At 39.2% G+C, this 140,532-nt stretch overlaps 12 protein-coding genes, 1 long non-coding RNA gene and 1 pseudogene across 19 annotated transcripts; 4 read left to right on the top strand and 10 right to left on the bottom strand.

Moving 5' to 3' along the window:
- Positions 1 to 11,211: 11,211 nt before the first annotated feature.
- LOC149110216 (uncharacterized) lies at positions 11,212 to 16,281 on the top strand. The gene is made up of 2 exons (XR_016208204.1): positions 11,212 to 11,465; positions 14,327 to 16,281. It is a non-coding gene; the product is annotated as an uncharacterized LOC149110216 (long non-coding RNA).
- An 8,024-nt stretch (positions 16,282 to 24,305) lies between these two features.
- On the bottom strand, positions 24,306 to 32,074 carry LOC149110215 (putative skeletal organic matrix protein 5). 3 transcript variants are annotated; one of them, XM_089292941.1, is made up of 6 exons: positions 31,817 to 32,074; positions 29,709 to 29,968; positions 27,508 to 27,622; positions 26,723 to 26,762; positions 25,213 to 25,339; positions 24,306 to 25,024 (listed from the first exon to the last, which is right to left on the bottom strand). In XM_089292941.1, exons 1-6 carry the CDS (start codon positions 31,887 to 31,889, stop codon positions 24,506 to 24,508), a joined length of 1,134 nt encoding a protein of 377 aa, XP_089149067.1. In that variant the 5' UTR covers positions 31,890 to 32,074; the 3' UTR covers positions 24,306 to 24,505. The 3 variants fall into 3 exon arrangements, with proteins under 3 accessions (XP_089149067.1, XP_089149068.1, XP_089149069.1); XM_089292942.1 differs by having other exon boundaries at positions 26,723 to 26,753; positions 31,817 to 32,069; XM_089292943.1 differs by lacking the exons at positions 26,723 to 26,762; positions 27,508 to 27,622; positions 31,817 to 32,074 and having other exon boundaries at positions 29,709 to 29,823.
- Positions 32,075 to 37,621: 5,547 nt separating this feature from the next.
- LOC110057744 (putative skeletal organic matrix protein 5) lies at positions 37,622 to 44,448 on the bottom strand. 2 transcript variants are annotated; one of them, XM_089292972.1, is made up of 7 exons: positions 43,973 to 44,448; positions 40,775 to 41,034; positions 40,322 to 40,436; positions 39,552 to 39,591; positions 39,339 to 39,341; positions 38,773 to 38,899; positions 37,622 to 38,328 (listed from the first exon to the last, which is right to left on the bottom strand). In XM_089292972.1, exons 1-7 carry the CDS (start codon positions 44,043 to 44,045, stop codon positions 37,810 to 37,812), a joined length of 1,137 nt encoding a protein of 378 aa, XP_089149098.1. In that variant the 5' UTR covers positions 44,046 to 44,448; the 3' UTR covers positions 37,622 to 37,809. The 2 variants fall into 2 exon arrangements, with proteins under 2 accessions (XP_089149098.1, XP_089149099.1); XM_089292973.1 differs by lacking the exons at positions 39,339 to 39,341; positions 43,973 to 44,448 and adding an exon at positions 40,199 to 40,222 and having other exon boundaries at positions 39,552 to 39,582; positions 40,775 to 41,047.
- A 6,080-nt stretch (positions 44,449 to 50,528) lies between these two features.
- Positions 50,529 to 60,027, bottom strand: LOC110057684 (small ribosomal subunit protein uS5m-like). The gene is made up of 11 exons (XM_089292944.1): positions 59,910 to 60,027; positions 58,181 to 58,264; positions 57,673 to 57,774; positions 56,615 to 56,800; positions 56,264 to 56,298; positions 54,999 to 55,086; positions 54,664 to 54,710; positions 54,418 to 54,475; positions 52,816 to 52,878; positions 52,235 to 52,371; positions 50,529 to 51,643 (listed from the first exon to the last, which is right to left on the bottom strand). Exons 1-11 carry the CDS (start codon positions 60,001 to 60,003, stop codon positions 51,428 to 51,430), a joined length of 1,110 nt encoding a protein of 369 aa, XP_089149070.1. The 5' UTR covers positions 60,004 to 60,027; the 3' UTR covers positions 50,529 to 51,427.
- A 10-nt stretch (positions 60,028 to 60,037) lies between these two features.
- Positions 60,038 to 63,058, top strand: LOC110057644 (cytochrome c oxidase assembly protein COX16 homolog, mitochondrial-like). Its single transcript, XM_020764235.2, has 4 exons — positions 60,038 to 60,098; positions 60,712 to 60,792; positions 61,185 to 61,256; positions 61,759 to 63,058. Exons 1-4 carry the CDS (start codon positions 60,060 to 60,062, stop codon positions 61,849 to 61,851), a joined length of 285 nt encoding a protein of 94 aa, XP_020619894.1. The 5' UTR covers positions 60,038 to 60,059; the 3' UTR covers positions 61,852 to 63,058.
- Positions 63,059 to 63,188: 130 nt separating this feature from the next.
- LOC110057683 (cation channel sperm-associated protein 1-like) lies at positions 63,189 to 74,994 on the top strand. Its single transcript, XM_089292974.1, has 11 exons — positions 63,189 to 63,439; positions 64,054 to 64,167; positions 65,074 to 65,227; positions 66,039 to 66,130; positions 66,267 to 66,416; positions 67,259 to 67,322; positions 69,208 to 69,316; positions 72,230 to 72,290; positions 73,312 to 73,393; positions 73,760 to 73,874; positions 74,742 to 74,994. Exons 1-11 carry the CDS (start codon positions 63,262 to 63,264, stop codon positions 74,769 to 74,771), a joined length of 1,149 nt encoding a protein of 382 aa, XP_089149100.1. The 5' UTR covers positions 63,189 to 63,261; the 3' UTR covers positions 74,772 to 74,994.
- Positions 74,995 to 75,234: 240 nt separating this feature from the next.
- Positions 75,235 to 78,452, bottom strand: LOC149110214 (uncharacterized; annotated as a pseudogene). Its single transcript, XR_016208205.1, has 8 exons — positions 77,955 to 78,452; positions 77,814 to 77,859; positions 77,439 to 77,595; positions 76,868 to 76,918; positions 76,677 to 76,735; positions 76,144 to 76,235; positions 75,988 to 76,024; positions 75,235 to 75,524 (listed from the first exon to the last, which is right to left on the bottom strand). The product of XR_016208205.1 is annotated as an uncharacterized LOC149110214 (transcript).
- A 3,704-nt stretch (positions 78,453 to 82,156) lies between these two features.
- LOC149110213 (extracellular calcium-sensing receptor-like) lies at positions 82,157 to 86,697 on the bottom strand. Its single transcript, XM_089292926.1, has one exon. It carries the CDS (start codon positions 86,539 to 86,541, stop codon positions 83,887 to 83,889), a length of 2,655 nt encoding a protein of 884 aa, XP_089149052.1. The 5' UTR covers positions 86,542 to 86,697; the 3' UTR covers positions 82,157 to 83,886.
- An 8,667-nt stretch (positions 86,698 to 95,364) lies between these two features.
- LOC149110212 (uncharacterized) lies at positions 95,365 to 99,537 on the bottom strand. 2 transcript variants are annotated; one of them, XM_089292963.1, is made up of 8 exons: positions 99,483 to 99,537; positions 97,942 to 99,374; positions 97,565 to 97,723; positions 97,005 to 97,055; positions 96,814 to 96,872; positions 96,282 to 96,373; positions 96,126 to 96,162; positions 95,365 to 95,662 (listed from the first exon to the last, which is right to left on the bottom strand). In XM_089292963.1, exons 3-8 carry the CDS (start codon positions 97,665 to 97,667, stop codon positions 95,489 to 95,491), a joined length of 516 nt encoding a protein of 171 aa, XP_089149089.1. In that variant the 5' UTR covers positions 97,668 to 97,723; positions 97,942 to 99,374; positions 99,483 to 99,537; the 3' UTR covers positions 95,365 to 95,488. The 2 variants fall into 2 exon arrangements, with proteins under 2 accessions (XP_089149089.1, XP_089149090.1); XM_089292964.1 differs by lacking the exon at positions 99,483 to 99,537 and having other exon boundaries at positions 97,942 to 99,399.
- A 3,647-nt stretch (positions 99,538 to 103,184) lies between these two features.
- On the bottom strand, positions 103,185 to 107,578 carry LOC110057719 (extracellular calcium-sensing receptor-like). 2 transcript variants are annotated; one of them, XM_020764304.2, is made up of 2 exons: positions 106,339 to 107,578; positions 105,969 to 106,141 (listed from the first exon to the last, which is right to left on the bottom strand). In XM_020764304.2, the coding sequence occupies exons 1-2, from the start codon at positions 107,316 to 107,318 to the stop codon at positions 106,090 to 106,092; spliced, it is 1,032 nt and encodes a 343-aa protein (XP_020619963.2). In that variant the 5' UTR covers positions 107,319 to 107,578; the 3' UTR covers positions 105,969 to 106,089. The 2 variants fall into 2 exon arrangements, with proteins under 2 accessions (XP_089149058.1, XP_020619963.2); XM_089292932.1 differs by having other exon boundaries at positions 103,185 to 107,576.
- On the bottom strand, positions 104,664 to 105,536 carry LOC149110211 (extracellular calcium-sensing receptor-like). The gene has a single exon (XM_089291596.1). The coding sequence runs from the start codon at positions 105,534 to 105,536 to the stop codon at positions 104,664 to 104,666; it is 873 nt and encodes a 290-aa protein (XP_089147722.1).
- A 4,409-nt stretch (positions 107,579 to 111,987) lies between the features above and the next one.
- On the bottom strand, positions 111,988 to 135,692 carry LOC110057682 (CCAAT/enhancer-binding protein zeta-like). Its single transcript, XM_089292925.1, has 34 exons — positions 135,456 to 135,692; positions 135,254 to 135,343; positions 134,983 to 135,050; positions 134,042 to 134,291; positions 133,340 to 133,448; positions 132,845 to 132,945; positions 132,382 to 132,469; positions 131,922 to 131,989; positions 131,229 to 131,360; positions 130,355 to 130,400; positions 130,138 to 130,181; positions 129,404 to 129,488; positions 128,665 to 128,749; positions 127,920 to 128,016; positions 127,569 to 127,653; positions 126,564 to 126,643; positions 125,891 to 125,925; positions 125,715 to 125,793; positions 124,664 to 124,726; positions 123,801 to 123,881; positions 123,343 to 123,390; positions 118,296 to 118,592; positions 117,552 to 117,604; positions 117,066 to 117,112; positions 116,899 to 116,958; positions 116,477 to 116,543; positions 115,589 to 115,680; positions 115,448 to 115,493; positions 115,106 to 115,260; positions 114,525 to 114,575; positions 114,339 to 114,397; positions 113,384 to 113,475; positions 113,245 to 113,281; positions 111,988 to 112,782 (listed from the first exon to the last, which is right to left on the bottom strand). The coding sequence occupies exons 1-34, from the start codon at positions 135,549 to 135,551 to the stop codon at positions 112,543 to 112,545; spliced, it is 3,126 nt and encodes a 1,041-aa protein (XP_089149051.1). The 5' UTR covers positions 135,552 to 135,692; the 3' UTR covers positions 111,988 to 112,542.
- On the bottom strand, positions 119,167 to 122,761 carry LOC149110210 (extracellular calcium-sensing receptor-like). The gene has a single exon (XM_089292927.1). It carries the CDS (start codon positions 122,524 to 122,526, stop codon positions 119,872 to 119,874), a length of 2,655 nt encoding a protein of 884 aa, XP_089149053.1. The 5' UTR covers positions 122,527 to 122,761; the 3' UTR covers positions 119,167 to 119,871.
- On the top strand, positions 135,656 to 137,981 carry LOC110057739 (inositol-pentakisphosphate 2-kinase-like). Its single transcript, XM_020764325.2, has one exon. The coding sequence runs from the start codon at positions 135,656 to 135,658 to the stop codon at positions 137,363 to 137,365; it is 1,710 nt and encodes a 569-aa protein (XP_020619984.2). The 3' UTR covers positions 137,366 to 137,981.
- The last annotated feature ends 2,551 nt before the right edge of the window (positions 137,982 to 140,532 follow it).

Here is a 140,532-nt window from a genome sequence, read left to right as displayed (position 1 = left end):
TACAACACAATACAAAATCCACAACAGGGATACAAAAAGGCTCAAAGCTAACAGTTTTGACTCAAAATAGACCCCAAATGTTGATATAAATATATGTCACTCAATTCCAATTGTTTTGTTTGGTTTGGTTTGGCTTGGTTTGGTTTGGTTTTGTTTTGTTTTGTTTTGTGTTTCTGAAAAGTGTGTTCTGTTTGGTCGCTTTTTCCTTCTCGTTATTAAACATGAGGCCAGGGCGGAGATGCCCCCCAAAAAATATGTAAGCCGTCGCTTATCTGCATTATTTTCTTTTACAATTAGGTAATTGTTTATTTTAAAACTGGCGCAGGGTTTCTATTCTGTTATTTAAGTTGCACAGATTTTAAAAGGGTTAAAGATGGCATTCGTAGTTTAAATTTTCAGAATGTTTATTGTAAATATGGTTGATAATTTCATAGTAAGTTATTAACCTAGACTTATTCGATAGCATATATAAAGTACTTTTATTTTATTGCTTCTTCGTTCGGAGATATTAGCACTCCTATGTTACACTGAAATTCGAATGGAAATAAAGTTGTGTATAAAGCTATGTATATATTTATATATGTATGTTTGTGGTTTTCTTTCTTCGAGTATCCAGAAACGTTATTTCTTTGTTTAGTGTTAGAACTCTCAGCCGTCAGTAAATGTGATAATCGGGTGCTATCTGTGGACTTCGTCAATGAATACGTTAATCTCATCTTTGTTTATGTTCCATAGTGAGAACAAATCATCGATAAATAAGGGTAATTGAACTCAGTGGAGTGCAATTTGGTCTGAAATCATACGCGTGATTTCAAAATCGAACGAGCGCGCAGCGCGAGTTTGATTTGAAATCACAAGTATGATTTCAGACCAAAAATTGCACGACACGAAGTTCAATTGCCACTTTATTAGATCCATTTTGAAATCGCACAATTTATCGCCTTAAATTTTAGATTTTTGATATATTGTTCCACTAGCCGGTTTGTTAACCCTTTGAATACCAACTACGCATATATGCGTAATTAATGGTCGTGCTCTTTGTACCACTTGTGACGTCATCAATTTAAATGTCATCAGATATTCTTGATAAGCTGATAGTAGTGCTAGGCTAGCCCTTTCCGCACAATGGTCAGGTTTAGATGTCGACGACATTCCGACGTCGCAAATCGAAAAACAAGGTTATCAGTTTTGGTGCAAAAACGCTGGTAAAATGGTCCACAACGCCTATGATTGATCAAGGTCCATTTCTAGGCTTCGCCCGTAATTAACATCCAACTTTTCACTGCAGCCAGAAAGAACATACAATGTAAAAGGTAGCCAGTGTAAATGGGCATAGAAAAACAGAAAGGAAAGGGCCAACAAACGAAATTGAGAACGGTTAATGGCAAAAAAAAAAAAAAAGTCCAAATTTTGGCTTATGCGCACGCCCGTAATTGAAGTTTTGCTCAATTTTGTACCTAATCCTCGAAAAAGCTCTCCTTTTAGCAAAAAAAAGCTTTTTTAGCACAACTTAGGCTTATTTAGCGTCATGGCAAAAGTTTGGTATTCAAAGGGTTAAAAAAAAAAAAAAAAAAAAGCGGAACCGGAAACGCCTTAACGTCTCATTTAGTATGCAAAATGATGTCATGTGACGAAAACTCATTCGAGCATGACAAAAAAACAAGCAGTTCTGATCAGAAGTCAGAACGAAAATAGTCTACTTCAGGTATAAAAGTTCAGTCCTCGTCGCCTGAATCAATTATGGAAGGCCTGCCTTTCTTCTGTGGTTGAGGCTGAGACTTTTCATTGTCTTTGGGGAAGGAATTTGAAGGTGCATATCCTGTGTAATTCTGCGATCGATTTCTTTTGAGTTGTGAAACTCCCTCGAGTGCACGATGCCCAGTGGATTGCAAGAATAACCAGTGATTTCAAAATGGATTTAATAAATATTTTTAACACCAAGGATTTCTTACTGCTCTGGTTAAGTATTTCTTTCTCCCTTGCAATGATATTGGCAAAACAGTCCTGATAGAATCTTGTATAGTTCCCATTGTACATTTTGGTGATACCATAGATAGGTAAAATACGGAAATTAAGAGACATTTACGAATAGACTTGGAATAATGTAACGCGTTGAAATGATCACGAGTGGAACATCGACCGTTTTATTTTACCGTAAGCAGTGACATGAGTCAAGAAATTAACACAATAAACACTTTTGTATATTAGTATTCATTGAAAATTTCAAATATTGAAACATTAATTTCTTTTCCTGAGTGCAGGTTATTGAGTGGCCGAAGATACTCGAAAACCTATATCATGCGTAAATCAATTAAACCCAAAGATATTTATTGGCAAATTTTCCATGAAAGCGTAAAAAGAATATATTTTTTTCCAGTTTGCTCCATTTTTCTCGCCTCCAGCGAAATATTTACAGATGCCACTTAAAAACTTAAAAGCAATCTGCAATTTTGTTTATGTTGTATGTACAGTAGTGAAATTAATGGTTTGTTGCTGGATGTTACTGTTTCCAAAAAAATTGAGAAAAATTAACAATGCGGGAGTGTTAACACAATACCTTTTTTTTCTTTTTCAATTTTAGACACCACACGACGCGTAGCTATTGACAATAACTTACTCTAATAACGTGCTAGCAGCTTCGTGCCCCACTGTTCTTCGCCCCCCCCCCCCCCCCCAAAATAATTAAACTTCTTACCACAACATGCTGCAATTTGATTCACTTTTTAGCCGCACAGTTGGCAAAAGTGTAAATAATAACTATAACAACCTTGAACGATAAAAAAGAAAGGACGAAACTTCTGCTAAATTCACGCTAAAATAAAATATCGTAATTTTTTTTTTCCTCTGAATAACGGATAACGGCGCTCAGCGATAGAGAACTAGTGATTTCAACCCAAGACAACTCGGCCTCTATGAGGTCATATTCAAGTTTATATTTAACACAAAACGATTGGAAATTAGCATATATATGAAAAAAAGACACAGCAGGGCAGTGTTGAAAGCCGTGCAAAGCAATAAGATATGAAAACACTTAGCATTACGAAAGAAAAAAGTGACAATATTACCACTTTCATTTCGCAACGCTTAGTGCTTAAATATTTTATCACTTTTTCTCGCTTCCAACACTCCTATACGTTGGAAAGTTGTTCTTTTTTATCGCTAGCCTCGGTCCTTATTGTTTTCTCTTTTCTCTCTCTCTCTCTCTCTCTCTCTCTCTCTCTCTCTCTCTCTCTTCTTGATAGAAAAAACGAAAAACAAAGGTATAAACACATTGATTTATATACTGACCTTAATTGCGACTTTTCACCTTTGTTTGTGTTATCATATTACAAATGACTTTTCAAAGTTCGCCGTTTTCGTGGTTCCCTAAATTTCGTACCTTTAATTAACGATATGGTCAACAAATAATATGCAGTAGGAGAATATTTTTTGGCCTGAGATATTTCGATTAATGCGGTTAAGGATTTTGCCTGTTGATTTGGAATAACTGAAAAATACAAAACTGACTTAAGGCTAACTTAGGGTCGTTTCCTTTTTTCTTTCTTTCTTTTTTTTTTTTTTTTTTTCTTTTTTTTTTTACCAAGTAAATCCAAAAGCTGTTACTACTGCCTACTAACAACCTTTTGTCTTTTTGGGGTTTTGTAATGATCGAGTGACGATAGAAAATGTGACGTAACCAAAAGGACTTTACTCCACTTTCGATTCTCTGAACTGCAGTTATCAATTATTCTTAGAATAAAGATAAACTTAGAGAGAGAATTCTGATATTATTCTTAATTCTTTATTTCTCATAACGTTCTTTAAAGATACAATGTCTAATTGAAAACGATGTATTCTAACATCTGCTTTAGCCACACATCCACTGTACTTTAAATTAGGCCCATTCATCAGTCGAAGCTAGTTTTCAAAGGTTCTAATCTGTTTAAGCGATTGATAAAATTATACCCCGTCACAAAGACTGCCTTTGAAATTTAATCTGAACGCAGGAATATAAAGAAACTTCGTTTCAAGTTACGTCAATTATAACATCATCCAGAATTTATTGCAAAATAGGACAAAGTTTAGTTTTCTTGTGAATCGAGGTGATTCGGAGATTTCTTTGGATAATAAGGCTACAAATGAAACCACCCTTCAGGAACGATGCTGTCTTTTAAGAAATAGTTAGAAAACAGACAATAAAGAACAAGAACGTTCGTAAGTAATGACCATCAATGATAATAACGTTTTTGCAAAGATTGTTTGTCAAAGTGATGAGAAATAGGTGTTGAAAAATAATAATAAACCAAGGGAAACTGACCTCCGGAAGAGCCGCTGAAATCGGTTACGAGGAAACGCATCAAGAACAACATCCAAGAGATGACAAAGGAATGCATAGCCGATATAGATCTCGTGAAGGTGGAGTTGGCTACTGACCAATTCCCTGCAATAGATTTGGTTGCGAACTGACAACAATGATGTTGTTTCTTTGGCCTTGTGTTATTTTTGGCGCCAACTTGTACCAATAGGCTTTCGGTTAGCGCAGTCCATCAATCACTCACTCATTAAGAGTTTGTTTATTGTTAGGAAACAACTGTTCAGAATGACTCTTTTGAACAAGCCAATCATTTTTGCGTTTTCAAATTAATGCAAAACCAACTTCCTGTTCCTAACCAAACTTGACAAATTGCATACGTATGTAGTTCATTTAACTATTTATCATTATAAGTAACAAATCACACTCAGTTTGAAGTGGAAGCAGCAGTATCGTGACTTCAGCCCCACTCCCCACTCCCCCAACTTCGACAGGAGGTCAGCACACCTGCCCTTGCATCTTTTCTCTTTCAACTTTAACTGAGCATTTCTCGCATGAATGACACTGACATTTGTTCGACTTGATATTGGTCCATATCTTGCATTCTCTAACTGGGTCAGGTGCTATTCGTTCAATCACCGGTTCCATAAAGATTGCAGTTAAAAATGATTAAAGGTTTCGATCGAAAAGCATACTGAGAACAGCGTGCGAAAGAGTTATTTGAAGGCAAGTGAACACCCTCCTTAAAGAAAAGAATGGAAGTAATGGCAATTTGCATGGGAAACCATGCACCTGCAGAAATAAAACCTGTGCTTGAAGACACCTAGCATTTGACATTTCACTTAAAAACCGTTTAGCCAAAAACAACGACAAACACATTGGACTGGAATTACACCTCGTTATCTTCCACATGATTTATAATTATATAAGATCGTTTTTGGAAGTCCACACAAAGGCCAATAGTAAACATCTACAAAAGAGCTTGGTAAATGTAATGCTTTCACGAGCATGAAGGCCGAGGAGAAATTATATTTGCCTCAGTCTCTCATAAGTAACTCATCTTTCCCTGATCATGAAAAATACAGTATTTCATAACCGACATAGCTTACAAGTAGTGAGTGTTAAATGGTCTCACATGAAGCCTGAGCACACAGATGATGGAGACGCGCTTTGGATCCGGCAACTGAACGCCTTCCCGGCCCTGGATAGGGTGCCAGAAACGTTTCCGCCCTCGTGGGAGCAACAAAACGGCCGCCTGAGCGAAAAATACGCGGAACATCTACTAATGAGCCGGATTACTCCCTTGTTTGACTGCTTCACCGGCGACGTAGTCATTAATTCGAGATATAGGTATGGATGTGAAGTTCACTCGATCCTTCGATTCCTGTTAGACAGTAGCAATTTGCCAATCTGCTGGCAGGGTTCGCAGTCGAGTGGGAAGCGCGATACAATTTATTTATCAAGTGTTTTGCTTCAGTGGTAAAGTTAGTAAACGTTTGTACAGAAACACTGTGTAATTGGAAAAGCAGGCTCAAGTGAGTTCTGCGCTCGAGTTGCTGGCTGGTACGGTTCCATCTGTTCCGGTTGCAAATAAGTCGTTGCTGAGCTTATTCAAGTGATGAAAGATACACGATTTACTCAACAAATGAATTTTTTTGCATTGAAATGTTTCACGTTCGCGGATCTGTCTAGACGTTCAACCGTAGTGTCATTTAACGGACTCAATGGAGCTGAAGTAATGTTCAGCTCCAACGACCACGTTTGGACACAAGCTAATAAATGGACTGGCATTGTTTCTGAAGAGGGGGGATCTTCATGCTTTACACACCGTAATAGGTAAGTTAATATTGCAAAATAAAATATACATTGATGGGAACTAGTGTTCTACTGTCCTTCGAGATTATTCTTCGGGTTTAACAACGGTTCAAACTAATCTAATTACCCAGCATTGCCATGGTTAGGGCAACAAACCAGTAAAAAGAAATTATTTGTTGACACTGGGGATATAAATCTTCGGTTCATATTTTGATGAGTCATTTTCTCGTTCTTCTGTTTTTATTATACTTAGTTTAGATGTTTAGCAAATGGTTTTTAAAAATAAGAAATGGTATTAAAACCAGGGGACGGTCAGTCTTTAAATCATGTGCACAATTACCAGACTTCATTTTATACGGACTTCTTATCTATTTTTCATCTTAACGTTTCTAAGGGTGAAATAACTGCCACAGCGAGTTCGTGAAGTAAACGTGTTCACCGTTAGCCCTTCATCATACTCGCATCGAAAGACCCTCAACTACCTTAGAAATTACTTTTTTTATATAAAAGAACTCTGTGGGAGACTTTTGGTACCACGTTAAAGGACTTTGCAGTCTGACTTCAAAAATGAGCTTTTCAAGGTCACATGTCACAATACGTAATGAATAACTACCCCCTAAGTGTTGAAACGTGGTGTTCATTATAAACACGATAACTTACTAACGAATGGTTCGAGAAGCACCTTATCCCGTCACATGAGCGAGAAAAAGCATCGGATAATCTGGATACTAAATCTAGCGACTGCGCGACATTCTTACCTAGACCTTGTCTTCTCAGCCGTTTTGCAAATAACGGAAACATGGCTGTTTATTTGAAAGGAACAAGAGAATTGGGTAGATTATTTTGAAGGACAACGTTTCGCCGTTCTCATGACGCTAGTTTTCATTCTAGAATGTTTATCTAAATCTTTTGTTATCAGTATTTTGAAGGAATAGGGGATATTTTAATATTCAGCGAAACTCTGCAAAATAAGTTTTAGGGAACCATCGAACTTATCAATGGTTAACAGGAGAGAAAATGGAGCCATAATATTTTAAAGGATCAACAGCATTTTTTTATTTATTTATTTATTTATTTTTATTTTTATTTTTATTTTTTTGTATATATGTATACTTTAATTGTGATTCACACTACTTACAACAACGGTACAGCTACTAATTACAGAAGCGACAACTATTTACAACAGTAACACAACTTACTAACACTACTTACACTACTTAACAATACGATGCAATTACAGAACTAGTACTTACTCTACAAAACAATACATTTAACTTTTTTAAAGTTACGATATTAATACTTACACTACTTGTAATATTTAACAAATAAAGAAGCCTCGACTGTGCTCTGTTCTGTTGTATAGCACGCAGGAAGCGGTAGAGCACGAAAGAAGTGTAGGGGAAAACACGAGACGTAGTCGAGTGTTTTTCCTTACTTCTTGAGTGCTCTACCGCTTCCTAAGTGCTTTACAACAAAACAGAGCACGGTCGATGCTTCTTTATTTGTTTTATGATAAAGAATCAGATAATTTCCCCACGCATTCGGCTGAATTTTCAAACCAAACTTTATTTTCCAAACGAGCAATAGTGGCGTCAGCCATGCACTGTTCTCTGATAAAGCACGCTAAAATAAGCCAATCACAATCCTTGTTAGAATTGTTCAAATAATTTGATTGGCTAACGAAGCGACAGCTGTCAATCACAAACTGGACTTCAGCTAGCTTTCAGTTTCGAGTAGTTTGAGCGGCTTTCGAGAGAACAACGATGCCTTCAAAGTTCGCTTTTAAGTTAATTTTTAAATACGGATCTAAAGGCAGGTAACGGTTTATAGTCCAGAGGAATCCGGCCATATTGTGGCCCATGAAAACGAGCACTTTTCCAGTGGAATTTACGGAACGAAAATGCGAAATGCCGAGTTGAATTTGAAAGGAGCTACAGTTATTTACGGCTTGTAGCCGCATGCAGCAAGATTGCCCGAACTAGCGTAAAAGTTATACTTAACGGCTCCCACTGGTTCTACTCCGAGCACAGAAGAGAATATCAGAGCAAGTTTTGCACTGACCACTCGTCGGTTTACTTCGGTTTACTTCGCCGAGATGACCGGAGAACGAGCGTTACTACACTGCATGTAAGTGTTGTTTGAGCAACTGAGCATTTTTAATTGTAAATTTACAAAAATAAAGCTTCTCATCATAAACAGAAACAGTTCAATGGTTGTTTTTGTCGCTGTTTTACTTCTTAGTATAATTTCTGCCTTCGTAACAAATATAATGTCTTTATCGAAGCACTGTTTAGGTTGAGAATTTGTTTATTTCGCTGCAGCTGTACATGTTTTGTCGGCGGGAATCTAGCAAAACTTGTTATTTTAGTACAGTTTTAACACTACTGTTGCTAACAATGGTCTCTGTGAGCCATATTTACTGCAGAAAAATAGCTCGCTTCCACTGCGTTTGTCTGAGTCACAGGGAATGTTTAATTTGGGTCAAATTTGTCAAAATTCCGAAGTAAAAATTTGGCAGCCAACATGCCGTCATCAACCCGTGCTCTGTTCTCTAATAAAGCACGCTGTTTCAACCAATCAGAGCGCGCGTTACATGGAAACTTTATTATAAAATAATATGGAAAACACTTGCGTCTTATTTAGTTTCCCTGACTTGTGAAGGTGAACACCAATTAAACATCAAACCGTGCTGTCGATGAGTATTTGCTTGTTTGTGTTTTCGTTTGTTGTTATTTTTTCTCTTGGTGTGTAAAATCCCAAAAAGAGATCGACTAGCCTAGAAAGCTACACACTGTTTACTACTCCTGTTTAGTGTGAAACCACAATTATATAAATTATTCACGCTGTTTGGGCTGTTTGTCTCATTAACCCGTGAATACGGCAAATAAATCGTGAATTATTGATTTGCCTCGCAGTACAAATTAAAAATTAACAATTTATTTGCTTGTTCTCAGCCAATCACAATAAAGTGATATTGTCATCGCTGGAAAAGTTGAAAATTTACATGGACATGTCAATTTTAATTTACAGTATGTAAATATTGATTTACATTCTTTGTAAATTACAATTTACATGTTAGGGTTTTGTAAAATAAATTTACAGGAAATTTACAGCTTTTAGTACAGCATGTAAATGTTCTGTAAATAGTGATTTACATTGTCTTTGTCGACAATGATCATTTGAAGAACATGTAAAAACCTGTAAAATATTTTACGCACTTTTACAGTATCTGCCTTTGTAAAAAACATGTAAATTGCTTTGCTAAACCATGTAAGAAACGTGTAAATAATTCAAGCGAATGTTGTAAAAAGTCTGGAAATGTTATGTTTGTAACCCTGTAAAAACCATGTAAATGAAAAAAGGGGGCCTGTAAGAAACATGTAAAAACCATGTCAATGAAAAAAGGGGACCTGTAAGAAACATTTAAAAACCATGTAAATGAAAAAAGGGGGCCTGTAAGAAACATGTAAAAACCATGTCAATGAAAAAAGGGGGCCTGTAAGAAACATGTAAAACCCATGTAAATGAAAAAAAGGGGGCCTGTAAGAAACATGTAAAAACAATGTAAATGAAAGAAAGGGAGCCTGTAAGAAACATGTAAAAACCATGTAAATGGAAAACCTAGAAGTTGCACGGGTGCAGTGGGGGGCTGTAAATAGCCTGTTACAAACATGTAAATTAAAAAGGGGGACCTTGCAAAGGCTGTGAAAACAATTTAAATGAGATAATGGGGGCTTTTCGAAAAACTGTTAAGACCACGTTAATGTAAAATGGAGACTCTTAGAAAAAAAGATCTAAATTTAAGAGAAGGCCTGACTAAACCCTGCAAAAACCATGTAACGGAAAAGTGGGCTTATTTAATATAACTCTGGTGTAACGGTTCAACCAACGAAGACTGTTGAAATGATGTAAATTCCAAGTTACCGACAGGTTCGCTATCCTCTTGTAAACGGTTGGTTGGATTTTGCAAGGAAATAAATGAAAAGTTACCCCGGCCAGGTTAAACTTGGGGGGACGGGGGGGAGAGAGAGGAAGGGTTGTCTCGGGTAACCGAGAACATATAAATGGGACCTTTTAAAGGCCTGTAAGGTTAAAATGTAACACCGCCCTAAAGCTCCGTAAACCTTCGTGAAGCCTCCATTAAGGTGCCTTTTACGTTGAAGCATTTGAACTTCTCTAAAATCCAAGTGTGTGCTATAGTGTGCTTTAAATTGAATTTGGGTTAGAAGGTATGCACCAAACTAAATCGCTGCATTGATCGACACTGCACTAAGCTGTCTTCTTGTGAACTTTCCGCGCATCCACAACGACAAAATAAAACTAGAATTGTTACTGCACATGCAGGCGTCCCAAGCTTACGTCTCTAGAAAAGAGAAAAATTAATTCTCGGACACGTACGTATTTATTCATGAAGGACCATGAAAGCGTCACGTGTTGTATGAGTTCAAGACGGAAAGAGCCCCGGTGACCGAGTTTGAACTGACGCGAGTTAGGTTAGGCAGGGAACCATAAGGGACACGACCGGCCCAACGACCGTTTTCTCTCGAATGCTTTGAAACGCTGTTTTAGGCTATCTCGCGTACTTTCAAAGCTCTGTAGGTTAATTTTAGGTTGCGCAAAAAAAAATTATCTGTTCGGTTATTCTAGAGGAACTTGTGTATCTCGTACTTGTGTATCTCTCGTAAAGTGAAGAATGATCAATTAATTGACCTCGCTCCCAATGTGTGGCTTCATAGCTCAGTTGGTAGAGCATCACACCGGTATCGCGGAGGTCACGGGTTCGAATCCCGTTGAAGCCCTGATTTTTTTCAGGCTTCTTCTTTCCAGTTGCTTAAATTGGAAAATTAACTGCGATGATCATTCTTCACTTTCATCTATAACCGCAGTTCATATATGAAATATTTCATATAAACTTTACATTATTAGGGCTTTTTTGTCCATTTCCCGAAAATGTTAGGACTTATCGCCTTTCCGAAAATGATAGCTGACTTTTTTTCGGTACCCAGAATGACATTTTGTTTTTTTGTTTGTTTGTTTGTTTGTTTGTTTTTTGGTGATTTCTACCGTTTTGTGCTTTCATTGCCATCACTGTTACCCCAGTCCCTTTATAAGAGCATACCAGCCTTGTGAGTACCCGATCACCAACAAACAGGAATCAGCGGTCTTCATGTTAGGTACCAGGTCCTCTTGGTTCTCCCGCCATGTTTGGCAGTTCGTTGGAACTTGCATCGAACTCGAGCTCTGTTTTAGCGGGCCAAAATCCACCCTACCTTCGCTTCGTCATCGTGCACGGTTTCAAGGCAAAATTTTCCGTTACCCAGAAGCTGAAGATAGCAATTACAGGCAACAACAACAACAGGTAAGCAAGTTCTGCATGAATTGAACGAGTAGAGTAAAGTAACGTCAAGATACGTATACAATTCATTTTGCCTTTGGTTGTGAATGTGTCATTATCAAGGAGAAGTTACTTTGCTTGTGGAATCGACTTTGTTGAGGTTTACCTGCTGTGCATAAAGGGCTTTATTATCTGTTATTATCTGTTCCCGATAACCGAGTAAGAGCATGCGACATTTGTTATTGGCTTATATGCACCTTATGATTCCTTCTGATGCATGCTCTTGTAAGGTTATGTTGCCCTCTGATGTGAATGCTAGTAAGCTAAAATGTAATGTGCCATCTTCAGCAGAGAAATTTCTCTTATGCTATTGTAAGTATTCTGAAGTTACTCAAGTGTCTACAGTTGTACCTACATGCAAGTTACAATATGCTACACAACTGTACATGGACATTGCACCCACTGGTGCTGATAGTAAGTTAAATGTTGTGAAATTTTCTTTCACCAAGAAAAACACTACGATACTTTATAAAGAGGTATACATGTACCTCAAACTGTCATGAAAACTACACAGGACTTGAAAAAAAAAGGAAGAGTAACTTGCCCAGGCAGGAAAATCTACTTGTCTTGGACGACACAGTATAGTCAATCGATTATTTCATAACAATCAATAGGAATTAGTCAATGATATCAGAAATCAGTAAAAGGATTCGTCATGAGTAATCAATTGTGATCAAATTTTCAATAAACATTATCAATTTTGCTGATACTAGCGTATCTTCTAAGCAACATTTAATAAGAAAGAAATGAACAAAAGATATAAAGTGAAATATGAGATCATGAATACAATTGCATAAAAACATAACATTGTATCTTGTAAACAGAATATTTTGCTGGCATACATGTATCAGGGACTATGTTTTGGGGATCTTTGGTAGTGCCTTTGAAATCTACATAAAAAAGTTACAATCAAACATTGTGTTGAGGGACACAATTTTTCTACAGTTTATGTGAACTAACAAAGAGAGGCCAACTTTCAATTGATTCTCTAATGACTGATAAATTTGGTAAAATCAAATTGATAACTTGAAACTTCTCTAGCATGTGAGTATGAATTTCTTTCAATTGATTGATAGCACTGATAACACTTACATTAATTTCAATTTATTGATTTATATCAATTTATGGATCAATTTCAATCGATTGCCTTATCCTGGGATGACCAGACAGCATTTTAGAGACCTGTTACAGCTGTACATTTTACTTGTACGAAATTGGGCTCTTACCAAATACATGCAGGTTTCATGTGTCATGCATCTGTTCATTCATCTGTAGCAGGGCAGGAAAAAAAATTGTAAGTCACTGCCCAGTGGGCCAGTCAATTTCAGTTTTCACTTGCCCCCATTTAAATATTAGTTGCCAGTGTGGTGGCCAGTAAGGAAATCAGAGGACAAATGCGAATGAGGTACGCTCGGATTCCTAACTAATTCTTGCTTTCAACCTAATAATTAACGAATCTTTAGGTCTTAAGTTTTGAAATGGAGTGACTGGAAATTATCGTTTATCAAGCTGGCATTTTTAGTCAGACTCACAAGACTACTGAGGCTACATTGTAATTTCACTTGCCCACCGGGCCACTGAACTTCTATTTTCGTTTGCCCAAGAGCAAAATTTACTTGGCTGAGGAAATCAGACCTGGTTTTTTCCTGCCCTGAGTAGATCACAGATAACACCAAAATGTGGTAAAAACAAAAAATATTCACATAAGACATTACCAGAGTGTGTCACAGAATCTGTGAATTTTTCAAGCGTGTGTCACTGATGTTCTTACCACATTTTGATGTCTTCTGTGATCTATTACTGAACAGATGCGTGACAACATAGAATCTATCTGCTTTGTAATGCATAACAAAGAAACAAAAACAAACATTTATGACATCAGCTGTACCTTTGCCCACCAATAGAGCATAAGTGCGTGTAAGAAACAATCAAATTGTGCCTGCAAATAACTTGACTTATTATTTAAACATTGTTTGATAGGAGTTTGATTTATTGTGCATGAATATTACAATGTAGAAGATAGTGAACATTGAATATTTACTGCCACACATTTTGAGTTTAGTTCTTCTACATCCTCTGATATTCAGTGCCTTCCAATCAGAGATGCAAAGTTTTTGTCACACAATAGCTACAGATGTAGATGTAAGATCTGTTTGATTGATGAATATTCAGGGCTCAAAATAATGGCCGGTCAACGGGCAATGTCTGGCCAGAATGGTGACTTGACTGGCCAAAAACTTCACTCGCTGGTCATGTTGACCAGTCATGTCATGTTGAGGCGGTCACGTTGTTCATTCTTGAATAAACAATCAAATCTCCAACTGTAAATCTGAGAGTTTTTAATCTTTTTTTTATTGTGACCTCTAATGAAAACATACACCAATGCATACATGTATCTGTTCGAACGACTAGAGACCATTCGCTTGCTGTTTGTCATGCGTTCAAGATCGATAGGAATGCCATTCAAGTGACTGGGGTTAAATCCGTTCGGAAAAATATTAAGCCAATTTTTAAACGGTCTAGCAGTGACTGGAACAAACAGACTATATTTGTGGGTTTAATTTGGCTCACATTACATGTACTTGATTTTTGCATAAATATCCTGACCGGTCAGAAACGAGACGTGACCGAGCTAAAATTACTTTGGCCAGTCAACATGACCGGCTACAGTCCGATTTCAAAGGTCACAGTATAAATTGGAATGATAAGAAACAAAATAATAACTCCAATGTAAAATTCACTGATTGATATCATACACAGAATTTGCTGATTCATAGTCAGACATACCTTATCTTATTTAACGAAATGTTTTATGTTACTTGTAGGATGAAGTAAAATTGAGAGCGGTCAATACATGCATACTCCTTGGCATTGATGCTTGATCAGGAAAAAATCAGCCACTGAGAAGTCTACAGTACTTATGACTCTATAAGGGGTCCAAGGCCCATTTCTTGAAGGCCCTGGAAACTTTTCGGGCCCAGAAAGCCATCTTTAATTGAGCTGTGTCTAAAAACTAAGAGTTGTATATGCCTGAAACTTCTTGTGTGAAGGAAACCTCTGTTCATATTGAGAATAAGTGATTAAAACAGCTCTGTAAGCGTAAGATTTCAGATTTTGGTAAGGCTTTCTGGGTGCGAAAACTTTTTGGGACCTTCGAGAAATGGGCCCCTGGTGCATTACAGTCTAACATGGTGACCTTCAACACTTTGATATGCTCTGGCAGCTTTCTGGCATAAATTCAACCACTTTAAACATTATTTTTTAATGCTTTGAAGTATCATTTACACTGTACCTGTGCTAGTGAATTAGCATCAAATTTAAATATCTTAGATTGTTAGGTTGATACTTATTGTTCAATACAGCAGCTATAAGATTTCATCATAAAAAGCAAAGGCTATGTTTACAAACATGTAGTACCAGAACAATAATTTATTAACTTATGATATGTTATGGGAACTATGGTGCTAGATACGCCTTTCAATTTCAACAGGCCCCTATGAATTTTTTTTACAGTACAGTTTTTTTTTTATCACAAAAAGAAAAGTAAAATTTTGAATATTGTTTACAGTGAATGTTTTGTCAGGGGTCCAAAATGTTTGTACTGTTTGGATTCCGTACAGTTTTCGAAAAAGAAGGAAACTGTGACTTTGTAAACATAGCCTAAAAGATGTCAGAAGCCTTGTTTTATGTTATGCAATGTAGTATTCCTTTGGCATGAATGTTTTTATGATGAATTTAAAATGTCAATCTCTATCTTGTGGTAAAGGTTTTTTCTCCCTAGTTTCTGTTATTTCAAAAGAACAATTCACTCTATGAAAAAAGTTGATCAATACTTCACACTTATGTTGCAGTAATTTTCATAATAAGGTAAAGGTAAAGTCTGCATACGAGCCACGTGGCCCAACAGGCTGGAGCTTATCCCGCTACCTGTAGCAGGAAGTGACTAGGACTATTTCTACTCCCCCTTGATGAGATGCCAGCCATTGCAGGGTTACCCCACCATTAAATTCACTGCTACCCACTTATATACCTGGGTTGAGAGGCACTGAGAGTAAAGTGTGTTGCCCAACAACACAACAGAATGTACCCGCCTAGAGCTTGAACCCGGATCGCTCGATTAGGAGTTGAGCGCACTGCATGTAACTACAAGGCCATCGTGCCTCCCCCATTTTTCATTATTAAGGCTAATTTAATCCTACATTAATTACTTAGTAAGAAAAAACAGTTTATTCATTCATTTTATGACAAAGGTATTATCATTATGTTACATTTGACTTTGTGGATTTAGTATATATTTAAGACAGGTATCCATTCGCAAACAATTTTAATTTAGTAATACACCTAAATTGCAAAATTTTTACTAGTTGTAGCTGACAACAGTATACATGTAGTTCTTAATCATTTTATTATTTAGGAATTAAATAGAGCTGAATATGACATGGTTTTGCACAATCTTGAAAAGGTCTTGAATTTTAGTAGTCTTCTTGAAAAGTGCTTGAATTTGGTTAAAGGAGCTCAGTCATGATATTTTAAAATATTTTGGCCATGCACAAAATTACATTTAAGTTGTCTTGTTATGGATAGATAGAAAAGAAAACATGTTTTATTTGTTGCAATGTATACATTGTACACCTTATTCATGGCATATAAAAACTATTTGAATTTTACTGAGTTTGTTCTGATTGCAATAAATTTCTGATTCTGTATAAATTTGCATATTTTCTACTATTATAATTAAGGTCAACAGATTTGATTACAATAAAACAGTACATTCCATGCATTTTTCTTCAAGTTATTATTTACAAGTCATTTATCGTACAGGGTTTCTGCCTCCTTTTTCGATTTCCATGTTATTTACAGGCTCCCTTTTTCGATTTCCAGGTTATTTACAGGCTCCCTTTTTCAATTTACAGGTTATTTGCAGGCTCCCTTTTTCAATTTACAGGTTATTTACAGGCTGCCTTTTTCGATTTCCATGTTATTTACAGGCTCCCTTTTTCCATTTACATGCTATTTACAGGCTCCGTTTTTCGATTTCCATGTTATTTACAGGCTCCCCTTTTCCATTTACATGTTATTTACAGGCTCCCTTTTTCGATTTACATGTTATTTACAGGCTCCCTTCTTCGATTTCCATGTTATTTACAGGCTCCCTTTTTCGATTTCCATGTTATTTACAGGCTCCCCATTTCCATTTACATGTTATTTACAGGCTCCCTTTTTTGATTTACATGTTATTTACAGGCTCCCTTTTTCGATTTACATGTTATTTACAGGCTCCCTTCTTCGATTTACATGTTATTTACAGGCTCCCTTTTTCGATTTACATGTTATTTACAGGCTCCCTTTTTTGATTTACGTGTTATTTGCAGGATCCCTTTTTCGATTTACATGTTCTTTATGGGCTCCTTTTTTGATTTCCATGTTATTTACAGACTCCCTTTTTCGATTTACACGTTATTTACAGGCTCCCTTTTTCGATTTACATGTTATTTACAGGCTCCCTTCTTCGATTTACATGTTATTTACAGGCTCCTGTTTTCATTTTCCATGTTATTTACTGCCTCCCTTTTTTTATTTACACGTTGTTTACAGCCTCCCCTTTTTTATTTACATGTTATTTACAGTATTATGGCACCCTCCCTGTATTAAATTTACATGTTATTTACGGGTTTCCAGGTTGAATCACAAGAAATTTACAGGCTATTTACAGTATTTGCAGGAACAGTTTACATGTTATTTACATGATCTTAGCCCTTTGCTTTGAAACATTTACAGTGTTTTCTTCATCATTTACATGTTTCGCTTAAAATATTTACATGTTATTTACATGAAACCTCCAAAACATGTAAAAGGGGAAAATCATGTAAATTATTCTTTACAGTCTTTTTTTGATTATTTACATGTTAATTACATGTTATTTACATACTCTGTAAATTTTCAACTTTTCCAGTGCATGTTACATGACTTTAAGAATCGGCGTGGAAATATTTATTAAGGAGGTCTCTTTCTTCGAAAAAAAAAATGTTATGGAGCAAACTAAGCAATAAAAGGAAGTCCCAACCCAGCCTTCATAATTAAGTAAACTAATATAGTTGGATCAAAGTTGAACTCTTGCTGTAAAATTAAGAAAACAGCACGAGAATACAAAGTACGCCTTATTATTGGAAAATAAGTCATTAAGGAAGAAAAATTATCAACAGAAAAAAAAATAGACAGAACTCACCTTTAGAACAGATTGCTTCTTGTATGAGGCCACAAGAAACCAATAAAATGGCGCACATCAGAAAATATAGCATAGTGAAAGGAAACGAAGGCTGAACAAGTTCAATTTCAATAAGAAGCTCAGCTCTTTTAACGACCGACCTCGCTTTGTTTCCGAACAAACTGAAGCTCTTGAAGGCATTATTTGCCTCTTAATATTACCGTGTTTATTTCAGCCAATCACAGAAGTTGTTTTTTTGTTGTTGTTGCTGTTGTTGTTTTTTTTTTCGAAGATAGCGGCCCTCATTAGTCTATGAATGGAACATTGAATGAGCTGGTTTGTTTTTAAGTTAATTGCTTTACTTTCATTCCTTTTTGTCATTGACAGAAAGAGTAATGTTTTCTTCGCAAAAGGGAAAACGAAATTCCCTCCTTTACTGATAATTTATTACAATTCTTGGCAGCAAATAACAATTCCAGGAATTTTTCACCTCTGGTAAGCAAAACATCCTGCCGGCGTCTTATTTCCTTATTTCGAGAAATAATTATTAAAATAAACGACAGAGAACAACGGCTCAAATTCCTCCAACTAAAACTTCGCTTACGGCAACAAACCAGTAAGGAGAGTTTGAGTGTTGATATTAGGAAGTGGATATTGTCGATGTTCTTAAACTGAGTTGTGATAACATCTTTCGTGTTCCTACTTACATAACATCTCATTGAAGTCCATTAGCAACTATCAATTATTTATTGGGATATTAATGTCTTATGTATAGTCATACATCTTGGTTTGGCGACCTATCAAGGGTTTGCTACCTTGTTAGGCGGTATTGCCAGTGCCGTAATCCTTTTCGGCCAAACTGAGAAAATTGTTTATAAGAGAAAATGTAATTGAAATCAGGAAACGGTTCTCCAAAAAGTAACCAGAGTTATAAGATTCGTTTCATATAAACTATTTCTCTAATTTTCGTGTTAATAATTAATCCCGAAAGCGAGTCCGTGACGTTGACGTTTCGAGCCCCTTGTCAAATCGGTATGAGACTACGGGCAGTTTCTCTTTTGCACGAACATCCGTTGGAAGAACGTAAAGAAGAATGCAACAAAATAACAGAAATGAGCAGTCGCGAGCGTGCCAGATTGTCGACGCGAAGCCAGGAAAGGCAAAGTAGCGTGTCTTCCGACGCTTTCGCTACTAGTGGCTGGCGGCATCGTCGCTCACTGTTTACCGCTCTAACGTTACGTTCACTTTTTCGATCGCACGCTGACTTGTTTTGCGTTTTTCCTCAAGAATTTTCGAGGAAAAGAGAAACTTCTCGTAGTCTGGACCTGTATCGAAAGACATTAACTTTAAGTTGCTAAAATTTTCAGTTCACTTGCGCATTTTTAAAGTGCCTATGAAGTAATTGCTGCTTATTTCAAAGGCTTTTCAAAGTAAAGAAGAATGGCGTTTTCCTTTATGGAATATCTTTTTTCGTTTTAGATATATTTACGTTTTTGTATTATGCAAATGAGGAAAGTGATGACGTCATAGGTGGTTCCACTAAAACATAATTCACGACTTGCCTTACTTGTATACGTCATAGAGTATACTACAAGACTCTACAGGACCTTAAGTTGGAAGACACAGAAAAATGTATATTTAAATTTGTCTCAGAGCAACGGATGCCATAAGTATTTTAGTAATAAGGATTTTATTTCCGTGGACGAAGGTCGTGATGCTGATATTGATCCGAAGAAACTTTGTTAACACAACATGCAGTTTTAACCGTGTAAGACGCAAGTGTAATATGGCTTTTTTTGACCCTCTTTAGCGAGCATGATGGCCTATTCTTTTTATTGTATTTTTTCAAACAGTGCTTGATAGGTAACATTAAGGGAAAGTTTCGAAAAAATTGCTCAGCAACTTTTATTTTTGAGGAATCACCTTAAGGAAAGAAAAATTATCAACAGAAAAAATAGACAGAACTCACCTTTAGAACAGATTGCCTCTTGTATGAGACCAGACGAAACCAATAAAATGGCGCACATCAGAACATTAAGCATAGTGAAAGGAAACGAGGGCTGAACAAGTTAATTCAAGTCCAACTGAGAAGCTCGGCTTTTTTAATGACCGACTTCGCTTTGTGTCCAAACAAACTGAAAGCTTTCAAATCAATATTTGGCTTTTTTAGTACCCGACGGTTCTGTATTTTAGCCAATCAGGGAGTTAGTGACGGAAGACATGCATCCGCCTCCATTAGTCAAGATCATGCATAGTTTGGAAAGCAGTGAGCGAGAGAAACTTTCCGGAGTCATCCATTAAATGTTCTACTTTTGCTATCCTTTGAGGAACCATTCTTGACCTGACAGCCCGACCTTTAACCTTTCTTGGAATCATTTCTTCATTAAAACTTGTTGAAATATATATACCCCATAACATCAGAACCTCTATTAAACATGAAAGTTTCTTGTCAAAACTTTTAAAAAGCTAAAACCTAGTAGACTAGTTTATAAGAAACTTGTATCAGGAAAAAGTGAACCACCCAACCAAAGTCAACAAAAGTAGCAGGAAGACGTCACTCTCACGACAAAACAAGAGCTCAACTGGAAAGAGGTTTACCAAATGGCTTTTCAATGTACAAAGAGCACAAAACTTATAACTTTCAATTTTAAATTTCTTCATAGAAGAATATCAACAAACAACTCCTTGAAAAAAATTGGTCTCGTCGATAGCGAGAAATGCACTTTCTGCGAAAGAGCTCGAGAAACAGAGAAACTTGCACATTTATTTTGGGCTTGCCCAAAAACTCAATATATTTGGACCAATTTTAAAGTATGGCTACAGTCTTGCTAAGTCAAAGAGACACCCTTAGAGCCTGATACAGCACTGGGTCTAAGGCCGGATAACTCTAAACATAAACTCCAAATTAACTTCTGCTGCTTAAATGCTAAATATTACATTTGGCTATGTAGACAGAAAAATGTTCTCCAAAACTAAATGATTTCTTACTGTATTTAAAACATATCTATGAAATGGAAAAAAAAGTGGGAGCCTCTGTTGCCTTTTTTGTAATCTCTTGACAGCTTGACCCTAGTACCCTGAAAACGAAAATAAAAATGAAAGGAAAAGAAACAAGGCGCATATATACCATGCATATTTTCTGTAATTCGCAATTCGGAATTTACATCACTGACAGGAGGAAACTGGTATGATCTTGCTGTGCTAGAATTGTAAGTAGCGCAAGTAATCCAATTATGTTGTATTGTAAGTAGTGTAAGTATTAGTATTGTTAGTAGCATGAGTATGCGTATTGTATAGGGTAAGTGTTAGTATCGTAAGAGGCGTAAGTAATGTCTTTTGTGAGTAGTGTAAGTAACTACATTAATATTGTATTGTAAGCAGTGTAAGTAGCAATTAATTAAAATAAAAAAAAAATAGTCGAGAACTGGAACATCGAATGAGCTTGCTTGCTTTTAATTTAATCGCTTTACCAGCATCCCCTTTTGTTATTGACAGTAGAAAGAATTCTGTTTTCTTCGGAAAGAATTTCCTCCTTTTTTGATAAAATATTAAAATTCTTAGCAGCAGATATTTAAAGAATTTTTCACCTTTAATAAGCAAAACATCCTGCTGACGTCCTATTTTCTTTATCTCGGTAAATAATTATGAAATATGCTAAAGAGAACAACGATTCAAATTCCTCGAACTAAACCTATGCTTAAGACAACAAACCAGTAAGGAGAGTTTGAGTGTTGATATTAAGGATGCAGATTTCCGGGTAAATTTTAATGAGTCGTGATGTCTCTCATGATCTCATTTAAGTCCATTAGCAACTATCAACTATTTACTGGGGCATTAATGTCTTATGTATTGTCCTACATCTTATTTTGGCGAAATATCCTAGGTTCGCTTTCTTGTTAAGCGGTATTGCCAGTGCAGGTAAAGATATGTTATCCTCGTAATCCTATTCCGCCAAAGTGAAAAAAAAAATGGCTTAAAAATTGTAATTGAAATCAGGAGATGGTTCTCCAAATAATAAGTGGAATTAAAATCCATCAAACATTTTCACTCGCACGCGTTTGGTCTTAACGCGTCACGTGATTGAATATTCCCCAGCTAAAACTGGGGAATATCCGAGTGATATTCCCAAATGTTCAAAACCGACTTCAAGGATTCAAGTCTCATACATAAAAACTAATGTCACGATGGCAGAATGGTTTGCTTTCGTACTAAGAGAAGAAGGATAAACTTGCTGGTCGATAAAGGGGAACCAAAAAACACCAAAAAAATCCATTTCATACGCTGTTGATGTTTTTGACGGTAATTTGTAACTTCAAATACACAAGCTCGTTGCGAGATTGTCGCTTTGTTTGAACCAAGTTTCACTCTGTTCAACCGTCTTAAAATTAAAAATGTGACAAAATAAAACATGCGAAAAGACGAAAAGTTGTTAGCCACTACCATTCTAGGGTATTATAATTTTTTTTTGAGCCCGACGAAAGTAGAAAGCAACTAAGAAGCTATTAAACAAGTTTGCAAAATAAGAGCTCGTAAATATTTTGCGTAGATTGTACGTCAACGCTTGCTCCCACGACTGCAAATATTGCAGTCTAATATTATTCGATGAGAGCAATTCGGGCTGGCCTGGATAGGCATTTAGATAAAGAAAATCTAAACTTCAATATTATGTTTTGAGAGAGAGTTTTCTCTGCAAATGATACTCTCGATGCTCACCTGGTCGAGCTCGCTCGAAGGCAAAATTTCGTCCACAAAACACAAACTAGCTTTAATACCTCGAGACGTCGAACTTCTCTACGAAAATAAGCAGCTTGGCCTGGTAAAAAACCAGAAAGCTCACTACAAGCTTACTACTTCGTCACTCGCTCCACTTAATGTCAGGTTAGCAAAGAAAGCACTCTGATGAAAAGAAAGCGCCTCGACGCCCGCGCTACTCGTAGCTGGGGGCGTCGCCGCTCACGCGTCACGATCACACTCACGCTCGTACGCTCACTTGTTTTGCCTTTTTCCCCAAGAATTTTCGAGAAAAAGAGAGACTGCTCGTGGTCTAGACCTGCATTGAAAGACATCAACTTTAAGTTGGTAAATAACTTAGCTGCTTGGCTTGTGGAGGTGGAAGAGGAAGATCGAAGACAACGGGAATGAGGAGGTGGAGGAGTTTTTAATTCATCGGTAACTAAGGAATTGACTGAGCTCGGTGACAACGGCGGCGACGACGAGTAGGACGAGCGGGAAGAGGAGGAGGTGAAGGAGGAGTTAATTCTTGTCGGTAACTAAAAAATCGACTGAATTCGGTGGCAAACTTTGTTTCCCAGCTATGTTCATATATGCAAAAGAAACTGGATGTAGGTTATTCTTAGAACAGAAGGGGTTAGCTAGTATAATTCTCATCAATTCGTATCACCTCAAATCAAACAATTTGTTTTGATTTCTCAGTTTGTTTTTATCTCAAATCTGATGCACGTTTGCTTGGCTGCCCGACTAGTTGGTCATAAGGCTGTTTGACATGTCGCTATTCGTTGGCTAATCACTGAATCCATAAATTCATAAAAAAGCAAACAAACTCCCATTGGGCTAAATACGCTGTATATCGTACAATAGTGCAAGATCTTGAAAAACAAAGTAAAAGACTGCATTTTACAACCCATTCTAAGGTGTCCCTAGAAACGAATAACATCTAAAATGCCATCCGGAAAAAATGGCGTACTAAGAGTCTGAAAGCGTTACTGATTTGGCGACAGTTGAAAGAGCTGATAGTTGATGAAATTTGCTTAGGAAACCGTGCACCTGCAGAAATAAAACCGCTTGTGGACACCTAGCATTTGACATTTTACTTCAAAGCCATTAAGCCCAAAACAACAAATTAAAGACACAGGATATGTTGTCAGAGAAACTAGTCCACCCATTTAATTCAGTACGACCCGCTAAAATTTAAAGCTGTTTTTGCTGCTAAAATGTTTCGTGATTTATCGCCAAGCGTTAATTCTTAACTTTTATAGCTAGTAAAAGTTTAAAACGTTCTTTTACTTCTAAAATTGAGCATTAAAACCAGCTAACGACTTAAAAACGATGTCACTGAGTTGACTCGTTTTTCTTTCGGACGTGCGTCAGAAATTTCAAGCCGCTCCGCGTGGAAAGAAATCGTTCCCTAACCCGGCAGACTCTCAAGTAGCGATATAAAAAATATCTTACTAACCTCGTCTTCTCATTTTTAACCTTCAATTTATGGCCTGCGCCCTTCGTGCATAAGCCATAAGTCGATAGGGAAAAGACTCGATCCGTAACTTATAGTACGGCCCTCGAACTCGGTTAGTAAGAGGTAGTTATTTCCAGGGAAAAGGAGTTATTGTTAGGTTATTTTGAGGGAGGGGGGGAAAGTTGTATAACGTTAGCAGGGAACTTTGCTCGAAATAAATGATTGAATTTAACAATGGTGAACAAGAACATCGCATCTAAGTAACCTCGCCCTCTAAAAGATACTTGCGCTTCATTAAGTTTCCCTGATTTGTGAGGATGAACACCAGTTGCTTAAATCTCGAGGTTTGAAGTCATCTAATGTGTCATGCGTGAATAGAAAATGTTCAAATATCAGTAGAAAAAAGTCAATTCCCAGCAAGCGTTTATTTGTTATATACCTAAAAGCTGTTTCTTACAAAAGAAAATATATATATATCTAACATAACCTACTTTTATGCCACTAAGATCAAACTAACGAAATCATTTTAGTTTCTAGTTTGCACTTTACTGTTTTTCTATCAGCAGATCTTCTACAGGTTTCTAAAGTTTCTCTATCACTTTCCTCTCATTGCACCAGGATGTAACCCATGGCTTTGATGTGTTTGTCTCCATTATCTGCCACGTACCTTGCCTCGTTTCCACACGTGTTGGAGTCATTAGGAAATCCTCCTGTTCCAAACCCGATTCTGGAATCACATAACTTGCAGTCGTTTGCATTATTTCCAAGGATGCCGATTCTTGCTTTTGAATAGAAAGAATCAGTACACACAACATTGAACCCTTCACTGTTACAGTTGAGCTGCAAGGAGGCCTGTGAACCAAGCAACTTCTTCCACGTGTCACGACCCAGTGAGGTGGCGCGGTATTGACCGTCAGCGATCATGGAGTACAGAGAGTTGGCCTGCTTGTTGATGACAATGAAGTTAATCTGTTGGCCGATCTTCATACCAAGACAGATCTTGGAGAAAGATGTGTTCCAGTAGGTTGGTAATTTGGTCTCTTGTGAGTCAAACCCAGTCTCCCCTCCAGGAAGGTTGTATTCATTCTTATCGCTCCAGTACGTTGAGGTATAGTGAAAAGTGATCTGAGGAGGAGTAAAAAGGAAAACATCTTACCAAAACCTGTTTATATTAAATTGAGTTTACCAAAGATAACTTAAATCGTTTTTAAATGTAATGCACGGCTTAAAAGGTATTGGTATGAAGCAACTGAATATTCTGAACTGAGTTTTAAAAACTTTGGCTTACTAGTAGCTAGTAACTTGTAATATACCTTGTTGCCGTCAATCTTCATGACCGGCGTCCATCCTCCATCTCCACATCCAAAATCTCCCAAGTGACAGAGAACAGAAATTGGTTTTGAGTCAACATGGAGCGTAACCAACTGACTCACCCTTGACCTGTTGAATGTGAAGTTATCTATCATTAAGAGATTAACCCTTTGAGTACCAACTACGCATATATGCGTAATTAATGGTCGTGCTCTTTGTACCACTTGTGACGTCATCAATTTAAATGTCATCAGATATTCTTGATAAGCAGATAGTAGTGCTAGGCTAGCCCTTTCCGCACAATGGTCAGGTTTAAATATCGACGACATTCCTACGTCGCAAATCGAAAAACAACGTTATCAGTTTTGGTGCAAAACCGGTGGTAAAATGGTCCACTACGCCTATGATTGATCAAGGTCCATTTCTAGGCTTCGCCCGTAATTAACATCCAACTTTTCACTGAAGCCAGAAAGACCATACAATGCAAAAGGTAGCCAGTATAAAAGGGCCGAGAAAAACAGAAAGGATAGGGCCAACAAACAAAATTGAGAACGGTTAATGGCAAAAAAAAAAGTCCAAATTTTGGCTTATGCGCATGCCCTGAATTGAATTACGTCCATGAAATCACTGGTACATGCCCGGAATTGAGATTTTGCTTAATTTTGTACCTAATCCTCGAAAAATCTCTCCTTTTAGTAAAAGAAAGCTTTTTTTTAGCAAAACTTAGGCTTATTTAGCGTCGTGGCAGCTAAAAAAACCTAACTAAACGGTTAAAAACGGTATTTTTTGGCGAAAGTTTGGTATTCAAAGGGTTAATAAAAGTTTTAATAATCGTCACACTAAGTGATGTTAACAAACTTTAGATCATTACACAAGTAGGAGTTTCAAACCCAGTGTTTATTATGCTCTCGACTATCACTTTTCACAGCGATGTAGCGCAGACAGTCTCCTTTTCAACTCGTTGGAAACAAGGAGAACTGAAAACTCTAGGAACGCAACTGCATCGAAATTAAACAACTGCTCTCGTACTCCGTCTCGCATCTTGTACTGGTTAGAACTGCAATCTATAAATAACTGCTGTTATTACGAGGACGAAGCAAAACAGTCAACAATTGGCTATTTAAGAAATTAGCGTGAACAAGCTGGAAACCTAAAAGAGGTAAAAAAGAGCCAAAACACAATGCCTCTTGAAAAAACTTAAGAATTAAAGGCTTCCTTTCAATGGCTCATAAACATACGCATGCGTGAATGTTGATAGAAGGTCTTGCCAAAGGCGCTGCTCCGGTCTGCAGTACCTACATATGTTTAATAATAGACTAGTGTATATCAGCTTTCATGGCCCATTAATTAGGCCATAAAGATTTTCTAGGTAAAAACCCATTAAACGAAGTTTTAGCAAAAGAATACTGAACTAAAAAAAAAAAAAAGCAAAATCTCTTTTTAAGAAAAGGTTCTGCTTGCAGGGTGGCACTCAACGCGTTTTCAATATTTTCCGAGACTTTAATGACTTACTTGTATACGTCATAGAGTATCCTACAAGACTCTACAACACCTAAATCCGGAAGACACAGACAAATGTATATATCAATTTGTCTCAGAGCAACAGATGCCATAAGAATTTTAACCATTACTTCAGTAGAGTAGTGTCTGGGTGATGATGTTCATGGTGTTATTGATCCAAAGAAACTTTCATATAAACATAACCAGTAGTTTTAAGGCCGATACACACGAGGGGTTTTGTTCTAGGAGCATGCTTCAGGATCAATTTGCGCGACTTGTACACACTGGGGAGCATAGTGTGGGACTTTACTCTATATTTTGTTCAATTTGCCCACCGGATCTTGCCCCTAAATATCTAAACGGTTTAAAGTTGTGGAGCATTTTGCAGGGTGGAAATTTTGCTCCCGAGAATGAATTACGTCCATGAAATCACTGGTAACACGAAGGAGCTCTGGGCTTGGCCGGAACGCGCCCCTGGAGCAAAACCCGGGAGCAAAGCCCCTCGTGTCTATCAGCGTTTAGTCGTATTAAGCAAGTGTAATATGGCTTTTTGACACTAAAAAAAAAATACAGATATCACAAAAATCTAAGATTTTAGTGGCAGTTAAAAAGGGAACAATATTTGTTTTTCGAGCCTGTAAACTACTGCTAGCCTGAGAAGCGGTCGTAAAAACCGATAGAGAGGGGGGGGGGGGGGAGTGGGGAGAGCAAGTAGGGACAGTGGGAGAGTTTCTTGCCTCCCACATCTCCCCTACCCGTTTCATGTTTACCCTTGGCTGACTACTGCCTGTGTTTACCTATTTCGCAGTTTTCTCCAGTACTGTTAGCTGGACACACGCAGTGGTATTTCTTGTTTGTAAATCCACTCAGGCAAGTTCCATTATTAAAGCAAGGATTACTAGAACACGCGTTCTGATGAGATCAAAATACACTCAACTTTAGCTTTAGAGTATTATTAAAGCTTGAGGCTTAAAGGGTTTGAAAGTACAAACTTTGCAAGATGTCCTTTGTTTGAAATTTCGCTTCGAATTCTTTGAAGATCTTATCAGACAACGAACCGACGGTTTTTGCTCCTGAAATCACCCGCATGATAGGGAAATTTTAAATTATACAAGTTGGGAAAAGAAACAAGAAGCGATGAAGCGAGCTAGCCATAGGATCGTTCATCTTTTGCCTCACCTTCGTGTATTGCCGTAGCACATTAGGTAAAAGAAAGAGACCGCTGGCAGACTAAAGATGTTATTATCCTTTCTTTACACATGAAGAATAATCAGGAGCCATAATCGGGGACGGAGACCGTAAGCGCGCGCCATTTCTAGTATTGGGGTTGTCCCCATGATATGGGACAATAATTCTATTTTTAGAACAAATTGCGCCATCGCCTGCGGCACACCCGCCTACATGCTGCGAGGATTTTTGCGGATGTCGCGCGGGGGAAATGGCGTCCGAAATTCCCGCCCACAACTCAACGCGTTTACGTCTGTTGGAATTTTGCTTAACTATCTTCGTTGTAAGCTGCTCCAGTTTGAGTGAAGTAAGACAGTGTCGAATTTAGGTATGTTCCACTTTAAGCTTAGATATATATCGCTGACCAAGTTGTGTTCCGACGGACGCTTCTTTTACATGAGCTGTACATTACTCCACTCTAAGTTTCACATATGTTGAAGATTAACAGCTTTTCAAAAACACAGCAGAAAACTAGTTGGGTATATTTGGATATAGCAGCGTTTCAGGACTTCAAAGTTTTCCTCCTCTTGCCACAGGCTTGCGAGGATTTCGCCAGAGTCTATCTCGACCGAAAAGTAAACCAAAAAAAATAATTGCAAGTTTGAGTTTCGCCTGAATTGTAAGCAACGCTTGATGTTTTATCAAGGCCCAATAAGCGACAATAAAGTTTATGTCGGTTGATGCTGCTCAGTTTTGTTTGTGTAAAAATCCAATAAATTGTCTGTTGTCGATGAATAAGAGCGCCCGCCGATGCGTGTTTTGTACAGTCAGTAAAACATGACAAATTGGACTTCCCCACTTTTGAAAACGTACATCGAACTCATATAATATCTCTAGTTTTTAAATATGTTTAAGGTTGATAAATGTTTGAGAACATATTAAAAGCTTAGCTGAAAATATGTGAATGCAGCAGAAATAATCAGCAAAATTACGATGACGCTTTCTTTAATCAACTCGAATAATGATTTTGATTTTTTTGGTTGAGTTATCAAAACTCCTTGTTTGTTTTCTTTTTGCCATGTAAAATTTCACTATGTTAAAGAAACACACTTGATATTAGTAGCCTTTTGGCGCTGGTGAAAATTGCTGCAGCAACTCAGCACAAAAGACCTCGAAATAAATCTTTGTCAAGGTTTGTTGACAATTGAAAACACCGACTCGGACTTGAAAGAGCACGCGCTGCACTATGCAAATGAGCTACTGAATGTACGCGTCAGACTTTCCTTTCAAACACTTTTGCAAACTCACCAAAGAAACAGAAACCATAAGAAACTATCTAAAACAGGGTTGGATTATGATTAAGCATTTTTTGGGAAACTCACAAATCAACTCGATACCAGAGTAAAGAATTTTGTTACATAACTTTTCTTCACAGAACAAACGCAAAAACTTACGCGTACAACTAGCGTGAGCAGATATTATTCATTCACCGCGCGAAAAAAAAGTCACCTTTTCCATTAGCTTAGAGCATAAAACTACTTATAAGAGTCCTGGTTCTTATTCCCTTCCTTATTCCCTGCCATCGCTGTGAAAAATCTGCACGAGAATCTCGCAGCTCTCACCATTTGATCACTCAACATGACAACATCCACGCGAGAGCCCTCGACACGTGCGTGGATCCGCGCGGATATATGACGTCAGGATGGCGCCATTTGTTCTAAAAATAGAAAAATTGTCGCATATCATAGGTGCGCGCGGATCCCAAGATTTACGGTCTCCGTCCTCGATTATGGCTCCTGGTATAATTTAAAGCTGAATTTTAATCTCTCACCTCAGTGCCGGTGTAGGTAAAGCCTGGTCGGGCTTCCAGATGGTCAGGGTGTAAAGAGTGATCCGAATTACTCAGCTCGCAAATCACTTTGCCGTTTATCACTGGACTGATGTTGATTGACACGCAGCGACTCTCCATAACACATTGACTTCTGCAGGGATTACGTACACCCATTGGTAGAGTAAGGCTTTTAATCACGTGACCAAGAAGAGCGCGGTCATCTACCTCCGAGGTAAATTTAACGTGTCGCTTGCACGTGCCTGCGAGTAGATCAAACAATTCTTACAAAAGAACATCAAAAATTTACGGAGAGCCTTTATCAATGACAGAGCGTCTCAAATTTAGGCTTAAGCATTTGTATGATTTTCTGTTTTGTTTCTTTCTTTTTGTTTTTTTGTTTTGTTTATTTGTTTGTTTGTTTTTTTCATCTACAGCTTTGTTTTAGCTACGGTAAAAGAGTTTGTCGGGTCAGTTTTGAAGTAATTCTCCAACGACAAATAAGTTCCTTTCTATCTGCGCCATTAATACTTATTTGTATGACATTAATGCACTATCCTCAAAAAGAATAAAGTAAAAACAGTTAAATGTTAAGGCACATTCCACATATAGGACCAGCAGGAATTATTTCTGTCTGCAATGACTTGGGCATGTACTAAAACCTCATTTAGCTAAATTTCATCTGGTAGGAGTTCAATTTCATCAAAATGCCCAAAATGTATTTGTATTCCATCCCGTTAACAGTCTTAACTTTTTTTCACTTGCAACTTACTACAATACTAAAATTGGACATTTGCCGGTTTAGCGTGAAACCACAATCCTATAAATCATTCAAGCTATTTGGGCTGTTTGCTGTTTGCGCCATTAATGCGTGAATGCGGCAAACAAATCGTGAATTATTGATTTGATTGTGGTTTCACTCTAAACCGGAACCTAGCTGCCTTTATTTAAACTGGCCGCAAGATGTTTCCTATTTTGTCGCTAAAAAAATTCTCTTAACGCCATGGGATAGAAATAAAGTTTGATGAAATTGACTTCCAACAAGGACCCTAACCTACAAGCTGTACGTTTTATTTAGATGAGACATTTTTAATTTGCTTCAAAGTGCAAATTAAAAATTAACGACAAATTTGCCTGCTCTCAGCCAGTCACAGTAAAATTATTTTCTCATGTTTTAGTGCTTTGAGAATCGACGAGGAAACATCAATAAAGGGAACTCTCTTTTTAAAAAAGAAAGTGTTACAAAGCAAACGAGCCAATGCAATTGCAACAGACAGACGTTCTTAACCAGCCCTCATAATTAAGTAAACTTAGTTAGATCAAAGTTGGACTCTTGCGGCACAATTAAGAAAACAGCATGAAAAATACAAAGTGTGCGTTGTTATTGGAAAATAAATCATAAAGGTGATTCCTCAGTATTGCATGGCGCATCCTTAATTACTGCGCACGATTTTTGCGTCATTAGCGCGCGCAGATAAGCGCGTGCACGTACACAACATCAAAGTTTTCCCTCAAACTAAGCTCGACAGCGAAAAAAATGTTCGTTTACGCTTAAACGAGCATGGCGACCTATATTTTTTATTGCATAATTTTGCTGTACAAATTATTCTCTTTATTTTAAAAAATTAAGAAAAAAATTGTTAGGAAGGAACAAAAGATATAGCTAAAAGAGTGCACAAAACCGTTACTCGAGGATGCGAATTATGACCTCGAAAACAACGATTCGAGCAACGTTTTGACTCAATGTCGTTTAGAATTGTGTCATTTTGCCATAAATTATATATTACATTGTTACATTCGCCCGAGACTTTCTACCTAGCAAGATTTTTTTCAAGTATTGCTTTAATACCCTTTGCTTCCAACTACCGCAAATTGTAACGTGAACTGATGAAATAACGCGCGTGGTTAGGCATAAATGGTGTAAGATTGGCCCATCATATCTATTTAGCGAGCATTTTGACCTATTCTCTTTATTGTAGTTTTCCAAACAGTGCTTGGTAGGTAACATTTAGGGAAAGTTTAAAAAAAAAAATTGTTCAACAACTTTTATTCCTGAAGAATCACCTTGGTGAAAGAAAACTTATCCACAGAAAAAAATAGACAGAACTCACCTTCAGAACAGGTTGCCTCTTGTATGAGACCAGACGAAACCAATAAAATGGCGCACATCAGAACATTAAGCATAGTGAAAGGAAACGAGGGCTGAACAAGTTAATTCAATTCCAACTGAGAAGGTCGGCTTTTTTAACGACCGACTTCGCTTTGTGCCCAAACAAACTGAAAGCTTTGAAATCGATATTTGGCTTTTTGGTACCCGACAGTTCTGTATTTCCGTGTTTATTTTAGCCAATCAGAGCGGTAGTGAAGACATGCAGCCGCCTCCATTAGTCAAGAACTGGAACATTGAATGAGCTTGTTTGTTTTTAATTTAATCGCTTTAACAGCATTCCCTTTTGTTACTGACAGTAGAAAGAATTATGCTTGCTTCGGAAAAGGGATAACCAAATATCCTCCTTTTTTGATAATTTATCAAAATTCTTAGCATCAGATAATTAAAGGAATTTTTCACCTTTAATAAGCAAAACATCCTGCTGGCGTCTTATTACCTCATTTCGAGAAATAACTGTCAAATAAACTAAAGAGAACAACGATTCTAATTCTTCCAACTAAAACTACGCTTAAGACAACAAACCAGTAAGGAGAGTTTGAGTGTTGGCATTCTGGATGCAGATTGTCGGTTAAAATTTTAATGAGTCGTGATGTCTCCCATGTTCTCATTGAAGTCCATTAGCAACTATCAATTATTTATTGAGGCATTAATGTCTCATGTGTAGTCTTACATCTTATTTTGGCGAAATATGCTAGGTTCGCTTTCTTGTTGAGCCGTATTGCTAGTGCAGGTACAGATATGTTATCCTCATAATCCTATTCGGCCAAACTCAAAAAAAAAAAAACGGTTTAAAATTTGTAATTGAAATCAGGAGATGGTTCTCCATATAATAAGTAGAATTAAAATCCATCAAACATTTCCGCTCGCACGCGATTGGTCTAAACGCGTCACGTGACTTGATATTCCTTAGCTAAAAGTAGAGAACATCCGAGTGATATTCCCCAATTTTCAAAACCGACTTCAAGGATTCAAGTCTCACACATAAAAACTAATGTCACGATGGCAGAATGGTTTGCTTTCGTACTAAGAGAAGAAGGATAAACTTGCTGGTCGATAAAGCGGTACCAGAAAACACCAAAAACTCCACTTCATACGCTGTTAACGTTTTTGACGGTAATTTGTAACTTGTGACAATGTTCAAATACACAAGCTCGTTGCGAGATTATCGCTTTGTTTGAGACAAGTTTCATTTTGTTCAACAGTCTTTAAATTAAAAATGTGACAAAAAAAAAAAAAAAACATCCTAAAAGAGGAAAAGTTGTTACCCACTCTCATTCTCGAGTATTTATAATATTCTTTGAGCCCGGCGAAAGGAGAAAGCAATTAACAAGGTATTAAACAAGTTTACAAAAGAAGAGCTCGTAAATATTTTGCGTAGATTGTATGTCAACGCTTGCTCCCACGACGGCAAATATTACAGTCGTAATATAATTCAATGAGAACAATTCGAGCTGGCCTGGATAGGTATTTAAATAAAGAAAACCTAAACTTCAGTATTCTGTTTTGACAGACAGTTTAATCTGCAAATGATACTCTCAATGCTCACCTGGTCGAGCTCGCTCGAAGGCAAAATTTCGTCCACAAAACAAGAACCAGCGTTAATGCCTGTAGACATCGAACTTCTCTACGAAAATAAGCAGTTTGGCCTGGAAACACCAGAAAGCTCACTACAAGCTTACTACTTCGTCGCTGGCTGCACTTAATGTCAGGTTAGCAAAGAAATTAAAGCGCTCTTATGAAAACTTGTTCCCACGCCCGCGCTACTCGTGGCCGGGGACATCGCCGCTCGCTCGTCACGCTCACACTCACGCTCGCACGCGTGCTTGTTTTGCGTTTTTCCCCACAAATTTTCGAGGAAAAGAGAGACTGCTCGTAGTCTCGACCTGCATCGAAAGACATCAACTTTAAGTTGGTAAATAACTTAGCTGTTTAGTTTGTAAAGGTGGGAGAGGAAGAAGAAGAAGAAGAAGAAGAAGAAGAGGAGGAGGAGGAGGTAGAGGAGGAGGAGAAGTTTTAATTCACATCGGTAACTAAGGAATCGACTGAACTCGGTGGCAAACTTTGTTACCCAGCCATGTCCACATGTACAAAAGAAACTAGATTATGGTTATTCTTAGGACAGAAGGGGTTGACTACGTAGCTAGTGTAACTATCATAAATCTGTATAACCTCAAATCAAACAATTTGTTTTTATTTATCAATTTGTTTTTACCTCAAAGCTGATGCACGTTTGGTTGGCTGCCCGACTAGCTGGTCATAGGGCTGTCTGACATGTCGCTATTCGTAAATTAATTGTATAGGGCATCGAAATCCAATATTGCCAACAGACCTATTTTTTATTAATTTTTGCAAACTGTCCAAATTTAAAATAAATTGGATAGTTTTTGCTCGAACGTTTAGTTTAGCTTTGAACAAACTGTCCAATTTATGAAAAATCTGGATACTTTCCATCAACCAATGAAATTTCAAGATAAATAAAAGAACCGAGTATTGGTCAATCAGGTTGCAGCTATTATCACTGCCATCAAACGTCACCGAGCGATTGTAGCTCGCTAAGTTTTCTTATGTTTTGATAATGGCGGAATTTCCCGACTTTTCTCTCCACCTTTTTGACGTCTAAACTTTCAAATGGAGTCTTCAGCTAGGTTTCCAGAGATAGATGCTACTGATTTAATCGAGCTGAGGGAGAATAATCAGAACAAGAACAATCAAAGAACCAAAAAACCTGTGTTAAAGTGTTTGACCTGTGACGTGCTGAGCAAAGCGAAGTGAGAAATACTGTACTTTAGACCATTAAATATTTGCCTTGTTCATCTGTTTTTGTATCCTGTATAATTAATAGGTAATAGGACTAAATGCTTGTCCAATTTGGAAATAACTGGATTCAAAAATTTCCTCGGACTGCCAAATTGGACTCGGCCTACGGCCTGGTCCAACTTTGGCTGTCCTCAGAATTTTTTTCCATCCAATTATTTCCAAATTGGACAACATGTAGTCCTATTACATATACTAATCAATGCATCTACAAAAAGAGCAAGTAAATACCCATTGGGCTAAATACGCTGTATATTAAACAATTAGATTATGAGCTCGAGATTTCTATCGCTGCGCCCACCTCAACTATCAGCATAGAAATCGACAGCCAAAAATCTAATTGTTTTAGTATAAATCTACTAGTCGTTCAAAACTTTATCTAAATCCTCTTCACAGACACTTTGAAAACGCCAAGAAGCGGCCGTCATTTTGTTAACAAAGGCACATTGTTACGCTACTCACTATCTATCACAGAATAGGTAGTGATTAGCATAGCCAATCAGAGAACGGCATTCGTGATAGAACGCTGGTAGATTTGTACTAATGTATAATAGTGCAAAAACTTGAAAAACAAAACTAAAAGGCTGCATTTTACAACTGATCTTAAGGTGTCCCTAAAATGGAATAGGACATATATTTTCATGACTCATAGACAGACTGGAATTGATGCGTCTTTTCATCTTCAGAAATGATTAGTTCTGCCTCGCCGTCCACACGAAGGCTAAAGTTTACCAGTAGTAGTAGAAATGAACCGAAGAATCCTTACCTGGAGTGGATTCTTCGGTTCCTTTGACGCACGATGATCCGAGAGATCTTGGATTAATCTGTTTAGAAAAGAAACGCAAACTCCGTTTTCTGATTTAAGAATCCAATCTTGGATTTTCTTAAAGAAATGCACCCTTAGGATTTAATTTCGGATAGCTAACAAAGCTTATTTCTTGAGAAAATAAAGATTTGACCAGCGACCTTGCAAGTTAGCACGTTCCGAAATGTTTTTGAAATTTTGTGTTTGTATTTGTTTACATTGCTCGAATTTACATCTTGTTTTCAGAAATGAAAAAGGTGAATTAACCATTCGGACCACAAAACTCGGCCTTTTGGCGAGTTAAACAATACGGAAAGCTTGTTTTCTGACAACCAATTATGGCCACAAAGAATTTTCTGAGCTACAAAATCGGAAAATTTATTTTCTGATCACAAAAATCATCATGGTCATTTGCCGAACTACACGGAAGATTTCTTTTTTCTAAGCCACAACTCATGGCCATTTGTCGTCGCCGAGCTACAATTAAAACACTCTTTCCCGATAACGCAGGCTTCAGTGACTTGTTGTCGAAGGCTAGCGGGTCAAAATACATACAGCTTTGCAAAAATCACACACAGTTCAAATCTATAAGACGAATAAGTGACTGCGTGCATGCGCTCATGATGTAGTTTGCCACTACTGTGCGGGGGGCGGGGGACAAATCGAACAAATCCGTCGGAAAAATTCGCGATGCAAACTGGATTAGGATTGCGTTACACTACGTGAGCGCAATAATCTCCACTTTGAAAAGTGTTTTCATTGGTAGATATATTGCAATTGTTCAGCGCGCATGAAGGCGAAAGGAAGGGAAATAATAGCATCAGACATTTTTGTCAAACAAAACCAAATCAGCGCCCATGCGTGAGCGAGTTTAAGGAAACACAGGCATCTTCTGAACTAACGTTACGATACTGAATCAGCAACAGCATCAGTTTTCTGAGAGAAAGATGCTTGGAAAACTTTGCAAATTTGACGCGCACAACTTGCCTGTACGAGTTAAACACAACAAACGTACTTATTCACCATTGCTGACAGCTAGAAGTTGAACGGCGTCTTTTCTCTTCCAACAATCATTGTTTTCCTCTCTCTTTTCCTTAACTCGTCTTAGTGTAGCAACCAATTGAATGTTAACTGAACTAACTTAAAATTCTACCTGACGACTCAGCTGAAGACCAGGGAGATACGCGTTAAATCTGGATGGGGTCCTAGAGGCTTTTCATGCAAGGTTTCTGGTTTGCGTGAGGTCTTTATATTGTGACCCAACGCCGCGTGAACAAGTGCAAAACATCTGGTTCACGGGATAATAAGACTCAGATCACTGCAACGCATCGTTACCAACTCCTGCTGCTCTCAGGGGTCTAGCAAACAAGGAAATACGGTTGTTTATTATGTCTCTCAGTCAGTACGCACGCTGTGACTGGCCAGTTTAGCGGGCCTTATTCTACTGTACGGCCCGCTAAAATTTAATGTTGTTTTCGTTGCCAAAATGCTGCGTGATTTATCGCCAAGTGTTCTTAACTTTTATAGCGAGAAACCGTTTAAAACTTTTTCTTTTACTTCTAAAATTGAGCATTAAAACCTGCTAACGACGTCAGAGTCACTTAACAACGATTTCAAATTGATTCGTTTTGCTTTGGAAGTGCGTCAGAAATTTGAAGCCGTTCGCGTGAAGAGAAGTCGTTCCCGAACCCGGCAGACTCACAAGTATAGATACAATAAAAATCTTACTGACCGTGTCCTCTCGGTCCGTATTGTAAGTTACGGATCCTCATTTTTTAGCTTCGATTTATGGACGTCACCCCTCGCACTTGAGCCATAAATCGATGAGGAAAAGACTCGGTTACTAAGAATTATTTATTTCCAGGGAACAAGGATTGTTGTTAAATTTTTTTGAGGGTGTGGGGAAAGTATAATATTAACAAGGAACTTAATTCCAGAAAATGATTGAATTTATCAATGGCTAACATCAGCATCGCATCTAAGTAGCCTCGCTCTCTGGAAGATACTTGCGCCCCATTAAGTTTCCCTGATTTGTGAGGATGAACACCAGTTGCTTGAAGGTCGAAGGTTGGGCTCATCTTAAGTGTAATGCGTGCATGAAACATACTCAGATATCAGTTAAACAAGTCAATTTAAAGCACACGTTTATTTGTTATATAAAGAAAGCTGAAAGCTGTTTCTTACAAAAGAAAAAAAAATCTAACAGGCCCTACTTATGAAAGTAACAAAATCATTTTAGTTTCTTGTTTGCACTTTTCTTTGTTAATATCAGCACATCTTCTACGGGTTTTTAAAGTTTCTGTGTCACTTTCCTCTCACTGCACTAGGATGTAACCCATTGCTTTGATGTGTTTGTGTCCATTATCTGGTGAGTAGGTTGCCTCGTTTCCACACGTGTTATTGTCATCATGTTTTCCTCCTGTTCCAAACCCGATTCTGGAATCACATAACTTGCAGTCGTTTACATTATTTCCAAGGATCCCGATTTTTGCTTTTGAATGACGACTATCAGTACACACAACATTGAACCCTTCCTTGTTACACTTTCGCTGTAAGGATGCCTTTGAACCAATCAACTTCTTCCAAGTGTTACGACCCAGTGAGGTGGCGCGGTATTGCCCATCAGCGATCAGTGAGTATAGAGAGTTGGCCTGCTTGTTGATGACAATGAAGTTAATCTGTTGGTCGATCTTCATACCAAGACAGATCTTGGAGAAAGATGTGTTCCAATAGGTTGGTAACTTGGTTTCTTGTGAGTCAAACCCAGTCTCCCCTCCAGGAAGGTTGTATTCATTCTCATCCCTCCAGTACAGCGAGTCATAGTGAAAAGTGTTCTGAGGAGGAGTGAAAAGGAAAGCAACATACCAAAACCTGTTTCTATTATATTGAGTTTACCAGAGATAACTTAAATCACTCTTTTAATGTAATGCATGGCTTAAAAGATATTGGTATTGTTAAGAAGACAGTTCCGAAGTGGCGTGACGCGCGAATAGCACGCGCGCGCACGAAAACATTTTGAATGTAAGTTACGCGTACCTTAGTTGCGCTTACGAATTTAAGTTGCGTGGACGTTTATCGGCAGAGTTTTAGACAGTTTCTAGTGAGCAGTTGTTGTGCCTTTTAGAGAGTTTTGTGCCGTTTAGAGTTAAACGTTTTACCGATTTTGAAGTGTTTTGGTCGAGTACCGTTTCCGTTTATCGATCACGAACATTTTCGAAGCAACTGAATATTCTGAACTGAGTTTTAAAAACTTTGACTTACAGTAGCTTGTAATATACCTTGTTGCCGTCAATCTTCATGACCGGCGTCCATCCTCCATCTCCACATCCAAAATCTCCCATGTGACAGAGAACAGAAATTGGTTTTGAGTCAACATGGAGCCTAACCAGCTGACTCACCCTTGACCTGTTGAATATGAAGTTATCTATCGATACTAATCCTCACCCAGTGTTTATTATGCTCTCGACTATCACTTTTCTCAGCGATGTAGCGCAGATAGTCTCCTTTTCAACTCGTTGGAAACAAGGAGAACTGAAAACTCTAGGAACGCAACTGCATTGAAATTAAACAATTGTTCTCGTACTCCATCTTGTACTAGTTAGAACTACAATCTAATAATAACTACTGTTATTACGAGGACGAAGCAAAACAGTCAACAATTGGCTATTTAAGAAATTAGCGTGAACAAGCTGGAAACCTGAAAGAGGTAAAAAAAGGAGCCAAAACACAATGTCTCTTGAAAAAACTTAAGAATTAAAGGCTTCCTTTCAATGGCTCATAAACATACGCATGCGTAGATGTTGATAGAAGGTCTTGCCAAAGGCGCTGCTCCGGTTTGCAGTACCTACTTATGTTTAATAATAGACTAGTGTATATCAGCTTTGGCCCATTAACTAGGCCATAACGATTTTCAAAGTAAAAACCCATTAAACGAGGTTTTAGCAAAAGAATACTGAACTTTAAAAAAAAAAAGCGAAATCTCTTTTTAAGAAAAGGCTGTGCTTGCAGGGTGGCACTCAACGCGTCTTCAATATTTTCGGAGTCTTTAATGACTTACTTGTATACGTCATAGAGCATCCTACAAGACTCTACAAGACCTAAATCCGGAAGACACAGACAAATGTATATATCAATTTGTCTCAGATCAGGGCAACAAATGCCATAAGAATTTTAGCCATTATTTCAGTAGATTAGTGTCGCGGTGATGATGTTCATGGTGTTATTGATCCAAAGCAACTTTCATATAAACATAACCAGTAGTTTTAAGGCCGATACACGAGACGGGTTTTGTTCTAGGAGCATGCTTCAGGATCATTGTGCGCGACTTGTACGTACTGGGGAGCATAATGTGGGAGTTTACTCTATATTTGTTCAATTTGTCTCGGGATCTTGCCCCTAAATACTTAACCGGTTTAACGTTGTGGAGCATTTTGCAGGGTGGAAATTTTGCTCCCCAGAATGAATTATGTCCATGAAATCACTGGTACACACGGGGGAGCTCTGCACTTGGCCGGAGCGTGCCCCTGGAGCAAAACCCGGGAACCCCTCGTGTCTATCGGCCTTTAGCCGCACTACGCAAGTGTAATATGGCTTTTTGACACTAAAAAAAATACAGATGTCACAAAAATCTAAGATTTTAGTGGGAACAGAATTTTTTTTTCGAGCCTGTAAACTACTGCTAGCCTGAGAAGCGGTCGTAAAAACTGGATAGAGAGAGGGAGGGGAGAGCTGTGGAGAGGAAGAGGAGACAGTGGGAGAGTTTCTTGCCTCCCACATCTCACCTACCCGTTTCATGTTTACCCTTTGTTAACTACTGCCTGTGTTTACCTTTGTCGCAGTTTTCACCAGTTAGGTATGCCGGACACACGCAGTGATATTTCTTCTCTGTAAATCCACTCAAGCATGTTCCATTATTAAAGCAAGGATTACTAGAACACGCGTTCTGATGAGAAAAAAATAAATTCAACTGTAGCTTTGGAGTATTATTAAAGCTTGAGGCTTTAAAGGGTTTGAAAGTACAAACTTTGCAAGATGTCCTTTGTTTGAAATTTTGCTTCGAATACTTTGAAGATCTTATCAGACAACAAGCCGACGGTTTTTGCTCCTGAAATCACCCGCATGATAGGGAAATTTTAAATTATACAAGTTGGCAAAAGAAACAAGAAGCGATGAAGCGAGTTAGCCATAGGATCATCCATCTTTTGCTTCACCAGGCTAAGGGTCTTATTATCCTTTCTTTCCACATGAAGAATAATTTATAGCTGAATATTAATCTCTCACCTCAGTACCGGTGTAGGTAAAGCCTGGTCGGGCTTTCAGGTCGTCAGGGTGTAAAAGGTGATCTGAATCACTCAGCTCGCAAATCACTTTGTCGTTTATCACTGGACCGATGTTGATTGACACGCAGCGACTCTCCATAACACATTGACTTCTGCAGGGATTACGTACATCCGGTGGTAGAGTAAGGTTTTTAATCACGTGACCAAGAAGAGCGCGGCCATCTACCTCCGAGGTAAATTCAACGTGTCGCTTGCACGTACCTGTGAGTAGATCAAACAATTGTTACAAAAGAACATCAAAAATTTACCGAATACCTACTAACAGTCTTCCATTGTTCTCATATTTGACATGTTTAATATATTCTATTTTTTATTTATTTATTTATTTATTTGTTTATTTGTTTATATATTTTTACCTACAGCTTCGTTTTAGCTCAGGTGAAAAGTTATATTAGGCGATGTTTTGTCGTGGCTAGCTTTGGAGTAATTCTCCAACGATAAATAAGTTTCTTTCTATCTGTGCCATCAACGGCTATTTTGCGAACATTAATGCATTATCCTCAAAAAAGAACACAGCAACATCACTTGCGCATTGTTAAACGATAAGAATAGTTTGGTAAATTTCATATTTGGGACCAGGAGGAATTTCTTTTTGCAATGAGTATGGCATGTATTAAAACCTCATTCAGTTAAATTTCAGCTGGTAGGAAGTCAATTTTAGCAAACTGTCCCAACTCTATTTTTATTCTATCGCGCTAGTGGTCTAGCATACTTAAAACAAACAGATTCCTGTTTAGCGTGAAACCACAATCATATAAGTCATTCACGCTGTTTGGGCTGTTTGTCTCATTAACCCGTGAATACGGCAAACAAATCGGGAATTATTGATTTGCCTCGCAGTACAAATTAAAAATTAACAATTTATTTGCTTGTTCTCAGCCAATCACAATAAAGTGATATTGTCATGTTCCATGACTTTAAAAATTGGCGCGGAAATATTTATTAAGGAGGTGTCTTTCTTCAAAAAAAAAGACGTTATGGAGCAAACTAAGCAACAAAAGGAAGTCCCTACCCAGCCTTCATAATTAAACAAACTAATATAGTTGGATCAAAGTTGAACTCTGGCGGTGAAACAGCACGAAAACGCAAAGTTCGCCTTGCTATTGGAAAATGAGTCAATAGGAAAGAAAAATTATCAGCAGAAAAAAATGTAGACAGAACTCACCTTTAGAGCAGATTGTTTTTTGTATGAGGCCACAAGAAACCAATAAAAGGGCGCACATCAGAGAATAGAGCACAGCTAGGGAAAGGAAACGAGAGCTGAACCAGTTCAATTCCAATAAGAAGCTGAGCTTTTTTAACGACCGACTTCGCTTTGTTTCCGAACAAACTGAAGATAGCGCCCCCGATTAGTGAAGGAATGGAACACTGAATGAGCTGGTTTGTTTTTAAGTTAATGCTTTTCTATCATTCCTTTTTACATTGACAGTAAAAGGAGTAATGTTTTCTTCGCAAAAGGGATAACGAATTTCTCTCCTTTTTCCCTCATAATTTACTAAAATTCTAAGCAGCAAATAGCAATTCAAGGAATTTTTCACCTCTGGTAAGCGAAACATCCTGCTGGCGTCTTATTTCCTTATTTCGAGAAATAATTATTAAAATAAACTACAGAGAACAACGGCTCAAATTCCTCTGACTAAAACTTCGCTTACGGCAACAAACCAGTAAGGAGAGTTTGTGTGTTGATATAGCGATGTCTTAATGTTCGTAAAGTGAGTGGTGATAACGTGTTCTTGTTTATATAACATCTTATTGAAGTCCATTAGCAACTATCAGTTATTTATTGGAATAGTTGTGTCTTATTTATAGTCCTACATCTTGGTTTGACGACCTATCCAGGTTTTGCTGCCTTGTTAGGCGGTATTGCCAGTGCAGGAATAGATGTCGTTAAAAGGCATATGTTATTTGTGGCAGTACCTGGAAAATAGCGATACTTACAAAACTGAGCCGGGGATATTAGACCCACATTAACAAAGGTTACTAAAACTTATCTTCGTAATCCTTTTCGGCCAAACTGAGAAAATTGCTTATAAGAGAAAACGTAATTGAAATCAGGAAACGGTTTTCCACAAAGTAACCAGAGTTATCAGATTCGTTTCATATTAACTATTTCTCTACTTTTCGTGTTAATAATTAATCCCGATAGCGAGTCCGTGACGTTGACGTTTCGAGCCCCTTGTCAAATCGGTATTAGACTACGGGCAGTTTCTCTTTTGCACGAACACTCGTTGGAAGAACGTAAAGAAGAACGCAACATCACAGAAATGAGCAGTCGCGAGCGTGCGAGATTGTCGACGCGAAGCCAGGAAAGGCAAAGTAGCGTGTCTTCCGACGCTTTCGCTACTAGTGGCTAGCGGCATCGCCGCTCACTGTTTGCCCTTCTAACGTCACGCTTACTTGTTTTGCGTTTTTTCCTCAAGAATTTTCGAGGAAAAGAGAAACTGCTCGTACTCTGGACCTGTATCGAAAGACCTCAACTTTAAGCTGGTAAATTTTTAGGTTCACTTCTGCATTGTTAAACGGTAAAAAGGATTTAGTAAATTTCCCATTTGGGACCAGCAGTAATTTCCTTTTGCGATGAGTATGGCATGTAATAAAACCTTATTCAGCTAAATTTCAGCTGGTTGGAAGTCAATTTTAGCAAAATGTCCAAACTATTTGTATTCTATCGCGCTAGAGGTCTTAACATACTTAAGACAAACAGGTTGCTGTTTAGCGTGAAACCACAATCATATAAATCATTCACGATACTTGGGCCGTTTCTCTCATAAATGCATTAATGGGTGAATGCGGCAAATGAATCGTGAATTATTGATTTTCTTCACAGTACAAATTAAATAATTAACAATTTATTTGCCTGTTCTCACCCAATCACAATGAAGTGATATTCTCATGTTTCGGCGTGGAATATTAATTTAGGAAGTCTCTTTCTTCGAAAAAATGCTAGAGAGCAAACGAAGCAACAAAAGGACGTCCCTAACCAGCCTTCGTAATTAAGTAAACTAATATAGTTGGATCAAAGTTGAACTCTGGCTGTAAAATTAAGAAAATAGCATGAAGGTACAAAGTACGCCTTGTTATTGGAAAATGAGTCATTAAGAAAGAAAAGTTACCAAAGACAAAAATCGACAGATCCCACCTTTAGAACAGGTTGCTTCCTGTATGAGGACACAAGAAACCAATAAAATGGCGCACATCAGAAAATAGAGCATAGTGAAAGGAAACGAGGGCTGAACCAGTTAATTCAATTCCAATAAGAAGCTCATGCAGCATTTTTTTAACAACCGACCTTCGCTTTGTTTCCGAACAAACTGAAAGCTTAGAAGGCGATCTTTGTTTCTTTTAGTATTTCCGTGTATATTTCAGCCAATCACAGAAATTTTTTGTTTTTGAAGATAGCGGCCCCCAAGAGCCATGGAATGGAACATTGAATAAGCATGTCTGTTTTTAAGTTAATTGCTTTACTAGCATTCCTTTTTGTCATTGACAGTAAAAAGACTAATGTTTTCTTCGCGAAAGGAATAACGAAATTGCTTCCTTTTCTGATAATTTATTACAATTCTTAGCAGCAAGCAACAATTCAAGAAATATTCCCCTTTATAAGCACAATATCCTGCTAGCGTCTTATTTCTTTATTTCGAGATATAATTATTAAAATAAACTGCAGAGAACAACGGTTCAAATTCCTCCAACTAAAACTGCGCTTAAGGCAACAAACCAGTAAGGAGAGTTTGTGTGTTGATATTGGGATGTGGATATTATTAATGTTCTTGAAATGTGTGGTGATAACTTCCTCCGTTTTCCTGTTTACATAATATCTCACTGAAGTCCATTACCAACTATCAATTATTTATTTGGGTATTAATGTCTTAGGCCTGTTTCAAACGTCATGCTACTGCCGTGTCGAATTCAAATGAATTTGACCCGGCAGTGGCACGCCAATAGCACGGCAGTGGTTTCAAACGTCGAATTTAATTCAAAGTAAAGAAAACGTCAAAACAAACCTTCCATCCAGCGGTACAACCCCTCCAAAATGGCGGACAGAGAAGATCGCGATCGGAAGAAATTTGCTTTACTGAAGACGATTTTTAACGCCAGACGGCAACGGCAGCTGATGCAGCAGTCCATTTTAAATCATTGTATCGAAAGGTGAAGGTTAATTCTTAAAGTATGCGCTTTTACTCTCTTTCTGCTTTCCTTCCACGAAAGCAAGAAAGATGTCGTACGGTCCTATCGACGTTTGGGAAGAAATGAGGGATGGTGGAATAACGTTTGGAATACTTACAGTGAGCGAAGATTCCAAAAGACCTTTCGTATCTCAAAGGATACATTTCAGTTTATCCTAAGCCGTATAAGACATGATTTGGAACGTGATGTAGTTACGGAAGATCCCATTTCTCCTGATATGAGGCTGGGCATGTCTTTATCGTCTTGGACGCGGTGATTACTATTATACGATAGCAGAATTGGCAGGGGTGGGTGTGTCTACGGTTTCAACTATTACCCAGGACGTGTGCGAGGCCATCATAAACAATCTTTGGAATGAAAGTGTTGCCTGCTACTTCCCAAAGAATGAGCAAGTGTTTAAAGAAAAAAATGCTTGATATGGAGGAAATGTGGCAGTTCCCTTGCTGTTGGTCGGCTGTGGACGGTTGCCACATCCCTACTAAATGTCCCCTGGAGGACTTGAGTCATCCAAAGAATATCGCAACTTCAAGAATTTTTATTCGGTTGTATTAATGGGTATGGTGGATGCCAAATATAAATTTATCTGGGCAAGTTGTGGCTATCCTGGGAATTCACATGATTCACTAATCATGTAGTCCACTTCTTTATGGGACAAAAGAACTAAGGGCTCCTGCTAAGGGGAAAATCATCCCTGAAATTGCAAAAAGCATCGATGGAGTAAATGTTCCTCCTCTGTGATAGGTGACTCGGCTTTTCCTTTTCAAACCTGGTTAATGAAGCCATATACTAATGCAGTTCCCACTCAGAAACAGAGCCACTTTAACTATCGCCTGAGGCGGGCTCAAAAAAGGGTTAAGACATTGGAATTAACAAGTTAAAATGTTGCTTTGTTATAGTTGTCAAACAAACACGTTCCAGAAAAGGTAGAAGCCCTTAATCTGTTTAAATTTCAATCATGATCAATTAAATTGGTTAAACTGTTTTAAAATATTGTCAACTTTGCATTTCATGCAGTGGCGGATCCACACTTTGAGATAGCGGGTGGGGGGGGGGGGGGGGGAGGGGAGTCATCCAGAGTCCGATATAAGGGGGGCGGGCAGTCTAAAAAAAAGCATTTCTCGGCTCTTTAGGCTCAGTTAGTTCTAAAAGAAAGGGGGAGCCCTTCCCTGGATCTGCCACTGTCATGTATGTTGTTCACTCGATCTACAATTTGAACAATTCAAAGTTTTATATTAACATTTGCTAAAATCCACTTTAAATGATGTAAACGTTTGAGACCACACTCATGTTTAAAGAGAAAGGATGGATATAGCATAACACAACAAAGTTTTTCCATAGGCACTTTGCATAACTTGATAACCCATAATTTGTTTGCATATCAGGTAACATGATCAGGTCAAGCAAAGGGCCCATTGAACTACAACATCTAAAAGAATCTGGGGCACAAGCAAGCTAAGAATATTACTTGAACTTTGTAATGTATGGCATGTGTTTTAATAAACAGTTTAAAGCTTACGGTAGCTTGGACCTTCACTGGTAGCAAAGTGGAGTTGCTGTGCTTCTTGATAAAATGCTTCACAAGCCTGGGGTCTACCAAGGCCCTGTTGGAAGGAGGCTGGTGTATATCCACAGAACATGTGCTGAGTACTTGTAGTCTCACTACGGTCGAAGCTGTTGTTTCCACCATGACTCCACATGGCTGGGGGTGCATTGGCAGGTGTAAAGCTATCACGATTTTGCTGGCTGCTTGAACTGGACATAAACATTTGCATGAGTCTTAATTCATGTTCATGTGCTCTTTCGTTCTCTTCCTTGAGAAACGTGAGTAAGTCCTTTGTTGTATCGTTATCAAACACTTTCTGGAGCATTTGCACGACCGAGGACAAACTTTCTTCCTTTTTCTTGTCTTTTCTCGGAGCCTTCTTAAAAGGTACAAAAAACGTCTTCTCTTTGTCATCAGTATCTTCAGCTTCGTTGCTTGAATGAACTGTTTGCCGATCTTCATAGCAAGACAGATCTTGGAGAAAGGTGTGTTTCAATAGGTTGGTAACTTGGTCTCTTGTGCATCAAACAAAGTCTTGCCTCCTGGAAAGTTAAAGTCGATTTTTTTTACTCCAGAAGTTTTAATCGTAACGAAAGGTTGACTATTGAGAACAAAATAAAAACAGTGTGAAAAACATATCAGGTCATACACATAAGCCACATAGAGGAGGTTGCACCAACTTCCACGACAGCTGCAACAAGGGCAACTGTTGACCACTGTTTAAAAACGCGAAATTATTGCGTTGAAAAGCTCATTACATGATTAACACAACTTTTGGTTTGATTTTACTGTATGTGCTGTAGGTATATATATTTTATAATACCTTATATATCTTAATTGACCGCTCCCCCAATGGGGTTTTTCAGGACCAATGGAAACAAACGATGAAACAAATAATGCAATTGAACCTTTAATGGTTACAAATCCAAGTTGGTTATTTAAAAACGTGGCTCATTGAGGAGTTGAACGGGGACGGGGAACGGGGACTGGGAACGGGGACTACCGAAAACAACACCAGCTAGTGGTCAAGACCACTAGCTGGTGTTGTGGTGTGTTAGGGACTCAAGACAAAAAAAAATAACAAAACAAAATTAAGAGTAGGCCTCATCTTTGTTATGCCTCGGCTCCATCCACAAAACATTTATGGTAGTTTTTCTCTGAGAGAAGAGCTAGCTTATCCTCTCTGACACTTCAAAGTCCTGAAATGTCAAATGTCCCTTAATTCTAGTTTACGTCTCGTTCGCTCTTTTCGTGGGACACATCCGGACTAAAATTTTGTGTTTTGTTCCGTTTTCAAGTGGTCGGCTTTTGATTATTTTAATTTCCTTATCGTGTCTACCGTATACTTTACTTCAAACGTTACGACTCACTTGTTATTCACGTAAATCTCTTTACACGATGAAAAGGAATCTGTCCGAGACAAAATGCAATAAAATTAAGCACAAACCGGAAAAAAAAATTTAATAACTGAAAAGCACACCACAATCAGCTTTATCGGGACGATTTCCACCAGATGTAGCATTGACTAAGTGTATGAGTTGCTGGAAGTTTTTCTCCAAAGTTGTTTCATCAAGAGATTTGATGGCTTTCTCGATGATGCGTGAATCTTGATTCACGTTAACGATAACTGGGCTGTCGCTCTTTTTCGTGGGAGTCAGCTACTCACAACCAATCATGTTTCTCCACATTTTTTGTTTATTTCACGCTTGTTTAGTCGCGCTAACGTTACACGATCGGACTTTATTTCTAAATTTCTTCCTGTTAAAATTTGTCATCTTTTTTTCCTAGCCATATATAGTGAGTAGTGTTGTTCTGAAATGCGGCGAGTGTTCTAAAAGAAAGCCTTAAGTTTACATCAATTTCGCCTAATAAAATATTGGGGCACTAGTCTGTTCGAGGGAGCAGCAAAACTCTAAACAACTTTCCTGAAAACACAAACGGCCCACTGGAAAAAAAAAAAAAAAACTCTTCACACATTGAGTTACAATAAACATGCAGTCAATCTCACCCATTTACTTAATTATTGACTGCGTATTTCAAGATTCCATGAGACAAAATGGTAATTTTAACTGTTCAGTCAAGCGCAAATGTGTAGAATTGATTTATGTCAGACTTGAAAAAGTTCCAAATTTCAATAAGCAGTTTCCCTGTAAAGATAACATCGAACTACAATTCCTGTTTACATGTACCTTGAAAAGAGCTTTGCGTGTGTATTTCTCCTACAACGCTTTAACGCTTTAACGCTTTCTTTTCTTCTTGGCCGAAGACTACCCTTCGCTTTTACGTTTCTCAGAGTTCTTCTTCGAGTCTGAACATTAAAATGCACACATAAAACGAGTCAGGCGTGAGGCAATATTATACATTTAACATACATAGCTCCTCGTTAGAGCGGTTTTCAATTGTGTGTCTTACAACCAAAACCAAACCAGTAACTTACCAGTTAAACTACTCAGCTAATCTCAAACCGTGGTGAAAACAAAACAAAACCAAAGTAATTGCCTGATTACTTTCACCACTGCATTAAAAACCGATTTTAACTAACTAACCAATTTTAACTGAGTGATTATAAGTATAAGTAATATGTAAAAGATAATCACGATCAGTAACACCAGTAATGACGTCATCAGGCCATGCGCATGGTCATGTGACTAAATCTGAAAAATGTTAAGGCTCTCAATTATATCACTATGTCGGGATTTTTTTCATTGATTTAATATTTCAATTTTAATCTTTATTACACTATGCATAGATTTAATTTTACTTCTTTCATGAAAGGTCAGATTTTGAGAGAATTTCTAAATCTTGAAAATTTCGTAATTAACTGGAAAAAGGATGATTTCACAAAAGAAATCCATAGCTATGTTCCGAACGTTGGCTTAAATAATTTTAAGAAACCGAAAGTGCCCCCAAAATCTATCGAAAGTTGCCCTATCAGCACGTGCGCAGTTTACACTACCATACGAAGTACACGAAAGCCACACGGAGTTAGATTTTCTTTTTCTCTTGTTTTTCTGTTTTTCTTCTGTATTGTTATTGCTTGTCCTTTTTTACTCTGCGTTTTGTGAAATACAAAGAAAAAACATCTAAAATGTAAGCGAATTTGTAACTTATTGACTTCCATATATTTTCTGCGCTCAGGATGACGTAACCGAAAGTGAATTTTTCACCTCCTTAGCGACGCGCGCGAGCGAGCGCATGAACACTGTGCACGCAAATTCACACGCCCCTTCACGCACAATCTCGTTCCCAGAGCCTTCGTGCTCTGGCAACGAGATTGCGTCATGCATCGAGCGCGCACTAAGGAATAAAATGAACAATGAAAGGGCAGACGACCATTGCCATAGTTTAGCCTGGATTTAACGATCTTGGACGTTCGATGAACCCTATTTTTCTTTTGATGGATCATTTTCTCCACCGATTTTCTACGTTTAGCGAAAAAATGAAGAAAATCTATCGATTAGAAGTTTGAATTTTTGGCAAAATGCACCATCGAATTCCGTTCTTTTTAGCCCTTCGTTTCTGTGCGGCGGTTTCAATTCCCTCTTGAAGGATCAAGTTCTGTGAAAACGTTGGCAACATTTGGAGTTTTTTACGCAACAGATCCACTTCTACAAAATATGACTAAGATCGTTTGTCTCCGTTGGCCCACCTTCGATATTTTAAACTATAAACCTTTGTAGACGATGCTGAATTACATGTGCCAATTTTTCAAAATCAGGGTGGTTTTCCACACGCTTTGTTTCTGAAACGAAGTCGGTGACCCCCAACATTTTTATCATTTCTGACACAAGTAACTCATTATCTGACTGCAGCAAAAATCTAAAAGAATCTATCGAGTGGAAAATTTTCGCGCGAACGTCCTTAAGATATCGATAACTGGTGCTCGATCGTTAACACTCTGAGTCCAGCAAGCGATCGCACTGCAGTGCATGGAGACATTTTCATCGGTCGAGTAAACAAGAAGTTTGGTTAAAATGAGATACTTTTATTAGTTGAAAATTTCAAGTTCACTTTATTTTCAATTTTGTTCTGCAATAGGCCCTTTGCACGATTCGGTCACATGGTACAAAATCACACATGCTGGTGAGCAAGTTGCACAGAGGGACTTCCAAAACAATGCAACTCGTACCACTGCGGAACTTGCTCACAGGCATGTGTGATTTTGTACCATGTGACCGAATCGTGCAAAGGGCCTATTTGTCTATTTCTATGTTATTTTTTCATGTGTTATTTCTTCAAGTGTTCATGGGACCCCCGGGGAAGGACTCCCATGTGAAAACGTCGGGGATGTTCGTCGTCTCGCTTAGGGGTATAAGCAAGAATTCTGGTCTCACTTAGGGTGTTCATGACGAAACACCACTATTTTTAGCCGTCAAAGTATCTTTTAGGGTGCACTCAAAGAAATAATAGTCTTATTTCTCTTATTTCCGTTTTTAAGGCTCGATTTCCGCCGGTCTCTAGAGTCTAGTCTACTAGCGCGGGCTCTTTTCCTGAACAGAGGATGGTAATCGAGCCTTTTCCGTTTTCAGTGGTATCCTTTATGGGTCAAATTAAGCTGGAGCCACGTCCAGAATGTTCTCCTTTAGGGGCTTAATTCAAATTTTCCGACGAGCATCTCCGACCTTTTCATATTGCAGTCCCCCCCCCCCCCTCCCCCAATGGGATAGGACCTATAGCAGCGAGACAAATCATCCATAAAAATTACCTCTTGCGGACGTACACTACACAATGGTTATTTCATGGACATTTGATTTCTTACATCCCATGTGTAACGTTTGAATATCTGAGTTCGCATAAAACACGGGCGAAAATATTTTAAGACCAGTTAGGAAATGCCACAGCTGTCGATTCACGCGATTTGGACTAGAACAAATCTTGTACTTTCTTGGGTCGATGTAGTCCCCTGTAAGGGTCGAAGACTTCATTCAAGTCATACTCCACTTTGTCTGATCTCTTTTTTAAGATCTTGTTCTGGGCTCCTTCACGAGGGGAGGCCACAATAACAGGTCTCATTCCACACTCGGCTCTGAACTCCACCACGTTGAGGCCCGTGCGATCAGCTAGCTGCTGGTGCGTTTCCTGCGAGTATAAATAAGACAGATAAATGAAAATTCGAAAAAAAAATGGGAATATGATAATCCACGGAGTGAACATTCGTCCACTGTTCCCAGATCGAATGATATTTTAAAAGACGTGCACGTGTTGCTTTTCTAAAGGGAGGACAACAGAAGAACCCGGAGAAAACAAACCTTGCAGCAAGAGCGAGAACCAACGACAAACAAACGCAATCTTCACATGCACCAGCGGGTCCAAGAATAGAACCTGGCCATTTCCGCGACAATAGCGCGAGACGACGCGCTCTCACCACTACACCATCCTTGCTAATAAATTTACAGTTAAGCCGCTGATTTCTTTAACTCATTAGCGCAGAAAGTCTCCAAATAAACGAAGCCCACCGCCGTAATGTCCTCTGTCCTAGCAGTTATAGTTTCAGAGTCACAACGATTTCTCGCATACCAAGTGACCTTGTGATTATATAGTAAAATAATATTTAAGTAACTAGGACAAGAAAACGCGCAATTCGTGATTATAAAATTAATCATTATCATAATAATGTAATTCATACAAGGGATTAAAGAGCCATGAAAAAAAAAAAAAACTGCGTTTTACCTGGCTGAGCAATCCCTGAAAAGTCGCTCGAACGAGGCTAAGAGGAGTCGTGGGTCCCTGAACCTTACAGCGCATGTCTTTGATCCCAAGAAGCATCGCAATCTCTTTTATAGCTCGGTGACAGCGAAGTCCATAACCTAGTTATCACATGGACGGAAAAGATCAAACACAAGAAGGGTTTCTTACGAATTTTTCTTGCTTTACTTACCCTCGTTGAATGACTCTCTCACTGACTAGAAAACAGCCAGATTACAATTCGTTAAAATGGAAAAACCAAGAAAAAAGTTATTTTGAATGAGAAAGAATATGAATATGAAAGAAAATTAGCCTGAGACAAGTTTCCAGTGGTTGGAATAACTACAACAACAATAAATATTCCGTCTCCGATAAATGACATATCAATAACCCAGTGGTTTTTAGTGGTCAGGTTGCCAAGCAACATAACGCTACATTATGACGTCCTGTTGTCGTGAATGTATACAATTTAGAGGTTTGTTCATGAACATACCTTAAAAGATCAGTTATAATACCAAAAAAAAAAAAATGTGTACGTTCTAAAAGTAGGGTAAATAAATTTATACCTGGAGGTTTTCTGTAAAAGTTGATTTTCGTCTTGTGGTATGTTGTTTCTAGATCGTGGTAAACTGAAAAAAAGGTAAAGGGTAAGGTAAAGTCTGCATCAGACCGGCGCTTATCTCGGGTTGAAGCAACTAGGTAGGAGTATTTCTACTGCCCCTCTACAGGCATACTAGTCCATCGCAGGATTACCCCCCCCCCCCCCCCCAGCATTAAATCCGCCGGGTGTATAAATCCATTTATACACCTGGGTGAAGAGAGGCACTGTGAGAGTAAAGTGTCTTGCCCAAGAACACAACACAATGTCCCCGGCCAAGGCTCGAGCCCAGACCGCTCGATCCGAAGTCGACCACACTAACCATAAGGCCATCGCGCCTCCACACCATTGAGGTTGTTTTGGCGAGTTGCCGCGCAGTGTTAGTTCTCCATTGCCGTTGCAAAGCGGAAATATTTTATTCTGATTACCAAAATCTACAGTGACCCTCCAATGCTCCAATGTATGTTCCCGATTGGTTACCGCACGGTTTTAAATTTTCGCGCACAACTAACAACCAATCAGGACTATTTGGCACATCGGACAATTACGTGTTTTAGCGGCAGACACTTAACTGGTTATTTAGGTCCCCTGAGAGATTGCCAAAACCTAATACACACCCGTTGCATTCAAATCTCGCTGTTCTCGAGAGTCTACTCTACACGTCGGCTGCAGCAATATTCTTTCCCCCCAATCCCCTCTGCCTTCAGCGATGCTGACAAATCTCTTCTCTCCAGCTCATTTTATGCCTTTTGCAAATTTTTTTCACCGGCCATAACTTATCCTCCATTAGTCATGGAGGGCCCTTTTATTCGATTGCGAATCAGTACTATTCGTTGTGTGAAATCTGTGGAAGCGTAAATGAGATTTACATGTATCGGAAACGCTGAAGAGATAAGTGATTGTGTAGTTTGCTCCTGAATGTTTTTCGCTGAAGATGAGAGAGACAGGAGAGGAGAGGAGAGGAGAGGAGAGTCCTCCCGCTCTTGCTTTTTTATATATATGTGTCAAACCCTTTTCACTGACAAAAAATGAAGGAAAATAATTTTTGGTCCCGAAGTCGAGTGGACCGCTTTTAGCGGGACTGCCACTTAACTGGTTATTTAGGTCCCCTGAGAGATTGCCAAAACCTTATACACACCTGTTGCATTCAAATCTCGCTGTTCTCGAGAGTCTACTCTACACGTCGGCTGCAGCAATATTCCTTCCCCCCAATCCCCTCTGCCTTCAGCGATGCTGACAAATCTCTTCTCTCCAGCTCATTTTATGCCTTTTGCAAATTTTTTTCACCGGCCATAACTTATCCTCCATTAGTCATGGAGGGCCCTTTTATTCGATTGCGAATCATTACTATTCGTTGTGTGAAATCTGTGGAAGCGTAAATGATATTTACATGTATCGGAAACGTTGAAGAGATAAGTGATTGTCTAGTTTACTCCTGAATGTTTTTTGCTGAAGATATGGGAGAGAGGAGAGGAGAGTCCTCCCGCTATTGCTGTAAACTTTCGCCCAAAAAATATCTCATCATCCCGATTAGCTGCTCCTGGGTCTGCGAGGATGGATAACAACTTACTTGTGTGGTTATCACAGCGTTCAATGAAGTAAAGATACCTCACAGCTCTGTTTCTTGCCTAATGTTAACACAAACAAAATAAAGAAAAGATTCGAGTTAATATCTAGGCAATAACCTTCCTTTGACATCGAAAAGGGCAATGATTATCCGCAGACATTACGTGTACATGAACACCAGACACAAGATCTTTACATTCAGGCCTGTATAATATAAACGCAGAAGTAAAATGACTTGTGACATTCATACCTCTCGTATAGCACTTATCGGTGTTTGCCCTCTACCGACACCAAAACCTGCAAAGAACACGAAAGTGGCACGGACTTTTAGTATTCTACATGCAAACTGGTGGTAAATTGCAATCATGATGCCTGAATTACATGAAATAAATACGAAACACACAAAGAATGCAGACTTTTGCAACTGAAAGAATGTGTCGCATTATACATGTAGTTTTCAAAGTTTGAGTTCTTGACAACAGAAAAGCAGTAACGTAACTTTCTTCTTTTAAACACAGGGGCCCCACACGAGACGGAGTGTCACGTGACCCTTAAGTGCTACTTCCGGTAAGCCTAACTTGTTACCTGCAACCCCATTGTAGTTGCCGGCGACAACCATGGCACGCTGAGTTTTCTTTCTTCCTCCAGCAGTCATATTACTGACTCGCCTCATCTGTAAAAAAAAAAACACACACACGCAGCAATTAAAAACATCAGTTTAAAAAAACTACAACATATAACTACTGTGCAATTACAACAGTGTGGTTTTCAATTGAATGTCATAAAATCAAACCCAAACTACAGTGGAACCTCTACTAACGGCCACCTCTCTACAGTCAAGCCACTTTCCTCTCTCCCCAAGCTGGCCATTGAGGGGAGCTTCGACTGTAATTACTTACCAATCAAACTACTCACAGACAGCCAATTTCAAATCATAGTAAAACCAAAACCAAAACCAAAACCAAAATCCAAAGTACTTTCCTGATTTCTTTCAACACTCAATTGAAAAGTGCTGTAATGGCTGGGGTTGAATTGTTTTGGACTTTGTTTCAGTTCTTAAGGAGAGGAGGGTGAGGAGAAGACAGCGGATGATCAGGTAACTTCTTATAAGGAAAATTTTGACTGAAATGAGGAAACAATAATTGTCTGTATCTGAAAACCTATGGCATAAGGAATGCTTTATTGTAATGACTTGTCATCTAAACTTTCTTTTAAACATCCTAACATTAGGAGAAGGGAGGGTACTGTCATTACAAAAATAGGAAAGTACATGTAAGAAACATGATTGTAATTTTTGTTACTGATACTGAAATGAATGGGTATTTAAAAATAGTTGAAAACATGGGTGACGGTAGAGACTAGGTAATCATAGCAAGTCTCACAGAATGTGTAGCTGTACAATGTTCTATGGTGCATTTCAGTTAACAAATTAAAAAAAGAAATGTTTTCTATAGTTCCTTTGGAAATTACCTAAACCCTTTTTTCATGTAAATTATCATATATCTACAGGTGAATGTTCCTGACTATAGCAAAAAGGTATGATTGGGTATATTTACCGTAACAAAATTTGGCCATGAATTTGGCAATATTAAGTTAGTAAAGGAAAACACGTCTGAAGACAAGCCTTCTGATTGGTTAATAGCATTTAGAAAAACACCACTTTTACTTTGCCTCTCCTTTCCCTTCTAATCTAAGCACCCTTCTGGACCCCACTGGCAGATTTTATCCCCCTGTACAGTACATCCTAGGATTACCATGCATGCATGTTCAACTTAAAAAAATATATTTTTTTCTCTTCATAATAACAATGCAAGTTACAGCACATCAAAAGCAAGATGTTCAATTCTTACCTCAACTACAATGGACATGAAGTTTGTTAGCTCCTCTGGAAAAACAAAATTAATTGAACAAAGCTTTTAACATTGTTTTCAAATTGAAATTTTACTGTATCAAAACAATTCCAATGGCTTTGTGATGCCTATTCAAGCAGGAATTTCATAATTTGGACTACAGGTAGGTTTAGGCAAACAGCAGGGTCCAAAAAGTAGCCAGTTGCCTGCAAACCTCTACTGCAAAACCCTGCAATCTGCTTCATAATATCAGCCAGCTGCACTGCTGGGTTATTCATCTGATAAAGTCACCTGGCTTCTGTACTTTAAAACTTTGTAACAACCCTGAATGTACAAAATTCCTTCACTAACCCCCATCAGCGGTAACAGGATGTCCAACCTTTCTTCCTGGCCAAGTCTTTCCAGTCCACCCTCTCTCAAAAGTTCTCTTAAGCCTAACACGTTTTTCAGGTTCTTCATCTTCGGCAGCATCCCTTTTTCCCCGACTCTCTATCTTCACAGGGGCATTGAATCCTTGCCACTTAAGGCCAGCTTTGTCTGAGATTTGAACAAAAGTTTTCTAATTGCCATGTATTCCTCGTTGATAGTACAACGGCCAAAAAGGTCACCAATATGAAAATAATCATGTTTTATGTGCAGTCAACCACATGTTCTCTCGACAGAACTCTGCAATGCTGGAACATAATGTGCCAATTAATATTGATTGAATGTTTGCTTGATGCAACTTGGAACATTTAATTCAAATCTGCTATTTAAGCAAGTTGCCAAGTACATTGTAAAAGTGCAATTAAATCAGTGTCAAAGAGGGTAACAAGAATAGACCATATTCATATTCTCCATATTGGACTGACACTAGCTTGCAATGGAGGATCATGCGGCAGAATATCATAAGATTAAAAAGAGAGAAATGTCATTTGCATTAGAAAAGACTCCTTGCATTAGCCAGTCCAATACCGCGAATATGAATGTGGCCAATTGCCTAGTGGCTAACTGTTTATCAACAGACTATGAGAAATAACAGAAGTGTAGAGACAAGCCAAAATCAAATCACTAGCAAGACAAGATACATCATTCTGCTATGCTTCAAAATTAAAATAAAATGGCACAACCTGACAGCATGAATTTGACCTTTTTGAAATAGACAAATTTTAAGTTTCATTTTAACCAAATCTGTTGCTTATTTATTGATTGTCCCAGACTGTTGTTTAATTCCATGAATTGTATCAAATATACCTATACACATACTACAAGTATCCCAAAAGAGCTACGTGTAAGTCATTAGCTTTTAGGTTTTCTTCAGTGAGGAAATAATTATTTGTTGTGTTAAATCCATCAAAGTATAAAGAAGATTCCCTTTGAATGGGGAAAAGAATTGAGAACAGGAAGCACTGCAGTCTTCTAGGACTTACCATACTTGAGAAGTTCAGGATCAACTCCTTTAACAATGACTTTCTTCTTTCCTCTCCCAGCTCCTCTACCACCAGTAACAGCAGCCCACAGTTTGTCATACTCTAAATTAAACAGCATTGAAAATGACTGGATGGAAGAAGAAGGATGTTGAATGTACATAGGGTACATGAAAAGAACACATTGCCAGGGTGCAAAGAAATCAGTTTTGAGCTGCAACTATAAATATATATCCCGAGGTAGATATGAACTATCCCAAGCATCATTCTCATTAGTCCTCCCCCCCCCCCCCCCCCCCCCTCTTAATTTCATCTCTTACAATGCTTCAATCTGTAATTTGAATTTTCTCAAAAACTCCCCACTTGCCCATTGGGCAAGTGAAGGACAGAAACCACTAGCCTAATGCTTATGGCAAAATCCCACAAAGCCCAGGGCTATCAGACAGGACTTTTTTTGGACACTGACTGTTTTGTATATATAATGGTGTACTAAAGAAATGCTGTTGCTCACCTTTGTCCTTTCCTTTATTTGAAGCAGCATAATTCCGATCTTGAACAATCTGAGCTGAAATTAATCCTTTCATAATCCATGAGTCTGTTAGAAACCAAAAATATAAAGCTATTCTTGAGCTCATACACCTTGAGATAGTAAGCAATGTATTTACTGTGGTTGTTTATTTATTATTGTACATTGAACTCACTATCTCTTTTCTGATTGGCTGAAAGCATACATGTACAGTGAATTTTTGAAATCAGTACCTGTGACGTCATCTAGCTGCAGATTATACAATAATCATGTTGAGGACACTCAAGGTCATGGGAAATCATGTCATGTATGACCACGGTGCAATTGATTTCTAAGGGTATTCATGTCAAGTTCATGCACTTTGTGTTGCTTGCCATCAGTGAAGAAGCAAAAACATGACTTCCATTTTTTTTTTCATACAATGTATAACACAATTATTAGATTCAGTTTTTGTGATATCCAGAATAATCAAAGTCTGGGTAAGGGTTATCAACCTCAGCCTTTGGCTTCAGCTGATAACCCCTACCTCGACCTTGACTATTCTGGATATCACAAAAACCTCATCCAATAATTGTTTAGAATCATGCTTATATGTACACAAGTTTTTTTTACCCGTGAAAAATTAACTAAATAAAAAGACAAAATAAATTAATAAGGTAAATAAATATATCAATAAAGTACGAGAGACATGCTGAAAAAAAAAGAGAGAAAATTAAAAAAGACAAACTGGTGGTCACTTAATTACAAGTTGAACTTGACACACAAGAATACACATTAATTATTTCTTATTTACTACTCGGATTCCCCAAGTATCTGTTACAAACAGCTACATTTTGCTCATGTTTATAGTGTTCTAGTTTCTGTAATTGGTAGGTACACCTCAGTATTTTACTGGGTGAGATAAATAGCTCCATGCCCAGCCCCCAACCTGGAGGGCAAGAGTTTTTCTATTAGTGTTGTCCTTCCATTAGTCCCAGGTTACAGCTGAGTCAGACCTAGGGCTATATGATATTGAGGATATGAAAAGCTCTGATACTTCTGTGATGCCCATCAACAACATCGCAAAAACCTGTGAGCCATAAACCCGTCTAGATTGAAAATTTGTGCTCAAATTGCATCAGAGAGGTGACGGAGTGAAGTTTACATCTACATTCATAGCTAAATTTGGATCATGTGTAAAGGCATCCGTGGTCGAGTGTCGATCAATCAACCCTTGATCAAAACTAAATTGATACTCACTCAACACTCGGTTGACACTCATTCGACACTTGATCGACATGTCAGTCAACAGTCACTCAAGAGTATGCATGATCTCTTTATTTTGGCATTTTTTAAGCCCAAAGTCTATAAAGCATTGTTATAAATGGCACTACGGTTAGTTACATATTAATAGCGTTCCAGTAGCCTACATTCATGTAGTGCTCAGGTTAGCCTAGATATCGTGTCTCCACAGCAGTTAATAGCTCTCAATAATTTTAAGGGTCAACTTCTCGGAGAAATTAGCTATATAGCTACTCTTGTAAATCCGAGGTGAAATAAAGGTGATATATGTATGTATGTATGTATGTATGTATGTCAGGGTTACCACTTACAGACACCCATCCCACACTAATTGTAGTCCTCTCATCCGTAGTGCCATAATGGCACATCGCTATATCGTGTTTCAATCACGCCCTAGATTTATTACAGAATCATTTCTTTCGCTAACTCTTACCTTTTTTCAAACGTGCAACATTCCCCAAATAACTATTTTTCCCCATAAATAGAGTTTTCGCTAAGCACACATATCTGCGCAGAACGGCCGCCATTTTAATTATGAGGGGCGGTCATCCAGCTACAGAGACTGGCTGCTAAGCCTCCAAAGATGGCGGCACAGTTTCTAAAATTTGGCGTGCCCATGATCGTAAGCTGGTGATTTGTTCATAATAATATTTTGGTACTAAAGTGGTTTTAGCTGGCTAAAATCCAGAATACTTTCCCACTAAGGTTCAGTAAAATGAAGATTTGTTGACTTCGAACTGGAGATCGCATAATAGCAGCTTTCGTGAATTTCCACAATGTTCGCACAACATTGCACGCGATGTTTTGTTATGTTTTATGTTTTGTTCTGCAGCGGAAACTATACAGGTGTAACGTTTTCAGTGCAGTGCAGTGTTCAGGGAAGGTATTGCGAAAAAATCTAAGCGGGGGGTGGGGGGGGGGGGCGGGGAGGGGGAGCGAAATCCGTGAAATACGACTAATTCTGCAAAATGTTATGTTTTTGCTTGTTTTTTGTTTTGTTTCGGTTCATGGACCACCGAAAGTAGCTTCTGTTGTTAACTCTTCAGTCTCAAGCAGCTTCCTTGAACTTTGCCATGGAGATTTTCTTTCTTGCTTTGTTGATTGATTGATTGATTGATTGATTGATTGATTTACCTTTTTATTTTACGCTATTATTTTATAATATTTTTCATGAGATCAATTTATTGACCTTTCTGCATAATTAACTGTCATTGTGTTGTCTGCATTCTTTTTAGACATTAATCGTTGGTGGTTCGTTTGCATTGAAAGAATTCACTGAAATTAAGATCAAGCGTCGAGATGAGAAGACTTTCATGGTAGGTCTCATCAAGGACATGATTGAGTTATTTATTAATTTTAATAAGTGTGGTAACCTGATAGACAATGAAAAGAAATATTCTTATTGGTTGGACCTGAGTTGTCCAATTTTTTTTATATATTAACTGCCAAGATCAACCAACATATCTCTGATATGGACCTTGAGCTTGGCTCAATAAAATATGTGATTCTGATCAAATTATAAAGTCAGGTGAGGTGGATAGTTACCAGTAACTGTAAAATAAACAAGCTCACCAGAAAAATCTCTTAGCTTTGAGCTATCTGACAGTGCTCTCTTTGCACACTGCTAAACTTGTCCCTTTCTTGGCCTTTGCAATTTTCTTTCTCTCTGTTATAATAAACTAAGTTTGTGATTTATCATTTCTTTCAGTTGAACAAAGAAGAAGCACTTAAGGCATTACCTCACAAGGCAAAAGAAGTCTCACTGGAGGAGGCATACAAGGTAGTCAAGTGATACAACTATTAGGATTCACTTCATTCATGCAAAGAGTTTTCTGATCTTTTTTTTTTTCTTTTTTTTTCTTTTTTTTTTTTTTGTACATTTTACTTATCCAGCAAGGGTTGCTATTAAATGTAGATGACGTTCACACTAACTGTTTCTGCGCATCCTTACTGTGCACACAGTGGTAACTCTAAAAAAGTATTGATCCAAGATGTGGGTGCCTGTAATGGGAAGCTCAGTATAAAAAAGAATAACAATATTTGTTCTTAATAATATTCTTTTTTCAATTTCTTGATTGTCTGATTTATATATTTGTTTATTTATTTATTCATTTATTTATATATCTATCTATCTATCTATTTATTTATTTATTTATTTATTTATTTATTTATTCATTTGTTTATGTATTTATTTAAAAGGTTTGATTGTAATAGAGAATGTTGCAACTGTCAGGTTGCCGAGTTTTGTCTCATGTCTGGTTTTCTCTGATAATTCATTTCAGGATTTAACCAAAAATCTTGACATTGATAACTGGGAAAACAAACGAGGACCTCGCCCATGGGAGGAGCCACAGATTTCATCCAAACAGAAATAAATTAGCCTAACCAGCCAATGGACAGGAAATCAGCATGTGGCCTTCATACCACATACAAAATCAAATTGTGCTGCACTGCAATAAAGACAAAACTGTTGAAAACTTGCAGCAATATTGTAAGCCTGGCTCTGGTGGTTTAAATGTAAAGACAAGATGGACAGAGCAACAGCTACAACATAATGGATAGTGATAGTGGTGCAGAGCTTATCATCATGACATGTTGATTTGTGGACTTCTATAAGTACAGTGCTGTTTTATGATCACCTTTTAAAGTTAATATGGAATTGAAGCCACCATTTTTTTGTAATTTGACACTTGAGGAAGGCTTGAGAAAAACTCCAGCTCAAAAATTAAAAATTTATGAACATAATTTCAGAAGGCTATGTTGGTGCCAAGTTTTGTCGACGGACATATTCTTAGTGCTTGCTAGAAAAAATCCACACCCAAGGTATTGCAAAAAAAGATAGACGATTTTCAGTATCAAACATTTTGAAAAGTTTTACAGTGGAACCCAGCCTTACAGTTACCTTGTTAATACGGTCACCACGTTATATGCGGCCAGTCCTTTCTGTCCCAACCCGAACAGCCCAGGACCCCCCCCCCCCCCCCCCCCTCCTTATTTTGGGTAAAACAAAGAAGAAGTCACAGAGGGAAGAAAAGCCAGCAAGGCAAGCAAAACAACCTTCCCAACTCCCCCTTAGCTCAAGGTCTGGATCTGCCACTGGTATGTACTGATTGAAGTTGTTTTTATATCTGCATTTCGAATGCTTATTAAAGAACAGTTGTTTATAGAACTCCAGGAGAAGTCTGCCAAGATGACACTTAAAATAGGCCAGTCATGAAATTTTACCCTACCCTGTTAATACAGCCACCCTTAATACAGTAAAATTTCCATGACCCATTGATGACCATAGTATTATAGGAACTCAGTATCCAGTCAGGTATCATTACATCACTTAGTAAAATGATTTTCAGTCACTTCTGCAAATCGCAGACCAGAACGAAGTATAAGGCAAAAGCCCAGTCCACACTCATTTTAAGGAATTAATTTGGGAAAAATTTAGGTAACTAGTGGAGTTGGAGGGCTGAGCTACCCGGCCACTCCTTTCATCTGAGATGTACATATAACATACTGGTAATTGTTTTTGTCAAATAAAATGAGCCGGATGCCAGCTATTGGAAAAATAAAACTCATTATTATTATTAATCGTTTTTTAATATTGTTTTCGCACATTACAGAAAATATAGTACTACATTTAATTTTTAAAGGAAAGCTCTTTTCGGTCAAAATTACACATTCCCCTAATTCCTTTCGAGCCTATCATTTTCAAAATGGCCGCTCACGTAACTCAGCCCGACTCTGATGCTGCTTTTTACTCGCTGTAAGTTCTACAGAAAAAAAGACCGATAATGAAAAAAACTCATCATCAGCATATTCCAAAGACCCTAGAGAACGCTGGCGAGTTTCGAATGTTCATCTATGAGCTGACAGAGTCCAAAATTTTCAGTGTGAGCATTTTGTTTGTGATTCTTCTGAACACGGTGATTTTGGTGATTCAAACTGATGAAGGATTTTCCGTCAAAGCAGGTAATTGCGCCCTCGTTTATTTCAATATGTTTTTTTTTTTTGTCTTTTTTTGCCGTACTTGCATGAGGAAAAGCTGTAGTTACGTGTAAGACTAAGGAGCTGTAAAAGGGAATTTTTCAACTTCACCACCACTGTCCGCCATATTGCTTTAAGAGATTGTTGTAAGGAGTTTTCTATAGTTCCTCTCAATTGGCAAAACTCTTTTATTAGGTTGCTGGAGTTTCTTAAGAGAGTATAGTATAGTGTTAAAAGTCGCTAGGAAGTTAAATCTTGCTAAAAAAAAATTTACTAGATTGGATTCAATCTTCATGCTTTAAGCTTATTTTTCGCGTGACAAAATACGGTCTCTTGAGCGGCATGTGCTGAGATAATTTTACGGTTACACTGGACAGAAGCCTTGAACTTTTATTTCAGTATGAATTACTCGTTCTAAGAGGTTTTATTCTCGCGGATCAGACCCGAAAAGAAAACCAGGACGTGCGCCAGGTTATGTATTTTCACGTATTTTCATATCTAGGAGGGAAACGGAGATGGGGCCGGGCCGGGACACTGGGGAGGAAGGCTTGTTCGTTTCGGCAGGTTCGTGAAAAATCACGTTAGTTTCTGCATTGCAGGATGGTACCTATCAGCTCTTGACAGCGTCTTTCTTGCCATCTACTTCGTGGAAATAGTTCTGAAACTTTATGCTCTTCGCTCGTTCTTCTTCAAGACGGGATGGAACATCATGGGTGAGGAAGTTGTTCTATTAAACTACTCCGGTTATTGGAGGTCCTGTCATAGTCTTCTCTTTAAAAAAAAACATTTCGTTTGCTTATGTGTGCAGCGGAAGGAGGTTAGCTGTCTTACAACGAGTAACTCTGGGCTAAAGGACTGGGTTTCAGAGTATTGGCCAAGGGTTTTATGCTGTACGGCTGAGCATGGGCCTATGAACGTGCCAATGCCTATGCCCTCACCCCTCAGAGGGCCTATGCCCTCTTCATACACCTGTAGGTACCTGCAAATTGTTTTTTACCACTAGAGAAAAGCCTTTGACATATTATATACCAAAATGTTTCGATATGTGATACACAAAACATTTATGAAGCTTATATGCTTCTTTTTATTTTAGTTAAAAGAAAAATGATTGCAAGACAAAGCAATGCTGAATCAACGATCTGTTAATTCGATTCAAGGAAGGGTACCCCGGGCATATATTATATCAGAATTATCTTGTTATGGAGCAAAATTTATTTTTTGCTTAGCTTCTGTGCAATTGAAAATTATTTTTGTGTCCTTGTCCCGTATTAAATCATTAGGAAACTTTAGCAATTGCGACGCCTTGTAAAAATGGATATATATTTTACCTTATAACTGTGTAAACCTGTTCAGGGTGCCTATCAGTCTAAAAACTTTCTCAGGTTAAATATGCAATCACAGCATTAAATTCCAAAGTAAGATGCGAAAAATTAGCCATTGCGGTTCACGTTCAGTTCTTGGTCATTTTATGTCGTTGTTTTGCAGAAGGCAGCTAAGAAATTTACTAGGATTCAAAAGGCACTTGCACAGCCATTGACCTACTCATTTAACCTTTTGTCTGGTGACGTTCTCGTTGCCGTTGCGGTTTGCTAAAGCTCCTTATTATCGCTCATTCCCAGACTTGTTCATCGTTCTTTTCACCATGGTGGACTTTTTGCTACCGCTGATCGTGCAGAATGTTGGCTCCTTTGATGTGGCTGCCATCTTCAGGTTACTGCGCATGTTCAGAGCTATCAGGGCGCTAAGAGCATTGCGGGTATTGAGGACTATAAGGTAAGGGAGGGGTGGGTAGTGCTCTAATCAGGTGAGGGAGGGATGGGTGCCTTTGTCCCGGAGCTAAATCACTGCTTCCCAGTGGTTAGTACTTCAAGCTCGGTAGTAGAGAGGGAACGCTTTGGAAGATTACATACACGAGCTTGTCTAAAACCAAATCTAAATCTATATGAATAAGCCTTAGCTAAACCATGAGTTTCCTTGGGCATCACATTACTATGGTTCTATATGGTTTCATCTATAGTCTTGTTAGAAACATTTCTGGTCTGTACCGTCGCCGCTTTTTATCAGTCCTGTTGACTCCCCTTACGCCTTACTCACGTGAATCAGTTGAAATTCCATTGCACCCGCTCAATCGAAAAAACAAAGAAAACGCATAGTACATTACTTCGGAAGATGATTGCAAAAATTCAATTCATATTCAGATTTTTATTGTTTTGCACTATTTACAAAAATTATAACTTAAACAGTATTTACAGAAATTACATTAATTAAAAAGAGAAAAGAAATATAACAGTAAATAGCCAAAATGAAATGAACTCAGTGATCAATGTAGCATAGGCTTTCGTGTTGGTCACTGACACGTACAAACAATTGACACGACATATCAATTAAATTAATATCAAAAAAAGTACTAAAGGAAAAAAAAAGGATGGCAGAACGTAGATAAGCTATATGCAGAATATAAGCAGGCTATACAGAAGAGTAGGATTGATTGTTTAAAAGGTATAGTTTATGTTGGTTGTAAAAGGACGCGTAAGCAATTGAAGTGTAGGCAATTGAAGCACTGATTGTTTTTAATTTTTCTTAGGTTTCTAAAGAACCTTCAAGTCATCATGACAACGATCCTAAAATCCTTCAGAGCGCTGAGCACAATTGTCATGTTACAGGGACTGTTCCTTTGTATCTTTTGATGTTTAGAGATGTTATAAATTAAAAAGCAAGAGTGCTTTACTGAACCGTTTCGTTTTGCGACAGTACGCTAATTCTGTACTACATTGCAACGAAGTTAGACATTCCTTAACTGTACGTTCTGCAGATATGTTTGCTGTGATAGGTCGCGGGTTGTTTTATGAAGTAGCTCCTACCAGGTTTGGTACCTTGGGAAAGGCATTCTTCACTCTCTTCCAGCTTATCACATTGGATGACTGGTTCTACATGTACAGTGATGTTGTGGCTAAAAGTCCAGGTTGGAACCCTGCTATACTTTATCGTGCAGACTGAATTTCGAAGCCAGTGCCAATTTAAACGTTTCAAACTTTTCAAAGCGTTCTGGAAACGAACTTCTCAAACTCATTAATAATGATTGTTGTTGTTGTTTTAGTTGAAATATTTTATCAAGTTTAGGCAAAGGAAATCACGACCGTGAAGGTGTTTGGATATCTGATCTTAATTAAGGGAAACAGCGAGTTTTGTTTCCCCGAGATCCTCAATGTTACCCGCGCAACCAGTCATTGAGTGTTTTAATTTGTTATAACTCCCATTTCAAAAGTAGAAAATAAAACTGCGAAAAATAGTTTGCTTGGCGCCAACTGGCAAACAAATTTGCCGCAGTTTCAAGGAGCACGACCTGATCACGTGCGAGTCGAAAGTCCTAGTTGTTGTTTCCCTAGGGTAAGTGAGTTTTGACCAACGGCACGTGACACGTTCTCCTCCAATCAGAAAACGTATTTGAATTGGGAGACATAACAAAGTTTATTAATCGAAAATTAAAATCATCGATCAAATTCATTTGATGGCTACTTGGAGTTAACTGCCATAACATTTTTTGGAAAGCTGTCACCTGCAAAGTTAGCCCTATAAAAGTTCACCTACAACCATGATAACTACAACCGAAAAAACTATATCCCAATTTTATAACAGTTTTAATTGCGCTCTGAGTGCAGATATTATTTGTATATATATATATATATATATATATATATATATATATATATATATATATACTTTCATTACGATAACTATGTTAGTTGCGAGGTTTAAGTCTAAACTGTAATGGATTTTTGTTTTCTTCTTCTTTACAATTTTTAGGCTACAGTTACATTATCTTGTATCTCATCGTCTATATTGTGTTGGAAAACTTTATCTTCATGAAGTAAGAAGTTAAAAGATATCTTGATTACTAGAAACTAATTTTGCCTTGGTTAAGGAAGCCATCATGATAGCCATAACTTAAACGTGAAAGCCAAATACTGTTACAAATAAACTCGGAAACTAATGGAAACGCACGATCTAAAATTCTTCCGCAAAGTCCTATATGAGGGTCCAACATAGATTTGGTGGGATTCGGGATGACGAAATTTTAAAAGAGGGATGCGTGATGAAAATTCTTCCACGGGAGCGGGATTTGCTCATTTTGGCGGGTGGGATGCGGGATAGTTGGAAAATTGATGGCGGCATCATTCGTAATCATTATTAACAAGAGAGGATGAGCGGAAGAGTTAATTATATATTAATCTCCCATAGAGCCACTTTGAAATTATTTTAAGATATTTTATTTAGTTTCCCGCAGATAACGTTACTACGCGCATTGCGAAGATCGTTTCATGGAGGGTAAAAAAGCGCTGGTGTCAAGCCGCTTAGATTGTCCACGTCATAAGGTTTTACACATTATGGACAAATGTTTCACTCAGTGATTATGCTAAAGCTTGATGCTCAAAAAACCTCACTTAAGGTATCACTATTATGCTCCATTACGCATACATAAAATACCCAATGTCAGCCACACCTTTGTCCTTGGCCACATGCGAGAGCTTGGCTATTATATTTTATTCGGAGCCTGTCAAAACGAAGGAAATCACTGTGAAACTACGAAAGATAATTAAACATACTTTCAGGAGCACAAGTTACAGTAAAGCAATAAGATTTCGCTTCACTATGCAATGTCAATAATTTCGATGGCATCGAAAATGGCGGAAGCTGACTATGAGCGACGCCGCAATGTGATGTTCTATTGCTCTAGGTTGGTTATTGTGAAATGAGTTTTCTAGTTAGGAAAAAACCTCATTCTAGTGCAACAGAAGAATGTTGACTCAGCACAACCTTTTGGCACGCGCTGTATCTATTGCGTAGTCAAGGGACTATAAGTGCCCAGATTTCGCTTGGCGCGCCAATTCCCTCAACCGTCAGCCAGTTTTTGTCATCATTATTTCCGCATAATGCTTGATTTCTTTGCCTCACTATGATGCTCAAAACACTTCCAGCATAATATGCAAAACCCTACCACGTGAGCAAAAATTCGCATCACAGAAATGGCTGATTCCTGGGATTCCTGATCTAAATATAACTTAAGAGGGATTACCTTGGAACTGAAGCCTAAATGGGGGATTAAGAAGAAATTCACCAGAAGTTCGGACAAAAACTTTGTTGCGAGATTATTTACATCGTATTGCAAACGTCTGTGCGACTGTTTTAAATATCTTCTCAAAAAAATCATTTGTGACAACAACAAATGGCGAAAAAAAATTTTGAACTTCGTATGAAACGCTTGAAAGTACTGGTGAAATGACACTGACGATGCAATTTTACCTGTGTTTGCACAATTTCTCTGAACTTTGAAATTTATATTCTCCAGAATATACGAATAATTTCCCATACGAAATTGTTTTCGGTGTTATTTCAGGCAATTATTTATATCTTTAGCTTTAAGAAAATGTGAAAAGGATTGTAAAATACCTAAAAAATTATTCTGGTATCAGGATTTTGTCCACTAAAAACGTAACTGAAATTGTTCGATTTCCTATCGGATTTAGTCTTAACTCCCTCATTCTTTATCCGCCCTCTTTCCTTTCTTGAAAAGTGCATGTATCCCTCTATCCTGTGTAACTATTGGAACTGTTGTGTATAGATTTGAATGTGGGCATCATCAAGAGACTTAAACATATCGTTATATTATTCATTTAACATGAACGTTGCTAAAAGGAAAGTACCTGCCTGCAGATTATACATGTCCATGTTTTTTTGTTTTTTTTTTTGGTCAGTTTATTCGTGGCTGTTCTGGTGGACAACTTTCAGCGAACGATTACAGCAGTTGAAGTTAAGCCTCACAAGAAAAACAGCGGACTGCAGTTTAAGAGCGTCTTTGAAGAGGTTAGATAGGATAATAATCGCCAGAAGCCTTCAAAAATGCCTCTTTACTTGCGATTCCCTCAATTTGAATTAATCTACTCACTCGTGTTAGATCTTGGCATTGTCCATTTACACAGCGACTATTCTCTGGGACAATACCCCACTCACCTTTAAAGATCTCAATGCCTTCAACGTCTCTAAACAACTGAAATTTTATTTACTGCCTGGACAACATTCTAAAAAAATGTATTCATTTTCTCCAATCTATTATAACAAGTGCACATCTCGTCTCTTAAGAATTCTGTATTCTCTTCAATATAACAATAACTGGGGCACTTTCCATTCGACCAAAAATTCCGAAATTTTCGAAACAGGGACAAATGGTACGGAAATTTCCAGGGAAAAGTCCCAGAAAATCCGGAAATTGTTGAATTTCCGAAAAGCGAACCATTCAACCGAAAATTCAGGAAATTCCGGGGTGAAAATCAAAAGGAACGGAAATTTCCAGGAAAAAGTTGTCGAAAATTTGGGTATATCTCAAGAGCTTGTCCTCTTTTTCGGAACTTATGTAAATTCGCAATTTTCTGTTCAGCGCTAGTTCTTTTGGCCGCGATCACCACGATCATCCCAGACAAAGATGACGGTGACGTGTATTCAAAAATGGATCAATATTTTACTTGCCACTTGTCGGTCGATAAATACTAACTTAGATTCGTCAAGAAAGCATTTAATTCCAGCAAAAATAAAGCCCCCGTATGTACTTGTTTGTTTTGGATCGGTTAGCTAAGAAATGTACAAAAACTTATAATTCGTGCAGAGCCCTTGTACGACTCGTTAAACCCTTTGTTTTGCGACGTTTTCGCTGCGTTGTGATTTGTATAAGGTCCCTGCCGTCACGGGCTATGAAACGTCACTGTGTCGACGTATCAGTGCTCTGTATGCTTCTATATTTGCTATTTAAACCTCGAAGTCTTTGAAAAATTTGAAGCGAACGAAAGTATGAGGGCGCTTTCCACTCTGGTGCAGCCACCGGAGAAGTCTGTTCCATTCGCCCTTGAAAATTTCCAAAAATTCATACCGGAATTTTTGGTCGAATGGAAAGTGCCCCGGATATTGTTGAATTTCTGAAAAGCGAACCATTCAACCGAAAATTCCGGATTTTCCGGGATGAAAATCAAATGGAACGGAAATTTCCAGGAAAATAAGTTCCAAAATTTGGGCATACCACAGGAGGTTGTCCGCTTTGTCGGAAATTATGCAAATTCGCAATTTTCTATTCAGTGCTAGTTCTTTTGACCGCGATCAGAGCGAGTTGGACATTTCACGCAAGGATGACGACATCGCGTATAAGAAAATAGAAATACTTTAGAATCTTTCCACTTATATGTCGATAAATACTAGCTACAGCTAAATTCGTGAAGGAAGTGTTTTACAAAAATAATGCCCCCGTGGTGTACTTGTTTGTTCTGCATAGGTTGGCTAGGAAATGTACAAAGATTTACAACGCATGCAGAACCATTGTACAAATCGTTAAACCTAATCTAATCTAATCTAATCTATCAACTTTATTGGTCACAAAATTACAATATAATTAAAAGAAGAAAAGGACCAATAGGAATTGCGCGAACGGGAAAATAAAGTTACCCATGCGAGGCGCAACCCTAAAAGCTAGTAAGAATGGTGATAGAAAATCTTAACCCTTTGTTTTGCGACGTTTTCGCTGCTGTTGTGGTTTGTATAAGGTCCCTGCTGTTGTTGGTATATAAGAAGTAACGATGTCGACATATCAGTGTTTTGTTTGCTTCTATACTTGCGATTTAAACCTCGAAGTCATTGAAAAATTCCAAGCGAACAAAACTGTGCGGCTTGTCGTTTTCCACATTGGAAAAGTCTGTGCCATTCGCCCATGGAAATTTCCGGAAATTCACACCGGAAGTTTTTGGTCGAATGAAAAGCGCCCTTGCACACTGACTAGAAAACATTCAAGGTGGCCAAACGCGAGAGGTCATATTGTAGGGACATGTTCCAGCGACAAAAAAAAAAATTGTGTAGTGCACACTGAGGCGACATGTAGTAGGGACGTTTAGCGGGGATATGTAGCAGGGACAACATCACAGCGTTTGCACACGCATGAAAGTGTTGCGGGCACATGTCCCTGGGGTATGTTGCGGCGACATGCATGTCAACTCGTGTAAACTGATACTTTTTTTACTTTTGCAACACCATTTTGGGGGATATTTGTCCATGCTACATGTCGCACAAAGTTCAGCTTGTTGACCTTCATGGGACACGTCGTGGGGACAAAACGTTGCAAGGATGCCATGAAACTTGTGTGTACGGTTATGCAACATGTCCCTGATACAGAATCAAAAGTTGAGCCAATCGGAGAAAACGACCAGAATTCTTTGTGCTCGTGCACACGGAAAAACAAGATGGCAGCCAACAGTAGCGGTGCTCGTGCTGCTGCTTTTGACTAGTATGATTCTTTTTGCTTTTTCGTGTATCTCAATACCGAACTCCTTAAGCTGTTCCACCTCGATTTGATCGCCGCTAGGTTTCTTGGTGGTTGTGCCTTCTCAAATCGTGCTAACAAAGGCGTCATTGCCTTTTTAGTTTTCTGTCTGTTAGCATTGTCTTTTAGTTGCTTGTCCCATAGAATTGGATTATCCTTGAAATGAGCAATCAGCATACGTGTCAGCTATTATTCCAAGAAATATGACCGCTGTCTTCAGGATTTTTCGCTGGAGAATCATTCTCAACCGATTCTACTTCGATGGCCGCCATTTTACTTCAAAAATGCAGTGTCTCAAAGGATGCTGGGCATTACCAAAACCATGCACCATGCGGTCAGTCAGTTCACACGAGGGGACATGTCGGAGCAACACAAGGGTCTTTCTTACACAACACATTTTCTTTTGTTTTACATTTGATCAGGTGCAGTTGGACAATCCTAGAAGTGTGTACTCACTTCCAGAAGATTCTGACGGATTTGACGGTAAATCAGTTTTCTTGTTTGCTTATTTCTAGCGAACACTGCTATTTTAGGAAAGTTATTCCACTGGGACCATCATGCACACGGTCAGAACTCCCCTTTTTGTCAGATTTCTGATTCCATTCCTCCGGCAGATCGCTGTAGATCAGAAAACGAACTTATTCAAGTGCATTTTGTAGACTACTTTCTTACACACTTGACATATTCAACTTAACCTTAATTCCTTCCATCACTTTTATATTCAATATGTTATAAATATTCTTGCAAACGGGCTTCAAAATCAAAGTGATGAGGAGTCTATATAAAAAAAAAAGCAAAAATGCTTGAGGTAACAGGCTCCCTTCAGCAGTCATTCCTTAACAGCGGCGGATCCAGATCTTGAGCTAAGGGAAGGGAGGGGGTGGGGGGGGGGGGGGTTCATCTGTCATCTAAACACCCCGAATTTTGTCAAAAATACTCGGCTGCGCGTCGTATTTTCAACTCTCCTCTCAATGTTTGGATATCCCAACGAAACACGGTCTCTCATGTTTGATATATTAAATAATTGTAGAAGCAATAAAGAATAAAAAAACGGGCTCATTGGAGAGTTATGTGCCACTACTGTCATTGCTCTGCTTTGATAGAGTTTTTTGCTTTACACATTTTTAAAAAAATGTATATATATAATTATTTTTTAGCCCAATATACGATGTGCATGATGGTGTGAATTGACTACAACTACCAAAATACTAGTAATACTTCACTTTTTCTGTTTCTTATGTTCATCGTTATTAAAACCCCACTGGGGCTTCAAAATTTCAGTAATAAAGAAAAAACGAGTTGTAGTCAAATGACGCTATCGTGCAAATCTGCTATTAACCAAACATCTCTTGTCCATTCTTGCCCAACTTCATCCCCTCGCGTACAAGCGAACAACAAAAGTTCAAGTAAAGGAAAAGTCATTGTAAACAACTATCAAGATTATTTTACATGTACACTCAAGTTTCATTTGCTTGTTTGTGTTTGTTCATTCTCCTTTCTATAGTGGATGAAGACGAAGAAGATACAGAAATCAGGATTGTCAAAAGAGTAGAAGACTACTACCCTGAAAACAAATTCACTGCCAGGTACAATAATGAAAGAGTGTTGGTGTTTATTTGAATATGAAGTGCTTCAAATCATAGTACAGTGCACAACAGTTAATAGAGGGGAATGGTTCTGAAACCCAACAAAGTTCTTTGTTGTATGTTTTTGTTATCTTTTTTGGCTTTGATCGCGCACAAAACAGTGACAAAACCTCAATAGTTGTTTACTTCTGAGGAATTAACCAACAGAAACGTTTTGGTTACGTAATTCATGCATGGTGTATGAGTGCAAAACAAAAGATTGCACGGTTGTGGTCCCTTGGCATCTTTGTTTGCTGGGTTTCAAAACCATTCCACTCTATTAACTATGAGTCTACTAAATGCGTCTGACTGGCCCTGCCCTTGCAGAGAACGATTGCTGATCAACGAATACTTCACGCTGCTCGTCTCTCTAGAGTACAACATGCAGGAGATGTACAGAGGACAGAAACTGGCCAACGATCTTGTGGACATTACAGTCACGGTAACAAATGACACTCTGCTCTACTTAATTAAGGAAAAAAAATAGAGAGGAAGCATTTTCTATGTTTTTATCAAGTATTATAGTTCACCACTAAATTTTCTCCGATTCTTATTGGTTTAAACTGATCACGTGACGCGATAGTGTTCATCCGTGGAGAGACACTATCAGGCCATAGTGCCCGTCCGAGGAAAATACCCGGATGGATAATACTCGCCCGTGAAAATATTTCTGTCAACAAGCGGGCTTATAGAAAATAAAAAATTAAATTTATAATAAGAGGGTTTTTGTTTGTTTTCTTTTTCACATTTTAGGTTTGGCTTTCACGGCTTTCATCTGAAAAAGTTGAAAATAATTCAATACGATTTTTGAACTCGCGCACGGAAGAAAATTTAGGGGTGAACAATAAAGACAATAGAGTGCTTATGTCTCGGAACTATCAGTCTGATAGTTGCCACTTGGAAATTTGATGTTCTTAAAACTAACATATTTGCCCTCGAAGCTTCGCTTCTCGGGCAAATATTTGTTTTAAGAACATCAAATTTCCGCGGGCCAACTATCAGCCGATAGTTCCTAGATAGAAACACTCTATTGTCTAAATAGAAACACGAGTGGAGTATAAAGAAAGAGAATGCGCAAGACGAGCTTCTGGCGGCTGTTCCTTCAGCATTTCTATAAGTTTTCTTGCGAGTTTTCTATGAATTTTCAACCAAGTGTTCTATCGAGGTTTATTCCGAGTTTTCTACCGAGATTCCTGAACTTTTTTACGAGCGGTAATCGGCTACAAGCCGGCCAGTACGAGCTCATATACAGTACGAGTGTAAAATGCACAGTCATGCAAAAGACTGGGATAATTTTTGTGTCCGACAGATACCGGATGTGCCAGAGGAGCTGATCTGATACACCGAGAATCAAGAAGTACCACAAGACCTTCAAACGTTTGGCCAAACAGCAGTCTAACACTTGATTTCACAGAAGAAATTAACCAGTTTTGGTTATTTGCTGATGTTCCAATTAGTTGGAGTTAAATCTTTGCCATTTGCTAGTTGTATTTGCAAGGCCGTTTTTCACATTGTGTTTCTGACGCCAACAAGGTTATTAAATAACATCAAACATCAGGCAATGATGCTGTGATATTTTATTTATTTACAGCGAGCAAAAAAAAAAAATCATTTTCCTTGCATTTGGTTAAATCTCCTTTCACTCAGTTATTGTGAAAGTAGGTTTACCTCCAATCTCGAACTCACTGCTATCTGAAACAATTTTTCATTTCCCTTGAGAGTTCAACATAGATACTCTATCAAACATCATTCTTAGGTTGAAATATTCCATTTATAACTGTCGGTTTCCACCGTGAAATGACTCATTTCTGATATTTAATAAATTATCCTTCAAGTGTCATTTTAACATCGCCTATCTTTGTCTTTTTACACCTCTCCCTTGCGATTTGGATTTGTTTCTCGGGTTAAACTTGGTTTTCATACCAGGTGCTTTCTTTCCACCTCTCCCCCGACCCCAGTCTCCTCTCTGTTTATTCCAGCTTCTTCCCGCCTTTTTCTCTTCCCATTTTAGTTGCTTGTCGCTGGCGCCCTCTCTCTTGACGTCATAGCTTTCACCACGTGACGCCTTGGAATTTTCCAGCAGATGAGCGAACTGGTAATTTCAAAACAAGCAAGATTAAAAGAAAGCAATTAAAAAGACAACTAAATCTATCAAGTTTTTGTTTGTCTAGGTGTTCATCCATCAATGGTTTTTTGTATTTGCTCCTACATTTTGCTTTTCAATCAGAGCAAGACACGCTGTGAATGCAGCGCGGAAAGGTAGGAAGATGCGTTACCAGGACGTCGGCACATTGGTCACTGAGACCAAGTCGTAGTGTTACTTCACTACGAGAAACGATTGTTACCGAAGCAAGAATTCTTTTAATTGAAAGCAGCATTTGTTCCCGAAACACAAACTTTTCTTTCGCATGTGGATTAGGGTATTTGAAAGTAAGAAACGGTATTTTTTGTTTAGTCATGGCTGCATAAAACTTAGGAAATTTGATTGTCACGACACGCAATGGGGAAGCCAGCATACATAAGGTAAAAAGTATAATGTAATAAAAATATTGTACTTATTCAGCCGATGCAAACATCGATGACACATCACTTCTGAAGAAAACCAAGAAGAGAAACAAAAACATGTTACAGAAATAAACGATTTGAATCACAGAATCGCAAAACAAACAAACAAACAAACAAACAAACAAACGAGATGAAATATGTTTTACTCTTCCACTTGTCCTTTTTTGGATTTCTTTTTCGTTCTCTGGCTTTCTTCGTCGTCCGAAAATTCATCAGAGCTCACGTTTTCGAGCAAAGCCTGGAAAATACAGCAATAAAAGCAAGAATTGGACTAAAAATAATAGTCCAAGAGCGCTGTTAATAAGCTGCTTTTGTGACGCGTCACGTCACACACATCTCTAGAGTCGCCTCACTCGTGACAAGTCTGATGAGACTACAAACAAGGCTTTGAATAGCTCGCTTAGCAAGCGTTTCGTACGATTTCTCGCATGCTGGCTGTGCGAAAATTTGGGACGTGATCAACTAATCGACGGAGATGCGGATTCGATCGCTCCTTTACCCCTGACTTCGTCGATTTTTTTCTCTCGCTACAACTTTCAGATCGAACGATTGCTACACTAGTTCCGCCCTTCTGAAACGAACTTAAAAACTGCAATCGGTGAACAGTAGCATCAACACTTTATTTCCACAAATAACAAAGGCAAAGATCGCAGCAGCCCGCGGGATGTTACACGCATACCTTTTCGTAATCTTTTTCTGTCGGTTTTCTTTTTTTGCCTTGTGAAGTGACTGGTTCCTCTGAAAACGAAACAACGATGGTGCGATATATTTACAGTGGAAAATCATTAATCTTGCTTCGACAATAAATCAGTAATAATCACAAGTAAATAATAAGTAAAATTTGATACTTGCTAAAAGAAAATTACAAACCCGTTTCTTCTTCGTCGTTGGATGAAAGATCCATGGCTTCGTAATCAAACTCTGGCAAGAGTAGTAATACAAAAAAGTAAATACAAAGATACAAAGTAAGGACTAAGAACTAGGCACGAGGGAAGGAATCAAGGCCTAAAAAGTATGGTATTTGACTTTTATAGATAGCACCCATTCAAGAAAACACGAGCTCGACTTGCCTAATTCTCGCCGTCAGTATATTCTTACAGAGCCGATCATATTGCCATTCTGCACATAGTTTAATGCCCCATTCAAACTAACTAAACTGGTTTAACTAAATCAGGTTTAGGTTTTTCCAATTTATCGATTAGTCATTACGCTTTGCAGTAATTTTGAGAAGACAAATTTCAAACTACCTTGCTAACATATTTTAATCACACAGGTTTTCCCTTGTGGGGTGTGCACAGTATGAACAACTACTTTTTAACCTTGTTTAGTTAAACCACTTTTAAACATGTTTAACATGTTGGTGTGAACGGGATACAAGTAATGCTAACTAAAATTTGATTTATAACTTAGTGTTTATAACCGGCGTACAATCACTTCGTACCCTCTTCCGACCAATTTTGCCCTTTTTCCGCCATGTCTTCGTCTTCGCTGCCAGTCTCGTCTTCGCTCTGTTCTTCGTCATCGCCTTCATCCTCTTCATCACTATAGCTGTGTGTTTGTTTTTACTTGTACCACGCTCTTTAGAGCTCTTTAACTCACTGGGAAGCAAACAGAAAAATGTATCACCGATGACTCTACTTTTCCTACTACCCAGTTCCAGCTAAGAATCGACCGAGCCAGAGTTTTTGGCGGGAGATTTGTAAGCATTGTGACGTAACAGCTGACATAATTAGCTTTGATTGGACAATAAGAATGGGAAGCCATTTGAATTCTTGCCTAGGGTTCCCTCTAAACAACAGATATCAGAATTTTCTACCTAGCGAAGTTGAACCCCACGCTGGATCGCTCTTCTTGAATGTTGTCTGTCACAAGAGCAGATCAACTGAAGTCAAAACACAGAAGCCTTGTAAAGACAATGGCATAATCCTGGAGTCTAGTGACAAAAACAAAATCGTACCAAAATTCGAAGCCATTTCTGACGTTTCATCGACAGAATCGTTAGTTTTCTTCTTCCGTTTATTTTCTTTTTCTGCTTTCTGTTTGAAATACCTGAGAGTTATATTGATAGTAAGTATAGAGAACGAGAAATGGGGAACCTTGACTGGGTACCAAGGTCCGTATTATAGGTAAAAAAACACCTTTCTTCGCGCTCTCAACTTTTCCCGGATATTAGTTCAAAGGGTCCCCCGTCTTCTTCTCTCGAAGGAGAAAGAACGAGGAATCCCCTGAGTAATAATGTCTCCCAAGTAGAGGAAAGACCTGATGGAGCAAAGTGGCTCGTAGGTTATGAACTTGACAGGAAAATATGTCTTTTATGATAAAATAGCCTGGGTAGCCCCACCCCTGCTTCGTCAAATTTTTGCTCTCGCTCCAATTTACGCGCGGCCAGAATGCGGAAAAGCTCTTCGTACGGGAACGCTTGCTATGCAGGCAAATAATGAAAAAAAACAACAACAACAACAACAATAACAAAACAATTGGTAGAGAAAGAATTTAACATGAAGATACAGCAAAGGAATATCCATGAGCTGTAAGCTGATTAAGTTAGCTTTTCAGTTTCATCCGTTCACCCAGGAACGATCAAAATCTACTTTCTCCTTACAGTTTCAACGTAATATATCAAGCAGACAAGTGGCGAGAGTTGAGCAAGACATCAAATAGAGGATACTCTCTTGTTGTACTAACAAATGTTTCTACGGATTATTACTTCTTTTCTATTAATACTATTGAAAGAACAGTTCATTTTCTCGAATATCTTCTTCCTTCTTCAACAGGAATGCTTTAGTATTCACTGCAAAATGAATGAACAAAATCAACTAATTTCATGGCATAAAAGCCATAATTTTTAGCGTACTTCATGAGATGATTGAGCCGGCAGTTTTAATAGGACTTGTTGCTAAATAACAAAAGGATACGTCATGATGACAAAATATTCTGACAATTCGAGCCTCATTGCTTTTTAACTCAGTTTCAAGATCAGGCTAGGTGTAAAGACTTCATACGAAAATAAGCCTTACTCACATGTTTAAACTCACGTTCTTATGGAAGACATAATTTGGAAACAGTGTCAACACCGAATTTGATAATGATATCTTAAATTGAAAAAATTTAGACGGTCAACGATCAGATAGAAAATGAGTACTTTCCCACCTTTTTTCGATCTTACCAGGCTCCTCGGCCAGCCTACTTGAAGACATTTTCGGCTGCGTAAGTGAACCTCCATGATCTAAGGAAACAGAAACAAGTTATGCGAGTAAAAACAAGATAATCTGAAAAATCTGGTTTGACATTGTACTAACAACCAAAAGTTTAGTAGCTATGTAGCGGCAGTCACCTCGCTCCAAGTTCCTCTTCGAATTTTTATACACAAATCTGTCCAGAAACCTGCAAAGACGCATTTAATATTCACACGTCAGAAACTCGGTACTGATAAACAATCCGAACAAAGAATGAAACAGTGTCTTGTGTGTATCTTATCCAACGGTTTCAGAGCGTTTCCTCTCACGTAGCCCAGCAGCCGTGCAAGTTTGTTTGTTTTGGAACAACTCTCAGGCCCTGTCCACACTACGCCGGAGGAATTTGAAAACGGAGCATTATTTCTACGGTTGGGCCTACCGTCCACACTAATCCGTCACGAAAGTGGAGCTTTAAGAAAACGCTCTTCAGACCGGAGGAATTTGAAAACGCCGGCTTGCGTTTTAGTGTGGGCAGAAAACATTTTGAAAACGGATGACGTCACGATAATCATGGGACTTCCCCGACTGAGTTTTCCTCAAGCACAAATCCAAAATGACCGCTTTTCATTGTTGGTTTTTAAATTCCCCCGGCGTAGTGTGGACGGAAAACATTTTACGCGTTTTCAGAGTGAAGCCTCCGTTTTCAAATTCCTCCGGCGTGGTGGGGACGGGAAACATTTGATGCGTTTTGAGAGTGAAACCTCCGTTTTCAAATTCCTCCGGCGTGGTGGGGACGGAAAACATTTGACGCGTTTTCAGAGTGAAGCCTTCGTTTTCAAATTCCTCCGGCGTACTATGGACGGAAAACATTTAATGCGTTTTCAGAGTGAAGTCTCCGTTTTCAAATTCCTCCGGCGTGGTGGGGACGGAAAACATTTGATGCGTTTTGAGAGTGAAACCTCCGTTTTCAAATTCCTCCGGCGTAGTGTGGACAAGGCCTAAAATGATTTCCGCCGTTTCATTGTTTTGGGACAAATGCAACTCTTAAACATTCTTTACAAAAGAAAACCTGATATAAACGTCTTCCAACTTGTTATGTACTCTGTCTGGACGAAGTTGGACATAGAAGATTGCAAAAAAAATTGTTATGATATATGATTTTCCCTTCCAATAACAATTACAAGTTAAATAACAATTCAATAACTACTCCAGTCTATATTTTAAGAAATGACTTGTTTCATAATGGTTCTGCTTTACATCAGGAATCTCGTTTAGAATTAAAAGGAATTTTATTGCGCAAAAACATATACTTCCTAAGGGTGAAATCTTGTAAAGGGTCTCCTTTGTACTCAATGTCCTCACCCTAGTAAAATAGAGGAACAAAACGCAAAAAAAGGGGAGAATTTGGAAATCATTGCATTGCGACATAACCCGCCACAGACATGACAAGAAGACACTGATGGCTTAAAGACTGAAGAGCAAGCAACTACAGTTCACTGATGAATACAAATCTTCTAAAGCACAATTGTCCTACTCCCAATGTATGGGTCTCATAGCTCAGTTGGTTAAGATCACAGCAACGTTAAACGCAGAGGCCACGGGTTCAAACCTGCTGACGCTTGAAATCTTTTTGGGAAGCTTAATTTGCAATTGCGTAAATTGCGATTTCAACTGCGATGATCACCCCTTCATTTCACAAATCTTCTCCACGTTATACTAAAATATGCAAAAGATCGAAACACGGTAAAGTCCCTTAATAAGAGCCACGTAGGGTAAAGTCTCCATACGAGCCAAGTAGCCATAAGGCCAGAGCTTATCCTAATTTATGTAGCATGAAGCGACTAGGAGTATTTCTACTCTTCCCTGGATGGGATGCTAGTCCATCACAAGGTTACCCCCAGCGTTAAGTTCGTCGGTACCCATTTATACACCTGGGTGTAGACAGGCACTGTGAAAGTAACGTGTCTCGTCCAAGAACACAACGTAGTGTCCTCGGCCTGGGCTCGAACCCGGACCGCTCGATCCGGAGACGAGCGCACTAACCATGAGGCCACCGTGCCTCTCCATAACGATGCTCCCAACCAGCTGGCTCGGTCTTTGGGTGTCTCAACACGGTGTGCCTGAGATTCATCGCCATGGGTTGAGAGGTCCTGTGGTGTCGTGTAATTGTTGTTTTCCTCGTCCGAGGGTATGTCAACGAAATGCTCTTCGTCGTCGTCTTCGTAGATTGCAAAGAAAATTTCAAGTTCAGTCTCATAAGCTGCCGACACTTGCAAATGACGAGAAGAGAATCCAATACATGACGCATAGCGGACTATTTTCGATAAAATTCAAAGTGTTTGCAAATTGACATGAAACAATGTTCTTAGCGTTGGAAATTTATTAACCAAAAACTACAAGTAAGGACTTTACGGAGACATAAAATTAGAGTAATCCATACCAATTAATTAAAATCTGATCTTTAAACCACCGTTACAGCGAGGAATTCTTTTCTTTCATTTATTGTAGATCATCGGTTATTTGCCGGTTGGGAGGTCCGTATAGTGAAAACTGTGCCGAGGGCAGCATTTTCAAGCCCGAGGTCACAGTTCTTCACAATACGGAACAACCCGATAGCAGGTAAATAAATTGTTTTGTTTTTCTCCTTCCCTTAAACCACTTTTGTAATTGTTGACCTTTTCCACACACACATCGAGCGCGTTAATGTGACCGAGGGTAGAGAGAGGAAATCCGGACTGCGCTAACAAGCAATCAGATAACAGGATTCGTTACCGTGCCCTCTTGGAAAAAAAAAAACTGATATCTCTTTCGTTTGTGCCATTGTTCGGTGATTTATTTCACGTGTACATTTTATTACAAGATTTTCCTGGTGTGTTCTGCAAAGTTCGATTTCCTAGAGACAATTCTTGGAAGTTCAGTAACGTAAAATGGCACAGTAACGTAAAATCAAAAGATTACATACAGACAGACAGACAGACAGACAGACAGACAGACATAAACTTTATTTAAGCTCGAATTTCAGAGTAGCTTGACAAGCTAATATTTCCGAGGAACAAAATATTTGATAACGAAAAATTAAAATAGAAATTGCTATTTACATATTTACAATTGACTTATGTTAACTAATTATAAAATTGTCATTTACATGTTTTATGAATTGGTTTTACTGATGTGCTTTTTGAAGTCTGAGAAGTTACATAACCTTATAAAATTGGGTAGAGAACTCCATTTTTTTGTTGCCAGATAAGTAAAGGAGTGGAGAACAAAAGTTGTAGTTTTAGGTTTGGGCATTTCCAGTATATAGTTTCCACGCATGTTGTATGAAGTAGAACGGAACGAGAACATGTTTCTCATATAGGCCGGATAGCTAGTGATATAAATGGTAATGCAATTACAACTGACTAAATACAATAGGGCACTAAAACTCAAAAATCAAATTGCTAGTTTGCCAAAGTCATCCCGGCAAAAGGTTATTGTAAATTCACAACAACAACAACAACAACAACAACGAAAAAAAAAACCCAGAAAGTTAACGCTTTAAATTACATATCCACGAACACTGAATGATCTCACTCAAAAACAATATATTTGGTTAAAAAAAAAAAACTATCAAAAAGTCGGTAAGCTGTTAATGTCGTCACACACGTGGTGACTATTCCCTGCAACAAGTCGAGGGGACAAGTCCCATCGGGTGAACTAGCCATTTTTGCCGCAAAGTCTAGTCGCAGGGACTAAAATGTGGTCTCTGCGACTGGCCCCACGAATTCAAACCAGTTTGAAATTTTGGGACAAGTCCCCGCGGCTTGTTCCTCAAAACGCTTCGCGTGAACTGTTCGTGAGACAAGTCCCTGCGACCAGTCCCTTCGTGGAAAGTCTTCAGGGGACTACAGTGAAACCTGTATTAAGCAGACACCTTTGGGAACATTACTAGTGTCCGTTTAATACAGGGTGTCCGCTCAAAACAGGTTCTAATATGTTGTGCAAAAATAGTTAATTATTAACTCTTTTGTAACACAGTGTAAGATCAAAGACTGGCATATTACAATGTCCAGTCGATCAATGCATCAATCTGAAATAATCTACTTAGCTTTAATTGACATCACTGAACAATGTTAAAGAAGTCTCAGCTAAACCTTTAGAGGTAAAAAGCCCTTGAAGTGTCCGCTTAGTGCAGGTTTTATGCAAAAGAATGGCTTAATATTGGTTTCCGCCTCTGCTTAACGAAGGTGTTCGCTGAATGCAGGTTTACTTTACAGTAAATGTAGGGAGAAAATTTTGGTATTCAAGCTGGTGTCCGCTTGATATGGGGTCCGCTTAATTCAGGTCTCACTGTGGTTGCAGGGATTAGTCCCCTCGTGTGTGCCGACCTTTACGGCTTCTACTACAATTCGTTTTTTACCTCGTTTTTTACCGAACAGTCTGAGCTGAAGCATTCTTTAAGATTGAAACTGAGAAAAATAATTTAACCATATCTACCAATAGAGATTTGATCTGAAATATGATTTTATCCAACCGTCGAAGAAGCACCCGAAGGATTGACGATTACAATTGTCCAATCAAAAATGGCAAGGAACCCCGAACTTATCACGACAGCTTGCCGACTTGTATCGTTACTAAGCAACCCCCTTGCTGGAACCAAGGGTTCAAACAACTACGACTAAGACAGGTTCTTTTAGGTTGAAGTTCTGGATAATGTTCTCTTTATTTTTCTTTCTACAGTTCTTTTGGCTCAGTTTCATTTCTCTCACTGCTTGCACTCGCTGTGGGTATATTTCCGCTCAGGTTTGTCAACCCAGCGTTCTGACAGACGTAAGCTGTTATCTGCGACCCTATCACCTCTTTGGAGTTTCTCTCTGGGTGGAACAGAATGTTGAATACTTTAGGCGCAAACATACACCCAAGCAAGCCAAACGAGTCCACTAGAGTAGTGGTACAGGCGATAACCGAGACGTACCAGCCCTCCTGCACTGAGAACTCCACTGAATAATAACATAATGCTGACAACAGAATGATGTACAGAGAGAACGCGATGAACCGCGCCTCGTTGAAGTTATCTGGCAGTTTCCGGACTTTGAAGGCGTAAAACGACGAAAGCAGCGAAAGCAGCAGAACGTATGAGCAAACCATAAAATACAGTGCTTTTCCGACTGAAGATCCATAGGGTGTACAGGTGTAAAAGATGTACTGAGTTGGTTGGATTTTTTCATTTCGAAAGGGTGGGTCTGAAGCGAACCAGGCGATCAGTAACACAACATCCACGCTGTTGACGAGAGCAACTAAGGCCACTTGATACTTGGCTTTTGAAATGTAACTTTGCGAGGCCATTCTGGAGACGTCGAATTGAAACAAGACGAATATACGCACGGATTTTAACCACAGAATTGACACGAACGTAGAGTAAATGATATACCGGGAAAACTGTGCAACGCGACAAATAAAATCAGTCGGTTCTGCCAAGCTCAACAGTGCTAGAGTGAAACTGAGGAAGATCGTGAGCAGAAGGACGAAACTCAGCTGCCTGTTTGAAGCTTTCACAATGGCCGTCTCGCGGTACTTCAGAAATACCAGTAACGCGGCAGTGGTCAGGCAATATCCTACAACTGTCACACAAGACAGCAACACACCAGCCGTGTCCTCTAAACGTAAGTTCTTCACCGGTAGGCTGACACATGTCGTTTTGGCATCGTTCGATTTCTGTTTAGGAGGACACGCAGTGCAGTTGGTAGATCCAGGTTCCTTGCTGACTGTGTCCCCCGGGCACTTCACGCATTTCCAACAACAAGGCGCAATTACTTCCTGCCGAGTTCCGGGGAGACAAACCTCGCTACAAACTGAAGCCGGAACTTCTGTATAAACACTGCCGTTTGCCCACTTGATCGCGGAATCGTTTAATCGCAACCTTTGCTGTTCCTTGCTGTTCAAAGATCCCACTATAAACTTGTTTTTCTCGCCCGCTCCGTGCACTTGGATGTTCACTATCTCGAACGACGATTCTTTTGGATCTCCGTGATCGTCAAATTCCACAACACCAGTGAGACCTCTAAAGCTGACATTTTTCAAGTATGGCAAAAGGTCGACCCCTCCAGTCTTAAGTAGTTTTGCCAGTGGGCACTCTCCCCCTTGAAGTTTTTCTTCTGAGTCACGGCACCTGATGCTCCTGTCCAAAGCGTAGGCGGCTGCATAGACGGCGTCTATGAGGTAGACAAGATAAGGATCAATCAGTTCCTTAGCCATGCTGCGTGACAACGGAACATCGAAACATTTCGGGTCTGTTTCATAGACACTTTGAACGGAGCAATTCCTAAATTGTTTCCAGTACTCAGCCCACCACGGATTCTTACCGAAACGTGTTTTATTCGGGGTTAGAGAAGTTAAGTGTTTTTCAAACCTTTCGTTCCTGCGATTGTGCGGTTGAACACCGAGGGCACCATCAAGAAGACTAAAGTAGGGGCCAAGTAGGTCGCTTCCCTCTGTGCTCGTTGCGTCGCCCAGAATCCAAGTTCGCTGCGATAACTTTTGTCTGAGAGCTTCTGCAAAGAACTGTTTAGCATATCCGCCGAAGACCCACACGACGACCACTTTGACATTGCTCTGCTGTTTAATCCGAGAGACAATCTGTGTTATGCTCTGGGCCGCCCGAAGCCGTGGAATAAACTCGGAGAAAGCGATGCAGAAGGTTTTCCGCCTGTAGGATTCATTCTGTATCGCCGACACACCAAACCGTCCGTAGGAGTCATCCAGAGCTACGGTGCCAACATAGGTCCACTTGAAGTGCTCGAACAGATCCGCTTGCACCCGGGCTTGTTGTCCATCAGGAGGTACCGTTCTGAGAAAGTATCGAAATTGGGCTGAGCTTAGCTCATCGCTCGTAGCAGAGAAACTTATAATGGGAATCTTCGCCACGCTTAGAAGGCTTCCAATCTGGACGGCGCTGGCTGAGTCGTAAGGTCCAATGATCAGTTTAACGGGGCTGGAATTCTTGCTCGAGCAACAGCAGGAAGTTGTTTCGTTATCGACGCGGAAATTGTTGCTTGAGCACGAATGATGCAAATCTGTGTCTCGCACAAACTCGTAAGTCTCTTTGACGGCGATAGAGATGGTTTCGCAGTAGTCGCGGATATCAAAGCCGAGTGTAATGTTAGGAAGGAGGGACGCATCGTTGTTGATTTGCTCGATCACGAAGATCATAGCTTCCGTGTAACCCAGACCGACGGCAAAAAAATCTCCGCATCTATCGTGAGCGTCCTTGTGGTGCAACACATTCAGTCCACCGAGAATGATGTCTCCTGACTGAAAAGCCTTCTTGAATCCTCCAAGGGAACTGACTTGTTGAATACAAAGACACCAAACAACAAGTCTTGCAAACATCGTGAGGCGAGAAACGACCGGTCGCGGATCAAGCAATTTGAAACTTTATACGGATGGCTGGGTATTTGTACCTCGTCTCGTGTCACCACAGGCGGCCCAGACGTTGAATACGATTAATACGTGACATTATGCTGTTGGCGATTGCGTTACAATTTTAGCCGTCTATAAGACAATGTACGAGAATGCTTCGAAAATTACTCTAAATGCTACGTGTAGAAAATAATTTGAATAAAATGGCTTACCTTATGTTTGCATTGCGTTATTTTGATGTCTCTAGGCTCCTGGAGGTGGTTTTGATTTAGGCGAGTTTTACTTTCTGGCGGTTTGCTTCTCTTTAGGGGGAATTAAACCGCATAAGTGCGGATTAGAATTAGAAATTCATGTAGAAATTCTATTAGAAATTCATCTTGAAAACCTTCGCATCACTTTTTTAGCGAGCCACTTATACTAATCTTTTAAACTGAACGCGAGATCACACTACTTTTAATCATTCCAGTTTCCCTAGTTTAGATTGTCAATTCTTCTTACTGACAGCCATCACTTCAGTTCTGAGAATTTGGAGCGACGTCACGACAATATCACTTTCAAATAACTGATGATTATCTTTATTCTCGTCACCTGTGTACTTGATAATGTGATGGTATTTTAATGAGAAAATGTAGTTTGATCGCTACTGCAAGCGAAAGGTTAAACACAAGACTGAGCGCAATTTCCTATTAATGCCAATGACTATATATGCGACGCAAAAGAGATCGATTTAAAAAAACGAACACAAACGCCTGGGTGTACGGGCGTTAGCATATCGCTTAAAGCACACTTTTTTGAGGTTGGAAAAAAGAAAATCACACGGGAACAAATAAGTGACCTTCACTTTTGTTAGAAATGTAAAAAGATACAAATAAGACGAACAAAAAACTTTGCTGGCCAGCTTTTGTTCAAGGGTAGAAGAAACCCGCTAAACGAGTGCAAAATTGAAAATCTTCCAGGTCTGATTAAAGCGGTCCTGCGAAAGGAAATTATTAAAACAGAGCTAGTCTGATTGCTTTTACTTACCTCCGGCTGCTGTGTCAGACTCTTGATTCCTGGTTTAACCTTTGTCTGTTATTAACACTGATCAAAAAATAAATAATAAAAAAACACTTAAGATAAGAGGAAAAAAAAACAAGATCAGCAAATTAAAAGAGCAGTAGAGCTAGAGGAGCACATGAACTTGTAACAGGAAGCTACAAATTCTGGGGAAACTTTTTCAGTTTGTACAGGTAGTCTAGTTAAGAAGACTTTACATGTACTTCCCCCGCCCAAAATAAAATTCCCTCCCCACTCCTCTTACCCCACCGGGAAACTTACGCCTTCTGAGAAAATTTAAAATATGCCATCCACGAAAACTAAACAGAGACGCTAAACGGGATAAGAAAATGCCTGGACATTCTCTAAGTTGAAACTCAGATCATTTCGCTGATATATTACCTCGGAGATCATAAATAGTGTACCACAGATGAACGCAGGTTGTTGAAAACTGCAACCTTGTAAGATGCGTTTAACAAACGCCTAAAAACAACAAACATATGCACTTGTAAACAAAGAAATAAAAGAAGCCAAAAATGACTAAGAGAAAAACGTTTTAAATTGTATTGAAAATTAGTATAAATCTACTAGCGTTCTTTCACGAATGCCGCTCTCCTATTCGCCTCGCTACTCACTATCTATTCTGTTGTACATAATGAGTAGCGTGGCAGTGTGTGCTTGTCAACAAAATGACGGCTGCTTCTTTGCGTTTTCGAAGTGTCTAATAAGAGAATTTAGATAAAGTTTTGAACGTCTAGTAGATTTATACTAAAACAATTAGATTATTCGGTCTGGATTTTTATGAGTGATAGTTGACTCGAGCTGCGCCCTCGTCAACTATCACGCGATAGAAATCTCGAGCTCATAATCTAATTGTTAAGTAGAGAGTACTTTCTGAAAGGAATTCTTAGTCGCAATAATGCAAGCAAGGGGTTTTAAAGTTCACCTAAATAGCAATCCATTTTTGTCTGTCTTGGAATCGTTCATCATTTTCACTTCTTCAAAATCACACCATTAGTGTCGAGTTTCCTACCGCCTGACGAAGCAAACTACCTGTACAGTTAAAATGTAGAGACAAACTACTAAAGATACAACAGGATTATTGCTCACGATGAAGAGAAGGGTCACTTTTTAAAGACTTGTATAAAATGTTCAGGAAAACAGCCTCGCGGTTTTCTTTCGCGTCACGCACGACGGACGAAGTGAAAGAGGGACTACTCGTAGTCAAGCCACTTGGTGTTGTCCGCTTCCATTAGGGACTTTAAGCAGCGAGAACGCGGACGGCGACGGGGACGTCGAAACCTGTGAGAAGGCTGGGGAGAGAACGCCGTTGTGGCGGGAATTCACAAACATTAAGCAGCACCGTCGGAAACCGCGGTTTCCGCACTGAAAGCTTATTGACATTATCGATATTCGTCCTCTGTTTATCAGGATGAACTAGGATCACTTTATTGAAAGAAGTTCGCAATCAACTCTTGATAATCCACGATGAAGGTATGTTAAACGATCACGAACTTCTACTCTTGTACGATTTAAACCGGTCGAATGATCTCGACCAACCTTATGATTCCTTTCCTGATTTTAACTTCGATGGTTTGAAGACGACGAGTGCCGGTCTGAATTTCGCTTCCACAAACGCAACTTGCCCCTTCTCGCTGAGTTGTACAATGAAGTAAACGAACTTGTTATCAGCAGATGTTTAATCAGACTGGTGCGACAAAACAGTGTGCTTACTGATAAAGATCTAAGTAAACCACTGATCTTACGACTGAAAATGGAAACAGCTACGCAAGTTTTAATGGTGTCTACCCTTTTAAATGTGTTAGAATTTCACCATCATGAGCCATTTGACATTTGAGTACTTCTCGAAAGGAAAAATTTCGATTGAAATTCATGTAAGTTGTCTATATTTACATTAGCTTTCAAAAAGATATTTCACGGTACTCACATGTTCGCCGACTGGCTTGAGTTCGCTCCAGATTTCCCGACGTTTCTTTAAAATGAAATATCTCACATAACAAGAGAAAACAAGCATTAAAGTTCCTCGAAATTAGTAACACGGGTTATTTAGCGTTGACACAGCAGAGGAAACGAAAGCGAAAACTCACGTTTTCAGACAACGCGAAATGAGCTTCACTCACGTCGGGCCCGAACGCAGAACGTCAACTTGTTTCCCGCCAGTCATGCGCAGTGGACCTTTTGGCTTTTCCCTGATCTTATGGCGTTCCCGTGGCCGTCCGCGTTGTCTTTGCTTAAAGTCCCTATTATTTGCCACGAAACTCTTTTGTCAACTTGCTGAGAGACACGCTGTTTGACGACTCAAGTGTATGAGACAACAGTCAAAAATAGTCTAGAGTCGAGAAATAAAATGAAAACAAAAAAGTTCGCAAACGGCAGCAGGTACAGGAAATGTTACACAAGTTGAAACACCCCTGGATCAGAAAAAAAAAACTTATTCAAGTGCATTTTGGAGTCTACTTTCTTACACATGCATTGATATTCAACTTCAACTTTATTACTTCCATCACTTTTATATTCAAGATATAATAAATATTCTTACAAACAGGCTTTAAAATCAAAGTGATGACGAGTCTATAAACAAACAGAAATGCCTGAAGTAAGCGACCCCCTTCAGCGGTCATGACTTAACTTTAAGTTAAATGCTTGCCTCACAGAACGATAATGATAGATACTTCTCAAACTCATTAATAATTCATTATTTAAAACAAAAAAGAACACAACCGTAAAGGAGGCTCAGATACCCGGTCTTAATTAATATAGATTTTGACCGCGATTTTACTTCTCCGTTTACTCCTTAGTTTTTGCTGTTTCGATTAAGAAGATATATCAAACACTCGAGACAGACGGTGTTTCATCGGATATCCAAACACCTCGAATTTCGTCTAAAATACTCCGCTGCGCGTCGTATTTTCAACTCTCTTCTCAGTGTTTGGATATCCCGATGAAATACTGTCTCTCGTGTTTGATATAATACATAATTGTAAAAGCAATATAGAATGAAAAAAAGGCCTATTGGAGAGTTATTTCCCGCTACTGTCATTGCCCTGCTTTGATATAATTTTTTTCTTCTTACATTTTAAAAAAATGAATATATATAGTTTATTTTTTAACCCAACATAAGATTTGCATGATGGTGTGATTTGATGATAACTACCAGAACACTAGTAATACTTCACTTTCTCTGTTTCTAATGTTCATCGTTATTAAAACCGCGCTGGGGCTTCAAAATTTAAATAATAAAGAAAAAACGAATTAGTTAAATGGCCTTGCTCTCCATGAGTTCTCGTAGCTCAGTGGATAGAGCGCCCGCGCGGTGTTCGGGAGGTCATGGGTTCGATTCCTATCGGGCACTCAGACCTTTTCTTGGTCCCACGCTCGTGTCCTGTTGATCAGCTCACTTTTCACAAAAAACGAGTAGTAGTCAAATGACGCTATCGTGCAAATCTGCTATTAACCAAACATCTCTTGTCCATTCTTGCCCATCTTCATCCCCTCGCGTACAAGCGAACAACAATAGTTCAAGTAAAGGAAAAGTCATTGTAGACAGCTATCAAGATTATTTCACCCGTACACTAATTCATTGTTTTTTTTTGTGCTTGTTCATTCTCCTTTCTATAGTGGATGAAGCCGAAAAAGATACAGAAATCAGGATTGTCAAAAGAGTAAAGGACTACTACCCTGAAAAAAAAATTCACTGCCAGGTACAATAATGAAAGAGTTTTGGTGTTTATTAAATACGAAGTGCTTCAAATCATAGCACAGTGCACCATAGTTAATAGAGGGGAATGATTATTAAAACCAACAAGTTCTTTGTTATATGTTTTTGTTCTCTTTTTTGGCCTTGACCGTGCACAAAACAGTGACAAAAACACAATAGTTGTTTACCTCTGACTGAGAATTAACTAACAGCAACGTTTTGGTTGCGTAATTCATGCATGGTGTAAGAGTGGAAAACAAAAGATTGTGCACGGTCGTGGACCTTCCAACATAAATCTTGGCGTCTTTGTTTGCTCCTTTGATATTTGCCGGGTTTCATAACCATTCCCCTCTATTACTATGAGTGCACTAAATGCCTCTGACTGGCCTTCCAGAGAACGATTGATGATCAACGAATACTTCACGCTGCTCGCCTCTCTAGAGTACAACATGCAGGAGATGTACAGAGGACAGAAACTGGCCAACGATCTTGTGGACATTACAGTCACGGTAACAAATGACACTCTGCTCTACTTAATTAAGGGAAAAAACTAGAGAGGAAGCATTTTCTGTGTTTTTTATCAAGTAATGGAAACACGAGTGGAGTATAAAGAAGGAAAATGCGCAAGACGAGCTTCTGGCGGCTGTTCCTTCAGCATTTCTATAAGTTTTCTTGCGAGTTTTCTATGAATTTTCAACCAAGTGTTCTATCGAGGTTTATTCCGAGTTTTCTACCGAGATTCCTGAACTTTTTTTCCGAGCGGTAATCAGCTACAAGCCAGCCAGTACGAGCTCATATATAGTACAAGAGTAGAATGCACAGTCATACAAAAGACTGGGATATTTTTTGTGTCCGATAGATACCAGATGTGCCAGAGGAGCTGATATGATACACCGAGAATCAAGAAGTACCACAAGACCTTCAAATGTTTGGCCAAACAGCAGTCTAGCACTTGATTTCACAGAAGAGATTAACCAGTTTTGGTTATTTGCTGATGTTCCAATTAGTTGGAGTCAAATCTTTGCCATTTGCTAGTTGTATTTGCAAGGCCGTTTTTCACATTGAGTTTCTGACGCCAAAAAGGTTATTAAATAACATCAAACATCAGAGTTCAACATAGATATTCTAGCTATCAAACATCATTCTTAGGGACCGTTCATTTTTTATGAGGGAGGGGGGGCTGGTGGGATTTGGGAAGCACCATTTAAAAATCGCATGACCCCCCCTCAGCTTACCAATTTTTTCATATGCCCCCCCCCCTTATAGCGGTAGTTTTTTGGGATGACCCCCCCCAAAAAAAAATTGAACAAACAATATTTAGATTTCAACTTTTTTAATATTTCTCTATTATCCCCCTACTTCACGTTATTGTGCTCACTATGAAGACAAAATTAGAATCCCTATACTACAGAGAGCTGTTGTTTAAAAAACAAATCAAAAGAAAGAGAAGTCAATTTCGGATCTCCTAGTTATGGCTCGTCCTGAGCGTGTGGCATTTGGCCTCTCATTGGCATCTTCCTCATCTGAATTGATGAATGCAAGAATGACGTCACTTGAGTCATCTTCTCCCCCAGAGTCAATGGCATCACTGTCATGCTCATCATTGTCACTTCCATCTGTTTCACTGCTGTCAGCACTTGCCTTGTTGTCATTTTGTGTCAATGTCCTGGCATTTCTCAGTGTTGGTTGGCCAGCTCTGAGAGGACTCTTCTGCTGCAAGCATGAATTTCTTACAATTGCCTTTACTTTCTCACTCTTGCTGCGTTTCAAATGCTGCTTCAGCCCGTGGTGGTTCAAGTGCTTGTTTTGTTCTGGAACACGGAGCTTTTTAAGCTTGGTTAGATCTTCGCACAACTCAGTCCAAGGATAATCCTCCTGTGATTTATCTTTTGCGTCCCTACTTAACTTTGCCTTTTCTCCTGCTCTCTTTTTCCTTTTTAATTCCAGCACTTCAAGATGCTGAAGATAATCCACCACAAACTTTGATTTGACAATAAACTTATCTGCAAACAGAGCAACACTCTCTGGGTCGGATAAAACCAGCCTGCCACTTCCATGCCCATTCTTCGCTTGGACCCTTAGCTGCCAGTCATCTGGATCACGCCCTTCTTTTGGGGTCTTCTGGTAGGAGAGGTAGTGGTATTCCGATAGGCAGGAATGGTCAGGAACTGGTTTAGGGTATCTTTCTATGGGTGGTCCAGTCCATTCACAACAAAGAGAACAAATTTCTCCTTCCTTTTCTTGACAGGACAACTTTAGAAACTCCCTGTAGTTCTCCCCCTCCTCATAAGTGCTCATTCATAAACTTCTCAATCTTACGGAAGTAACAGTGGCCTGGAACAGAGTCTCTCCTTGCTCCTGCATTATGATACTGAACCAAGTACAAAGTGTTGTGAGAAAACTGGAAATCTGTTGATGTGTTGTGTGAAACACATTGTTACATTTAATTTACAGATGTCTTTATTTGGAAGGTTTTTCCCTCTACTCTAGTGACAGGCATGTATAAATGTTGCCCTGTGCAGGTAGAACAAAAAGCTATGAGTGTTCTCAAATCTTGCAAATAGTGGATTACTTTTATAAATTTTAGCATACTTGTTATGGTTTAAATTTATCTATGGTTTAAAATTCTTAATTTTCAATGTCTCAAGTTCATTGTCATAATTCAGAACAAAGAGAAATGAAAATCCAATTGGTTTGAAAATTTTAGCCAAAACTAAATTTAAACCATAACATACCCATGAAGGGCTTTTCCAATCGGGAAAAGAGTGCATTACTACATGAGCACAATGAAAGAGGCTCATTGCAAAATGCACAATAATGGCGAAAGCGACGAGTCGTTTAAGAAAAGGTTTACAGCTGAACGATCCAGGCAGTTTGACATCTTACAAGCAAAAGAAGCAATCTTTCTAAGTGCGGATGGCTGTTCAGAAAGGGCGAGTGAGTTTTCCATGCCAGGGTACCAGTTGAAGTCCAGTGATGGACGAAAACTGAACTTCTCCATCAAAGAGCACAGAGCAATGGTGGAAAAATTGAATGTCATATTGAAAGATGCAAAGGAAGACGATTCCACACTCTTTCAGTCCAATTGGCTTGCTCTGAAGCAGGGCGAAGAATTTGCCCACAGTTTTAATGTAAAACAGATCAAACGTATAGAAGCTAAGTTGACGAAGGTCACGCAGGACATGGAAGCACTAAAAAATTAGAAGAGCAATTATAACAGCATATTCAAGGGCATACTCAAACAGCACATCAACAAAAGGAGAAGGAAAAAAGAAAACCGCACAAAGTCAAATGAAAGAAAGAGGAAGCGGACTGAAAACAACGTCCAACGAGTTTATGGAATCTGTGTTGGAAACCTGCTAGGAAATGATTTTCCAAAATGCCTTGTGTACCCTCCTAGAACGGCCGTCCCGGAAGAGTGTATTAAAGTTGTGGATGTTGCCACGTCGTTATTTAGAAGAGATGGGCCATACATCGCACAGCTCTTGGAAGGGAATTATTTCACCAATGCTGCAAGAAGCAGAATCACCACAAACCTTGAGCAGGAAGTCAGAGATTATGTTTACACCTTCATGTACCCTGAAGAGTACACTCTGACGGAAAGCATTGCTGCTTCTTGCAGCATTGGTGAAAGAGACTCCCATAGCAGCACAAGAGGCAACGAAGAACTCGACGACAGCGAAGATGAAGATGAGTGCCAGTGAAAGTTGCATTCGAAAATAAGTGTTAAATACTTCTTTTCAGTAGCTACAAATGCTTTTTGTGGCCAAACGTTTTTTTAAAGCAGAAGGAGAGTTTGTAATAAATTTGTATTCTATAGCAATTTTTTTGATATTCAAACATTATCCCATTTTAAAGTTTTACTAAAATATTTCACATGACCCCCCCTTTTCCCCTTATTTTTTGGGGATGGCCCCTCCTCGAAAGCCATTTTTTTTCGCATGGCCCCCCCCCCAAATCCCACCAGCCCCCCCTACCTTATAAAAAATGAACGGTCCCTTAGGTTGTAATATTCCATTTATAACTGTCGGTTTCCACCGTGAAAGGACTCATTTCCGATATTTAATAAATTATACTTCAAGTGTCATTTTAACATCGCCTATCTTTATCCTTTCACACCTCTCCCTCGCGATTTGGATTTGTTTCTCGGGTTAGACTTGGTTTTTATACCAGGTCCTTTCTTTCCACCTCTCCCCGACCCCAGTCTCCTCTCTGTTTTCTCCAGTTTCTTCCTGCCTTTTTCTCTTCCCATTTTAGTTGGTTGTCGCTGGCGCCCTCTCTCTTGACGTCAGAGCTTCCACCACGTGACGCCTTGGAATTTTCCAGCAGATGAGCGAACTGGTAATTTCGAAACAAGCAAGATTAAAAGAAAGCAATTAAAAAGACAACTAAATCTATCAAGTTTTTGTTTTTCTAGGTGTTCATCCTTCAATGGTTTTTTGTATTTGCTCCTACATTTTGCTTTTCAAGCAGAGCAAGACACGCTGTGATTGCGACGCGGAAAGGTAGGAAGATGCGTTACCAGGACGCCGGCACATTGGTCACTGAGATCAAGTCATAGTGTTACTTCACTACGAGAAACGATTGTTACCGAAGCAAGAATTCTTTTAATTGAAAGCAGCATTTGTTCCCGAAACACAAACTTTTCTTTCGCATGTGGATTAGGGTATTTGAAAGTAAGAAACGGTATTTTTTGTTTAGTCATGGCTGCATAAAACTTAGGAAATTTGATTGTCACGACACGCAATGGGGAAGCCAGCATACATAAGGTAAAAAGTATAATGTAAGAAAAATATTGTACCTCTTCAGCCGATGCAAACATCGATGACACATCACTTCTGAAGAAAACCAAGAAGAGAAACAAAGATATGTTACAGAAATAAACGATTTGAATCACAAAATGGCAAAACAAACAAACAAACAAACAAACAAACAAACGAGATGAAATATATTTTACTCTTCCACTTGTCCTTTTTTGGATTTCTTTTTCGTTCTCTGGCTTTCTTCGTCGTCGGAAAATTCATCAGAGCTCAAGTTTTCGAGCAAAGCCTGGAAAATACAGCAATAGAAGCAAGAATTGGACTAAAAATAATAGTCCAAGAGCGCTGTTAACAAGCTGCTCTTGTGACGCGTCACGTCACACACATCTCTAGAGTCGCCTCACTCCTGACAAGTCTGACAAGACTGCAAGCAAGGCTTTGAATAGCTCGCGTAGCAAGCGTTCCCGTACGATTTCTCGCAAGCTGGCTGCGTGAATATTTGGGACGAGATCAACTAATCGACGGAGAGGCGGATTCGGTCGCCCCATTACCCCTGACTCCGTCGATATTTTGCTCTCGCTCCAACTTTCAGATCGAACACTTGCTTCACTGGTTTCGGCCTTCAAACGAACTTAACAACTGCAATCGGTGAACAGTAGCATCAACAGTTTATTTCCACAAATAACAAAGGCAAAGATCGCAGCAGCCCGCGGGATGTTACACGCATACCTTTTCGTAATCTTTTTCTGTCGGTTTTCTTTTTTTGCCTTGTGAAGTGACTGGTTCCTCTGAAAACGAGACAACGATGGTGGGATATATTTACAGTGGAAAATCATTAATCTTGCTTCGACAATAAATCAGTAATAATCACAAGTAAATAATAAGTAAAATTTGATACTTGCTAAAAGAAAATTACAAACCCGTTTCTTCTTCCTCGTTGGATGAAAGATCCATGGCTTCGTAATCAAACTCTGGCAAGAGTAGTAATACAAAAAAGTAAATACAAAGATACAAAGTAAAGACTAAGAACTAGGCACGAGGGAAGGAATCAAGGCCTAAAAAGTATGGTATTTGACTTTTATAGATAGCACCCATTCAAGAAAACACGAGCTCGACTTGCCTAATTCTCGCCGTCAATATGTTCTTACAGAGCCGATCATATTGCCATTCTGCCCATAGTCTAATGCCCCATTCAAACTAACTAAACTGGTTTAACTAAATCAGGTTTAGGTTTTTCCAATTTATTGATTAGTCATTATGCTTTGCAGTCATTTTGAGAAGACAAATTTCAAACTACCTTGCTAACATTTTAATCACACAAGTTTTCCCTTGTGGGGTATGCACAACTACTTTTTAACCTTGTTTAGTTAAACCACTTTTAAACATGTTTAACATGTCGGTGTGAACGGGATACAAGTAATACTAACTAAAATTTGATTTATAACTTAGTGTTTATAACCGGCACACAATCACTTCGTACCCTCTTCCGACCAATTTTGCCCTTTTTCCGCCATGTCTTCGTCTTCGCTGTCAGTCTCGTCCGCGCTCTGTTTTTCGATCGTCATCGCCTTCATCCTCTTCATCACTAGCTGTGTGTTTGTTTTTACTTGTACCACGCTCTTTAGAGCTCTTTAACCCACTGGGAAGCAAACAGAAAAATGTATCACCGACGACTCTACTTTTCCTACTACCCAGTCCCAGCTAAGAATCGACCGAGCCAGAGTTTTTGGCGGGAGATTTGTAAGCTTTGTGACGTAACAGCTGACGTAATTAGTTTTGATTGGACAATAAGAATGGGAAACCATTTGAATTCTTGCCTAGGGTTCCCTCTAAACAACAGATATCAGAATTTCCTACCTAGCGAAGTTGAACCCCACGCTGGATCGCTCTTCTTGGATGTTGTCTGTCACAAGAGCAGATCAACTGAAGTCAAAACACAGAAGTCTTGTAAAGACAATGGCATAATCCTGGAGTCTAGTGACAAAAACAAAATCGTACCAAAATTCGAAGCCATTTCTGACGTTTCATCGACAGAATCGTTAATTTTCTTCTTCCGTTTATTTTCTTTTTCTGCTTTCTGTTTGAAATACCTGAGAGTTAAATTGATAATAAGTATGAAGAACGAGAAACGAGGAACCTTGACTGGGTACCAAGGTCCGTATTATAGGCAAAAAACACCTTTCTTGCCGCTCTCAACTTTTCCCGGATATTAGTTCCCAGGGTTCCCCGTCTTCCTCTCTCGTAGGAGAAAGAACGAGGACTCGCCTGAGTAATAATGTCTCCCAAGTAGAGGAACGACCTGATGGAGCAAAGTGGCTCGTAGGTTATGAACTTGACAGGAAAATATAAGTCTTTTATGATGAAATAGCCCGGGTAGCCCCACCCCTGCTTGGTCGAATTTTTGCTCTCGCTCCAATTTACGCGCGGCCAGAATGCGGAAAAGCTCTTCGTACGGGAACGCTTGCTATGCAGGCAAATAATGAAAAAAAACAACAACAACAACAACAAGAATAACAATAACAAAACAAAAAGAACTCACAATTGGTAGAGAAAGAATTTAACATGAAGATACAGCAAAGGAATATCCATGAGCTGTAAGCTGATTAAGTTAGCTTTTCAGTTTCATCCGTTCACCCAAGAACGATCAAAGTCTACTTTCTCCTTACAGTTCCAACGTAATATATCAAGCAGACAAGTGGCGAGAGTTGAGCAAGACATTAAATAGAGGATACTTTCTTGTTGTACTAACAAATGTCTCTACGGATTATTAGTTCTTTTCTATTAATACTACTGAAAGAACAGTTCATTTTCTCGAATGTCTTCTTCCTTCTTCAACAGCAATGCTTTAGTATTCACTGCAAAGTGAATGAACAAAGTCAACTAATTTCATGGCATAAAAGCCATAATTTTTAGCGTACTTCATGAGATGATTGAGACAGCAGTTTTAATAGGACTTGTTGCTAAGTAACAAAAGGATACGTCATGATGACGTAATATTCTGACAATTCGAGCCTCATTGCTTTTTAACTCAGTTTCAAGATGAGGCTAGGCGTAAAGACTTCATACGAAAATAAGCCTTACTCACATGTTTAAACTCATGTTCTTATGAAAGACATAATTTGGAAACAGTGTCAACACCGAATTTGATAATGATATCTTAAATTGAAAAAATTTAGACGGTCAACGATCAGATAGAAAATGAGTACTTTCCCGCCTTTTTTCGATCTCACCAGGCTCCTCGGCCAGCCTCCTTGATGACGTTTTCGGCTGCGTAAGTGAACCTCCATGATCTAAGGAAGCAGAAACAAGTTATGCGAGTAAAAACAAGATAATCTGAAAAATCTGGTTTGACATTGTACTAACAACCAAAAGTTTAGTAGCTATGTAGCGGCAGTCACCTCGCTCCAAGTTCCTCTTCGAATTTTTATACACAAATCTGTCCAGAAACCTGCAAAGACGCATTTAATATTCACACGTCAGAAACTCGGTACTGATAAACAATCCGAACAAAGAATGAAACAGTGTCTTGTGTGTATCTTATCCAACGGTTTCAGAGCGTTTCCTCTCACGTAGCCCAGCAGCCGTGCACGTTTTTTTGTTTTGGAACAACTCTCAGGCTCCGTCCACACTACGCCGGAGGAATTTGAAAACGGAGCATTATTTCTACGGTTGGGCCTACCGTCCACACTAATCCGTCACGAAAACGGAGCTTTTCAAAACGCTGTTCAAACCGGAGGAATTTGAAAACGGAGCATTATTTCTACGGTTAGGCCTACCGTCCACACTAATCCGTCACGAAAACGGAGCTTTTCAAAACGCTGTTCAAACCGGAGGAATTTGAAAACGGAGCTTTATTTCTACGGTTAGGCCTACCGTCCACACTAATCCGTCACGAAAACGGAGCTTTTCAAAACGCTGTTCAAACCGGAGGAATTTGAAAACGGAGCATTATTTCTACGGTTAGGCCTACCGTCCACACTAATCCGTCACGAAAAAGGAGCTTTTCAAAACGCTGTTCAAACCGGAGGAATTTGAAAACGGAGCTTTATTTCTACGGTTAGGCCTACCGTCCACACTAATCCGTCACGAAAACGGAGCTTTTCAAAACGCTGTTCAAACCGGAGGAATTTGAAAACGGAGCATTATTTCTACGGTTAGGCCTACCGTCCACACTAATCCGTCACGAAAAAGGAGCTTTTCAAAACGCTGTTCAAACCGGAGGAATTTGAAAACGGAGCTTTATTTCTACGGTTAGGCCTACCGTCCACACTAATCCGTCGCGAAAACAGAGCTTTTCAAAACGCTGTTCAAACCGGAGGAATTTGAAAACGGAGCTTTATTTCTACGGTTAGGCCTACCGTCCACACTAATCCGTCACGAAAGTGGAGCTTTAAGAAAACGCTCTTCAGACCGGAGGAATTTGAAAACGCCGGCTTGCGTTTCAGTGTGGGCAGAAAACATTTTGAAAACGAAGCTTTTCGAAAACGACGACGTCACGATAATCATGGGATTTCCCCGACTGAGTTTTCCTCAAACACAAATCCAAAATGACTGCTTGTCATTGTTAGTTTTTAAATTCCCCCGGCGTAGGGTCGACGGAAAACATTTGACGCGTTTTCAGAGTGAAACCCTCGTTTTCAAATTCCCCCAGCGTAGTGTGGACGGAAAACATTTGATGCGTTTTCAGAGTAAAACCTTCGTTTTCAAATTCCCCCAGCGTAGTGTGCACGGAAAACATTTGACGCGTTTTCAAACTGAAACCTTCGCTTTCAAATTCCCCCGGCGTAGTGTGGACGAGGCCTAAAATGGTTGCCGCCGTTGCATTGTTTTGGGACAACTCTTAAACATTCTTTACAAAAGAAAACCTGATATAAACGTCTTCCAACATATTATGTGCTCTGTCTTGACGAAGTTGGACATAGAAGATTGCAAAAAAACATTGTTATGATATATGACTTTCCCTTTCAATAACAATTACAAGTTAAATAACAATTCAATAACTACTCCAGTCTATATTTTAAGAAATGACTTGTTGCATAATTGTTCTGCTTTACATCAGGAATCTCGTTTAGAATTAAAGGAATTTTATTGCGCAAAAACGTATACTTAATAAGGGTGAAATCTTGCAAAGGGTCTCCTTTGTACTCAATGTCCTCGCCCTAGTAAAATAGACGAACAAAAGAGAAAAAAAAAGAGAATTTGGAAATCATTGCTTTGCGACATAACCCGCCACAGACATGACAAGAAGACACTGATGGTTTAAAGACTGAAGAGCAAGCAACTACAGTTCACTGGTGAATACAAATCTTCTAAAGCACAATTGTCCTGCTCCCAATGTATGGGTCTCATAGCTCAGTTGGTTAAGATCACAGCAACGTTAAACGCAGAGGCCACGGGTTCAAACCTGCTGACGCTTGAAATCTTTTTGGGAGGCTTAATTTGCAATTGCGTAAATTGCGATTTCAACTGCGATGATCACCCCTTCATTTCACAAATCGTCTCCACGTTATACTAGAATATGCAAAAGATCGAAACACGGTAAAGTCCCCTAATAGGAGCCACGTAGGGTAAAGTCTGCATACGAGCCAAGTAGCCATAAGGCCAGAGCTTATTCTAATTTATGTAGCATGAAGCGACTAGGAGTATTTCTACTCTTCCCTGGATGGGATGCTAGTCCATCGCAAGGTTACTCCCAGCGTTAAGTTCGCCGGTACCCATTTATACACCTGGCTGTAGACAGGCACTGTGAAAGTAACGTGTCTTATCCAAGAACACAACGTAGTGTCCCCGGCCTGGGCTCGAACCCGGACCGTTCGATTCGGAGACGAGCGCACTAACCATGAGGCCACCGTGCCTCTCCATAATGATGCTTCCAACCAGCTGACTCAATTTAAAGAAGTTACGACTCGGTACCACAATGCACGCGCCGTCCTTACCTATCTATTTATTAGGAAATTACTATCAAATCGAAGTAAGACAGCGTAGAGTAACAGGTTTTTCTTTTCTTTTTTTTTTTTTTTTTTTAACGACAGAAGACACCAATAAGGTAAAAATGCACCAGAAAAGAATAACACTGTGGGTTAGGATAGGTAAGGACTAGGATGGACTCGGACGGACTCGGACGGACTGGGACAGATTACGGGCGAAGGAGAAATAGTGCATGAAGACATGAAGTTAGCTCCATCATGCTTGGTGTAACAGAATTTAGCCAAACCAAAGCTTACCTTCATAAGAGTACGAGTAAAAAGACACACAGACTGATGATAATGCCTTGAGAGTCTGTTCAGCTCCCACAGACACGAGTTCTCCGCTACGCTAAACAAAGGATTTCTCTGATGGGGCAGGGGCTTGTATGTTTGGTTTCTTTGAGCACCACAGAGGTTGGTCCCAGTCGCTGGGTCTTTGGGTGTGTCAACACGGTGTGCCTGATATTCATCACCAAGGATTGTGGCGTCGTGTAATTGTTGTTTTCCTCGTCCGAGGGTATGTCAACGAAATGTTCTTCGTCGTCGTGTTCCTAGATTCCAAAGAAAATTTCAAGTTCAGTCTCATAAGCTGCCGACATTTGCAAATGACGAGAAGAGAATCCAATACATGACGCACAGCGGACTATTTTCGATAAAATTCAAAGTGTTTGCAAATTGACTTGAAACAATACTTTTAGCGTTGGGAATTTATTAATCAAAAACTACAAGTAAGGACTTTACGGAGACATAAAATCGGAGTAATCCATACCAATTAATTAAAATCTGATATTTAAACCACCTCTACAGCGAGATATTCTTTTCTTTCATTTATTCTAGATCATCGGTTATTTGCTGGTTGGGAGGTCCGTGTAGTGAAAAACAGTGCTGAGGGCAGCATTTTCAAGCCCGAGGTTACAGTTCTGCACAGTACGGAACAGCCCGATAGCAGGTAAATAACTTGTTTTGTTTTTCTCCTTCCCTCAAACCACTTTTATAATTGTTGACCTTTTCCACACACACATCGAGCGCGTTAAGGTGACCGAGGGTGGGGAGAGGAAATCCAGACCGCGCTAACAAGCAATCAGATAACAGGATTCGTTACCGTGCCCTCTTGGAAAAAAAAACCGATATCTCTTTCGTTTGTGCCATTGTTCGGTGATTTATTTCACATGTACATTTTATTACAAGATTTTCCTGGTGTGCTCTGCAAAGTTCGATTTACCAGAGACAATTCTTGGACGTTCAGTAACGTACAATGGCACAGTAACGTAAAATCAAAAGATTGATATAAATGGCAATGCAGTTACAACTGAATAATTACAGTAGGGCACAAAATCTCAAAAATCAAATTGCCAGTTTGCCAAAGTCATCCCGGCAAAAGGTTATTGTAAATTTACAACAACAACAACAACAACGAGAAAAAAAAACAGAAAGTTAACGCTTAAAATTACATATCCACGAACACTGAATGATTTCCCTCAAAAACAATATATTTCGTTAAAAAAACTATCAAAAAGTCGGTAAGCTGTTAATGTCGGCACACACGTGGTGACTATTCCCTGCAACAAGTCGCGGGGACAAGTCCCATCGGGTGAACTAGCCATTTTTGCCGCAAAGTCTAGTCGCAGGGACTAAAATTTGGTCTCTGCGACTGGCCCCACGAATTGAAACCAGTTTGAAATTTTGGGACAAGTCCCCGCGACTTGTTCCTCAAAACGCTTCGCGTGAACTGTTCGTGAGACAAGTCCCTGCGACCAGTCCCTTCGTGGAAAGTCTTCAGGGGACTACAGTAAAACCTGTATCAAGCGGACAACTTTGCGACCATCACTAGTGTCCGCTTAATACAGGGTGTCCGCTCAAAACACGTTCTAATATGTTGTGCAATAATAGTTAATTATTAACTCTTTTGTAACACAGTGTCAAAGACTAGCATAGTACAATGTCCAATCGATCAATGCATCAATCTGAAATAATCTACTTAGCTTTAATTGACATAACTGAAAAATGCTAAAGAAGTCTCAGCTAAACCTTAAGAGGTAAAAAGACCTTGAAGTGTCCGCTTACTGCTGGATTTCTGCAACAAAATGGCTTATTATTGGTGTCCGCGTTTGCTTAACGAAGGTGTTCGCTGAATGCAGGTTTACTTTACAGTAAATGTAAGGGGAAAATTTTTGGACTCAAGCTGGTGTCCGCTTGATATGGGGTCCGCTTAATACAGGTCTCACTGTGGTTGCAGGGATTAGTCCCCTCGTGTGTGCCGACCTTTACGGCTTCTACTACAATTCGTTTTTTACCTCGTTTTTTACCGAACAGTCTGAGCTGAAGAATTCTTTAAGATTGAAACTGAGAAAAATAATTTAACCATATCTACCAATAGAGATTTGATCTGAAATATGATTTTATCCAACCGTCGAAGAAGCACCCGAAGGATTGATGATTACAATTGTCCAATCAAAAATAGCAAGGAACTCCGAACTTGTCACGACAGCTTGCCGACATGTATCGTTACTAAGCAACCAACTTGCCGGAACCAACGGCTCAAACAACTACATCGTAAGTAGGACAGGTTCTTTTAGGTTGAAGTTCTGGATAATGTTCTCTTTATTTTTCTTTCTACAGTTCTTTTAGCTCAGTTTCATTTCTCTCACTGCTTGCACTCACTGTGGGTGTATTTCCGCTCAGGTTTGTCAACCCAGTGTTCTGCCAGACATAAGCTGTTATCTGCGACCTTATCACCTCTTTGGAGTTTCTCTCTGGGTGGAACAGAATGTTGAATACTTTAGGCGCAAACATACACCCGAGCAAGCCAAACGAGTCCACTAGAGTAGTGGTACAGGCGATAACCGAGACGTACCAGCCTTCCTGCACTGAGAACTCCACTGAATAATAACATAATGCTGACAACAGAATGATGTACAGAGAGAACGCGATGAACCGCGCCTCGTCGAAGTTATCTGGCAGTTTCCGGACTTTGAAGGCGTAAAACGACGAAAACAGCAAAAGCAGCAGAACGTATGAGCAAACCATGAAATACAGCGCTTTTCCGACTGAAGATCCATACGGTTTACAGGTGTAAAAGATGTACTGAGTTGGTTGGATTTTTTCATTTCGAAAGGGTGGGTCTGAAGCGAACCAGGCGGTCAGTAACACAACATCCAGGCTGTTCACGAGAGCAACTAAGGCCACTTGATACTTGGCTTTAGAAATGTAACTTTGCCAGAGCATTCTGGAAACGTCGACTTGAAACAAGACGAATATACGCACGGATTTTAACCACAGAATTGACACGAACGTGGGGTAGATGATATATCGGGAAAACTGTGCAACGCGGCAAATAACATCAGTCGGTTCTGCCAAGCTCAACAGTGCTAGAGTGAAACTGAGGAAGATCGTGAGCAGAAGGACGAAACTCAGCTGCCTGTTTGAAGCTTTTACAATGGCCGTCTCGCGGTACTTCAGGAATACTAGTAACGCGGCAGTGGTCATGCAACATCCTACAACTGTCACACAAGACAGCAACACACCAACTGTGTCCTGTAAACGCAGGTTCTTCACTGGTAGGCTGACACATTTCGTTTTGGCATCGTTCGATTTCTGTTTAGGAGGACACGCAGTACAGTTGGTGGACCCAGGTTCCTTGCTGACTGTGTCTCCCGGGCACTTGACGCATTTCCAACAACAAGGCGCAATTACTTCCTGCCGAGTTCCGGGGGGACAAACCTCACTACAAACTGAAGACGGAACTTCTGTATAAACACTGCCGTTTGCCCACTTGATCGCGGAATCGTTTAATCACAACCTTTGCTGTTCCTTGCTGTTCCAAGATCCCACTATAAATTTGTTTTTCTCGCCCGCTCCGTGCACTTGGATGTTCACTATCTCGAACGACGATTCTTTTGGATCTCCGTGATCGTCAAATTCCACAACACCAGTGAGACCTCTAAAGCTGACATTTTTCAAGAATGGCAAAAGGTCGACCCCTCCAGTCTTAAGTGGTTTTGTCAGTGCGCACTCTCCCCCTTGAAGTTTTTCTTCTGATTCACGGCACCTGATGCTCCTGTCCAAAGCGTAGGCGGCTGCATAGACGGCGTCTATGAGGTAGATAAGATAAGGATCGATCAGTTCCTTAGCCATGCTGCGTGACAACGGAACATCGAAACATTTCGGGTCTGTTTCATAGACACTTTGAACGGTACAATTCCTAAATTGTTTCCAGTACTCAGCCCACCACGGATTTTTACTGAAGCGAGTTTTATTCGGGGTTAGAGAAGTTAAGTGTTTTTCAAACCTTTCGTTCCTGCGATTGTGCGGTTGAATACCGAGGGCGCCATCAAGAAGACTAAAGTATGGGCCAAGTAGGTCGCTTCCCTCTGTGCTCGTTGCGTCGCCCAGAATCCAAGTTCGCTGTGATAACTTTTGTCTGTGAGCTTCTGCAAAGAACTGTTTAGCATATCCGCCGAAGACCCACACGACGACCACTTTGACATTGCTCTGCTGTTTAATTCGAGAGACAATCTGTGTTATGCTCTGGGCTGCGCGAAGCCGTGGAATAAACTCGGAGAAAGCGATACAGAAGGTTTCCCGCTTGTAGGATTCATTCTGTATCGCCGACACACCAAACCGTCCGTAGGAGTCATCCAGAGCTACGGTGCCAACATAGGTCCACTTGAAGTGCTCGAACAGATCCGCTTGCACCCGGGCTTGTTGGCCATCAGGAGGTACCGTTCTGAGAAAGTATCGAAAATGCGCCGAGCTTAGCTCATCACTCGTAGCAGAGAAACTTATAATGGGAATCTTCGCCACGCTTAGAAGGCTTCCAATCTGGACGGCACTGGCTGAGTCGTAAGGTCCAATGATCAGTTTAACGGGGGTGGAATTCTTGCTCGAGCAACAGCAGGAAGTTGTTTCGTTATCGACGCGGGAATTGTTGCTTGAGCACGAATGATACAAATCTGTGTCTCGCACAAACTCGTAAGTCTCTTTGACGGCGATAGAGATGGTTTCGCAGTAGTCGCGGATATCAAAGCCGAGTGTAATGGTAGGAAGGAGCGACGTATCGTTGTTGATTTCCTCGATCACGAAGATCATAGCTTCCGTGTAACCCAGACCGACGGCAAAAAAATCTCCGCATCTATCGTGAGCGTCCTTGTGGTGCAACACATTCAGTCCACCGAGAATGATGTCTCCTGACTGAAAAGCCCTCTTGAATCCTTTAAGGGAACTGACTTGTTGAATACAAAGACACCAAACAACAAGTCTTGCAAACATCGTGAGGCGAGAAACGACTGGTCGCGGATAAAGCAATTTGAAACTTTATACGCACGGCTAGGTAGGTGTACCTCGTCTCGTGTCACGGAAATAAACAGTCAAGTGCGGATTAGAATTAGAAATTCATCTAAAAATTCTATTAGAAATTCAACTTGGATAACCTTCGCATCACATCCCGAGTGAGCCACTTATAGCAAGCATTCAAACTGAACGCGAGATCAAACTGCTCTTAACCATTTCAGTTCCCCTAGTTTAGATTGTCAGTTCTTCTTACTGACAGCCATCAGTTCAGTTCTGAGAATTTGGAGCGACGTCACGACAATATCACTTTCAAATAACTGATGATTATCTTTATCCTCGTCACCTGTGTACTTGATAATGTGTTGGTATTTGAATGAGAAAATGTAGTTTTATCGCTACTGCAAGCGAAAGGTTAAACACAAGACAGAGCGCAATTTCCTATTAATGCCAATGACTATATATGCGATGTAAAAGAGATTTAAAAAAACGAACACAAACGCCTGGGTGTACGGGCGTTAGCATATCGCTTAAAGCACATTTTTTCACAGGTTCGAAAAAACAAAATCACACGGGAACAAATAAGTGATCTTCACTTTTGTTAGAACTATAAAAAGATACAAATAAGACGAACAAAAAACTTTGCTGGCCAGCTTTGGTTCAAGGGTAAAAGAAACCTCTAAACGAGGTCAAAATTGAAAATCTTCCAGGTCTGATTAAAGCGGTAAGGAAGTCATTAAAACAGAGCTAGTCTGATTGCTTTTACTCAACTCTGGCTGCTGTGTCAGACTTTTGATTTCTGGTTTAACCTTTGTCTGTTATTAACATTGAATAAAAAATAAATAAAAAAAACACTTAAGATAAGGGAAAAAATACAACACGTGCATATTAAAAGAGCAGTAGAGCTAGGGGAGCACATGAACTTGTAACAGGAAGCTGCAAATTAAGGGGAAATTTTTTCAGTTTGTACATGTAGTCTAGTTAAGAAGACTTTACATGTACTTCCCCCACCAAACTGAAAATAAAATTCCCTCCCCACCCCTTTCACCCCACCGGGAAACTTACGCCTTCTGAGAAAATTTAAAATATGCCATCCACGAAAACTAAACAGAGACGCTAAACAGGATAAGAAAATGCCTGGACTTTCTCTAAGTTGAAACTCAGATCATTTCGCTGATATATTTACCTCGGAGATCATAAATAGTGTAACACAGATGAACGCAGGTTGTTGAAAACTGCAACCTTGTAAGATACGTTTAACAAACTCCTAAAAACAACAAACATATGCACTTGTAAACAAAGAAATAAAAGAAGCCAAAAATGACTGAGAGAAAAACGTTTTGAATTGTATTGAAAATTAGTATAAATCTACTAGAGTTCTTTCACGAATGCCGCTCTCTGATTCGGCTCGCTACTCACTATCTATTCTGTTGTACATAGTGAGTAGCGTGGCAGTGTGTGCTTGTCAACAAAATGACGGCTGCTTCTTTGCGTTTTCGAAGTGTCTAATAAGAGAATTTAGATAAAGTTTTGAACGCCTAGTAGATTTATACTAAAACAATTAGATTATTCGGTCTGGATTTTTATGCGTGATAATTGACTCGAGCTGCGCCCTCGTCAACTATCACGCGATAGAAATCTCGAGCTCATAATCTAATTGTTAAGTAGAGAGTACTTTCTGAAAGGAATTCTTGGTCGCAATAATGCAAGCAAGGGGTTTTAAAGTTCATCTAAATAGGAATCCATTTTTGTCTGTCTTGAAATTGTTCATCATTTTCACTTCTTCAAAATCACACCATCAGTGTCGAGTTTCCTATGACCTGGCGAGGCAAAGTAACTGTACAGTTAAAACGTAGAGACAAACTAATAAAGATACAACAGGATTATTGCTTACCTTGACACGATGAAGAGAGGGGGCACTTTTTAAAGACTTGTATAAAACGTTCACGAAAACAGCCTCGTGGTTTTCTTTCGCGACACGCACGACGGACGAAGCGAAACAGGGACTACTCGTATTCAAGCCACTTGCATGGTGTTGTCCGCTTCCATTATTTGCCACGAAACTCTTTTGTCGACTTGCTCAGAGACGCGTTGTTTGACGACTCAAGTGTATAAGAGAACAGTCAAAAATAGTCTAGAGTCGAGAAATAAAATGGAAACAAAAAAGTTCGCAAACGGCAGCAGGTTCACGAAATGTTACACATGTAGAAACACCCCTGGATCAGAAAAAGAACTTATTCAAGTGCATTTTGGAGTCTACTTTCTTACACCCTTGACATATTCAACTTATTACTTCCATCACTTTTATATTCAATATAAATATTCTTACAAACAGGCTTTAAAATCAAAGCGATGAGGAGTCTACAAAAAAAGCAGAAATGCTTGAAGTAACCGACCCCCTTCAGCGGTCATTACTTAACTTTTGGTTAAATGCCTGCCTTACAAAACGATAATGATAGATACTTGATTAACATAGATTTTGACCGCGATTTTACTTCTCCGTTTACTCCTTCGTTTTTGCTGTTTCGATTGAGAAGATATATCAAACACTCGAGACAGTGTTTCATCGGATATCCAAACACCCCGAATTTCGTCAAAAATACTCCGCTGTGCGTCGTATTTTCAACTCCCTTCTCGGTGTTTGGATATCCTGATGAAATACTGTCGCTTATGTTTGATATGTTACATAATAGTGGAAGCAATAAAGAGTGAAAAAAAAAGGCTTTGATAGAGGTTTTTGCTTTATACATTTTTAAAAAATGTATATATATAGTTTATTTTTTGACCCAACATACGATTTGCATGATGGTGTGATTTGATTACAACTACCAGGATACTAGTATTACTTCACTTTTTCTGTTTCTTATGTTCATCGTTGTTAAAACCACACTGGGGCTTCAAAATTTAAATAATAAAGAAAAACCGAGTCAGCTAAATGACCTTGCTCTCCATGAGTTCTCGTAGCTCAGTGGATAAAGCACCCGCCCAGTGTTCGGGAGGTCATGGGTTCGATTCCTATCGGGGACTCAGATTTTTTCTTTGTCCCACGCTCGTGTCATGTTGATCAGCTCACTTTTCACAAAAAACGAGTAGTAGTCAAATGACGCTATCGTGCAAATCTGCTATCAACCAAACATCTCTTGTCCATTCTTGCCCAACTTCATCCCCTCGCGCACAGGCGAACAACAAAAGTTCAAGTAAAGGAAAAGTCATTGTTGACAACTATCAAGATTATTTTACATGTACGCTCAAGTTTCATTTGTTTGTTTGTTTGTTTGTTCATTCTTCTTTCTACAAAGGATGAAGACGAAGAAGATACAGAAATCAGGATTATCAAAAGAGTAGAAGACTACTACCCTGGAAAAAATTCACGGCAAGGTACAATCATGAAAGAGTTTCGGTGTTTATTGAATATGAAGTGCTGCAATAACACGCAAACTGCGGTGATAAACATGGTAATAAAACGCATGTTAAAAAACAAAGTTCATTTACTTGACGTTTCGATTCGTATGTTTCCACATACATCTTCAGAAGTGACCGTTAGGAATAAAAGTAACAACTAAAGCTACGATGGCCAAAGAAAAAGAGTATTTATGAAGTGCTCCAAATCATAGTACAGTACACCATAGTTAATAGAGGGGAATGGTTATGACACCCAACAAAGTTCTTTGTTGTATGTTTTTGTTCTCTTTTTTGGCCTTGTCTGTGCACAAAACAGTGACAAAAATACAATAGTTGTTTACTTCTGAGGAATTAACCAATAGAAACGTTTTTGTTACGTAATTCATGCATGGTGTACGAGTGCAAAACAAAAGAAGTGCACGGTCGTGGACCTTTCAACATAACTCTTGGCGTCTTTGTTTGCTCCTTTGATGTTTGGCGGGTTTCATAACCATTCCACTCTATTACTATGAGTGCACTAAATGCCTCTGACTGGCCCTGCCCTTGATCAACGAATACTTCACACTGCTCGCCTCTCTAAAGTACAACATGCAGGAGATGTACAGAGGACAGAAACTGGCCAACGATCTTGTGGACATTACAGCCACGGTAACAAATGATACTCTGCTTTACTTAATTAAGGGAAAAAAATAGAGAGGAAGCATTTTCTGTGTTTTTATCAAGTAACAGAAATACGAGTGGGTACAGGAAAAGAAAATGCTTTCGAAGACGAGCTTCTGGCGGCTGTTCCTTCAGCATTTCTACGAGTTTTCTTGCGAGTTTTCTATGAATTTTCAACCAAGTATTCTATCGAGGTTTATTCCGAGTTCTCTACCGAGATTCCTGAACATTTTGAAGAGCGGTAATTGGCTACAAGCCGGTCACTACGAGCTCATATATAGTACAAGTGTAAAGTGCACAGTCATACAAAAGACTGGGATATTTTTTTGTGTCCGACAGATACCAGATGTGCCAGAGGAGCTGATCTGATACACCGAGAATCAAGAAGTACCACAAGACCTTCAAACGTTTAGCAAAACACCAGTCTAACACTTGATTTCACAGAAGAGATTAACCAGTTTTGGTTATTTGCTGATTTCCAATTAGTTGGAATTGAATCTTTGCCATATGCTAGTTGTATTTGCGAGACCGTTTTTCACATTGTGTTTCCGACGCCAAAAAGGTCATTAAATAACATCAAACATCAGGCAATGGTGCTGTGATATTTTATTTATTTACAGTAAGCAACAAAAAGCCATTTTCCTTGCATTTGGTCAAATCTTCTTTCACTCAGTTGTGTTGAAAGTAGGTGTACCTCCAATCTCGAACTCGCTGCTATCTGAAATAATTTTTCATTTCCCTTGAGAGTTCAACATAGATGCTCTATCAAACATCATTCTTAAGGGAGCTCAGTAACGGTTTGCACATGTTAAAAAATGTAAAGCCTCAATTTTTCAAATTCGTCGTTTGTAATCCGTGTCAATCTTCTCCATCCTTAGCCATCCTTGTTCCTTTATGGTTTATCATTATGTCTTTGGTGTTTTTCTATCTTCTTAAACTGTTATTTTCAGGTTTCCTACCATTTAAAGGTAATTTTGTATGTGGCCAAAATAACTCAAAATACCGTGACTGAGCTCCTTTAAGTTGAAATATTCCATTTATAACTATGGGTTTCCACCGTGAAACGACTCATTTCTGGTATTTAATAAATTATACTTCAAGTGTCATTTTAACATCGCCTGAGCGGATAACATACAGCGCATTACTATCTTTGTCTTTTCACACCTCTCCCTTGCGATTTGGATTTGTTTCTCGGGTTAAACTTGGCTTCTCTACGAGGTCCTATCTTTCCACCTCTCCCCCGACCCCAGTCTCCCTTCTTTTTATTCCAGTTTCTTCCCGCCTTTTTCTCTTCCCATTTCAGTTGCTTGTCGCTGGCGCCCTCTCTCTTGACGTCATAGCTTCCACCACGTGACGCCTTGGAATTTTCCAGCAGATGAGCGAACTGGTAATTTCAAAACAAGCGAGATTAAAAGAAAGTAATTTAAAAGACAACTAAATCTATCAAGTTTTTGTTTTTCAATGGTATATTGTATTAGCTCCTACATTTTGTTTTTCAAGCAGAGCAAGACACGCTAAAAGCAGTGAATGCGGCGCGGAAAGGTAGGAAGATGCGTAACTTGCCAGAACGCCGGCACATCGTCGAGTGTCACTGAGATCAAGTCGTAATTACCTCACTACGAGAAACGATTGTTGCGGAAGCAAGAATGTTTTTTAATTGAAAGCAGCATTTGTTACAGAAACAGAAACTTTTCTTTCGCATGTGCATTAAGGCATTTGAAAGTAAGAACGATATTTTTTGCTTAGTAATGGCTGTAAAAATCTTAGGAAATTTGATTGTCACGACACGCAATGGGGAAGCCAGCATACATAAGGTAAAAAGTATAATGTAATAAAAATGTTGTACCTCTTCAGCCGATGCAAACATCGATGACACGTCACTTCTGAAGAAACCAAGAAGAGAAACAAAAATATGTTACGGAAATAAGCGATTTCAATCACAAAATCGCGAACAAACAAACAAACGAGATGAAATATAATTTTACTCTTCCACTTGTCCTTTTCTGGATTTCTTTTTCGGATTCTGACTTCCTTCGTCGTCGGAAAATTCATCAGAGCTCAAGTTTTCGAGCAAAGCCTGGAAAATACAGCAATGAAAACAAGAATTGGACTAAGAATAATAGTCCAAGAGCGCTGTTAACAAGCTATTCTTATGACGCGTCACGTCACACACATCTCTAGAGTCGCGTCACTCGTGACAAGACCCACGAGACTGCAAACAAAGCTCAGAATAACCTGCTTAGCAAGTGTTCCTGTACGATTTCTCGTATGCTGGTTGCGCGAAAATTGGGGCGAGAGAAAAAAAAATCCGACGGAGACGGGGATTCGGTCGCCCTACTATCCCTGACTCCGTCGACTTTTTTGCTCTCGCTCCAATTTTTGGACTGAACGCTTGCTACACTAGCTCCTTCGAACGAACTTAACTTCAGTCGGTTAATGGGAGGCGGCGTGGCCGAGTGGTTTAGGGTGCTGGATTTGAAATCTGGAGGTCCCTGGTTCAAATCCTCCACCCTACCGCTATCTGGATTTGCTCTCGGTAACCCCGAGTTCAACTCCTCGACCGCGTTGTGTAAATAGCCAATTGGTCAGCCTCCCACCAGTTGGGATTCTTAATAGTTAAGTTAAATTTGAAATATTTGTTTATTTATTTACAGTGTCCGCAATTAGCACATTAGTGCTAAATACATTGACACTTAAATAAAGGGATTATTATTATTATTATTTATTATTATTATTATTATTAGTCATTATTGTTATTGTTGTTATTGTTATTACTGTTATTACTGTTATTATTGTTATTATTGTTATTATTATTATTATTATTATTATTATTATTATTATTATTATTATTATTATTGTTATAACGGTAGCACAACACTTTCTTTCCGCAAATAACAAAGGCAAAGTTCGCAGCAGTCCGCGGGGATGTTACACGCATACCTTTTCGTAATCTTTTTCTGTCGGTTTTCTTTTTTTGCCTTGTGAAGTGACTGGTTCCTCTGAAAACGAGACAACGATGGTGCGAGATATTTACGGTGGAAAATCAATCTTGCTTCCACAAATAAATAATAATCACAAGCAAATAATAAGTAAAATTTGATACTTGCTAAAAAAAAAATTACAAACCCGTTTCTTCTTCGTCGGTAGAGGAAAAATCCATGGCTTCGTAATCAAACTCTGGCAAGAGTAATAATACAAAAAAGTAAATAAAAAGATACACAGTAAGGACTGAGAAATAGGCACGAGGGAAGGAATCAACGCTTAAAATAGTATTGGTATTGTACTTTTATAGATAGCACCCATTCAAGAAAACACGAGCTCGACTTTCCTATTAAATTCTCGTCGTCAATATGTTCTTACAGAGCCGATCATATTGCCATTCTGCCCATAGTCTAATGCCCCATTCACACTTACTAAACTAGTTTAACTAAATCAGGTTTAGGTAACTTTTCCAATTTGCCGATTAGTCATTACGCTTTGCAGTCATTTTGAGAAGACAAATTTCAAACTACCTTGCTAACATATTTTAATCGCACAGGTTTTTGCCTTGTTGGGTGTGCACGATATGAACAACTACTTTTTAACCTTGTCCAGTAAAACCACTTTGAAACATGTTAAACATGTTGGTGTGAACGGGGTACAAGTCACGCTAACTAAAATTTCCTTTATAACTTCGAGTTTATAACCCGCATAAAATCAGTTTGTACCCTCCTCCGACGAATTTTGCTCTTTTCCCGCCATGTCTTCGCCTTCGCTGTCAGTCTCGTCCTCGCTCTGTTCTTCGTCATCACCCTCGTCCTCTTCATCACTAGCTGTGTGTTTGTTTTCACTTGCACCACGCTCTTTAGAGTTCTTTAACTCACTGGGAAGCAAACAGAAAAATGCATCACCGACGATTCTACTTTCCCTACTACGCAGTCCCAGCTAAGAATCAACCGAGCTAGAGTTTTTGGGGGAGATTTTTAGTTTTGATTTGACAATAAGAATGGGAAACCATTTGAATTCTTGCATAGCGTTCCCTCTAAACAACAGATATCAGAATTTCCTACCTAGCGAAGTTGAACTCCACGCTGGATCGCTCTTCTTGAATGTTGTCTGTCAAAAGAGCAGATCAACTGAAGTCAAAACACAGAAGCCTTGTAATGACAATGGCATCATTCTGGAGTCTAGCAACAAAAACAAAACCGTACCAAAATTCGAAGCCATCTCTGACGTTTCATCGACAGAATCGTTAGTTTTCTTCTTCCGTTTATTTTCTTTTTTTGCTTTCTGCTTGAAATACCTAAGATGAAATGATAACAACTATAAAGAACGAGAAATGCGGAACCTTGACTACCAAGGTCCGTATCATATGTAAAGAACACCTCCTTTTGCGCTCTCGATTTTTCTCGGGTATTCATGAATACAGTATCTATAGCTCACAGGGTCCTCCCAAGCACCTCCCTCTTCCTCTCCCGAGGGAAAAAGAACGAGGACTCCCCTGAGCAATAGTCTGCTAAAAAGAGGGGTGACCTGATGGAGCAAAATGGCTTGTAGGCTATAAACGTCGCAGGAAAAATATAAACGTCTTTCATAAAAAAAAAAGCCTGCGTAGTAAGCGTTCCCGTGCGAAGAGCTTTTCCGTATTCTGGCCGCGTGTAAATTGGAGCGAGAGCAAAAAAATCGATCGACGAAGCACGAAGCCTTGCCCCACCACCCCCTGCTTCGTCGATTTTTTTGCTCTCGCTCCAATTTACGCGCGGCCAGAATGCGGAAAAGCTCTTCGTACGGGAAATCTTGCTACGCAGGCTTATAATGAAACAACAACAACAAAAAGAAACCAACAACTCACACTTGGCAAGGAAAGAATCTAAGATGAAGATACAGCAAAGGAATATCCATGAACTGTAAGCTGATAAGGTTAACTTTTCAGTTCAATCCGTTTACCCAAGAACGATCAAAGTCTAATTTCTCCTTACAGTTTCAAGACAATATCAAGCAGGCAAGTGACGAGAGTTGAGCAACACATCAAATAGAGGATACTTTCTTGATGTGCTAAAAAATGTTACTACGGATTATTACCTCTTTCATAGCAATACCTGTGAAAAAACAGTTCATCTTCTCTTATGTCTTCTTCTTTCTTCAAAAGGAATGCTTTAGTATTCACTGCAAAATGAATGGATAAAATAAACTAAAGCCATAATTTATAGCGTGCTTCAAGAGATGATTGAGCTAGCAGTTTTAATAGGACTTGTTGCTAAGTAACAAAGGGATTCGTCATGATGACGTAATATTCTGAACCTCATTTCTTCTTAACTCAGTTTCAAGATAAGACTTACTTACGAAAAATAATTACGAAAATAAGCCTTACTCGCATGTTTAAACTTATGTTCTTGTGAAAGGCATAATTTTGAAACAGTGGAAAAACTAAACTTGATAATAGTGTTCTAAATTGAAGAACTTTTACACTCTCAGTGTTTAGATAGAAAACCGTTACTTTCCCGCCTTTTTTCGCTCTTACCAGGCTCCTCGGCCAGCCTACTTGATGACGTTTTCGGCTGCATAAGTGAACCTCCATGATCTAAGGAAACAGAAACAAGTTGCGCGAGTAAAAACACGATAATCTACAAAATCTGGTTTGACATTGTACAAGCAACCAAACGTTTAGTAGCTATGTAGGGCACTTACCTCGCTCTTTCCTCTTCGGATTTTTATACACAAATCTGTCCAGAAACCTGCAAAGAAGCATTTAACAATCACACGTCAGAAACACGGTACTGATAAACAATTAAGACACCATCCGAACAAAGAATGAAACAGCGTCTTGTGTGTATCTTAACTAACTGTTTCTGAACGTTTACACTCACGTAGCCTAAAATTGCCGCCGTTTCGTTGTTTAGAGACAACTCTTAAACACTCTTTACAAAGAAAACCTGATATAAATTAACATCTTCCACCATGTTGTGTGCTCTGTGTAAACGAAGTTGGACATAAAAGATTGCAAAAAAAATTATGATATATGATTTTCCCTTTCAGTAACAATAACAAGTTAAATAACAATTCAATAACTAGTACAGTCTATATTTTAGGAAATGACTTGTTTCATAATGGCTCTGCTTTACATCTGGAAGCTCGTTTAGAATTAAAGGAATCTTATTGCACAAGAACATGTACCTCATAAGGGTGAAATCTCGTAACGGGTCTCCCTTGTACTCGATGTCCCCACCCTAGTAAAATAAAGGGACGAAAAGAAAAAGCTATATATTTAGACTTTGAAATCCACTTCATGAGATATTGCTCTGCGACCTAACTCGCCACCGAAATGAAAAGACGACACTAATGACTAAAAGACTCAAGAGTAAGTAGCTAAAGTTCACTGGTGAATACAAATCTTCTCCTAAAGCAAAATTGTCCTGCTCCCAATGTATGGGTCTTCATAGCTCAGCTGGTAAGGTATAGCTGAAAGCAGAGATCACGGGTTCAAACCCGATGAAACCCTGAAATCCTTTTTAGGGGCTTAATTTGTAATTGCTTAAATTGCGATTACAACTGCGATGATCACATCTTCATTTCACAAATCGTCTCCACATTATACTAAAATATGCAGAAGATAAAAACACGATTAATTCCTTTTACAAAGCCACACAAAGGTGCTTCCAACCGACTGACTCGATTTAAAAAAGTTATGTCTCAATACCAAGATATACGCAACGTCTACCGATATATTTTTGTACGAAACTACTATTAAATGTAAGAGAAACAGCGTAGAATGAAAAGTCTTTTTTTTTTTAGGTAGAAAACACCAATAAGGTAAAAATACACCAGAAAGAAATGACAGGCGAAGGAGAAATAGTATGGAGACATGAAGTTAGCTCAATCATGCTTGGTGTAAAAGAACATAGCCGAACTCGAGCTTACCTTCATAAGAGTACGAGCAAAAAGACACACAGACGGATGATAATGCCTGGACAGCTTGTTCAGTTCCCACAGACACGAGTTCTCGGCACCGCTAAACAAGGGATTTCTCTGATGGGGCTTGTACGTTTGGTTTCTTTGAGCACCACCGAGGTTGGTCCCAGTCGCTGGGTCTTTGGGTGTGTCAACATGGTGTGCCTGAGATTCATCACCAAGGATTAACAGGTCCTGTGGCGTCGTGTAATTGTTGTTTTCCTCGTCCGAGGGTATGTCAACGAAATGTTCTTCGTCGTCGTCTTCCTAGACGCCATGGAAAATTTTAAGTTCAGTCTCATAAGCTGCCGATATTTGCAATTAACGAGAAGAGAATCCAATACTTGACGCACAGCGGACTATTTTCGATAAAATTCAAAGTGTTTGCAAATTGACATGAAACAATGTTTTAAGCGTGGGAAATTTATTAATCAAAAACTACAAGTAACGACTTTACGGAGACATAAAATCGGAGAATTAAAATCTGCTATTTAAACCACCGCCACAGTGAGGAATTCTTTTCTTTCATTTATTATAGGTCATCGATTATTTGCCGGTTGGAAGGTCCGTATAGTGAAACACTGTGCCGAAGGCAGCATTTTCAAGCCCGAGGTCACAGTTCCTCACTAAACGGAACGACCATAACCGGTAAATAACTTGTTTATCTTTTTCCTCCCTTTTTCAAACCACTTTCATAATTGTTGACCTTTTCCACACACACATCGCGCGCGCGTTACTGTAACCGAGGGCAGAGAGAGGAAAGTCCGGACCGTGCTAAGCACCAATCAGATTACAGGATTCGTTACCGAAAGAGAAAACTTGGAAAACAAATCGATATCTCTTTCGTTTGAGGCATTGTTCGGTGATTTATTTCATATGTACATTTTATTACAAGATTTTCCCGGTGTATTCTGCAAAGTTCGATTTACTAGAGACAATTCTTAAAAGTTCAATAACGTAAAATGACAAGTGACGTAAAATCAAAATATCGATAAATATGGTAATCGAAGTTACGACTGACTAACTACAATAGGGCTCTAAAACTCAAAAGTCAAATTGCCAGTTTACGAATTGCCATCCCGGCAAAAGGTTATTCTAAATTTCCAAAAAAAAAAAAAAAAATTCCACAAAGTTAACGCTTAAAATGACATATCCACGAACACTGAATGATCTCACTCTAAAACAATAGATTTGGTTGGAAAAACAAAACTATAACAAACCCGGTAGGGGCAACTTCTACAATCCGTTTTAACCTCGTTTTTTACCCAACAGTCTGAGCTGAAAAATTCTTTGAGATTCAAACTGAGAAAAATATTTTATACATATCTACCAACACACTCAGTCTTGGTTTGAAGTATCATTTCGTCCAACCGTCGTAGAAGTACCGGAAGAGTTGACGATTACAATTGTCCAATCAAAAATGGCACGGAACTCCGAGCACGTCACGTCAGCTTGCCGACATCTATCGTTACTAAGCAACCACCGAGGGCTCAAACAACTACGACTAAGACAGGTTCTTTTAGGTTAAACCTGTGTTTTTTTCTTTCTACGGTTCTTTTGGCTCAGTGTCATTCCTTTCCCTGTCTACACTCGCTGTGGGTTTATGTTCGCTCAGGTTTGTCAACCAAGTGTTCTGCCAGACATAAGCTGTTATCTGCGACCTTATCACCTCTTTGGAGTTTCTCTCTGGGTGGAACAGAATGTTGAATACTTTAGGCGCAAACATACACCCGAGCAAGCCAAACGAGTCCACTAGAGTAGTGGTACAGGCGATAACCGAGACGTACCAGCCCTCCTGCACTGAGAACTCCACTGAATAATAACATAATGCTGACAACAGAATGATGTACAGAGAGAACGCGATGAACCGCGCCTCGTTGAAGTTATCTGGCAGTTTCCGGACTTTAAAGGCGTAAAACGACGAAAGCAGCGAAAGCAGCAGAACGTATGAGCAAACCATGAAATACAGCGCTTTTCCGACTGAAGATCCATACGGTTTACAGGTGTAAAAGATGTACTCAGTTGGTTGGATTTTTTCGTTTCGAAAGGGTGGATCAGAAGCGAACCAGACGGTCAGTAACACAACATCCACGCTGTTGACGAGAGCAACTAAGGCCACTTGGTACTTGACTTTAGAAATGTAACTTTGCCAGGGTATTCTGGAGGCGTCGACTTGAAACAAGACAAATATACGCACGGATTTTAACCACAGAATTGACACGAACGTGGGGTAAATGACATAACGGCTAAACTGTGTAACGCGACAAATAACATCAGTCGGTTCTGCCAAGCTCAACAGTGCTAGAGTGAAACTGAGGAAGATTGTGAGCAGAAGGACGAAACTCAGCTGCCTGTTTGAAGCTTTCACAATGGCCGTCTCGCGGTACTTCAGAAATACTAGTAACGCGACAGTGGTCACGCAATATCCTACAACTGTCACACAAGACAGCAACACACCAGCTGTGTCCTCTAAACGCAGGTTCTTCACCGGAAGGGTGACGCATTTCGTTTTGGCATCGTTCGATTTCTGTTTAGGAGGACACGCAGTGCAGTTGGTGGACCCAGGTTCCTCGCTGACTGTGTCTCCCGGGCACTTGACGCACTTCCAACAACAAGGCGCAATTACTTCCTGCCGAGTTCCGGGGGGACAAACCTCGCTACAAACTGAAGACGGAACTTCTGTATAAACACTGCCGTTTGCCCACTTGATCGCGGAATCGTTTAATCGCAACCTTTGCTGTTCCTTGCTGTTCCAAGATCCCACTATAAATTTGTTTTTCTCGCCCGCTCCGTGCACTTGGATGTTCACTATCTCGAACGACGATTCTTTTGGATCTCCGTGATCGTCAAATTCCACAACACCAGTGAGACCTCTAAAGCTGACATTTTTCAAGTATGACAAAAGGTCGACCTCTCCAGTCTTAAATGATTTTGCCGGTGGGCACTCTCCCCCTTGAAGTTTTTCTTCTGATTCACGGCACCTGATGCTCCTGTCCAAAGCATACGCGGCCGCATAGAGCGCGTCTATGAGGTAGACGAGATAAGGATCGAACAGTTCTTTGGCCTCGATGCGTGACAACGGAACATCGAAACATTTCGGATCTGTTTCATAGATACTTTGAACGGAGCAATTCCTAAATTGTTTCCAGTACTCAGCCCACCACGGATTCCTGCCGAAACGAGTTTTATTCGGGGTTAGAGAAGCTAAGTGTTTATCAAACCTTTCGTTCCTGCGATTGTGCGGTTGAACACCGAGGGCGCCATCAAGTAGACTAAAGTACGGGCCAAGCAGCTCGCTTCGCTCTGTGCTCGTTGCGTCGCCCAGAATCCAAGTTCTCCGTGATAACTTTTGTCTGTGAGCTTCTTCGAAGAACTGTTTGGCATATCCGCCGAAAACCCACACGACGATCACTTTGGCATTGCTCTGCTGTTTAATCCGAGAGACAATCTGCGCCATGTTCTGGGCTGCGCGAAGCCGTGGAATAAACTCGGAGAAAGCGATGCAGAAGGTTTTCCGCTTGTAGGATTCATTCTGTATCGCCGACACACCAAACCGTCCGTAGGAGTCATCCAGAGCTACGGTGCCAACATAGGTCCACTTGAAGTGCTCGAACAGATCCGCTTGCACCCGGGCTTGTTGTCGATCAGGAGGTACCGTTCTGAGAAAGTATCGAAATTGCGCCGAGCTTAGCTCATCGCTCGTAGCAGCGAAACTTATACTGGGAATCTTCGCCACGCTTAGAAGGCTTCCAATCTGGACGGCACTGGCTGAGTCGTAAGGTCCAATGATCAGTTTAACGGGGGTGGAATTCTTGCTCGAGCAACAGCAGGAAGTTGTTTCGTTATCGACGCGGAAATTGCTGCTTGAGCACGAATGATACAAATCTGTGTCTCGCACAAACTCGTAAGTCTCTTTGACGGCGATAGAGATGGTCTCGCAGTAGTCGCGGATATCAAAGCCGAGTGTAATGTTAGGAAGGAGGGACGCATCGTTGTTGATTTGCTCGATCACGAAGATCATAGCTTCTGTGTGACCCAGACCGACGGGAAAAAAGTCTCCGCATTTATCCTGAGGGTCCTTGTAGTGCAACACGTTCAGTCCACCGAGAATGATGTCTCCTGACTGAAAAGCCCTCTTGAATCCTTTAAGGGAACTGACTTGTTGAATACAAAGACACCAAGCAACAAATCTTGCAAACATCGTGAGGCGTCAAACCACCGGGCGCGGGTCAAGCGATTTGAAACTTTATACGCACGGCTAAATAGGTGTAACTCGTCTCGTGTCACGTAAATAAACAGTCAAGTGCGGACTGGAATGATGATAAAAAGTCTCGCAGACCGGAAATTCAACTTGAAAAACCCACGTTCATGTCAATTTTCGAGGGAGCCACTTGTACTAAGCTTTCAAACTGAACGCGAGAACAAACTACGGGACTTTAACCATTTCAGTTTCCCTAGTTTACATTGTCAATTTTTGTTATTGACAGCCATCAGTTTTTATTTTCAATGCCAGTTCTGAGAATTTGGAGCTAAGTCACCACAGTAATATCACTTACAAATAACTGATGATTATCTTTATTCTCGTCACCTGTTTACTTGATAATGTGTTGGTATTGTAATGAGAAAATGCAATTTGATCGCTACAGCAAACGAAAGGTTTTAACACAAGACAGAGCGCAATTTCCTATTAATGCCAACAGCTATGTATGTGGCGTAGTGCAAAGAGATTAAAAAACTGAAACAAACGTCTGGGTGTATAAGCATTAGCGTATTGCTTAAAGCAAACTTGTTTGAGGTTGGTAAAAACGAAATCGCACGGGAACAAATAAGTGACTTTTACTTTTGTTATAAATATAAAAAGATGCAAATAAGATGAACAAAAAACTTTGCTGGCCAGCTTTTGTTCAAAGGCAAAAGAAACCTCTAAACGAGTTCAAAATTGAAAATCTTCAAGGTCTGATTAAAGGGGTCCTGCGAAAGGAAAGAAAGTAAAGCTAGTCTGATTGCTTTTACTTACCTCTGGCTGCTGTGTCAGACTCTTGATTCCTGGTTTAACTTTTGTCAGCTATTACCATGGAATAATAAATAAATAAATAAATAAATAAATAAATAAATAGATAAATAAATAAAAACTTAAGATAACGGGGGGGGGGAAACAAGACTTACAAATTAAAAGAGCAGTAGAACTAGAGGAGCAAATGAACTTGTTAGAAGGTAGCTACAAATTGTGGGGAAACTTTTTCAGTTTGTACATGTAGTCTAGTTAAGAAGACTTTACTCCCCCCTCCCAAAAAAAAATTCCCTCTCCACCCCCCTCCCTCCACCACCCCCTCAACCTCAGGGAAACTTACACGTTCTGAGAGAATTTAAATATGCCATCCACGAAAACGAAAGAGAGACGCGAAACAGGATTTACAAGGAAATGCCTTGACATTCTCTAAGTTGAAACTCAGATCATTTCGCTGATATGTTTACCTCGGATATCATAAATAGTGTTCCACCGATGAACGCAGGTTGCTGGAAACTGCAAACTTGTAAGATGCGTTTAACAAACGCCTAAAAACAACAAACATATGCACTTGTAAACAAAGTCTGCATCAAAGAAATAAAAGAAGCCAAAAACTGAATGGAGAAAACGTTTTGAATTGTATTGAAAATTAGTATAAATCTACTAGCGTTCTTTCACGAATGCCGCTCTCTGATTCGCCGCGTTACTCACTATCTATTCTGTTTTAGTATAAATCTACTTGCGTTCTATCACGAATGGCGTTCGCTGATTGGCTACGCTACTCACTATCTATTCTGCTGTAGATAGTGAGTAGCGTAGCAGTGTGCGCTTGTTAACGAACTGGCAGCCGCTTCTTTACGTTTTCGAGGTGTCTGTAAAAAGGATTTAGATAAAGTTTTAAACGACTAGTAGATTTATACTAAAACAATTAGATTATGAGCTCGAGATTTCTACGCGTGATAGTTGACTCGAGCTACGCCCTTGTCAACTATCACGCGATAGAAATCTCGAGCTCATAATCTAATTGTTAATTACTAATTACATGTAGACAGCACTTTTTGAAAGGAATTCCTGGCCGCAATAATGCAAGCGAGGGGCTTTAAAGTTTATCTATACAGCAATCCATTTTTATCTGTCTTAGAATCGTTCATCATTTTCCCACTTCTTCAAAGTCACACCATCAGTGTCGAGTTTCCTATCACCTTAATGTACTTTTAAGTTTCTCAAAATACGTTGTATCTCGGAAGTCAACTGTAACAACTCTGGCGAAGCAAAGTACAGTTAAAACGTGGAGACAAACTACTAACGATACCACAGGATTATTGCTTACCTTAACCCGATGAAGAGACGGGTCACTTTTTAACGACTTGTATAAAACGTTCAGGAAAACAGCCTGAAATGAAAGAGGATGAGAAAGATGCCTCAAACTATTTGAAGCCACTTCTAGACTACGAGTAGTCCCTCTTTCGCTTAGTCCGTCGTGCGTGACCCGAAAGAAAACCGCGAGAAGAGTTCGCGCGGCCATTTTTTTCTCGCCGTTTTCTTTCACGTCACGCTCGACGGACTAAGCGAAGACTGACTACTCGTAGTCAAGCCACTTGTTGTTGTCCTCTTTCATTATTTGGCACGAAACACTTTTATCAACTTGCTGAGAGACGCGTTGTTTGATGACTCAAGTGTATAAGAAAACAGTCAAAACTAGTCTAGAGTCGAGAAATAAAATGGAAACAAAAAGAAAAGCTCGCAAACGGTTGCAAGTACAGGAAATGTTACATGTTGAAACACCCCTGGATTTTCCATGGCTAAGAACATCACATCTTCAATCTGATTGGTTACTCAGCAAATAACTCGAGTGTTCTGAACCAACCATATTGCGCTCGCCTTACAGCGCGCAGTACAACAGATTGGTTTTGATTTGCTACAAGCTATTTTCCTGGCTAAAAAGCTTTCTCTTGACTGGCTAGTTTTCAGAAGAGTACTTTCGGTGAATTTTCCTACGTAAACGGTTTAATATATAGATCTGAAACGCAGAACCAAAAGCTCAAAATGAGAAGAAGTGAGTCGAGTCGCTCTTAGAAATTCCACAACTGAATGTTGACAAGCTCTCCCACAGTTCTTGTTCTTGTATTAGTTTGCTACAGAGTTATGTCGGATTACCTTACATCTGTAAATCAACCTCTAAAATGTATTTTTGATATCTAGAGCTATTACAAACATTCTCTTTCCGTAACGTCGAGAACTCTGCACGTGCACATCGGCCTACTCACTGCTACAAGAGTACATTCCGCAGGTCGACCACCAAGTGTCCCTAGTACTGAAATGCTGGTTATGCATTACAATTTGTATCCATGACTCTCATAGACTAGACATACAGAACTCACCTGTTTCGAGGACGTTTTCAAGCTTGGATCAAGCAGTTTGGCGTAAAGCGCCTGATAAAATCGATCTGACACAGACTGCCTGAGGAAAGGAAAAACAAGCTTAAGTTTCAAACCACAGTTTCGTGTTTACACAACAAACAATGTTATCTATTGATGTACATTGTAAACATCAATACCTTGATTCCATGACTTGAAACAGTAGCATGAGAGCCTAGAGATAAACCAAAGGGAAAGCTGTTTGCAAGAAATGGTTTTGGCGTTCACAGAGAAAACAAAGAGGCTTGCTGATTCTAAAGCTAAAATATATTTTCTGTCTATGATGATTACAGATTGCCATAAAAATTATAGATACATATATTTTTATGTTAGTGTTCGCTTTCGAGCATTTGCTGGCACACCAAGGCATGCAGTATCCTGCAGTTGATTATTTGCTTTATTCTCGTCACCACTCCGCTTGGCAATGTATCGATACTGTAAGGAGAAATAACACGTTGATAACAAATGTGCCTTGGGAAGAATATTGGAGAAGAGAGGGCAGAATTACCTCTCTTGGCCCAAAGTTCACTCCTCAAATTTTCCAGTTGGTTTAAAGAGCAAATCAGTGATGGCATGAACTAGTTTGTACACAGACGTTAATTTTTTGCTTGAGCAATTTTTCATCGAGCGAGCGCGCGATGCGAGGGCGCGAGATTGAGAGCGAGCACGGAGCCCGAGAGCAGCTGCGAAGGGGGGTGACCCCCTTGCGTTCAGGCTTTTGCAAATCCCCATGTTGTTATACATACTTTCTTGCGATCTCGACGAACTCAAGACAAAATGGAGAGCCGGTGGACAGGCTAGGCATGAACCTACCTGTACACTTGTATTGAAGGTTCCAATATGTACAGTACGAAACAGCGTGTTGATTTGATTATTGTACTGCTCATCTTCCTCTAAAAACAAATAAACAAATGGCAGATAACTTGATTACGGTAATACCCTATCTTATTAAGTCATCGACTATAGACGGCGCAGGAACTTGATGGTTAGTGTGTTGGAGTCCAGGGCCGGGTTGTTCAAAGCCCGATTAAGCTAACCCAGGATAAGCGAGAATTTTGATTTCATTTTTGAACATTTTCGGTGAGGTTTTCTGTTTATATTGTTTGTCCTTCAGTTTTGAGCTTGAGTAATCTCAATCTACACAAAACATGAGCAGTGAAAAACATTTCTGTAGAAGAAAAATTGTTACCTCGGTTAACTTTTAATCCTGGGATAGCGTTAACCGGCTTTCGAACAACCCGGCCCAGACAAGGAGTCTACATGTCGGTTCCAGCCCTCTCAGGGGTCCCTGACATTTCCAATGATCCTCTCTCCATCTCGGGCGTATGAGTACCAGTAATTAAACTTTGAGTGAACTGCACAAGTGGTTAGTCAGTTCATGCCACAGTAACTAGAGTTTACTATAGGCAATAATACGCCGCCTGATTTCCTTAGGTCTCTAGGTTTTTATTGTAAAGTCTGCATACGAGTTAAGTAGCCCATCAGGCTGGCGCTTATCCCTGGTTTCTGTAGCATGAAGTGACTAGGAGTATTTCTACTCCCCCCTGGATGGGATGCTAGTCCATCACAGAGTGACCCCTCAGCATTAAATTTGCTGGTACGTCTGTTAATACACCTGGGTGGAGAGAGGCACTGTGCAAGAAAAGTGTCTTGCCCAAGAATACAACACAATGTCTCTGGCCAGGGCATGAACCCAGACCTCTCGAACAGGAGGCAAGCACACAAATCATGAGGCCACCACATGTCCACTCCAAGATTACACTGAACATTTGTAATAATTAGCGTTAACTTGCAAAATTTTCTTTTAGTGTTCCATACCTTTAGCATAAGGAAAAGCTCTGTTGACTCCCGTCAGGAGAGCACTCAACATTTTGGCCTCCATGTCGCCCTTTTTTAAGAATGCCTATTGACCCAAACAGAGAGGTTCAAAGTCGCAAAATGCCATACATCGTCACTTGAGATGTCAAAAAAATCATCTTAAACTTGACAAAACAAGCTACAACCTTAAATAAAATAAGTTAAAAAAACAGGCCTTTGTGCCAGTATAAAATGGTTCAAGATCTCTTACTTTCACTCTGGGATGATAAAATGGACAAACTTGCAAGCCTTGCATTGAGCTAAACTGAAATTAACTTGTCAATATCACAAATGCTAATTTTATGAACTTACACCAAAGAAGGAAAAATAGATAGAAATAAGTCTGGTGGCTAGTTCACTATCTTGTTTAGTGAGGATCAACTGGTTTAGAAAACAGACAGCAAAATATCTGCAAAAAATGAAAAAATTAATACAATCATGAAACTTCCATTACTATTACAAGCCTGTTCCTAAACTGATCACAGCCTCTCTATTTTTAATGCACACAAAAGGAAAAGCAATTGAAGTGAGCGTGAGCAGAAAGAATGAGGGGGTGAGAGCAGTGAGGGAAGCAATTTGAGCTGGTGTCCAGTTCTCTCGCAATTCAATCCTTGTATTCAACGATCAAATAAAAATTTGAGAAAATAGAGGGCTGTGAACAGCCAAGCCTATTCCTGTTTGAGACTGTTACTACTGAAAGAATACCAGTCTTCTGTCCTTTCTATCTGGATCTTGCTGTGTTCAATCCATAATAACAAGTGGCCAGCATGTAAGGCTGACATTCCCCCACTTGGTTGATATGCTAAGACTTTGAAAGGCCAAATTTATCCTAAATGTAGAAGTCACAAATAAATGATTGAGCTTCCATGCAGATCTGGCCCCAATTGTTCGAAGGCTGGATAATGTTATCCACTGAATAAATTGCTATCCAGTGGATAAAAGTTGACAAAACTTGTAAACCACGCTATACACTGGATAGTGATTTATCCGGTGGATAACGCAACCCATCTTTCGAACAACCCACGCCTGTATGTTACATGTATATCCTTTCACTTACTGGGCCTTGATGGCGATGTTGGGTCTATAGAGAAGTTTCTCAATCTCCTTGGTGACTACAAGCTTCATGTTTGGGTGTTTAGTGACTAGAGAAGGAAAAAAAAAACATAATTATATACAATGTAAAAAGGTGCATGTACATGTACCATATACATGTACACACTAGTACCCAACAAACTCTGACTTTACCTACTTGTAGGTAGGCTACCTACCTGTAGCAAGTCTTTTTTTTTCAAATAACACTTTCTGAAAGTATATACTCAGTGACTTTCACTTAAACAGTCACACACAGAAAGTTGCAAGACAGACCAGGTTCGAGCCCTGGCCAGGACTATTACATTGTGTTCTTGGGTAAAATACTCTCACCTGTAGTGCATCTTTCAATCCACCCAGGCGTACATGTACATGTATAAATTGGTACCGGTAAATTTAATTCTGGGGATAACTCCCTGTGATGGACTAACATCCCATTCAGTGGAAAAGGGAAATAATCCTAGTTGCTTTATGCTTTAGAAACTGGGAAAAGTTTTGCTGTTATGGACCAATCGGCGGCACAGAGAATACATGTACCTTTTGTTTACACCAGATCATAGTCATTATCCATCCAGAGTATATCTCTGGGCTCAGTTCATGCAATAGCTTTCATTCATGAATAGTAATACTAGGATTTTATGCACAGATCTAAAAGCCAAAAAAATGAAGTCTGACTGTGAAAGAGTCTGTTCTTCTGGGATCCTTACCTAAACTTCTTGTCAGATAAACAGCTTTTGATGCCACTTTTCTGTCTGGATCTCCTATCTTGTTGACAAGAAGACTCAACAGAATCTAGAACAACAAATGGCATTGAAACTTAGTAAACACCTTGCGCACAATGTACTAAAATTAATTAGTATGCAAGACTTAGTCCACTGTAGTCGCAAACCCATACCTTCCCTTTCAGTTTATGTAGCCATTTCCTGTTGTCCTACACAATCCAATGAATCCAAATTTGCCTGATTACCACAGTCCCAGCTGTGGGAATCACTTTTCCCATCCCTGACCCCCCACAGACACCACATGTACAATGATCAGATACATGCCACTCCAGTAGATCAAATATTTTTCCCAGATTGTACACATCATACAGTATAAAGGTAAAGTCTGCATATGAGCCAAGTGGCTCATCAGGCCACAGCTCACCCTGATTTCAGTAGCATGGAGCGACTAGGAGTATTTCTACTTCTCCCTGGGTGGGATGCTAGTCCATCACAGGGTTACCCCAGCATTAAATTCGCCAGCACCCATTTATACACCTGGGTGGAGAGAGGCACTATGAGAGTAAAGTGTCTTGCCCAAGGAACACAACACAATACCCCCGGCCAGGGCTCGAACCTGGACCGCTCGATCCGGAGTCAAGCACACTAACCATGAGGCCACCGTGCCTCCCATATAAACCAAGGTGAAAGCCTTGGTACTGTAAACACTTTTAACTCACTTGTTCCTGTTCTGGCTTCTCCGACAATAAATCATATATTGTTCCTGTAGAAATATTAATCAATTGCAGTGACAAGCTTCTTATAGAGCTATTTGAATGCATTAAACAGTTAGCTTACACAATATGATTATGTACTTATTAATACATTTAGCAGCAAATGAAAAAATTTCAAACATTTAAAAGTCAGTCCACTGAGCTAGTTCCATATCACACCTACCTAACATTTTACTTCTAATGTTAACCAAAGTGTCTTGAAGAAGTTTCTGCAAATTAAACACAAGTTAGAGAGCTTATATACATTAAATTAACAATACATGCCACAACATAAATTTTAAAAGTAGCAATTCAGTACACCACATTACCTTGTAAACTACAGTGTATGTAAAAAAATAAACATGTATACACATATGTACATGTATATTAGTTAAGTACTATTATTAGATGGCCATAATTTTATAACAATGTTCATTCTGAGAATGCTACTTCAGTACATCAAGGAAAGTAATTCAAACCCATACAAGACTAGACAGTTAAGGTCATTCCCAGTATTGCATTGAGCATCCCTACTGCACATAATTTCACACGTGACTAATGTGCACGCATTAAAAAATGGCAGCTTTTTCTTTATGGCTGGACCTTGCCATAGCGGTACATCGTCATTTTCTTGCAAAGTATGGTGAGTATGGTGACCTATCATTTTTTTCTGTTGTTTTGAATTGAGTAATACATGTAAGTTTCTCTGTGTAAAATAAATATGGACCAATTCTCAGTGTAGAACAAAAAGCAATCATCGGAAACGTAAATTTAGCAAGCAATCGTGACTACAATCATGGTGCTATTATAGGATCTATTGGGTATAAACAAGGTGCTGCTACAGTTGGTCCTAAACAAACATGGGGACCCCTCATTTTTATTTCAAAATTTAGGTTTCTATTAATGCAAACAATCAATAGGCAAAGTTTCACAAAAATCTTAGTGCAGGTTCTATTTCAGTGGAATGAGTTCAAGCTACAGGATGAACATTATCAAATTATAACATTTGATATTTAATAACAATATGATTGCAAAGTCATGGAAAGCTGCTTTATTACCTCCAAAACTTCAATGAACTCTTTGTATCTTTGTTTCAGTAACTCCTCAAAGTGCCACAGAATAAGTCGTCTGTCACGTTCAACCCAGCCACCACCTTTATGAACAACTTCTACCAGTGAAGTCAAAGGATTCTGTTTGTTTGAATATATTGGAACAAATAAAAGGCTGATTTACACATTGTCAACAAATAAAAAAAAAATGGCTTGGCTTAGAAAAAATGGTATGAATACCCAAAAAAGCAGTACAGCACAGAAAAATGTTGTTGTGTAAACGACATTTCCTCAGCCTTGCTAAGCCCAAAATTTAACTTTATTGTCTTGTGCTTTGACTACCTATCCAGTAGGTCAATCTGACCTCTCACCTCACCTATCTTCTTCACGCTCTGTTGCGCATAAGGCGGCAGGTCAATCTGAGCATGGTTAAAAATACTTTTTGGGGCTCGGCTAAGATGAGAAAATCATTTACAAAACAGGCTGAGGAACTTTTCTTGGTATGCATCATTTATATTGGAAACATGCAAAAACTTTTTGTTGTGTAAACCAGGCTTAAGTTAGATATTTATGTACATATAACATGTACAGCGATTAAACTGAAAGTAGCCAATTACATACAGTCAGCTTTTCTGTCTCTTGCAACTTTTATGTTATCAAACAAAGGCAAAGCATATTTAAAAGAACCTCGCAAATTCAGACCTGGACAAACTTTCTCAGCTTGCGATTATTTGGCAGCAACAATGTCATCCAAAGCTCTTTCAACATGTCTGTGAGTTTTAAAAGAAACAGACTCATAAGCACAATCATCGATGAGCAGGTGAACATTGAAAAACATAGTCTCAAACATGTATGATCTACATTGTTTAAGTTGTGTTAAAATATTTTTCATAAGCCAGAGCTCTATGGTCAAGTTCATAATCTGATTGCTAAAGAAGGTGCCTTATAGCTTTCTCATGATCAACAGTTGGTCATACAGCACACAGCCTGGTTTGGTTGTTATTGCTGTTGTTGTTGTTGCTGTTGTTGTTATTGTTGTTGTTGTTGTTGTTGTTGTATTGATATCTTTGTCTTGTTGTTTTGAGGAGAAAAAAACAACTCATCATAATTTGTTGTTAATAATTTATTTGTAATACTTAACAAGAGACGTCGGACAACTTACCAACGGCTATAATGCTCTCTCTTCTTCCCTTCTTTTTGGCCATGCTAATTAAAATGTCCAAGGTTTTCAGCCGATGTACAGCAGACTCCTGCAGATGGGTCATTTAATGATTTACAACCAAAAGTCTTAACTTACAACTACTTTTATGTCAATGGAGAGGTAAAACATTATTGAGATTGACTTTTTACAGAGTTGTCACAAAGTCTTGCTGTACGTTATGCAGCTGTTTAGTCATGCCCATTGTTTTCTAAAAAAACAGATGATTAGCTTAAAAATTCTGTATCGAAGCCAGCTGAGATCATTAACTAGACGGTGGTTTCATAAGCTATTTCAACTTGGACCAAACCTACTTGTATTCAGATGGTTACAAAATTAATTTAAAAAAAGCTTAGAACTGTCACATTTTTTTTTTTCGTCAAATTCAGGGCAATTACAACATAATTTTATTCTTTTTTTTACTCACCTGTATTTGAACAGTAAGAGCAGCTACTTTGTCATTCAGTGTTCCTGAACTTACAACAGATTTCAACCACTGTGAATCTGATGACTTCTCTTTTGCCTTCACTGAGAATGAAAAAGCATAACTTTGATAAGAACAGTAGTAAATGTAGACATAAATCCATTGCACTTGTAAGGTCCATGGATTAGAATTGTGTAAAAGTTGGTTGGGTACAGCATTTGCTGTGGCTAAACAGTCCCAAAGAGATTCCCTAATGAAGTGAAAATTATGAAGTCAAATTTTAAACTCCTAGAGCCTTAGATTACACAAAATTTGTAAATATCCTGTTGCTGTTTCATAATTGAAGCAGCTGCCTTTTAACCTCTGTGGGAAATTGCCACTGGGTATCACTTGACTAGCAGAAATTAATCACTGCCAAAGGTTATCAGGCTGGCAATGCATCACTTGATAGATTTAACCCTCATTCACTACACTAGTCAACTTTTTGATAAGACTTACTTTTATCATAGATGTTGACTTCATTCTCCAGAAGATCAGCTGCTTCTTTAGAAAGCTTGGCAATATCTGCTTGACTAGGGGAGGAGTAGTTAATTTTCTCTTCCATTACCTACAGAGTAAAATGTATTTAACATTTAATGGAAAGTTTATGTCACAAAAATTATCAGTGATTAAAAAAAAGAAAGCTACATCAGCATGGAAGAGCAAGCAGTCATATACTTGTACATGTATGGAAAATACTCACATGATTGTGTTCAATTACTATAATTTAAAATTGTGTATTAATTATTAAAATTCAATTCACCTTCTTTCATAAGCTTCTCAGACTGACTAAGAAAAATGAAAATTGCCTGTAACGTGTTCATGAAATGTGCTGTTGAAAATATAAGTCAGCAACCCACAACAATGTCAGTTTTTTTCCTTTGTTTATGATATTAGATGAAGACTGTCGTGAGACATGATACAAGTTGTTCATCATTAAGTGCTAAGCAAGACCATCAGCAGAGTGTGTGCAATTGAATGACAGAAGGATTCATGAGTTTGTGCATGTAAATCTGGTCCTGACAGAATTTCTCTTGTTAAATTAAGCTATCTGAAAGAACCCTCAGCTTAAAACATCATTTTGACCGGGATAAACTGTACAAGATTAATAAAAATGTTCAACCTGTTTTACTTTTAATTACTACAGGTATCAGTGCTCACCAAATCATACCAGAGCCCACCAGGCTTAATTAGCAGCTTTTGGCACGGTCCTCCTTTTCTTTCTGGTAAGACTTGGGGTTCCGGCGTAGTTGTAACAACTCCTGTTGACTCCACTCCTTTTTCAACACCTTGTGATTTCAGTTTCTTTCCTTTCTTCCCTTTCTTTCCTTTTTCTGATTGACCACCCTCTTGAACGTCTTCATGTTTAGGCAAACTGTCTTTGATGTTCCCTGCTTTAGCAGCACTCTCGCTGTCACAGACAATCAAAATTAATGTATTTAGACATTTATTTTGTCATGAATAATAGACAGTTAATAAACTCCAAGCCAATTGACATTATTGGAGGGTACATGTAGGTACTTTAAAGGAAGCAGAAGGGGAGAGCAGTTATCCCCTCTGTAGTAATGAGGTCACCATGGCAGCCCAGTCCAGGGTGCATTCAGTGTAGGTTACACCAAAGATCTTCACCGAGCGTGGCTTTCAAAAATGTGGCGGTGAATTGGCGTATAGCTGTGTGTACATGTACATTTATATTTCCTGGTGCTGGCTTATAGACGCTGAACTACATGTGTGTAAGGTGACTCTGCGTGATAATCATAGGCCTCTTAACTTCTCTTTATCACCCATATTGAATACTGTATCCCGGCCAAAAACAGGCATCTCAAATGATCCATTTGAGTCCATATTTTCCCACCTGACTTGACTTGGGGTGGCAGTTTTACAGCATTCTATGGTCATGGAATTTAAAAAGCCTCCGTGGCATATCTTCGGTGTGGAAGTCTTGCAGAATGCACCCTGAAGCCCAGACTCATGTCACATGTGGCACTGTAAAAGGACAGTGTCTGGAAAATATACTTACCTAAGTGGGACGGGGGAGGGCAGACCAAACAAGGAAGAGCATTGCTCCTGGAACTCCTCTTTAAAACTGTTTAATTACGTACCTGTATTTCATTTCTTTGCCTTTAAAGCTAATTTTGTCCAGACCAAGTTCCTTGATATATGACATTATCTGTTTTGCGGGCAAAAGGTTGACAGTTAAACTTGATGCTGCACTGATTCGAGCACATGATTTTGTGAGTATAAAGACGTTACATCAATGTGAAAAGTTCCATGACCGAGTTTAAATCAGCAAGTGCAAGGTTTGCACTGTTTAAATTTACACTTTGTTGAAAATATAAATAAATAATGTAAGTTTATTGACCATTCTTTTACCTCTTTTTCTTTTATATTTTCTGACGTATCCTCCTCATTGGAAACAAAATCGCCCGATATATCCACATCCTTCATCATTTCAAAGTCATCCTGAAAGTGAAACGTGAAATGTAGGTCATCAAAAGACAGACTGATAATGCAATAATGAAATTAAGTTCAATACATCGCACCTTACGAACCACAGAAGAGAAATGACACATACCTTGTCTCCTCCGACCGTGAGAACATCCTCCAGTGTTAAATCACGGGCATTTTGTTTCGTTTTTCTACTTGCGAGCTTGGCACGTTTGTCCGCCATATTGAAACTGCTGCACGTGTCTCGATCTAGAGGTTGTGTAAATAATCACGAAACGTGACTTCTGCAAATGTGCAAGCGGTTCAAGTAGGTCATTGTATTCCAACATGGCGGACAACACAAATACTGATATCTTTGAAGCTAGCCAAGCATATTCAAATGTTTCGGATTATTTTAAAGATCCGCATCAGTGGACTTATCGATGCGAAGGATCCTGGACTGTGGTGGTATCGCTGACCAAACTGAGAACAGTCTTGCGTTTACGAAAGCACGAGAGAAAAAACTCTTCGGCTTTGAAACTGAAAGATCAAACGCAGTATGAACAAGAAATGTTACGCAATCTTGATTTTGCCAAGAGTGTTATGTTACCGCTGATGGGAGGCCGCTACGTTCATTTAGGGAAGGCAATTTTTGTTCCAGAAGACTTCGCGTCAGCCATGAATGGAATATGCCGAGGCTGTCGACCAGAACAAAGACTTGACAAAGAGATCAATGAGGGTTGTCACTCCGGGGTGCTCATGCCAGATTTGTGTTTCCTTCCGTCGCTTCCACAAGCTGACTCGACTGAAGAAAATTATAATTACGGGATGAAAACGGTGAATCCAACTTTCTCTGTCGAGATAAAGCCAAAATGCGGCTTTCTTCCCACTTCACCTTTCATCGACTCGACAAGAGTGGCAAAGTACAGTGTCTGCTCTTATTGTATGCTTCAGAAAACGAAAGTTAAAGAAGGAAAGTATAATAGAGAAAGCAGTTATTGCCCCTTGGATTTATTCTCAGGAGAACCAAGAAGAGTCATGTACGCCTTGGAATGTCTAGTATCTGATCCTCAAAACAACTTGCGTGTTTTTTGTGATGGCAGTGGAATATTCTCTGAGGAGTTAGTACAAAGAGCAATTCAGGAAGGGAAAGCGTGTTGTGCTGAGAACTATTTTGAGGTTACTCTACAAGAAATGAAGGTCTTTACAGATTGTGTGACTGGACTAGGTCACAAGTGTGGAGATGGCATGACTACAGAGTGTCATAAGTGTGGGGATGGTGTGACCACAGAGGGTCACAAACAGGAAGATGGTGTGATTAAAGAGAGTGACATTCATGTTGATGGCGTGACCAGAGAAGTTCATAAGTGTTGCTGTGTGGGTCCCTTTACACAGAAACTCCTGGGAATTTTGCTTGGAATTCTAATAAGTGACTCAAAAACAAGCCAAATACATGAAAATAAAGTCAGCATGTCATCAAATGCTACAGTGTGTAACAAAAGTAAGTATCTTGACTGCAACAATGGTATTCAAAGTCAGTTGAACTGTTTGCAGTTTGGAAACGCAGGAGTTCTACAACAGCTTTTGTCAGTACAAAAATTAGACAACATTGATGTGGAGGGGATTTATCCACTTTACAGGAATGTTATCAATCACTTTGAGCGTAACCCTGGACTAAGAAGCAGCCTTGGTGTTGATGGGCCTTACACTTTACCCCTCTGGAAAACAGTAGCCTCTTCCCTTGGAAGGGATAACTCAAAAACCCCAGACAACATTCAGATGTTGAATGCTGATCTGAATGATCCGAAAAACTTATATGATGCTGTTGTGAGAATCTGCAAATTTGCTGTTGCAAGTACTGCAAAGGACTTCTCTGTAATGTTAGCTTTTCAGAAAACTTCAAAGAAGGAGACAAGCTTACCAACTGTTGAAATGGCTTGTGGTGATAGGTATCACTACAACATTGATCTTGTTGACTTGGACCCTAAAGAATTCGACAGGGTGGGAAAGTACTACAAGGATACTATAAAAACTGTCAAGATATTTCTTGAACAATAATAATCTGGTTTGATCTTTTAAGACACTACATGTATATTGTGCATGGATGGGTCGCATATGTGTTAATCTTTCTGCATTGAAGGGTATAAATTTTAAGACATTTTTTCTTTCCTTTATAGCATATAAAAACTTGATCTTTAGACCTTGATTCAGTGTCAATTCTCCTTACATGTTGCCATCTAATTCCTTTAATATCAGTTTTGAGAAATAAGTGGTACATCAATTGAAGGTAGTATTATCAAATGTAATATTTTTCTAGTCACAAGCTAGATGGACGGGTCTCTGTGAGAGAACAACTCTTCTTGACTCAGAATAGGCCATTTCTAACTTACCTTGAACCTCTGTTTCAAAACGAGTCCTTGCTCAAAACCTTTCATGTGAAAATGAGTTTGATTTGCAGGAAAATGAACCTGTAGGCGGAACACATTTCCATATGAATGGTTTCGCACAAATACTCGTTTTGACACAGAGGCAAAAGCAACTCGGAAATGGCCTATTGTGTTCAGTGACAAAATGTTACCGACTGGCCAGTGGAAAGTTGTTTGAACAGAGAAGTAAACAAATGACAGTTTGATTACGGAAAAGAAGCACTAAAGAAAATTAATCGACAAACAGAGTTCTTGTTTTGTTTTTGTTTGTTTTAGTTGTTGTGGTTGTTGTTGTTTTGTTTTTGTTTTTGTTTTTTTGGTTTTTTGTCAATCTTGAAAGTGAAGGTCATAGCTGACTTTGTCTACGAATTAAAAAAGGTGTTATTACGATGCACCAAAGCAGGCAAAAACAGTGGCAGATGTAGGGGAGGGGCCCAGGCCCTCCTTACTTTGGGTAAAAACAAAAAATTGCACAAGGAAGAAAAGCTGGCAGGGTAAGCAAAAACAAACAGCCCCCCACCCACACCCCCAACTCCCCTTAGCTCAAGGTCTGGATCCACCATTGAAAAATGCTTCCTTAAATACATAAACTTCGACCAAATAATGCAACTCTGCAAATCTACACATTGCTCTAGTTTACCTATTGAGCACTTTAGTAGCTGATGAAATCTTCAATTCATTATATCATTACATTAAACCTTTTTCTAAATATATATAAAACTTGATGTGAATACTTAGTACTTCTTTCCAAATAAACATAACATCTTTTTGTAAATAATACTTTGTTAATAATGTGCAGTAACCGGTGCTTGTTCGATATATACAGATTGATTTTAAGTATTTAAAGCTTTTTATCAACATTCATCTTGCCACATGTAAATAGGACTGTCTTGCATCTGCGTTTTGGAAAACCTTCTGTTCAAGATTGCTATCGAAATGTTAGCATTTTGGGAATAGAGGACCTCAGCATTAAATCTCCCCTCAAGATCACTCGCTTTTTTTGCCGGCACAATCTGTTCATTTCAAGTGTCCACCCATTCTCCTCAAGACAAGCAGCCAGCCATATAGAGACAACATTGTTCCCAGAATCTATCTTCTTTCCGTCCCCTGGAGCAGGAAGAAGAGAGACCCTGGAATAGTTTGAGCTTGTGTTAGCAATCGGGTTGAAAGAGAAGCGTCAGGAAAATCCAGAAAGTGTGGCATCAAATGACTGTTGTCTGGTAGCTCGAGTAGAACGATGAAATTCAGGCCTTTCTGTCTGAGGTCGTGGACCGTGACTAAAGTACACCTACGATTGTTTGTGTAATTTTTGACCTTTTTGTGCCGACAAGTTCCTTCCAAAACTGGCAGACATCTCGGCACATTTCTTGTCGTCCGCTTAGGGTGATTCACTAGTAAAAGAACCCGCCATAGATTTCCGATGAAACTTGGTACGCTGTTGTCACGGGACTAGGAAATATTAAAAACGTAATTATTAGAAAGAGAGGGGTTACCTAGGCTCGATTACCAGCCGCTGCTCGGGGAGGAACGTAGACCGGACTCGAGAAAGCGGCGGAAATCGAGCCTAGGGGTTACCGTGCTTGTTTCCACGCCACAATGCTGACAAATACGGTTATTTAGGTGACTTTTGGTACTCTCCGTGAGCAACAAATACGCTCGATCATTTTTCAATGCAGTGTGGTATATCAGACAGAGTTTGACTTTCTTTGATTGTTTATTCATCTACGTCCCAGAAAAAAATGTCTTCAAATACCCTGTATTTTTTATCCTTTTAAGGAAACATAATTTGGACATGCGCTGTTGGGTCCGTTATGTCTTTTTCTGTAGTATTTATTTCATTTGCCAAAAAAGTAGCCATAGATTTCTGCTAATTTTTTTTGTCAGTTATCGAGGATATTGTTCTCATTGAAATTGTGAAATAAAAAGTGGAGGTCACCGTGCTCGTTTAAGAGAAAAGGAGCATTTATTCCGCTATCGAGCTTAATCTCTTACGTTTTGTACGCGCACGCGCTCATGGGTGCGCGCTAATGACGCGAAAATCGTGCGCAATAGGGATGCGCAATTTAAGTGCAATAGCATGCGACAAGTTTCTTTGATAGATCTTGTCTTGTTCCAGGTCTCTCGCAAACGCAAACGCAAACGCAAACGCACATCGTAGTGGGGATCAAAGTACACGGGGGACGCTGGGGAAAACGGAAGGATGAGAAAACGCAATCTTGTATTCAGAGTCCGCGCGTCTATTTGTCAGAGGTGAGTGAACGAGACGAAAGGCGTCAGTTCTACGCTTACGCTTGTTCCAGGCTCTCTCGCGCTTAATTGGTCCTTGTCCAGCTCATCACGCCTAGAGAAACTGCGGAAGGGGTGGAACAAGCTTGCGAAAACAAGGGTTTGTATTTCAAACTGTCGTGTTTAATGGCTTTCGATCGCTATGCGTTCTCTACCCTAGCTTACAAAAGTTACCACAAAGCTAAAAGTTCCTGTAATGGGAGAATTCGCAAACGTGACCATCATAGACTTTTTTCATAAATGGCTGTCAATTATAATTAATTCTTTTGTAAGTATTAAGATTAGCCTTACTAGCCTCGTTTTACGTTAATTCAAAAGAATGTTTGCTCTCAAACGAGTTAGTGTGGCTAATTCATATGCATAAATACAAAAGAAGCAGCGCTAGCCATTTATGAAGAGTCTATGGAGAATTTTAGTGTACGGATAACGTAAGCACAAAGGCTCACAAACAGGAAGATTGTGTGACAATTGAGAGATGGCATGACCACAGAAGTTCATGAGCGTGGCTGTGTG

This window comes from Orbicella faveolata, unplaced genomic scaffold (assembly GCF_042242905.1).
Source record: "Orbicella faveolata isolate gen_17 unplaced genomic scaffold, um_ofav_v1 contig_24, whole genome shotgun sequence".
Lineage (NCBI taxonomy): Eukaryota > Metazoa > Cnidaria > Anthozoa > Scleractinia > Merulinidae > Orbicella > Orbicella faveolata.
This window is presented reverse-complemented; position numbering and strand designations above follow the sequence as displayed.

Excerpts from the sequence above, each read along its gene's own strand:
- LOC110057684 (XM_089292944.1), bottom strand. The coding sequence starts at position 60,003 with ATGGCGGCCGTTCTGCGCAGATATGTGTGCTTAGCGAAAACTCTATTT. Across the intron at positions 55,087-56,263 it reads TCATGTCCATTGTAGTTGAG|ATGAGGCGAGTCAGTAATAT; the intron begins GTAAGAATTGAA and ends TTTTTTTTACAG. Across the intron at positions 51,644-52,234 it reads TTCAGGGATTGCTCAGCCAG|GAAACGCACCAGCAGCTAGC; the intron begins GTAAAACGCAGT and ends TTATACTCGCAG.
- LOC149110210 (XM_089292927.1), bottom strand. The coding sequence starts at position 122,526 with ATGTTTGCAAGATTTGTTGCTTGGTGTCTTTGTATTCAACAAGTCAGT.
- LOC149110211 (XM_089291596.1), bottom strand. The coding sequence starts at position 105,536 with ATGACCACTGCCGCGTTACTAGTATTCCTGAAGTACCGCGAGACGGCC.
- LOC110057683 (XM_089292974.1), top strand. The coding sequence starts at position 63,262 with ATGAAAAAAACTCATCATCAGCATATTCCAAAGACCCTAGAGAACGCT. Across the intron at positions 64,168-65,073 it reads GACGGGATGGAACATCATGG|ACTTGTTCATCGTTCTTTTC; the intron begins GTGAGGAAGTTG and ends GCTCATTCCCAG. Across the intron at positions 73,394-73,759 it reads GAAAACAAATTCACTGCCAG|AGAACGATTGCTGATCAACG; the intron begins GTACAATAATGA and ends CTGCCCTTGCAG.
- LOC149110213 (XM_089292926.1), bottom strand. The coding sequence starts at position 86,541 with ATGTTTGCAAGACTTGTTGTTTGGTGTCTTTGTATTCAACAAGTCAGT.
- LOC149110212 (XM_089292963.1), bottom strand. The coding sequence starts at position 97,667 with ATGAAGAGGATGAAGGCGATGACGATCGAAAAACAGAGCGCGGACGAG. Across the intron at positions 97,056-97,564 it reads GCAAAATTGGTCGGAAGAGG|AGTTTGATTACGAAGCCATG; the intron begins GTACGAAGTGAT and ends TACTCTTGCCAG. Across the intron at positions 96,873-97,004 it reads CAACGAGGAAGAAGAAACGG|AGGAACCAGTCACTTCACAA; the intron begins GTTTGTAATTTT and ends TCTCGTTTTCAG.
- LOC149110215 (XM_089292941.1), bottom strand. The coding sequence starts at position 31,889 with ATGCTTAATGTTCTGATGTGCGCCATTTTATTGGTTTCGTCTGGTCTC. Across the intron at positions 27,623-29,708 it reads TTACCTACACCGGCACTGAG|AACGCGTGTTCTAGTAATCC; the intron begins GTGAGAGATTAA and ends TGATCTCATCAG. Across the intron at positions 25,340-26,722 it reads ATACTCTATGACGTATACAA|GTCAAGGGTGAGTCAGTTGG; the intron begins GTAAGTCATTAA and ends CACATTCAACAG.
- LOC110057744 (XM_089292972.1), bottom strand. The coding sequence starts at position 44,045 with ATGCTCTATTTTCTGATGTGCGCCATTTTATTGGTTTCTTGTGTCCTC. Across the intron at positions 41,035-43,972 it reads GGAAGCAACCTGTTCTAAAG|GTACGTGCAAGCGACACGTT; the intron begins GTGGGATCTGTC and ends ATCTACTCACAG. Across the intron at positions 40,437-40,774 it reads TTACCTACACCGGTACTGAG|AACGCGTGTTCTAGTAATCC; the intron begins GTGAGAGATTAA and ends TTTTCTCATCAG.
- LOC110057644 (XM_020764235.2), top strand. The coding sequence starts at position 60,060 with ATGGCGGCACAGTTTCTAAAATTTGGCGTGCCCATGATC. Across the intron at positions 60,099-60,711 it reads AATTTGGCGTGCCCATGATC|ACATTAATCGTTGGTGGTTC; the intron begins GTAAGCTGGTGA and ends CATTCTTTTTAG. Across the intron at positions 61,257-61,758 it reads CACTGGAGGAGGCATACAAG|GATTTAACCAAAAATCTTGA; the intron begins GTAGTCAAGTGA and ends AATTCATTTCAG.
- LOC110057682 (XM_089292925.1), bottom strand. The coding sequence starts at position 135,551 with ATGGCGGACAAACGTGCCAAGCTCGCAAGTAGAAAAACGAAACAAAAT. Across the intron at positions 132,470-132,844 it reads CTCTTACTGTTCAAATACAG|GAGTCTGCTGTACATCGGCT; the intron begins GTGAGTAAAAAA and ends ACCCATCTGCAG. Across the intron at positions 114,576-115,105 it reads GCAAAATTCGTCGGAGGAGG|AGTTTGATTACGAAGCCATG; the intron begins GTACAAACTGAT and ends TACTCTTGCCAG.
- LOC110057739 (XM_020764325.2), top strand. The coding sequence starts at position 135,656 with ATGGCGGACAACACAAATACTGATATCTTTGAAGCTAGCCAAGCATAT.
- LOC110057719 (XM_089292932.1), bottom strand. The coding sequence starts at position 107,318 with ATGTTTGCAAGACTTGTTGTTTGGTGTCTTTGTATTCAACAAGTCAGT.